Source organism: Citrus clementina, unplaced genomic scaffold (genome assembly GCF_000493195.1).
Source record: "Citrus clementina cultivar Clemenules unplaced genomic scaffold, Citrus_clementina_v1.0 scaffold_9, whole genome shotgun sequence".
NCBI lineage: Eukaryota > Viridiplantae > Streptophyta > Magnoliopsida > Sapindales > Rutaceae > Citrus > Citrus x clementina.
The window spans coordinates 25,557,537-25,699,554 of record NW_006261964.1 but is presented as its reverse complement, the minus strand read 5'-3'; the positions used below and the strand labels follow the sequence as shown (position 1 = coordinate 25,699,554).

At 33.3% G+C, this 142,018-nt stretch overlaps 15 protein-coding genes across 26 annotated transcripts; 9 read left to right on the top strand and 6 right to left on the bottom strand.

Moving 5' to 3' along the window:
• Positions 1-9,441: 9,441 nt before the first annotated feature.
• LOC18031689 (UDP-N-acetylmuramoylalanine--D-glutamate ligase) lies at positions 9,442-15,084 on the bottom strand. Of its 4 annotated transcripts, none has more exons than XM_006421424.2 (12): positions 14,781-15,084; positions 14,518-14,670; positions 14,016-14,132; positions 13,733-13,843; positions 13,570-13,632; positions 13,355-13,481; positions 12,477-12,553; positions 11,765-11,981; positions 10,785-10,912; positions 10,105-10,179; positions 9,835-9,955; positions 9,442-9,738 (listed from the first exon to the last, which is right to left on the bottom strand). In XM_006421424.2, the coding sequence occupies exons 1-12, from the start codon at positions 15,018-15,020 to the stop codon at positions 9,638-9,640; spliced, it is 1,530 nt and encodes a 509-aa protein (XP_006421487.1). In that variant the 5' UTR covers positions 15,021-15,084; the 3' UTR covers positions 9,442-9,637. The 4 variants fall into 4 exon arrangements, with proteins under 4 accessions (XP_006421487.1, XP_024047490.1, XP_024047493.1 ...); XM_024191722.1 differs by having other exon boundaries at positions 9,442-9,714; XM_024191725.1 differs by lacking the exon at positions 10,105-10,179.
• A 1,926-nt stretch (positions 15,085-17,010) lies between these two features.
• LOC18031454 (protein cornichon homolog 1) lies at positions 17,011-22,801 on the top strand. 2 transcript variants are annotated; one of them, XM_006421422.2, is made up of 5 exons: positions 17,011-17,398; positions 17,511-17,593; positions 19,088-19,269; positions 20,529-20,651; positions 21,498-22,801. In XM_006421422.2, the coding sequence occupies exons 2-5, from the start codon at positions 17,519-17,521 to the stop codon at positions 21,556-21,558; spliced, it is 441 nt and encodes a 146-aa protein (XP_006421485.1). In that variant the 5' UTR covers positions 17,011-17,398; positions 17,511-17,518; the 3' UTR covers positions 21,559-22,801. The 2 variants fall into 2 exon arrangements, with proteins under 2 accessions (XP_006421485.1, XP_024038302.1); XM_024182534.1 differs by lacking the exon at positions 21,498-22,801 and adding an exon at positions 20,808-21,028.
• A 9,745-nt stretch (positions 22,802-32,546) lies between these two features.
• On the top strand, positions 32,547-37,333 carry LOC18031527 (transcription factor bHLH48). Of its 2 annotated transcripts, XM_006421419.2 has the most exons (7): positions 32,547-33,551; positions 33,649-33,777; positions 33,887-33,952; positions 35,147-35,215; positions 35,897-35,968; positions 36,478-36,688; positions 36,838-37,333. In XM_006421419.2, exons 1-7 carry the CDS (start codon positions 32,919-32,921, stop codon positions 36,873-36,875), a joined length of 1,218 nt encoding a protein of 405 aa, XP_006421482.1. In that variant the 5' UTR covers positions 32,547-32,918; the 3' UTR covers positions 36,876-37,333. The 2 variants fall into 2 exon arrangements, with proteins under 2 accessions (XP_006421482.1, XP_024038101.1); XM_024182333.1 differs by lacking the exon at positions 35,147-35,215.
• Positions 37,334-37,970: 637 nt separating this feature from the next.
• On the top strand, positions 37,971-40,742 carry LOC18031976 (exo-poly-alpha-D-galacturonosidase). Its single transcript, XM_006421418.2, has 3 exons — positions 37,971-38,734; positions 39,707-40,038; positions 40,161-40,742. The coding sequence occupies exons 1-3, from the start codon at positions 38,130-38,132 to the stop codon at positions 40,664-40,666; spliced, it is 1,443 nt and encodes a 480-aa protein (XP_006421481.1). The 5' UTR covers positions 37,971-38,129; the 3' UTR covers positions 40,667-40,742.
• A 6,615-nt stretch (positions 40,743-47,357) lies between these two features.
• On the top strand, positions 47,358-50,834 carry LOC18031452 (putative pentatricopeptide repeat-containing protein At3g13770, mitochondrial). Its single transcript, XM_024183879.1, has 2 exons — positions 47,358-47,960; positions 48,718-50,834. Exons 1-2 carry the CDS (start codon positions 47,471-47,473, stop codon positions 50,160-50,162), a joined length of 1,935 nt encoding a protein of 644 aa, XP_024039647.1. The 5' UTR covers positions 47,358-47,470; the 3' UTR covers positions 50,163-50,834.
• A 1,462-nt stretch (positions 50,835-52,296) lies between these two features.
• LOC112098050 lies at positions 52,297-52,912 on the top strand. Its single transcript, XM_024183660.1, has one exon. It carries the CDS (start codon positions 52,405-52,407, stop codon positions 52,705-52,707), a length of 303 nt encoding a protein of 100 aa, XP_024039428.1. The 5' UTR covers positions 52,297-52,404; the 3' UTR covers positions 52,708-52,912.
• A 6,528-nt stretch (positions 52,913-59,440) lies between these two features.
• On the top strand, positions 59,441-61,237 carry LOC18031453 (uncharacterized protein At2g29880). The gene is made up of 3 exons (XM_006421414.2): positions 59,441-59,497; positions 59,729-60,068; positions 60,594-61,237. The coding sequence occupies exons 2-3, from the start codon at positions 59,733-59,735 to the stop codon at positions 61,164-61,166; spliced, it is 909 nt and encodes a 302-aa protein (XP_006421477.2). The 5' UTR covers positions 59,441-59,497; positions 59,729-59,732; the 3' UTR covers positions 61,167-61,237.
• A 14,024-nt stretch (positions 61,238-75,261) lies between these two features.
• Positions 75,262-80,290, top strand: LOC18031227. 4 transcript variants are annotated; one of them, XM_024179477.1, is made up of 9 exons: positions 75,262-75,462; positions 75,540-75,808; positions 76,115-77,310; positions 77,397-77,688; positions 77,986-78,189; positions 78,372-78,545; positions 78,953-79,153; positions 79,261-79,374; positions 79,781-80,290. In XM_024179477.1, exons 3-9 carry the CDS (start codon positions 76,277-76,279, stop codon positions 80,126-80,128), a joined length of 2,367 nt encoding a protein of 788 aa, XP_024035245.1. In that variant the 5' UTR covers positions 75,262-75,462; positions 75,540-75,808; positions 76,115-76,276; the 3' UTR covers positions 80,129-80,290. The 4 variants fall into 4 exon arrangements, with proteins under 4 accessions (XP_024035245.1, XP_006421476.1, XP_006421475.1 ...); XM_006421413.2 differs by lacking the exon at positions 75,540-75,808; XM_006421412.2 differs by lacking the exon at positions 75,262-75,462 and having other exon boundaries at positions 75,508-75,808.
• A 1,403-nt stretch (positions 80,291-81,693) lies between these two features.
• Positions 81,694-82,506, bottom strand: LOC18031975 (zinc finger protein 3). The gene has a single exon (XM_006421410.2). It carries the CDS (start codon positions 82,504-82,506, stop codon positions 81,694-81,696), a length of 813 nt encoding a protein of 270 aa, XP_006421473.2.
• A 2,498-nt stretch (positions 82,507-85,004) lies between these two features.
• LOC18031544 (AP2-like ethylene-responsive transcription factor PLT1) lies at positions 85,005-86,460 on the bottom strand. The gene is made up of 4 exons (XM_006421409.2): positions 86,318-86,460; positions 86,161-86,211; positions 85,970-86,046; positions 85,005-85,831 (listed from the first exon to the last, which is right to left on the bottom strand). Exons 1-4 carry the CDS (start codon positions 86,458-86,460, stop codon positions 85,005-85,007), a joined length of 1,098 nt encoding a protein of 365 aa, XP_006421472.2.
• A 6,201-nt stretch (positions 86,461-92,661) lies between these two features.
• LOC18031545 (probably inactive leucine-rich repeat receptor-like protein kinase At5g06940) lies at positions 92,662-95,911 on the bottom strand. Its single transcript, XM_006421408.2, has 2 exons — positions 93,411-95,911; positions 92,662-93,162 (listed from the first exon to the last, which is right to left on the bottom strand). Exons 1-2 carry the CDS (start codon positions 95,710-95,712, stop codon positions 92,792-92,794), a joined length of 2,673 nt encoding a protein of 890 aa, XP_006421471.1. The 5' UTR covers positions 95,713-95,911; the 3' UTR covers positions 92,662-92,791.
• A 6,693-nt stretch (positions 95,912-102,604) lies between these two features.
• On the bottom strand, positions 102,605-105,092 carry LOC18032159 (zinc finger A20 and AN1 domain-containing stress-associated protein 8). 2 transcript variants are annotated; one of them, XM_006421405.2, is made up of 3 exons: positions 104,806-105,092; positions 104,661-104,702; positions 102,605-103,477 (listed from the first exon to the last, which is right to left on the bottom strand). In XM_006421405.2, the coding sequence occupies exon 3, from the start codon at positions 103,463-103,465 to the stop codon at positions 102,950-102,952; it is 516 nt and encodes a 171-aa protein (XP_006421468.1). In that variant the 5' UTR covers positions 103,466-103,477; positions 104,661-104,702; positions 104,806-105,092; the 3' UTR covers positions 102,605-102,949. The 2 variants fall into 2 exon arrangements, with proteins under 2 accessions (XP_006421468.1, XP_006421469.1); XM_006421406.2 differs by having other exon boundaries at positions 104,661-105,092.
• A 5,959-nt stretch (positions 105,093-111,051) lies between these two features.
• LOC18031264 (chaperone protein dnaJ 6) lies at positions 111,052-113,808 on the top strand. The gene is made up of 8 exons (XM_006421402.2): positions 111,052-111,400; positions 112,041-112,139; positions 112,218-112,319; positions 112,631-112,690; positions 112,785-112,891; positions 112,972-113,054; positions 113,306-113,396; positions 113,503-113,808. Exons 1-8 carry the CDS (start codon positions 111,302-111,304, stop codon positions 113,708-113,710), a joined length of 849 nt encoding a protein of 282 aa, XP_006421465.1. The 5' UTR covers positions 111,052-111,301; the 3' UTR covers positions 113,711-113,808.
• A 1,373-nt stretch (positions 113,809-115,181) lies between these two features.
• On the top strand, positions 115,182-120,521 carry LOC18031266 (serine/threonine-protein kinase Nek6). 2 transcript variants are annotated; one of them, XM_024182915.1, is made up of 14 exons: positions 115,182-115,238; positions 115,563-115,697; positions 115,986-116,052; positions 116,962-117,027; positions 117,130-117,176; positions 117,718-117,763; positions 117,883-117,963; positions 118,038-118,080; positions 118,186-118,235; positions 118,534-118,615; positions 118,702-118,751; positions 118,862-118,935; positions 119,095-119,146; positions 119,230-120,521. In XM_024182915.1, exons 2-14 carry the CDS (start codon positions 115,579-115,581, stop codon positions 120,385-120,387), a joined length of 1,935 nt encoding a protein of 644 aa, XP_024038683.1. In that variant the 5' UTR covers positions 115,182-115,238; positions 115,563-115,578; the 3' UTR covers positions 120,388-120,521. The 2 variants fall into 2 exon arrangements, with proteins under 2 accessions (XP_024038683.1, XP_024038681.1); XM_024182913.1 differs by lacking the exon at positions 115,182-115,238 and adding an exon at positions 115,292-115,458.
• Positions 120,522-135,068: 14,547 nt separating this feature from the next.
• On the bottom strand, positions 135,069-140,289 carry LOC18031263 (carboxyl-terminal-processing peptidase 3, chloroplastic). 2 transcript variants are annotated; one of them, XM_006421395.2, is made up of 12 exons: positions 139,796-140,289; positions 139,644-139,725; positions 139,433-139,563; positions 139,141-139,227; positions 138,702-138,780; positions 137,775-137,863; positions 137,150-137,185; positions 136,820-136,939; positions 136,623-136,709; positions 136,360-136,509; positions 135,882-135,989; positions 135,069-135,523 (listed from the first exon to the last, which is right to left on the bottom strand). In XM_006421395.2, the coding sequence occupies exons 1-12, from the start codon at positions 140,117-140,119 to the stop codon at positions 135,275-135,277; spliced, it is 1,542 nt and encodes a 513-aa protein (XP_006421458.1). In that variant the 5' UTR covers positions 140,120-140,289; the 3' UTR covers positions 135,069-135,274. The 2 variants fall into 2 exon arrangements, with proteins under 2 accessions (XP_006421458.1, XP_024046573.1); XM_024190805.1 differs by having other exon boundaries at positions 139,644-139,715; positions 139,796-139,882.
• Positions 140,290-142,018: the final 1,729 nt, after the last annotated feature.

Sequence of the window (142,018 nt, the reverse complement as noted above, 5' to 3'; positions counted from 1 at the left end):
ATCTTAATAATTTTTACAACACCTGGTTTTCTTTTGAGCGTCTTGGTGCATCATTGGCCAAAACTTCCTTTTTCCGTTTTTAAGTTTCTAGCCTGAAGTTTCCATTTTCTGCTCTTGCGCTTCACCTTGGCTTATCAGGCCCATTATCTACTTCTTCATCTGAATTTGATAGCCCATTATTAGAGTTTTTTTGGCTTCCCTCTCTTGCTTCATTTTCCCTTCAAATCTCCTTTCTTCCCCTTGCGTTGTTGTTTCTACGGGGGCTGTCATTGCCAACCCTTCTAGTCTGCCCGTTGTTGATCTCTCTGTACTCTTTCTGAACTTCTGGTTGCAGATTTTCCGGCTTTTTAATGCTAAGCATTAATGATGCATCATCGTTCTTTAGCCCATGGCTTGTACCCTTTGGTTCAACCATATTACCCATCTTATTGCCTGTTTTGTCTGGATTGGCTACCATGGTGCTCACTCTCAGCTGGGATTGATCCTGTTTTCCTTTCTCCTTCATTCGACTCTGTTTTGTCCTTTTTGCGTGCGTGATAACTCTCATCCATCCTCCATACAGCTGGCCTTTGTACTTCAAACATTCCCTGTCCTGATGGGCTATGTGCACACTACAAAAATAAAAATCTGGCAATTTTTCATATAGGACTGGCATTGATGGAGATTCTAACTTGAGCAAATGGACCCATACATTCACCTGCATTATCTGTTTCAATGTCCTCTACCTTACCAATCTTCTCCCCCAACTTCAGAATAGCCTCTTTCTCCATACACATTATGGGTATGTTGTGAATACGTACCCAAAATGATGTATGTGTAAAGGACTATTCATTTATATCTACAATGCCGCTCAGTTCAGATAGCACTAGTAATGCTCTGTCGAAATGCCATAGACCTCCCATAAGGACCCTCTTCTTTTCCCCTTCGGACGTAAACTTGAACAGAAAGATATTGTCCCCCATGCTTTCAATTTTTACTTCCTTAATTGTTCTCCGGGCCTGCTGCATTGCTGCCTTTAATCCCTCTCCGTTGACCCCTCTTGTGAGTAAAACCTTCCCCACTAAGCTATTTGCCGCAATTTTGTCTCCTTTTGTCTTCATTCTTCCCATAAAAGCGACAATGTCTTCCTCTTCCTCTTTAAGAGCAACTGCTTGGCATTTTCTTATTAACTCCTCTGTATCCATTTTCCACAATATGCTTATTCCCTAAATTTAAGAGCTACCACCCACTTCTCTGCCACTAAAATTAAAGATTGAAAAAACTAAAAAAAATCTTTCCCAAGGCTTTTGGATTGAAACCTTGTAAAAGATTTCTCAAAAGAAAGGAAAAGAAAAAGAAAAAGGAAGAAGAAACACCTAACCTGTAGGTGATTGAAACAAGCCATAAAGGCTGTAATCTACTTCTATTCTGATACTTTTTTCAGAGAAAAAAATACTGTAGAAGGAAGAGTGGTTAGATTACGGATTTCGGGTAAAATAATGTTTATTTAATTAAGTAGTTAACCACTTAACTTCAATTTCTTTCAAATTCAGTTACAAAGTCTCTTTTGGAGAATTTATTGGGTCGTTGATTTTTAATATAATTAAAATTATACTATTTACATAATAATGGAGGTAATGTATGTGGGAAAAGAGATTTTTACTGTGATTAACACAAATTTACATAATAAAAACCAAAATAATGTTTATTTAATTAAGTAGTTAACCACTTAACTTTAATTTCTTTCAAATTCAATTACAGTCTCTTTTTGGAGAATTTATTGGGTCGTTGATTTTTCAATATAATTAAAATTGAACTATTCTCTCTCAGCACTCATAAATAAATATGTTAAGATTTTTGTTATAGACATCACCAAAATTATATTCCATCATCAAAATCACCTTAAATGAATATATTCAATTGAGAAGAAAGCTCGTATTTGGTAACTAAAATTCTCCTATTCTTTATTCATTTAAGGTTGTTTTTTTTTTTTTTACAAATTCTATTAACTCTAGATTTACACTCAATCTCGTTTCTTTACTTGGAAATACTTGGCAATCGAAACCCTAGATTTGAACTCAATCTCATTTCTTTATGATTTATTGATTCGAAACCCTAGTTGATTGAGTTGATTTAGTTGTTTATTTGGCTTGATTTAACTGATTTTGACTAATTTCTAGCATGTCTAATTGACTGAGTAGTTGATTGAGCATGTCTCCGGTCTATCTTGATAGATTCTTAGATTAAAGTGAATATTGCAGTTAGAAAATTGACTTTAAAAATAGAAAGAAAATTGAATTGAATTTTGTTGGTACATTACCAGAGTTTAGATTGACATCTCCACTTTGGTTTGAATTAATGTGAGCTACGAAATTGGAAGTAATCAGAGCCAATCTTGATTTGATTCAAGTGTCAGTTTTGGTCTCGGCTGGTAATGTTGAAGTTATATATAGCGGTGACTTGGATGCTTCCTTTTATGGAAGTGGTTTTCCTCGTGTATGTGACCAAAAACCAGAATCCGCGGATGCTAATGTATGGAATGAATATTGTAATAGCCCATGGAATCTAGATAACCTAATAGGTTTGGAAGGTTCAATACTTGAATGGTTCATCATAACATTACTAGTATGCATCCATGCTGATTTATCCCTGGTGTTTCTTTTTTTTTCTTTTTTTTGGTAGTGTTCTCTTCGAGCAAACACATTATTAGTCCCTTTTATTTTCCCTTCCAGTTTTTCATCTTATGAACTCCTTATTGATTTTTTAAATGAATTAATGCATTGAAATGATTACTTTAGCAGACTCTACCACCACCGACTTGTAAAGAAAGTTGATACTTAGTAGAGCGAGATGAGTTGTCCTTTTACTACTTACTGGTATTGGGAGTTTTATGTCTCTTCAGAAGGAGAAAATATAGAATATATCAGAGGTATCATGTCAGTCATACAACAAATAAATGATATTATAATATATGTATATTTATTTTGAAAAATTATCATGTAAGTGGTAGTTATATTAAATTCAATTACACATATTATACATGCATTAATTAGTTGTAATACATCATAGGTATTCTATAATTTCTCCTTTACAAGGCGCTTCAATTGCTCATTAATCATCGTGCTTTTTTAATTTCATTTAAACATCCAAAACTGAATAAGTAGAATGGATTTTCGATTTCTCATTTTCTTATACTTCTGGTGGCTCAGCGTGGTACATACCTCTTTCATGGTTTGCAATGTACTGCTAGCTAAAATTTTAAATTGCTTTGGTAGAAAGTTGATTATCACTGCTTCTCTTATGGCAGAGGGGGGATTCCAAAATGTTGGTACAGCGTCCCTAGAAGTGAAGCTGGTGCTTTTGAGAAGGTAGTTCTTCATATTAGAATTAATCTTTTCGGCTGCCTTTGCTTTTTTCTTTTTTGTTATTCAGGTTCTTTATTCCTCCCTAATTTGACAGAAGAGGAGTATTCTATGTGTTGGCTGAGCTTATATACTTCTAGTGATTTATGATTATTCTTTTTCTGTGATGATCTCATGTTGACTTTTGGCTGCCTTCTATCATGCACATGGGTTTCATTTGCTTTATTGTTTTTTCATTTAATAGACTGTGCAGTTTGAGTTGGTGGTGCCTTTTGTGACCTTGTTGGCTCGAGGGCTTTGCCCATTTTCTTGCTGTGTTTAATGTATTTTGTGGCAAATGTGAACTTATGATCTGGGAATTTATATCTTGAATGAATGTAAATTTTAAAAATACTAAAAAAATTGCGAGGTGTTAGTGTGAAAATTTTATATCATTGAGATTGTTGTGCTGAGGAGTTGTTGCTTTTTGCAGGCATTGCTGATCACTTTTTGTATTTCTAGATTTGAGTTTCTGGGTTCATCTAGTTGCTGGACATAATTCTAGGTGTTGATGTCATTAATCGATTGCTAGGTGGACTGTGATTCAAGGAACATAATATGCTGGACATGATTTGCTTCATTAATTTCTATTTTTTTCAGTTTCTGGATTGATGAGTCAAGTAGTTATTATTTAGCTGCTGATACCGTATGATGAGATGTATACTTGTCATGACATGATAGGATATTTGGATCCTAATGTTTATTGTCAATTACAGATGTGTTAGTGTTACAATTGTTGCCGAATTTCAGTTCTTTTGAGCGCGCGCGCGCACACACACATATATATATATAGCCAAAATTAATCATAACGAAATTGGCGCCAAAATTTTTTTTATTCCGGCCAAATTAATTAATAATGTCAATAATTGCCACCAAAAAATTAAAATTAATTTCAATTCCTGCCAAATTTTTTAAAAATAAAAAATTCAATTGCGAACATATAATTTAAATAGCCCGCCAAACTAAATATTTGTTATATAAATAATTCAATATCTATTTAAATATTAATTTTTAATTTTATATGACAGATGGTAGTCATGCGTGGACAATATTATGATAAATTATTTATCATATGTGCATGATAACTTCATGATAGTTAATATATCATAAAATTTATGACATGTAGAAATCGTCATTTAAAATTTCTTGACACAAGTTTCAATGATGATTCGGCAACTGTCATCTAATAAGGTGCATGATGGTCAAAAGCCGTCATTATTAAGTTTTTTTTTTCGGTAGTGCGCACACAATATATTTAAGTTTATCAATGAAAAAACCCAAAAAAAAAAAAAATCAATGCATGAAAGAAGTTTAATAAAGACAATTTCTTTTCAAAACAATTACTATTGTTATGAAAAATTAATTGGAAAAACTTAGTGTAAAATTTTATTTTTCTTAATACAAAAAGAGTGAACAAAATAAAGTATATGTGACAAACTGAAAAATAATAACAAAAATAACATATGTCAAAATGTTAAGTAGTTAGAGGCTTTTGCTAGCACCATTTAAAATCTCGCTCTTTGTCACACTTAAGGGTGAGAGTGGTATCATTTTTCAAATGATGTTTTTAAATTTCTTTTATAGAATAAAAATGATTGGTGAAAATAAAAACATGTTTGGTAGCTTATTTTAAGAATAGTACTTGGAAATTAAAAAAAAAAAAGAAAGTGAAAAGATGTTTGGTTATTTGTATAGAAAAATAAAGACCTGAAAAGAGGGCAGAGAATTATTTAATGAAGGTTTTTTTTAATAGTTGCATTATTTAATGAAACATTTATAAAAGAATAATATAATACAATGAATATAAATATATATTTTATATCATTAAATAATTAACCTATTTAGTTTTTATATTATGAAACTATAATATATCATTATGAATGCATATAGGTACATAGTTATTTTTATAATTTCTTAAAATTTTCTAATTATGCAAATAAATTTTTGTTTTAAGATAATATCGATTGAGAAAATCTTTAATTACTTTATAATTACGTTATTTTTTTTTTATATTACCTGTGAAGATGTAACTTTTTTATTGATATATTTTGTAATCATTTTTAAATAACTGCATATTGATTGAACAATGTAATAATTTACTATAATAATTATGTGACATTATATTTTATTTAAAACATTTTACATAATATTATTAAGTGAGATAAGTGATCATACTGTAAGGTATAGTATAAATTATTGTTACAATTGTTAAACATTTTTTTATAATAGTTTATTTATTAAATTATTTCTTTATTTATTGATCCACGTAATATATTATACAATGTTATAAAGTCAAGATGGTGGGCCCTCAACAGAGAGCAAAAGTGGAACAAAATGGAGAATGTTGATATAGCGTTCTCTTGTTTTCTTTGTAAGCATTAGAAAATGAAAATTTTTTGTTTCCAATCATTGCAGAATTTTCCACCAAACAAGTTCTCTACTTTTTTTTAATTTTCTAAGAAACAAAAACAATAGAGTGAAAATGGCACCAAACGCACTCTTGCATTTCCGTCCTATTATACTATAATGGTGGGGCATGGTACATGTATGCATATCTTCACGTACATGAACAGTTTTAGTGATATTATTAATAGATCATCACAAGCATGACTATTATTTCTATGTTATATATGTTTTAATTTCCTCTATCATCTCAAACTTAAATTAGCGTTTGGGAGGAGATATTCAATAAGATAATTTTTTTTTTTTTACTTTTTTTCTTTCTTTCTTTTAACTTTTTGTGCTAGACTTTTATTCATTTCCTTTTTACTCTTATTTTTATATGCTAGAGATTCATTGTTATAATATGTTACATGACGCGCACACACATATATATATATAGCCAAAATTAATCATAACGAAATTGGCGCCAAATTTTTTTTTTATTCCGGCCAAATTAAATAATAATATCAATAATTGCCACCAAAAAATTAAAATTAATTTCAATTCCTGCCAAAATTTTTTTAAAATAAAAAATTCAATTGCGAACATATAATTTAAATAGCCCGCCAAACTAAATATTTGTTATATAAATAATTCAATATCTATTTAAATATTAATTTTTAATTTTATATGACAGATGGTAGTCATGCGTGGACAATATTATGATAAATTATTTATCACATGTGCATGATAACTTCATGATAGTTAATGCATCATAAAATTTATGACATGTAGAAATCGTCATTTCAAATTTCTTGACACAAGTTTCAATGATGATTCGGCAACTGTCATCTAATAAGGTGCATGATGGTCAAAAGCCGTCATTATTAAGTTTTTTTTTTTTTTTGGTAGTGCACACACAATATATTTAAGTTTACTTTATTAAGTTTATCAATGAAAAAACCAATGCATGAAAGAAGTTTAATAAAGACAATTTCTTTTCAAAACAATTGCTATTGTTATGAAAAATTAATTGGAAAAACTTAGTGTAAAATTGTATTTTTCTTAATATAAAAAGAGTGAACAAAATAAAGTATATGCGATAAACTGAAAATAATAACAAAAATAACATATGTCAAAATGTTAATTAGTTAGAGGCTTTTGCTAGCACTATTTAAAATCTCGCTCTTCGTCACACTTAAGGGTGCGTTTGGTATCGTTTTTTAAATGGTGTTTTTGAATTTCTTTTATAAAATAAGAATGATTACTTTTTGGTGAAAATGAAAACATGTTTGATAGCTTGTTTTAAGAACAGTACTTAGAAATAAAAAAGGTGAAAAAGTGTTTGGTTGTTTATCTAGAAAGATGAAGACATGAAAAGAGGATAGAGAATTATTTAATGAAGGTTTTTTTTTTAATAATTGCATTATTTAATGAAACCTTTACGAAAGAATAATATAATATAATGAATATAAATATATATTTTATATCATTAAATAATTTATCTATTTAGTTATTATATTATGAAACTATAATATATCATTATGAATGCATATAGGTGCATGGTTATTTTAATAATTTCTTAAAATTTTTTAATTATGCAAATAAATTTTAGTTTTAAGATAATATCGATTGAGAAAATCTTTAATTACTTCATAATTACCTTATTTTTATTTATATTACTTGTGAAGATGTAACTTTTTTATTGATATATTTTGTTATCATTTTTAAATAACTGCATAAATATTTTACGTAATATTATTAAGTGAGATCAATGATTATATTGTAAGGTATAGAATAAATTATTGTTACAGTTGTTAAACATTTGTTATAATAGTTTATTTATTAAATTATTTCTTTATTTATTGATCCACGTAATTTATTATACAATGTTATAAAATCAAAATAGTGGGGCCCTTAACAGAGAGCAAAAGTAAAACAAAATGGGGAATGTTGTCTTATTTTCTTTGTAAGCATTAGAAAATGAAATTTTTTTGTTTCCAATCATTGCAGAATTTTCCACCGAAATGAACCTACTAAACAAGTTTTCTACATTTTCCACAATAGAGTGAAACTGGTACCAAGCCACACTTACATTTCCGCCCTATTGTACTATAATGGGCCACGGTACAGGGATCTATATCTTCACATACACGAGCAGTTTTAGTGATATTATTAGTAGATCATCACGAGCATGGCTATTACTTGTATGTTATGTATGTTTAATTTCCTCCATAATCTCAAAATTAAATTTAGCGTTTGGAAGGAGATATTCAATAAGATAAGATTTTTTTTTTTCCTTTTTTTCTTGTAACTTTTTGTGCTAGGCTTTTATTCATTTACTTTTTACTCTTATTTTTATATGCTAGAGATTCATTGTTATAATATGTTACATGACTTGCACAAGAAATAACAACCAACAGTTCACACATTAAGCGTGTAATGGAATATAACCAACAATTCATATTATTGTCGTTGTCGTTGCATTTCAGATTATTCTTTAGTTAATATGTTTCTAAAATATTTATCATATGAATGTTAAACAATAATGAAATCTATCCGGTCATATTTTATGAGTTCATCAATAATGAAAAAAAAAAAAAACACACCTATTGCCTGAAAGAATTTTAATAAAGACAATTTTTTTTTTCAAACAGTTTCTATTGTTATGAAAAATTAATTGCGAAAACTTAGTATAAAATTTTATTCTTCTAAATACAATAATAGTGAACAAACCAAATTACACGTGACAAATTAAAAATGATAACACAAATAGCATTCGTCAACATGTTAATTAGCCGGAGGCTTCTGCAAAGACAATTTTTTTTTTTTTTTTAAAAAAAAAACAATTTTATTGGTTTGAAAAAGTTAATTGAGAAAGTTTAATATAAATTTTATTTATCTTAAAACTATACACAATCTGTTTCATATTTTCGATATTTGACGAATCTAAATAGAAATTGATCCCTACGATCGTCTCCAATAAGTTAATCCCTCTCTGTACCTGATCAGTTTTATGCTACGGCGAGCAGAGTGCATTCAGGTAGATACTTGCCCATTTTTTGAAGTTTCAGCCAAATACGCCCGGTCATTTCTTCTTATAACCGTACAGAATTAAGTGAGTTTAATTATGTGAAGTGAGAATTATAAAGAGTGGTTTTCTTGTTTGGGAGCTGATGATTTCTGTGACCTTGTGAGAAGGGATGCAAGTGGCTTTAAGTTTACTTTGAGACTGTGATGCCGCTCCTCTTTATTGGTGTTGTACTTATGATGAACAAGAACTCAGGTCGTAATATTAATAGAATTTAATTTAATATTTTAAAAGATACATGTTCTTAATTTTGTACGTACAAATTGATTTATCCCCATAATTCACAAGTTCAAAACAAATTCTAATTTTCAATTGCATCTTTTTGGTGCATTCTTGCTTTTCAAGAAGAAGAAAATGTTAATTCCAATGCACGACCTAATAATATATCCATGAGTAACGTTATATATCCTTAAAGATTGATCCCCTATAAGGTTGTACGATGCACGTTCATTAAGTCGTGAATATTTTTTTACAATTTTAAAAATAAACATTAATCAATATGCTGTATTTAAAATATATATATTGTAGTGGAATTACCGACTCGTACCTATTAATCATATTAGCTTTGCTATGGAGATATAGATAGACCTTATTAATTTCTCTCAAACAATCCTTTAATTTTCTACTCTTTAAGTATTTTTTCCACTGAAGAGAGTTGGAATTTCGAGATATAACAAGGTGAAATAGTAGTAACAACACAATAAAGATACCCGGCATGGAAGGTGAGAATTGCAAATGATTGTCTCGTGTTGAAGCATTATTTCGTATCATGCTTTGAAAAAAACTATGCTGAGAAGGCCAGCTCCTGAAAAACCATCCCTCTGTGCTCAAAATTTCTGAATTCATCAAAGCTCGCACAACCTGGACTCAGAACAATAGCATCGCCTGCAAAAAACGATAAAATTCATATTAGCAGGCATCAGCAAACTCGGATGACAAACTGATTTGCAGTTGTATCCACCAGTATCAGAAGCAACAAACCATTTGTTGCCATCCTCCTTGCATGGTTAACGGCATCCTTCATATTTGCGACCGCAAAGCAGGGAATGCTAAGACCATTATTAACCAATGTCTTCCAAATCAGCACTCCTGAATATCCAAACTTGGGGAAATTCATTATAGATATATTAGTCTTTTTTCATGTAATTAGTGATGGTCCACACAAAAAGAAAAAAGAAAAAAGGAAAAAGGCAGTGAGAACTCTTTCTTGGGAAATTGAATCACAATTTTGAGAAATAACAGAGCACATACAGTGATTACACATCTATGATGATTCAGCGGTTCAATCAATTTTTCAAAACCATTCGATTCCTGCCCATTTAAAACCTACAAAATATGAAATTGATCAACTAGAAGCAATCCAATACTTATCATGGTCTTTATCAGAAGCCTTTTAGAAACACATGGAATAGGAATCAAATCTGAAGCAACAAAGGATAAGTCACACCAAAGCTAAAAAATTGGAAAGCTAAATCACACAGACTCGGTGGTCTCATAGACTTTCACAATGCATGCTTCTTTCTTTTGATAGCTAAAATCAGAGAAAATAGGACTGGACGTGCTACAGGATTTGCACAAAAAGCAAATTCACAGTATAGTGCCTCCTAAACTAAGATTATCTCAGTGTAATCAGCAGGCATCCGGCATGCAACACTTTAACTAAAAACAATAAACAATACTTTCATAAACCAAATTGTAGATATCTTTCAATTGTGAGACACAAATTGCATTGACATTAACATATACAGCATCACTCCTGTTCAACATTATAGTCAAGGATGTGACAGTTAGACGATCATTTAACTTATCCAAATGTAGTTTTACAAATTTTTTATGACAGTGCCTTTATTATTTTGTTGCAAGTGCAAACCAAAGGTAACCAAGCCATGATGAAAATGAAAAGGATCGAGAAATCAGGATTGTAATCTAACCTTTGCTTGGCCACCAAGTAGAATGACACACTTGTGTCCCTTCAGACCCATTAGTCCTGTACATGTCGCTTCAATATTTGTTGCCTTGCTGTCATCCACCCATGTCACCCCTTGGATATCCCTGTGCACTGCATAACAATGCTTAGCTAGTCAAAAGTCAAGATAATATCTACAGTTAGAAAATGTGGAAATATGTGTTAAGAAAACAATAGGTCTGCTCAGTTTCAATAATCAGCCAGATAAATCAAGCTCACAAAATAAATGGTAGAAATCTTCATCTGTTGCAAGGATATTACTTACTGTTTGTCAGAACATGTAAATGATTCAAGTTGTGAAGTGCTTAATATATTCTTATGCTCTCTTTGTCAAGGTTAAAAATTTCAAAAATATCATCTCAATAACCTCTACTGAAAACATCAGAACAAAATCTACTTGTCTGAACATTTATACAATAGTATTAGTTGCTTAAAGAGCCCCATCAGCACTTAGTATTCCATGGATCATCAGCATCCAGTGTCTTTGGACTCTGAAGAGTGAAGAACCAAATCATTGGTATCCACGGAATGTTCCCGTTAGCAGTTACTCTAATAACTTGAGGGATACAATAACCATTTCCAACAAGGCATCCTCTGAAACCAAATTATATAAAAACAGAAGTTGATTTATACAATCAAGAAATCAAGCCTGTTACTTGATAACAATTGTCCATAACAGGTACTCCTTTTTGACATAAGAATACTATTTGAACCAACGTCTTTTTTTTTTTTGATAACCCAAAATCCCGCACCAACCCTAGGGAGTCAGTTGGGCGCCCCATGACACATGAGACAACAAAGGGTGGAATTTTTAAACTCACCAGAAGGATCAAACCCAGGACCTCGATACATCTAGAGCACCAGATCCCAAGCCCTCAACCAGCTAGGCTGCACATGAATGGGATACGATCTTAAGTTTTTGAGAGGGAATCTATGTCAACTTACCAATTTGCATACGGTGAGGCGGTGTCCTTAATATTTCAATTGTTGAATTGAGTGCTTCCACATCAACTCCAATATCCAGTCCAAGAACAGATAATGCAGCCACTGCAGCATTATGATAATTGTGTCTTCCCATAACCTTCATGTTATGCAACTGTAGTTGAGAAACAACTCCAACGGCAGGAACTTCAAAGCTGGCTGTCTTTGCCTCCGCATCAATCTTTTTCAAATATAAAACTAATATCAATACCATATGTGATGTTCAATGAAAGGAAAAATAAGAAAGTATGAAGGGCATACAAAACCAAGTGCAACTTTAACTAGATTATAAACATCAACGCATAAATTCAGAGGCATTATAATTAAAATCCCAAACAAATGATGCAGCACTTCCATAAACTATTGCTAAATGTTTCTTCACCAATTATTTTGTGTCAACTGATTCTTAGGCTCATCTTGGAGACTTCCAAATTTTTTTTCTCTAAAATGCCAACATGAATAAAGGGGTGGGGTGGTAGCTAGCCTTAGTAGCCCCAGACTACTAGAGATTAATTGATATTCCTAATCCCACCCCATGCATATCCTAACTGGATCCAACATGAATTCATCCCCTGATATAGTGGAAACAGCTGTCCTAGACCAAGGGCACTAATAGAGTATTGGTACTAAATGTTTTAACTTTTCTCAACAAACATATTGAAAAATTGCTTCTTACTTTCACACCAGGAAAGGCTCCTATCCAAGCGAGATTAAACCGATGTCCTTTAATTGCTTCATTTAAATGCTGGTTTCCTAGTAGAGAATATAGGATAAGACGTTAAAAAGACATAACAACCTCAAGCTGTAACAACCAAGCCCTAACTAGAATAAACTACAAAATATGAGGGGGAAAAATAGTGAGACCTGTTCACAAAGTTCTAATCACTTTTCTTACATAAGGCTTCAATTCATGTTATAGATTGCACCATTATTCGGAAATTTATTTTTCTGCAAAAGCAGATAAGGTTCATGCTTTCCGTGGACCTTATAGAACTTAGAAAGCACATAAAAAGTAACTAAGTAGATTTTGAACAACTTCTGAGCCACAATAGCATAAGTTAATCACTCCATCATAGTGTTAACCTGACATTTCAAGCCTCTAATAGAGGTCTGCAATGAAACCCCCCAGATATAACCAAGCATAAACTCGTCGACCATTTTTAAATGCATTCATAATGCTTAATTAAAATAGCCATTTCGACCTTTTTTTTTCCTAATTCTTTTAGCATTTTTCAATAAGCATCCATCAGTTACATAAGTTGTCATTCAAGTGATCTCTTTAAGGATCCAGTGTGTTTCTTCTGGATTAGAGAATACGGACTTACATAGCTCTGTCAATTCAAAGTTTATCAGCATCTGAAAGTATATTATCTGATTACACTTGTGACAGATTACCACACCAAAGCTCTTTTATTGAAATTCTCAATTATTTTCAACAATCATGAAGGAAGTCAACTCTGACAATGATATCTTAAACAAGACACATGGGTCATTGCAAAAGATATCAATTATTATGTGAAGCTCAATCATTTAGAAGAAAAATATCCAACTTACCGAAAGGAAGAAGTCCCAGCTTGGTGTTCACCATGTGGGAAAATAAGTGGCACTTAGTGAGCGCATAATTCTTCATTGTCTTGTGCCGCTCCAAATGATCGGGGGTAAGGTTCAATACCACTGAAACCTGCAAAGATTCCAACGAGGTTACCAGATAGAGATTGCCTACATATACGCACTGACAGTTTTAGATCGAGCTGTTCATGCCGACCTACCGTAGGGCAGAAGTATTTGTTGGGAATTTCCATTTGATAACTGCTAACTTCCACTACTGCAACCTGAAAAACACTTTGACATGAGTTTGCTTATTTGTTGAAAGGACAAAAGGAATAGATATGTTGAATGGAAAGTGATCATCAACCAGAAAATACTACTCGCCTGAAACTTTGGTTTTGAAGAAGGCAATGCAATGCAATGGAAAGCAGCCTCTGATAGAGGATTTCCCAGGTTCCCTCCCACAAACGCCTCAATTCCAAGATGATTGAGCATCTGTATCCAAACAATTTGAGAAACAAAATTATTATAAATAATGCTGCCAAAGTAATTTGAAAACATGTAGAGTATGGAAGTATACTGAAGTGATCCTTGTAATTATCACTATTAGTAAAAATACAAGACATATAAACGGTAGCATTTTTTTATAAAATAAAAATGGAGAGACCTGCCCAACAAAGGTGACAACAGTTGATTTTCCATTAGTTCCAGTAACTGCTAAGATCTTAATGCTTCTTGGAATGACTTGAGCTGCAAAATCCAACTCAGACATCACCCGTTTCCCCTGAATTTTCATGACACAGAAAAATTAATAAAAACTTTTTTCAATAAAGAAATCAACAGATGCAGGACAGGAAGCTTGCAACTAGTCCCTAAGGGGAGTCTGCAAGTTAACTGGCTGAAGTCGACAAATCCAAAAGCAACAGTCCAACTGCTCACTATCCTAAATTATGTGCACTTGCAATCAAATTTTTAGATGCATCAATCGTGAGTGTTCATGATTTAATTATACTATTCTTCCCAAGTTAAATCTCACTTTTTATCCTAAGTTATATGGCAACAGATTTGGCACTTTCTATATTCAACGTAATAAACCAATAAAGACGTTGCCCTGCCTCTTGCATTTCTCAGGAGAAACAAAGCCTTATAAAGTAAATAGATATACTTACAGACTGCAACAAACAAGCAAGACCATAGCTTTCAACTGAAACTCCAGGAGAAACAACCACAACATCCACATCCTTTAGTAGCTCTCCATCAAAGTCACCAAGAATTGTTCTTAAACTTAAACCATCATTGTACTTCTCAAAAAGCGAATCTTTCTGCAATGCAATGGAACCCACTAAGCGTTTAAGCTATTTGATTAAATATTACAATAACACTAACTGACTAACAAGTACCGAGAAAATAGGAAGAGTGTAATGCCCATTACCTCTAGATGGCCCAGATTCTGATTCTGGTCAATGGCGAGAACTGAAGCACCTCTTGCAAGAGCAAGCCTTGCTGCAGCTCTGCCGGATTTCCCCAAACCAATTACGGCAACCGATTGGCCTTGAAGGTCCTGTTTGAAACCGCAAGATTTGATGGTTCTGGGTTTCGTATTCTTGGCTGAGTGAATTGGTTTCAGAGTTACAGTTTCGTGTTTATAACAGTTACAAGCATGCAGCTTCATGCTGTGTGCATTTGTAAGTTAATGCCCTGCAAAGCCAGACAAGTTTTCTAATTTCTAATGCATCCGTTTGTGTGTGGGAATTGTGAAGACGAAGCTCGATGACCTTGGACCCGGCATAATCGTGGGCCTTCTGGGCTTCGCATAACATGGGCCATTAACGCTTTCCAGTTTCAGCAAAGAAAAAAGTTATTTTACGAAAATGACCTAAAGATAGGGTCAAAGGTCAATTTACAAAAATGGCCTAACTTAAAATTTACCTACTTTTGTAGTCAAAGAGGCAACGAATGGCATTTTGGACAATAAAATAACCCTTAAGTATGCTGATCAGGTGGACGAGTGATTTTTTTTTTAAAAATATTGATTATATATCAGACTACTGATATTACATCAAATATTTATACAACGCTACTATATGTCCCGAACTTAACCCTGAATTTGCTAAAACGTTGCGTTTTAAAACAATCACTTTTCCTTTTAAATTGCAGTTGCGCAGCACGTGTGTGTGAGTTTTAAAACGATCACTTAAACCGAACGACGTCGCTTCTTTAATTCATTACAGTTGTGTAGTGCCGGCTCTACAAAACGGCAACTGGTTCGTGAAAGTGCTGAACCTCTACATTGCAAAACTCATAAGCATTTATTGTTCTTACATTAATTTGTTAAGTTGTTTCATTTTAATTTATAAATCTTGATCTAGCAAACCGTGAGCATTTGAATGTCAATTCTAGCAGCAGCAACACTAACAGCAACAACAATTCCAGCAGCAAGACTTGTTGTTGTATTCCAGCCAGTAAACAATTTCACACACACACATATCAGCAGCAACAAGTGCCCAAAATAATAAAAAAACAATTAGGAGTTCACACATACAAATACAAAAAAAAATTGCAGCAACAATTCGAGCACCAACTCCAGCACCAGTAACACTTCTAGCAAAAAAAATTCCAGCAACAACAACTCCAGCATCAATTCCAGCACCAATAACGCTTCCAGCAAAAAAAATTCCAACAGCAACAACCTGGCCAAGGGGAGCCGTGTGGCGCTTTGTGAGTGGATGAGGAGGGAGAGAAGTTGACCCGGTTTGACCCGCAAACCCAACCTGACCCGCAAACGTGACCCGGTTGGATTTCACGATCCCGGCCACTCTACCGGTTGATCAAGGTATTGATCTGAAGCTTGGAAGCCGGCTGTCGTTTCCTTGCCATCCTCGCCGCCGAAAACCAACAGGAACGCCGGCGATTTGGCTTGAAAGAACCGCAGCTCCAACCACCTCCGTCGCCGTCGATTTCATCAGAGTTTGGACGTAGCACCACGTGAGTTCTACTCCCTCGATCGCGTGATGGCGGTGGTCCGTCGTCTTTGGGCTCGTTCGTCGTCTATGTCGGCTGTTCGCATGACCGTTGGGTGATTGCTATTTGTGTTGGAGTCTGTGGTTTGTCAATAGGAAAGTGAGAGAGTGCGTGAGTGTGGTTTCTAATGCATATTAAATTGAAAACACATCGTTTTCAATTTAATCAAAACGACGTCGTTTTTTTTAATTCGGGGCACGATTCAGGGTTAAATTAGGGGGAAATAGCTTTTTCCATATTTATAACTCTCACAAACAAAGGATGTCCCTATTCTTCTCGCTACTCCACTCGTATTTCGCGAGAGAAAAATACTTTACAAGTAACTCCACACAATCATACGTAATGTTTAATTAAAAGAGTTTGAATCTATGGGGACTCGAATCTTAGTTTTCAAAATCATGCTTAATTATGAGGATAAATGTTTACCACTAGACCAAAGGCCTAGTGGCTAGCAGACGAGTGATTTAATGTTGATGCTAGTAAACAAAAAGTTGACATTGGTAAACTCCTAAAATGGATAAAACAATAGTATCAAAAATGTAATTTGAGCAATTTTGTTGAATAGCCAAATATTCGGTCTAACTATAGGCTAACCTACTCGCGGAGGTGAGCGCATGTTAGTTTCCTTAGACACTCTCATTTCTCCGTGACTAATTACAAATTTCAGTCTTTCATTTGTCACGCTTCGTTAACGGTATTTGTCATTAACAATAGCACATCCACCATTCAACTGTAATTAATCATAACTAAATTTTCCAGACATCCCCTCCATATTTCCTCCTCAACTGCATTCCCAAAACCAGATCACAGATTCACAGATTCTAATCATCAGTCACCGACGGTCATGATTGCGATCACTGTCAGAGAGGTGACAATCAATCAAAGACAATGAGGACGCAGCCACACGAAATCATTCCCAATTCCTCGACGAGTCGACGCGGCGCACTCAACTATATATACTCTACACGGTTGAAAATTTGTTTCATTTTACAATCGCCGGGCTTTTCGAATTTCCCTCTCTATATTCAAGTAAACATCACTATACTCTCTCTCTCTGTACTCCTACTCTCTCGCTTAGCTTTACGAAACTTTACCAACAAACACACATGACACGTTGCATTTTTTTCTTTTTTGGTTGCAGCGCCAAACATGGCCTTGATTTTCCTTTTCTGGTTTCTCATGTCCGCGATTAACATAGCTCTCATTGCTTCAACCTTTTATCAGGTACAATCATCAATTCTGTTTTTATTTCTCTCATTATTGATCTAGAAACTTTCGGATACCGATTTTGTACTCTTTGGCTGCTGAGAAAACTGAGGTTAACTAGTTTAGATATTGCGACGTATGTATGTGTATTTGTATCTGTTTTCATTTGCTTAGTGATGATCTCTGTGAATCTAGTTCTGATGCTTTAGTTTCAGATTCTTTGAAATATCTAAACCCTAAGGTTATGTTTGGCTGCCGAGAAAATTAAACAAATGAAGGAAAATGGAAAATGAAGTTTGAAATTACAACACCGTACTTGTTTCCGTTTTCTTAGCAACATGAACTGGAAATACTAATATGACATGTTTGTTTGTACTCTTTTGGTTAATGTAAAGCGTAGTAGTGCTGCTGTTTGTTTGCTGAGAAAGTCAAAAGAAAACGAAGGAAAACAGAGATCTCAAGTTTAAATGTTGTGCTTTACTGCTGCTTATTTGGATAATTGAAATCCTAATTGCTCATAGCATGTTTGCATGGTGAGAAAATGTAGGAATATAAAGGAGAATGGAAATTATTTAAGTCTGGACCTGTACCATATGGCTTGACTTTTTCTTACTTGATTAAACTCTAATGTGAACTGTTTGTCTGCTGAGAAGACTGATAAAATGAAAGAAAACAGGAATTTGAAAGACTAATATTTAGAAGTTAAGACAGATAAAGGGATAAGAGACTCAAATCATTACTTACTGTGTTTGCCACATGTTAAATTTGTTATAGCTGTTTGGTTGCGTAGAAAACTGAGGAAAAGTAGTTGAAAGTAGAGATTTGAAATCTTTCAATACTATAATTTTGTGGATTTTTTTCTCTTTCATGAAAAAAACTCAGCTTAACTCAATAATTGTGCTATATGTTTGATTTTATCTTCATTTCATGTGTACCTCCGTATCTGTGTCAAGATTTGCAATAGGTGTTAAATATAATACAAATGTTTATTCTGCCTCAAGGAAAGTTGTATTCAATTCCCTAATTTGTTGCTTGAGAAGTGTATCGATCAAAAGTTTTGTCACTCTATTGCTTCAATAACCTGATTTAGTTTATACTTTAAAAAATGCACTTTAAAATATATGGGAAACCAGCATATCATTTTTGTCAGGAAACTAGTCTTATTAGAATGTTAGTATGTTATTATCTTTTATGTGAATGTATAATGCTTAATATTTGTTTGTCGGTACCCATACTAATGGATGTATTCTTTCCTGCTGTCATTGATTTTAATGACATATGACTCTTTTCTCTTTCTATTCTCCAAAACCTAAATGGCTAGTTTTTTTTTACATTATAAATGCTAGAACCATAAACTCCCACAAACATACACATATACGAACTTAAGAAATATAAAGGAGAAAGGAAGAGAGGCATGCAGTGTCATCATGTTTCATTATGTGTGATTATGCTAAGTTTTATGCTTTGGTTCTCTAGTCTAATATATCCAAAATTTCTGTATGATATTTGCAGCTTTTATGCTTGTTGGACTTGGAGTCTGATGATATAAATCCTTTTGAAGCGTCATCTCGCATCAATTTTTGGGTTGAGCCTGAGTTTCTTCTGCAAGGATTGTTCTGCATTCTGCTTCTTGTGACAGGCCACTGGATCATGTTTCTTCTTGGTGTACCTCTTGTGTGCTACCATGTGAATCTGTAAGTGTTTTCTCAGGTTGAACCAAATTTCTTGTATTGTTAAGATATGATAGTTGGCAATATCAGAGATAGGAAAGTTCAAAATAGTGAAGTATACATTATGTTGCTTGAACTGATTGAGAAAAGATTGCTCTAATTTTATATTGCTGAATTGGCTAGGCTTCATTTAAGGAGCATGAGCGACCAGACTTTATAGGTATTAGTATGACACCATTGGTTTAACTAGATTATTCTGAGCATTTGTAAGACTGTTGAAAAGTGAATTTATTTCTGTTTTATAAACTGAAACTGATTTTGGAGTAATCTTTAGGCTTTCCATATGACTTCATTATTGTGGAATTTTCAAAAGTTTAAGCAGTAATGAGTGCATCGACTGTAAATTAAGGACTTTATCTTCCTGTCTTGTAAAGTGTCTCACTTGATTTTTGATGCAGATGATATATCTACTGGTAGTGACATCCAGAAAAATGAAACTTCTAGTGCATGAATCAAATTCCTGCTGTCCTTTTTCTCATAACTCTGTCCAGCCTGGATGTTAGGTTTTGAACAAAGTGATTTTCCTAAAACAACGTGATAATTATGGGGAACACGTTGTCTCTTGCTTTTCAGTAGTCATTATATGTCCAAATGGTTCATTTATTGTAAAATTTCTGTTCAACTACTTTTGTTCTTTCGTCACACCATATTACAAGTTATTATAGTCAATGGCCTTGAACTCTAGAGATTGTAGTGGTTATCTAGGAAATGCTTGCCTAAGTATTACCTATCTTGGCAAACTAAGATCCGGGGAAAATAGAATTTCTAAACTCATAGACAAACCTATTAATTAAATATTTCAGATATCTGACATCTAGAAGACAAATGAGTGTGTGAAATGCCTGAACAAACTCTCAAGTTAATCACTGTGAATAATATTGAATTGATTGCCTAGGAGTTAAAATTGTAGAATTAGTTGGATTGAAGACATCAAGGTTTAAAAGGATTATAGCATCAGCAGTGGATACATGAATGATATCATGGAAAAGGAACTCTTTACTCTTACATAAAGTTTGTGATTAATCAACTTCTCTAGGAATGAAAATTATGGTATTATGAGTTTTAACTTGCATATAACATTTGTGAGTTTCCCTACCTGCTCTGGACATCGTTATGTTCGGTTGAATAGTTTCTGGCTAGGCTTGTCTCTATTTATAATATTTTTGTGGATTGAACTTAAGGCATTTATGTTCTTCCATAACCTTACTATTTGAATGTTCCAGGTATATGAAGCGGAAGCATCTTATTGATGTAACTGAAGTTTTCAGAAACCTCAAGGTTGAGAAGAAGTTTCGACTTGCCAAGCTGGGTTTCTATGTGATTTTCTTCGCTCTGGTCATAGCCAAGTATGTTCCGCACTGAGTACATAACTATCATTATGGCTTATATTTTTTACTCTTTTGTCAGTGTATTTGACTAGCCTTATTATTATTATTATTATTATTATTATTATTATTATTATTATTTTTCTAATTAAGTTTATGCCTGTCATTTGGGTGTAGCATTATTGCTGTTGGCAAATTTTGGGTCTCCCATTCGGACTTTGGAGATTTAGACATACGCTTCTCTATTTTAGAACACTAGGGAATAGCCTTACAAGTGATTCCATGTATGTAGCTGATTGCTCTGAAGTAGGGTAGCATTTGATCCACAAGGCACTTACAGTATACATTCCTGTTATTTTGATATGCACGAGTTACTTTCCTATTTATTTTATTCTTATTATGATGCTGCTGCCTCTTTCTTAGTCATATTTTACCTGTGTGAATTTTCAAAATATGATGATGGCCTTTTTCATTAAGGAATAAATTTTCATTGCAATATTTTGAATGTAGTATTTGGATTTTTTTTCATTTTTAAGACTTTATACTATTACAGTCGTGGCATACTGGTTAAAAAGGTTTAAGAGAATATTTCAGACCTTCAAATTTTATTCTTGCAGAGCCAAGTTGAAATATACCATCATTTGTTTTAAAAGTCCGTACAAAGTGTTAGGACTTCGAATCTTTTTGGGCTCCTTTTTAACTTCCCCATTGATCTATAGGCATACTGATGATTGCTAGTGAATTTCTTTCCTCCCTCTCGTATTATTATTATTTTCTTTTGAAGAGTAATTCCCTTCTCAAGGAGAACACTAAACATTGTTTCTCTCTCCACCCTCTTCTATGCTGATGATAAGTTGTTATGTGCAGGCTTGCAATGGCAGGTTTTGAAGCTTTAGCTGGCAAGGATGAAAACCCACTTTCATTCTAATCCCCACTGCTTTGAACAGTGTGGTATCTAGGCTTCTAAGCCAAGTCTTCCATACTTCTGATCCATGTAAACAACAAACCTTCTCTCACACAAATAGATTTGTCAGTACTCAGGAAGTTAAAATGAGTTTTACTGCACTGTTTCTCTGATTGGGTGTCCTTGGCTATTCCTGGGAACCAAAATGTTCACATCGGTACATAGATTTGTAGACTGGTTAATGAAATGACATATGTCATTCGCCATTTTATGTCATCTTTCCACTCATTATATAGCTTTCTGGTCATTCGCCTCGGCCTTATGTTGAAATATCTTGAGCAAATGACTTCGTTCATCAGAGTTGGGATGACCAAATGCAAACTGGTGCAAGCCCATTCACTTACTGTTGTTCTCATCCTTTGCAACTTCTCTGAAGCACATTTCACTGAAATGAAATGTTTTGGGCTTTGATTTTCTTTCAATTTTCACTAAAAATTTGGTCCAGCCCAAGGATCGTTTGTGAAAGATATTGATCTCGTAAGACATAAATGCTTGGAGATTCTAGAGAAGCTGGTACAGTTGATCCATCAGGTAAATTGCCAAACAGTTTACTTGTGGAAACTTCCTCAATACCTTCGGGCCTGAAAATGACTAAGGCCTGAAGTTTTTGGGCCCACTCTATCTTCCACTAAGTGTCCAGTACCCGACAGCTGGCCAGACCCGACATACGACAGCTTGACAACAGCTCTGGCTTTCCCTGTAGAAGCAAAAGCTACCAATAATTGATACTTGGGCCCATTATCAAAACATCATCAAGGCCAACGGACCCTCAGTTCAGTGTGCTCCCCTTCCGTGATTGGAGTTTTTAACCACTCGATTTGCCGACCCTACCAAACCTGAATTGTTTTCCGTGACCTGTTGGGTCGATTTCGGGTCCTGGACTTCATTGTAAGTTGTCTTACTGCCTTCCCCCATGTGGGTCCAGGTATCATCAAAGGCCTGCTTATTATATTTGTGTGGGTCGATGTCAAGTGGGCCCTTGGGACAATATCTGACCGTTGGATTAACCAGCCGGGCCCTTTTCCTCTTGATTATTAATTTCAAGGGCTGTTTGGGAAATTGGAAAACAGAATTTGGGGCCCACTTTTTCTGCTGTCCTATGCTGTTCGGGAAACTTGTTGTGGAGTCTTGAACATGGTAAGTTTCAATTCCCATGTTACGGTATGGGTTTCTGCAGTTCTGCTTCTTTCAGGTTTTTAAACTGAAACTACACTTTTAAGTGTGTTTGTTTTGTGTATCAATAATGTGGCAGCTGCTAAGTAAGTTGCATTATATGTAACTTATAACAACTTAAAAGTAGTCGTTCAGTACAATAAAATGATAGCATGTGAAACAAGTTAGAGATTATGGATAATTACATTTGAATTTATTATAAATTACATTATATATAACTTAGCAAGACCCAATAATATCCATTTGCCTGCAATGCTTTCTCTATTTATTACCTTTTCTTTCTTTCTTTTCAATCAATTAAGTTTTTTAGGAAACTTGAGTAAAGTGAACGAAAACTAAATAAACTTAAAAGTATAAAATTTTATTCGTGTTATCAAATACCATCAACTCGAGTAGTTTGTTAAATATAATACTTTAAATAAATACACTTTATATAATATTTTAATAATGTTAAGAGTTATAAATTCTTTTTGCATAAATTGATGTGACATAATAATATTAGTTGAATAAAAAAATATATAGACCATATGATTTATTTTCGTTAATAATATCTCAAATAATCAATAATGCTATGTCACTCTAATAACTTGTACAAAGTAATTTTAATAAAGAGTTTTGGTTCTAGCACTACTCTTGCTTAACATAAGTTTTATTTATTTAGCTTCAAAATTATTTCAGTTTTTTCCTACTAATATAACTATAAATCAGTTGGTTTAAAAAAATGACTTGATTCAGGTACTTATAGTTTGTTTGAGAGTGTGGTGAGGTATTTAGGCTGCCAAAGCTCAGTTACTAAGGTGTTTGGTAACACTTGTAGCTGAATTTTGACAGTTTAGCAAAAAAAATTTCTCAACTTCTACTCTACAACTGTAACTTTTACTTCACAACAGCTACAGCTTAAAGATACAATGCATCACTCCCAAACACACGGAACTTGAATTCAGCATTAATTTTCTTGTACTTATTTTATAATATAATCTCCTACCGCATATATATTTAATATATTTAATTACTTATATAACAACAACCAATCACAATCTCAATGAAAAAAATCAGACCCTATGCTGTGGTCCTCCACATATATTAAAAAAATCACTTGCAGCCAAACACGACTTTTGGATTGTGTTGTATATTATATATTGTAGATTGTACTAGTCTTGATGTGCTTATAGAACTTGGAGAGAGGTGGAAGACAATGACCATTTTGGTGGTCCCGCAAGGGCTGAACAGGTGGGACCCAATTGGATTTGACACCTGTCACTGCCAATGGTGTAAAACTTTGTGTCTTTCCATTATTTATTTTCTTTGAATTTTGATGCAGAAAGGTCTTGAAATGAGGATTGGGATACTTTATTTTTCTCTTTTAATCTTTCATAATCTTTTAAATTTAGTGAAAAAAAAAATAGATTGATTATCAATATCAAAATTTAAAGTTCAATCTGACTATTTGTTTTATTAAGAAAAATTATGAGAGAAGAAATACTGCAAGAAAACTCTTGTCCTCTAAATAAAATATAAGAAAAATTGTAAAATAAAATATTTTTTAAAAAAAAGTGTTTTTTGGACTTTACATTAAAGTGGAATACTGGATACCAGATTATGGGCCTATGGGCTATGTTCACGTGAATCGCATGCGGATCGGACCCACTTAAGCCGATATTCTCTTAGTTATTCAACATTTGATGATCACGAGGTAAAAAAAAAAAAATGATGATCATGGGAGATTTATTTAATATTTGTGACTTGTGAGAGGATTTCGGTGAGAATATCTATTGTCGCCCTTTTGTGTTCTTTCAAATCTAAACGGGGATGAATCAATTTTATGCATATCTTGAATATATTCATCAATTGTATTATCCTTTTTGCCAACTTTTTATTAAATTCAAAGATAGTTATTATTAATTTGACTATCTTATTTTGAAAATTTCCATATTTAATATTGAATTTATGTTTCATATAATCATATCCAAATTTCAAAATTAGATATATGGTTGTATAAAGGGGGACAAAACACACAAAGTTACCACTTTGTAAATTTGGGATCATCTTTGTTTTCTGATAACTTGATTTTTTTTTTATTTGTCTATATTTTTTAATATTATATGTTACATCCCTTATGTTTTGTTATGGTGCAACTCATATGTCTGAGCTCAAAATAATTAGAGGAAAAAAAAATCTCCACCACATGTGTTAAAAAAAAAAGTGATCTATCATCATTCTAATAGATGATAAATGCACTTTTTTTTAGTATTAGGTAAGTTGGTCTTTGTTTAAAAAATTTCAAATGTTATTTATCTTATGAAATTTAACTCACTTCACATACAATTCCAAGTTCTAACGAGATTAAAAAAATAAATTCATAATATTTAGAATCAATCAAAGAACCTTAAACAATTTAGTCTATTTGTTTATTCGTGTTTTCTTTCTTTTTTTTTTTTTGGAGAAAAAGCATAATAATTACACTAATATTTGCAAATTGAACGGTGATGTGGCACACCACCATAGCAACCTTGGGAAATCCTCCTATAATGCAATGGCAACCTAATTTTAGGATTAGTCTCACTTATGGGTCGCAATCCCATTAATGATGAACAATTATGAGTCAAAAAATCAATCAATGAAATTATGAATACTTAATTAGTTTGGGAAGCTTTCATTTTTATATTTTGATTGATTGTGGGCCTCAATACCAATATTAAGGAGGACATAATTGATGTCCACTGTCCAACACAAATTATTATAGTCTGCATTTAGTAATTGAGATTGTTGTTTTCATTAATATGCTATTGTGACAATACTTTAATGAATTGCTTGTGTAATTTTTAGCATTCTTCACTCTCTTTCACCACCCCCAACCCCTCCCCTCCCCTTAGTTTATAAATTTATTTGAACATTCAAAAAATTATAATACATTAAAATCCATCTTCCAAACCCTAGTGTTACATCCTAAATTTGAAATTTAAAAAAAAAAAATTTATTAGTGTGAACTCATAAAAATATATTGGAATAAAAATTCTAAGATAATTATAGTAGTAGTTGGATGGTAGCTATTACGTTAGTAAATATGTCTGAGAAATGTTAGCAAACATGTAGCAAGCCAATGCACATTGTTGGATGTGAAAATGGTGCTTTCAATTTTACATCACTTTCATGTAGCTGGACTAGATAAAACCGTGCAATTGTCTATTTGGTTGTTCATATTTTTTTTTAAATTTGTGCTCCATCTATCAACATTGTTGCTACCTAAAAATTTAGTTTTGGCTTATAGTTTTGTTTAATTAATTGTCCGGTCTATTCGAGTTTGAATCCTAAAAGAAAAAGGAGATTAGAGGTCAATTTGACTTTTTTCTACCCTACTTTTAAGAAAGAAAAAAAAATAAAGCCTTGAAAAGAAAAAATTACTTGTTCTCTCAATATACACTCACTCATGCATCTACCAAGTTATTGATTAAAAAACATCTGATCTCTACTTCCATAACCAATAAATTATCGACACCCATATATATTTACTCTTACGTAATTAATTGAGAGGTACTCGCAGTAAAAAAATTTTAAACGGAGAAGGAATATATGTAAAATTAGGAGCACCCAAGTGTTGATGCGGACAGGGTAAGAACTTGTTGTATGATTGGAACTGGGAAAATATCAGCTCTGAAAAAGTACTTGCGATCATGATGAGATGTCATTTTTCCTTGCTCAACTTTCTCTTCCTATTTCTGGGTAATTCAAAATCGAAATCATCTCGCCAGGTAACCTGGAATGGTAAAAGGTGCCCGGTGCCCGGCTCCTTTCACAGGAACTTGCCCATATGCCTTTGCAAGTTTCCAGGCCCCAGGGGTGAAAGATTCTTTACAAAATGCTTGCATTCGATTGTGTTCACGAGTCCTGGAAAGGGACACACCCTCCCTGTCAAATTTGGCTTTTGCTATAGCAAGCTGTAGAAATTTTGATCTGACAAGCACCTTTTTTCCCAATTTGGAGCTTTGAGAGCAACCCCTTAACAAATCCATTTCGTTTTTTAACAATATTATGTTTCACTGTTTGTGTATCGTGTTTATGTAAACTGATATTTAAGAGTTTTTTTTTTCATGAGAAAGAGTTTCTTTTATTATTATTGTTGTTGCCTTATCGGTTCATTAACAATCGACTCAAAAGGAGTTTATGGAATCCGTCTTAGAAGTAAATTCCTTCTATTTACTTCTAAAATATGCTCTAAAATAGAAGGAATTTACTTCTGAGTGATGAGAAATTTTGCTCCCACATTATACATAACGAGACTTGAACTTACGCAACGATAATTTAGTCGAGGAGCGACAATTGTCTAGTAAATAGATGGTTAATCTTAATAGATGAGGGGGAAAAAAAAAGCTCTAAGTAGGGTATAACTGAAAGAAAATTCTTTTCGATTTTTTTTCTATGATCTCTAATGTGTTTAGGATCAAAACACAATTTTAGTATGGATAGAAAAAATGTCTAAATTCTTTTTTTTTTGGGTGATTTTTTTAATGTTTTTTAAACTTTTTTACTTTGAACTTGTCATTGTTATAATGTGCTAGGTTGTTGGAGTCATTATTGGCATGAGACCAACGGTTCACAATCACCTTCCAAAATGGGGCAGTTCCTGAAACGAGCTCCAGCCGCTTACGAAGTTGGTCAGTGCAAAAGTGACACCACTCTTCAAATTGCTCGTGTCAGTGTTCAAGACAATGAGGCTTCACAAAGATATTTTTGTTACGTTTGGTGTGAATCGGAATCGGAATCGGAATTTACTTGTAAAGACTTAAAAGCCAGCGTAAATTGCAACACTCCATCGCATTTACCACATTAAGGTGATGGGCTTAAGAGGCCCAGCGTACAATCAAGAGGGCTTTTGGCTTGATTCGAAATTAAGAGCTCAATGGAGAGGACAACTATTTTGACAGTAAAAGCAGTTTACCGTGGTGAAACAAAAGATAAAGAATTTTTATTTATTTATTTTTTATCCTCTCTAATCTCTTGTTTCCTTGCATCGATATAAACTTAGTTTACTCTTCTTCTTTTTTGTTGAGATAGGTTTGAACTTCAAATTTGCACCATTTAATTAGGAGGTGTTTAATAGTTTAAATCTATTGGGTTTTGTTAAATCTAGGTCCAATTCATCATATATTGGATTTCATATTTTGGATCCAATCCAATCCAATCACTAATTAAAATCAATGTAATTCAAACCAATAAAAAGTTAAAATTTAATTTAATCTAATCCAATTAATCCAGTTAAAATAAAAAGTATATTAATAAAAATCGTCAATTTCTCTTCAAAATTAAGTCCTTTAATATTTCATGATTCACATACAATGTTTTATTATCATATGGTTGAGAAAAAACACAATTGAAATTTGAAAATTGAAAGCAAACAATGGTTGCAACTTGCAATTTGTACTATGTATTATTATTGTATATTCATAGTTATACAAAATTACGTTTTTTTTAGCAAGTTAAATATAGATGTGACATGTAGCTTTTTTTAAAAAAAAAAAATTGATTGGATTGGTTTATCCATAAACCAACTCAATAATATTGAATTTTTCAATTTACAATCCAATCCAATCAAAAGATTAATATGACAAAAATTAGAGTGATTTGAATTGGATCTTAAACACTCCTGCATCTAAAAGATTTATTAATGGAACAAAACGTAAAGACAAATTAACATCTAATAAGACTTGTGAACAGTCTATTTTAATGCATACTTGAGATTTTCTCATTTTGAGTTTTTGGTATGAATTAAGTATCTACTTTGATTATATTGTTCCACCCATAATTATATATATCTTTGAGCTTTTGACTGACAATCAAATAAGAATAATTTTGGAAACAAAAGAATACCTTGTGAACAGTTTTTTTTAATGCATACTTGAGATTTTCTCATTTTGAGTTTTTGGTATGTAATTAAGTATCTACTCAGCTTATATTGTTCCACCCATAATTATATATGTCTTTGAGCTTTTGACTGACAATCAAATAATAATAAAATCTTGTTGAACATGTTTTCAACCTTTCCTTTATCTTTTTCTGAAAAGCAAAGTGGTATTTAGAAAATGATATTAGATACTAGGTAGAGTCTAAAGATTTTACATGGTCCAATTTTATAGCAAATTAAACTCCAAAAATGTAGCTGAAATTGGGCCAATTTCAACTTAGATCAAAATCAAGAGAGGTAGAGCTATCCCTACCTAGCAATTGGTTAGCCTTTTGATTAAAAGTACTGTTTAAGGCTTGGACCACTCTCACTAGTGGCTAACCCATAGGCATTGCCTCCCTTCTGGATTCATGTTGTACTGCCAAAACTAAAAGCATCTTATTTGGAGCGACTCAAAGCCACCAATATTTCACATCATTACATTAATTAGGTGAGTTCAATTGAATTTATTTTCTCTTGTCAAGTAATCAAGATTCATAAAATCTTAACGTTGCATTGAAATTGACTTTTGATTTTATTGTTTGAAAAATAAAATTTGATTCAGCCAAAAATAAAAATAAAAATAAAAATAAAAATAAATAAATCTACTATCTTTATCAATTAGTGTTTGAATTTCATAACTTGAGCAAGTGTCTTGAGCAAAGACTTTATAACCAATAAGGCGAAACACTAGCCATTATGAAGACACTTTGAAAGATAGGGTTTGTTTCAAAATTTTCCCACATTTCACATCCCATGAACATTGAGAGATTTGGTCCATTTGAGCCAAAGGGTAGGCTTCACCATTTCAAGATTTTGTGGCCTCATCTATCTAACTCTTGATGTTTTTCTTGTTATTATTTCTATTTATAATCACAACAATTTTTCATCTGCACACTGTCCCTGAGGTGAGGCCTTAGGCTAATTTAAGGCATAAAATAGATCAGAAGGGTCCCCATTTTCCCCAAATTCTTTTCTCTTTTGTTTACTTTTTCCAGAGATATTAAGACACCCCTTTTAATGCAATTTACACGAAATTATTAAACTCTACTAAAATATAGACTTCAAAAGTAAATATAGTACTTTAAGCTTACAGTCTATAGCCAGCTTGAGCCTGGACCAGAATTAATTATGCTTAGTCCTTATTCACTATATATTAGGGTTTTTTTTAATCACTACTTCCATTGTGTGTATAACATTTTGGAACATTCTCATAGGTCTCAAGGCTTAAAACACGTATTAGGGGCTACTTAACTCTAGTACCTCAAATTCGATTAGTTACATGTCATATTGGAGAACAAGATATGATAAAAAAAATGGATAAACCTTCGATATATATAAAATCTATATTTAAAGGAAATTTATATACAATCAAATACTTATAACGGAACATAGATTTGTATTTTTATCATTTCAGTGTGTGTAAGACTAATTATTTGAATCGACCCACACACACATAATTTTCAGGTGTGTGTAAGACTAATTATCTGAATCGACCAATATAAAAAAATTTGAGACGGTCAAAGAAATTTGGGGTTCTAATTTCGTTAGGTGAAAAAATATTTTATTTATGTAGTACATAAAAGATTTGTTCTCTTATTCCTTTATTGAGTATGAGAATAATAGAATAAAAAAAAAAATATTTTGGAGAAGAAAGAGAACAATAAGCATTTTCCGAAAAATCAAACAGTTCTCTTGTATCCACTTGGAAGATTTCTCGAAGGAGTCTATTGAAGACGAGATTAGCCATGTTTTTATATACTTGAAAATCAATTAGGCCAAGATTAAGTTTTCAATTCTTCTTAATATGTTATTTGGATCGAGCTTAAAAATGACGAATTGATAATCCCCACCCGATTTGACCCATTGCCATGTCTTATATTTTACCAACCTACTAATAATATTCATACCGCAAAATTTTTATGTACAGTAATTTTCATACAAAAAAAAAGGCAAAATTACTTTTGCCAATTCTCACTACCAATTGAAGGCCTTAATAAATGATGCCTACCCATTAATATTGACCTCAAAAGAAACAGCTTTGCCAATTCACTGTCAAATTGGAGGCCTTAATTAAATGGCCTACCCAATAAAATTGACCTAAACTAGATGGACAGAATTGACTAGAGATTTAGAGGTCGTTTTACACTTTACAATTCAGTCCAGAAAACACTAGTGTGGCTAAAAGCCTACAAGTAAATATTAATTGATAAATGATGATAGTCATTAATAGCTACACTAAATTGAGGCAGTCAAACCCACCAAACTTAGAGGTCAAAATTCCAAACTCCATTCTATTTTATATATTTTTTATACTTTTATTTTTATTACCCCAAGGCTACGTTGGTACCCCTGTTATTTTCCTATCGTGTAGAGCAAACTGTAAATAAAATAAATACTGAAATAATAGTTTATTGATAATTATTTTTTTATTTTTTTTATTGGGGTTATAATTAAATGCAAGAAAATGACGGGTCATCTTCTACAATTTATAACAGTGTCGGACTTCGGTTCGTGTCCGGTCCCCGCTCCATGGGACCGGAACAGTAACTTGCGCCCTACGGTTCGGTTCTTTACACTACACACTGGTTCGATATTTACATTACGGTTCAATGGTTGTCCAACTAGATTGAGTTAGATTTAAGGTCAGGCTATGCACTGGTGACTGGTCTGTGTACGTGCCATTAAAGATCATTAAAAAGATCATGATTAGAATTTAATATTTTGTTTGGTTTGCTCTATTTTAGTTGTCGAATTTACTACGTGTTGGTTATTAATTAGTTAAAATCCAATTAATGGTGTTTATAAACTTAATTTAAACGTAATGAAGATTTATCTATTTTCAACCTACTTTTTCAATCTCCTTTATGTCGGACAAAAATTTTAGATTAGAGTTTGCTAGAATATTCAAAAAAAAAAAATTGCATTTTTTCTTTGAATTACATACTACAATTTGATTATATTTTTAAGTCTAATCCCAAATTGAAATAGAATTATTTTAAAATAATTTGGAAGAAAATCAAGTCTGACATAATATAAGGAGCAGGATTGGAAAGTAATTTACCTATAAGTTATTGAGTGGCTCTTATAGATATTATAAATTAAAAGAATAATTTATGAAAAATATTTTAAAATTTATACTTTCACATTAATTATAAATTATTTTATTTTTTTCTTATTGTTTTGGGTAACTATTAAATTTAAAAGAATTAATTATGCAGTCTTTGAAAACCCCAGTAATAAGAATCCCCAAGACCTTTTTTTTTTTTTTTAAGAAAACGTTTTTATTATTTATGATGTACATAGCATTATTGTCGTGCGAAAAAAATTACGTGCACATGAATGATTAGTTTATTCTATAAAAAGAAAATTTTACACGAGACCGACACATCTTATTATTTATATAATTTTTATATTTTAACTATATCTATAACAATGACAAATCATGATAGAAAAAGAAGATCATTTAAGTTGTTAAAAATAACTCATTGAATGGCCCAATTTGTACTGTCCCATCTGAATTTTTTTCGTGTTGAATGTTAATATCATTTTTTTGTTCTACTCTCAAAAAATACATCTCTCAATCAAATATATAGTAGTAAATACACATGTGACAAAATCTCCTCTGTACCTAAAGTGCATTCAGACTTTTTTCCTTAATTTTTGATGTATTTTTTAAAATTATTTTAATCCCATCTTTTGCGGAAATATTCGTACATATATCATAGGGTAAACAAACAAATCAAACGGTCATTTTTTTGACAATAAATCAAACGGTTGGATCTTGTTCAAATACGGTAGACTCATTATATACAGTAACTACGACATTACTAATATATATTAGTGGGTCCCAATTTCAACCCCTCTCTCAGTTTTTCCACTTTTACCACTTCCTTCTCTCATTTCAACGAAGTGTACAGTTGTAACTGTACATCATTTGCGCCAGTATCTTGACTCTCTCTCTCTCTCTCTCTCACTAAAAGCTTCCCACAAAATTCCCATATAATTACAATCAAGTCCAAACGGCAGCAACATTGCTTTCTCCCTACTTCAAATGGCTCACAAGCAATCTCCTCTCTTACACTCATAAAAGGCGATACCCAATTCCACAGACACTCACAAAACAAAAAACATCTCTCACTCCTTATCTTTCTCTCTCATTTTCCTCTCAAATTCGATTAAAATTCAAGTTGGTTTTTTTTTTTGGGTTCAAATGGAACCAACGGAACACAGATCCAGCGCAATTGGGCCTTCGCTTGACCAAAATGCCCTCGACTCTCTCCAATTCAATGAAGAAATTCAGCATTTGATGACCCTGCCGCCAGAGAACGCCAACTCCTTCACAGCACTCCTCGAGCTGCCGGCCCCACAAGCCGTTGAACTCCTCCACCACCACCACCACCGCTCACCCGAATCCAACTGCTCTACTGCGAAACTAGTCACCGCAAAGGCCGATGGACATGGACTTCACCACCCACACGCGACACCTCATCATTTCAACCCAGGGGCAAACTTGACTTTTCCATCTGATATCTCCTTGATCGAACGCGCCGTGAGATTCTCGGTCTTCGCCGGAATCAATAACAGTGATAACAACCACAACGATAATAATAATAATAATCATAAAATTAGTAGTAAAATTGATAAAAACAATAATAATAATAATTGCTCGCCGGAAACAACTGGGTCGGTGCCGTCGAATTCAAGCGGGAATCTCGGGAAAGTGAAGAACGAACCGGCAGAATCAGACTCCGACAACAACAATCCGAATTCACCACAGCCGTTGGATATCAAGACCGAGAACCAGAATCAGAAGTCGGCGAAGAGAAAAGAGCGAGAGAAGAAGGTAAAAGGAAATGGAGTTTAGGGTTCCCTAGGCTCTTTTCGGTTTCTCTCGGTGGCTGAATTGTAAATTGTCGGCTTAATTTGTGCAATAATTACAGGGCAAAGCGGCGACAAAGAAGTCTAAAAGTGGCGCTAACGATAGCAGCGAAGATGCGGAGAAACTTCCTTACGTTCACGTCCGAGCTCGTCGTGGTCAAGCTACAGATAGCCACAGCTTGGCCGAGAGAGTAATAATTACACTAATCTCTCTAAATCAAACCTTAATTAATAATTATTGACTTTATCACTATTTTTTCGACTACTAATTGTTTAATTATTTTATTAATACTACTGTAGGCGAGGAGAGAGAAGATTAATGCACGAATGAAGCTGTTACAAGAGCTGGTCCCGGGCTGCAATAAGGTGATTGTGTAAATTTGGATTAATTAGTAATCATTTGTTTTGATTATGATTTTCCGGGGATTAAATTAAAGAATATTCTGCCGAAAAAGTGAAAATTACATCCTCAGATTATGTGCTTTTAATAACGGTATTGTCCTTGTCATACTTTTTTTCTTTTGCACAAGTGGGGATGCTTTGTTAGGATGGTCTTGTCAAAGGGGCAATTTTGGCAATTCAATTATTTTTATATTTGATATTCGGGGGAGAGTTGTTGCGAGTCCCTTTTAAGGTCAGTTTTGTCATTTTGAAGATCAAATTTTTGGAACTTGAAAATGTCGTGGATAAGAAACTGTGTAGTGAAACGACAAATTTGCCCTTCCATGGGGCTAGACAAGACAATCTAGTTATGTGGGAGTGCTAGCTGGTTTGAAGTGCTTGGGAGACAACTGTAGTGGGTTTGTGTTGGGCATCAAATTGCTATTGGGTCCCATTCCATTGGCATAAAAATTTTGATGCCCAACGGGAAGGTTCATTGTACAATCTTCCGTTACGAGTTTGGTATCCATCGTGGATGGGATGATGAAAGGTCAGTGATGAAAGAATGATTCCATAGACAAACACACGTAGCTAACTGGAAAAAGGACTTGATTTTTATAGTTGATGACATGTTGGGAAGTGACTTCTATACTTGACTTTCGAAGTTAATATTTTTTTTTCTTCTTTTAATGAATGAATAGCTAAAACAAGTTGAATTTTTTTGAGAATCTAAGGTCTAACTCTAGTGGTAAAGATCAGTCTTCCTAGGATTCAGGTCGTGGGTTCGAGTTTGGGTGCCTGAGTTAATAATTAAAAAAAAAAAAGAAAGGAAAACAAAAAGTTGAATCTCAATGATGAGATACTGACAAGGTAATTTGATTTGTGGGCTAAAAGAGTTCTTGGGTGAAAATTTTCAAGTAGAAGCATCCCTGGAGATTATAAATTAGGCCCTTGTTATTTTTTCTGAATCTTTTGATAGGAAAATGCCTTTTGAATCAAACATGGAGTTTATTTTTTTGCTGTAAAAGGGGAGATGGTTTGCATCATAACAGATTCCTCTGTAACCACACCTATATTTAATATCATTGGAGACAATGAGTCAAGACGCTATTTTTCAGTGTTCTTTGTGCAGCGGCTGATACTTCAATGGCGTCTAACATGAAAAGTTATGTTTTGCAGATTTCTGGGACAGCATTAGTTTTAGATGAGATCATCAACCATGTGCAGTCGTTACAGCGTCAAGTGGAGGTCAGACTTGCTCATTTCAATAACCAATCTCTCTATTCTTCTTCTTCTTCTTCTTCTTCTTACATCTTTCTCTGGGGATAACGCAATGAGGTGCTAGGAGCTTAGTAGAAAATTTGGTATGGGACTTGTGATTAGGTTTTGTTGACAGAGTTGTGACCCTTAAGCATCTTAAGTGGACCGGTGGAGCAGGGTATAGGAGGAAGGGTCTTACGGTTGGATAGGTTGTCCTGCCATTCTCCCCAAAATTGTCATTTTAAAACAATTTTGATAGTCTGATTTGTCAAAATTTCATCTGACTTTATCATTTTCCCGTTCCAAAGCTTTCAAAGAGCATATAAAGTGAGATGGTCTTAAAACCTTCTTTCTAGCTTTCTTCATTGTGCTGAATTAATTTGTATCTCCATGATCTATGTACCCTCCTTTGTTGCTAAATGACATGTATTTTTTTGCCTTGTAGATCAATATTTAACAATATAAAGTGAAAAATTAGCCACTGATTCATAGCTAACCTTTGGATATATTTTACATGTTCTCATGACAAAAGTTTCAAAAACCTGTGAAATGTAGAAAACCTCCAAATATAGTTGCGAAGCTACCAGCATTAAATAATTTGTTGTGATTTCAAAATCTTAAACGGATTTTATGGCTGTGATCTTATTCTGTTTTTACCTTTTGTTTCAGTTCTTGTCAATGAGACTTGCAGCAGTCAATCCAAGGATTGATTTCAATCTGGACAGCTTATTTGTTGCAGAGGTAAGATTAGTTATTTATTTCCTTTTTCCATTCATGCAGCAAGTAGCTCTTTCAAGGTGTAGACTGGTTATGTTGTGGGTTGGTTTGATCTATAGCCTAGTACATTGTTCCCATAAAGAGCTGCTCCTTGGTTTAACCTTCCTGAATAGCTATTAGCCGCTGCATCATTTATTTGTTGTGTAGTTGTTGTAATTTTAATTTAAATAGGCCTAGTTTTATTATTTTCATGGAACAGGAAGTCAGAAATCTTTGAAATCGTAATCTAGCTCGTTGGATTATTCCTACACCAGAGTGTGACCGTTTGCCTTTAAAACCTGTACAGGGAAGTGGGTCAGACTAGGACCACCCTATTTTACCTGCTCAAATTTACACTTCCGACAATCAAAATGATTGTCATGGCCTGAGCTAAATGCACTTGATTGTTGTAGTTATGTCTGTAAAGACTCGTGAATGGTGGGTCCTCCCTTAATAATTTACTAACATTTACTATTGATCTTTGATATCTTTAGAGTGGATCGTTAATCGACAGTAGCTTCCCTGGCATGGTTATGCCTGTAATGTGGCCTGAACTCCAAGCCCATGGAAACCGACAACAGTATCAACAGCAATGGCATCATTTTGATGGGCATCACCAGCCTCTTTTGGGAGGAGCAGAAGAAAGCCATAACTTTGTTACTCCCGAGAACTCACTTTTGAGTTATGATTCTTCAGCAAATTCAGGTAGAGAGGAACTAATTCCCCATCAGAAAGAAGGGGGAAAAAATTAAAAAAAGCTTATCATTTTATCTGACAGCAGATGATACCACCATTTGAATGTGAAGAACATATCGAAACTACATAACTAACTTCACTTTCTCTCTGTGCAACAGCAACTCTGCACACAAATCAATTGAAGATGGAGCTATGAAGATGCAATGAAGCTCTCCAGCAGTAGCTAGTACCCCGTACTGTATATATTGATGATAATATTAGCAGTTAGCAGAGTAGTAGAGGGCAGTCCTCAGCATTGATCCTGGGCTACCATTTGTCTTCAATTTACCCCGAGTCATTTGGAAACCCAGATTTGTTTCTACCGGAGACGATTACTTTCAGTATGTCATTCTTATATAAATATAAATATATTTATTATAAGTATCTCTTACTTAATTAGAATACTAATTTTCCCCTCAGAGTCATTCAATCTAATTCTTAATTTCTGAGATGATTGATTGATTCATACTGTAAAAGCATAGAGTGGACTATCGTGCGTTCTTATTTATGCAAGTCTTCCTTTCTTCTCTATAATATGATCTGTGGCTTTATCGTCTTGTAAAGTAACTGTTGTAGCCCTATTTGGACATTTGTCTTAGTAAGAATTTTTTTTTTAATTATTATTTTTGTTTTTAAATTTGCAAAAGCCCAGACCTGGATGCAGGCATATGAGGCCAGATTGCAGTTGTCGGATGCCAATATTTCAACATTGATTACGTGATCTAATCTCAAATCACTTTCAGTATATCATATCTCTAATGATAGGAATGCAAGCTGATTCAATTGATAATACATTTTCTCTTTTATTTACATTATAACTTTTTAAGACTTCTTAATCATATTATTGGGATCAATTAATTTTATTAGTAGAGTTGTAGTTCAAAAATTATTATTTTAAGTTAGTTATTCTTAGTGTGAATAATATAGAGATAAATATATGAATAATTAATTAACGGAATATGTTAATTCTATGAAAAGAATTATCTAAATTATTATATATATTTTTAATTTATAAGTTACTAATTACCATTCGGATTTTTAATCAAAAGAAATCATGATCCAAATAATAATTATTTTTGTTAGAATATCAAAATGTGCAGCGTTTCAATTTCAAAGAGGGGATTGAGAGAAAATACCCACCATATCATTTAAGAATAGTGCTCTATACTCCAAAATTTTATTCCACCTAATATAACATTCATCAATTATCATATAAGATAAACTTTTAGAATTTAGATAAATCTTTGACTAGTCTATCATTACTCATTAATTGGAATATGATAGCGTGACTCCTTATCTTCTTTCACACATATAGAAACAATATAATAATAGAAAAACGAAACCCGTACTCATAGATAATGCCCCGGATTGGATGATTAGTAGGGGCAGAGCATAACCAGAAGCAACAAAAATGGTGACTTATCTCTCTCGATTTACAATAACAATAATCGGTCTCCTCGTCATCATCCAATCAACCCCCTCCACGTCATCACCCAACAACAGCGTCCAACTCCTCCTCCTCTCCACCACCCATATTCACATTCACTCGGTCATCGACTTCGGGGCAAAAGGAGACGGCATCCACTACGACACGGCCGCCATCCAATCAGCCATCGACGCGTGTCCCCCCGGCAACAAACCATGCGAGGTCCGCTTCCCGCCGGGGGAATACCTGACCGCCACCATCCGGCTGAAATCGCACGTGACCCTCAACATCCACGAAGACGCCACCCTCCTGGGAGGCCCGAGGATCGAGGACTACCCGGAGGAGTCCTCGAGGTGGTACGTGGTGCTGGCGGAGAACGCGACCGACGTGGGGATCACGGGCGGAGGAGTCGTCGACGGGCAGGCGATGAAGTTTGTGGTGACGAAAAATGAGATCAAGAATGTGATGGTGAGCTGGAACCACACCGGGGCGTGTTCCGGGGATGAGTGTAGGCCACGCCTTGTGGGGTTTCTCGGTTGCCGAAATGTCAATGTCTGGAACGTTAGGTTGCGAGAGCCCGCTTACTGGTGGTGCGTATTCTATTTTTCTTCTTCTTCTTCTTCTTCATTTTTTTTCAATTTTGTTTTTCTTAAAAAAAAAAAAAAGTTGAAGCTTCACGTTACGCTATTACAGTTTACCAATGGGGTAAATTGTCAGTAATGTTAGATAGTGCGGTCTGAATGTGTACAAAATAAAAAGTAGAAGTAGAAGGGTTTTACTGTAAATATACATTAAAATAGGATAAAGATTGAAGTAGGCGCTGAAAGCCTTATGGGCCCACCTCAAGGGAGCCCACTTGTTTTTCTGTGGCAAATTCCACCGTCGAGACGTCCAACTTGCTGAAAAGAATGGGCGAATCGTATGAATGTCTTTGTAGCTTGTTCTGAGTTGTCGCTTTAGTTATAAAATTCACTCTAATATTTTAATGCATGACTATTTTAATCTTAACATAATTATTATTATTATTTTTTTTAGGGGTTTGATCTTGTATTCTCCATTCCAATATATATATATATGTATGTATGTATGTATGTATGATTCCAATATGGTGGAGATGATTTTTATTTTCAATAATTTTAAATTTTACAAACGGTAATTGATGGTTTTATTATTATTTCACCAAAATTATATATAAAAATTTATTCTAAAATAGCTAAATAGAAAATGGACTGGGGATGAGTAATGTAGTCCCCATATAGGGATTCTCCATCCCATCCCATTGAATTTATTAGGGAATGAGTTAGAGAATGGTGTCCAAATTATAAAAGAGGGTGGGGAGTGGAGGAGGCTTCCCCGCTTCCGCCCATTGTCATTCTTGATTTCTTTAGTTACCATATGAGACTATGAGAGGGCAAAAATTATGTTGAGCCGGAAAAAAACATCTAGATATTATAAGGGCGCTAATTGAAACTTCACTCATGTTATATAAATTTTGTGTTTTGAGCCCCTTCTAATTTTCTCTATTTATGCTATTGTTTGACAAATTGATTACTTTATTGCAGCTTGCACATAGTGCGTTGTGATAACACATTCATTCGCGATATGTCAATCTATGGAGACTTCAACACACCCAACAATGATGGTATAGACATTGAAGATTCAAATAACACAGTAATTACAAGAGTCCAAATTGATACAGGGGATGATGCAATCTGTCCAAAGACGTACACAGGCCCCCTTTATAACTTGACTGCTACGGATTCTTGGATCAGGACAAAATCTTCGGCTATCAAACTTGGTAGTGCCAGTTGGTTTGATTTCAAAGCCTTGGTGTTTGATAATATCACCATTGTTGAATCTCACAGAGGGTTAGGATTTCAAATACGCGATGGAGGTAACATCAGTTATATCTGTGTGTGTGTGTGTGTGTATTCACTAATCCTAATTAACAGCTCATCTAGGACCAGACTACTAAATATATATATATATATATGTGTGTGTGTGTGTATTGTGCAGGAAATGTCAGTGATGTTACCTTCTCTAACATTAACATCAGCACAAGGTACTATGATCCATCATGGTGGGGAAGAGCGGAACCTATATACGTGACAACGTGTCCCAGAGACACTAAGACGAAGGAGGGTACAATCTCCAATCTACTATTTGTGAACATTACAGCAAAATCAGAAAATGGGGTATTCTTATCAGGTTCTAAACACGGACTACTGAAAAATTTAAGTTTCATAAACATGAATGTCACATACAAAAGGTGGACAAATTATATGGGTGGATTGGTGGACTACAGACCAGGATGCCAAGGGCTCGTTAATCACAGCTCTGCTGGGATCATCATGGAACACATTGAAGGTTTGGAGGTTAAGAATGTGAACATGAAATGGCATGGTGATCAGTCAAGTAGCTGGAGTAATCCATTGGACTTTAGGCCTTGGACTGTAAATGACATTTCTTTGCTTAATTTCCATTCAGATTTTGACAACAGCGACGGGAATGTAGCATCATAGTAGGAAAAAGCTATTCTTAATGTAATTCTTTGAACAAATAGTGGGGGTTGATTTATAGATTTTTCGTTTTTTAGTAGGATTTGAAAATTATTGTTGAGGATTTCACTTACATGGTTCAAAAATCAATAAATAAAAAAGATATTTAAACCATTGTCATGAGCAATCAAATATCACATGTGGTTTGTTTAGTTTTGTTTACAAATTTCTAAAAACGTTTTCGGTGGAGTAGCAGGGTGCATTTTCATATCATATTTGTTTTATAATATAGGAATTACTAATCTATATATCTATATCTATATATATATATAAAGTTAGGACTTGAGAAGGTGATGTGACATTACCATTTTGCTTCTTTGTATATTCTCAATTATCTAATAAATAGATAATTTTTTTTTATATTTGGATTTTCATCTTCTCATAATTAATTTGATTGTATTTAACGCATTTAATAAATAGTAACTTTATTAATATATATCATTCCTCATCTTTTTATATTTTCTATTATCTAAAATATTGGTGGATATTCTTTGTACTTTTTTTTCTCTTTCTATTTAAATTCAACAATATGTAATCATTAATAATAATTAATTATAAGTCTTTTGAAACATTTATTTATTTTATTATGCTAGCAATTAAACGTTAGTGGCTTAAAATACATGAATTAATTAACATAGGAACAGAGGTTCTTTCATTTATAAAGCTAGGACTTGAGGAGGTGATGTGGCATCACCATTTTGCTTCTTTGTATATTCTCTATTATCTAATAAATAGATAATTTTTTTTTAGATTTGGCTTTTCATCTTCTCATAATTAATTTGATTGTATTTAACGCATTTAATAAATAGTAACTTTATTAATATATATCATTCCTCATCTTTTTATATTTTCTATTATTTAAAATATTGGTGGATATTCTTTGTACTTTTTTCTCTTTCTATTTAAATTCAACAATATGTAATCATTAATAATAATTAATTATAAGTCTTTTGAAACATTTATTTATTATATTATGCTAGCAATTAAACTTTAGTGGCTTAAAATACATGAATTAATTAACATAGGAAGAGAAGTTCTTTCATTTATAAAGCTAAGACTTGAGGAGGTGACGTGGCATCACCATTTCTCATCTTTGTATATTCTCTATTATCTAATAAATAGATAATTTTTTTTTTAGATTTGGCTTTTCATCTTCTCATATTTAATTTGATTGTTATTACACAATAACAATTATGTAAAGATTTTAATGAGGCATATTCTTTGTAATGAACATCCAAGGGGGAGTGTTATGAATTTTATTAAAATAAATGTAGATATTTATAACATATATCTCTTAGTCTCCACACTATCTCCCATTAGCAACATTTAGCTTCCCTATAACTCCCACTATCTCACAAGGAATTATGATCTATAATTTTTCATTAATTCAATGGAGTGACTAATTTTTCATCTTCTCATCTTTTTATATTTTCTATTATCTAAAATATCTAAAATATTGATGGATATTCTTTGTACTTTTTTTTCACTTTCTATTTAAATTCAGCAATATGTAATCATTAATAATAATTAATTATAAGTCTTTTGAAATATTTATTTATTTTATTATGCTAGCAATTAAACTTTAGTGGCTTAAAATACATGAATTAATTAACATAGGAAGAGAGGTTCTTTCATTTTCCCTCAACAATGCCACTAAGGCCTAATTTTAATGCCATAATCTCATATTTAATTATTCAACCTTTTGTTGATTGTCTTTTGGCTTCTTCAAAATTTATTATGCTATCAATTAAACTTTAGTGCCTTAAAATACATCACCTAATTAACATAGGAAGAATGGTGGATATTCTTTGTACATATTTCTTCCTCTTTCTATTTAAATCCAACAATATGTAACCATTAATAATAATTAATTATAAGTCTTTTGAAACATTCATTTATTTTATTATGCTAGCAATTAAAATTTAAGTGGTTTAAAATACATCAATTAATTAACATAGGAAGAGAGGTTCTTTCATCTTCCCTCAACAATGGCACTAGAGCTTAATTTTAATGCCATAATCTTATATTTAATTATGGGCCTAAATTTAATTTTAATAATTTTAATGTCTCTTCCTCTTTTTATTTAAATCCAACAATATATAACCATTAATAATAATTAATTATAAGTCTTTTGAAACATTCTTCAAATTTTATTATGCTATCAATTAAACTTTAGTGCCTTAAAATACATCAACTAATTAACATAGGAAGAGAGGTTCTTTCATCTTCCCTCAACCTCATCTTTTTATATTTTCTATTATCTAAAATATCTAAAATATTGGTGGATATTCTTTGTACATGTTTCTTCCTCTTTCTATTTAAATCCAACAATATGTAACCATTAATAATAATTAATTATAAGTCTTTTGAAGCATTCATTTATTTTATTATGCTAGCAATTAAACTTTAGTGGCTTAAAATACATGAATTAATTAATATAGGAAGAGAGGTTCTTTCATCTTCCCTCAACAATGCCACTAGGGCCTAATTTCAATGTCATAATCATATATTTAATTATGCAACCTTTTGTTGAGTGTCTTTTGGCTCCTTCAAATTTTATTATCCTAGCAATTAAACTTTAGTGACTTAAAATACATCAATAAATTAACATAGGAAGAGAGGTTCTTTCATCTTCCCTCAACAATGCCACTAGAGCCTAATTTTAATGTCATGATCTCATATTTAATTACGCAACCTTTTGTTTAGTGCCTTTTGGCTTCTTCAAGCTCTCTAAACACTAAATATTTAAGATTTGTTATGTTTAGTTTTTTTTTAATTTATTTAATCAACACCCTCTTTAGAAAAATACTTGTATTTTTATTGTTTGATTTATTTGAATTTTTGGTATTGTGTGCTTCATGGAGTACTCTTTTCTTCATGAGTTGAACAATGATAAAGATAGTTGGATGATAAGGGTTAGGCTTTGTAGGATGTGAGAGTCTACTAATACTAAAAAAAATGGAGAATTGATTAGTGTTGACATGATTTTTATTGATGAAAATGTTGTATAAAAAATTCATTCTCCCATTGTTTTCTCTAATTTTTTTTCCTAATTGTTTCACACTTAATGTAGTATGTGTTTTTTTTCGTAGGAAAATCTAATGCATGCAACAATTAGGAAAACTTTAGTGACAAGGTTTAAGCACATGTTGAGTGAGGGTTCTTTGTACAATGTCAAGAATTTGAAAGTTGTTTCAACTACAGGCGAGTACAGACCACTTTCAAATCAGTATAAGATTATTTTCTTGGTTATAACTTCTCTTAAGAGGTTAGAAGAAGGAACTGTCAAGATTCCGATTAATGGATTTCAATTCGTATCTCCAAATTTAATTGATTTACGTGTGAATGATAACACAATCCTCTCAGGTATTTTTTTAATTATTAATGTTTGTTAATCTTTAAGTGTATATTAAAAATTATTAATCCTTATGTTTTAACATGTTTATATTATTTTTCCATAATATTACAGATGTTATCAGAAGTTTATATGGTGTGGGTGATATTGAGATCGTTGGAGCTGGTTGGAAAAAAAGAGATATAAAAATTCTAACGGGTTAGTAAGTTGAATATAATCAAGAAAACTACGACTTTATATTTTTTAGTTATTTATGTTATTTTTTAATTATTGGTTCTCTTTACATTATTAACTTTTGTTAATTTTTATGGATGGCTCAGTAACAACAAAGATTACTTTATGGGAAAAGTTAGGGGAGACGTTTGATCCAAACTTGTACAAGAAAGACGAGGGTCCTTGTATTGTGATAGTAACTTCTACAACCATTAAAAATTCCAAGATGATTATTTTATTTAGATCCCACTAATTAACATTTTCAAATGCAATGTGGCTATTTTAATATTATACACAATTTTAGATTTTGTTCAAGTTTCGTTTTAGGTTACATTTGCTCTAAACAGGTGAGGTTAATTTCTCTGCCACAAGTGCAAGCAAAATCTACATAAATCTTCAAATAGATTATGTAGCATCATTAATTGAAAGATTTTCTACCATCTCCAACGTTGTGCAAGTTAGTAAAAGTCTTTACATGTATTTTGCTTATTTCTTTTATAATTCAACGCATTGCTAAGGATCCTCAATTACAAAATTTAATTTGGAACTTATCAACTACAAAAGGTATAAGGTCTGTACACTTAGACTATACACGTTAATATATATTTTTAACGTTAACAAAAAAATTAGTTAACTTTCATAAATAACATTAGTTTTATAAGGCTGCCTCATTTTTAAAAAAATCAATTTATATTTTTTATCAGTTTTATCGAGTGTAAAGAAAAAAAATTGATAATATTAAATTTATTTTCTAAAGCCGCGCGAAGCGCGGTTTTATTTCCTAGTTTTTCTATAAATATGAAATCCGTTTGGTAGTATGAATTTAAAACAGAATTTAAAATAGAAACATCCCACAGATCAAAACACTTTTCTATTATGCAAAATAGCATTAATTCTTCTAGTTTCCATAGTAATAGTAAAGAAAATGTTTTCAATAATGAAATTCATGAAGAATCATCTTTAGAATCAGATGGAAGATGAATGGATGAATGATAAATTTTGTTGTTTAAGTAGAAAATAATGCATTTTATAGTATTAATAATGAGTCTATTACATAACATTTTTTTAAATATGAAAATGTGTCGAGAACAATTATTAAATGTATTAGCAGATGTTTTATATATTCAAAGTTTTAGTTTTTACATTTTATTATTATCTAATTTTGTTTTTGGTCAATTATTTTTCTGATTATACTACTTAAAAGCTAGTGAATTTTATTGTCTTTAAAAAAAAAAGAAAAAAAAAGCAGTGACTAGTGATCTCCCAAGTATCAAAACTACCAAATGCCGTAAATGAAAACAAATTTGTGATATTTAATTTAGTTCTTGATAAATTATTTTTTTGAATACACCAATCAAAGCAATGAATCTTATTATCCTCTTTTCATTTAATGAATTTTATTGTCTTAAGAAAAAAAATAAAGTAGTGATCATTGATCTCTCAACTCCCAGGTATTAAAAAGTACCAAATTTAATAGCTGTTGCAAATGAAAACAAATTTTTTATTAAATAGATATGAGTTTTAAGTAAACCCTACAATCCATGTGAAAAAAGTCACTTATTTTTAATTGCTATATAGACTTTACATAGAAATTGTAAAAATTCAAGGTTCGAAATTCCGCACCACTAAAACCAAAAATATCGCATCATTGAAAGTAGTGATTATTACAACGGTCAAGTAAAATTAGGGATGGAAAAACAGCTCGGGCTAGCCCATCTTATTCTCACGGGCTTTCACCCGATCTTCTCACATGAGGGTCTGGATAAAGGCTTAAGAAAAAAAACTTGGGTCAAGCCTAAGGACTCTATTTTTTTTAAAAAAAAATTATAAATTAGAATAATAATTTAAATTTTAAAAATAATGGGAAATAAAAAAAGTAAACTTAAATTCCTAATTTATATATCAATAATGAATTAAAAAAACTTAAAATTATAATATTAAACTCTCTTTTAAATGTTAATTAATTAATTAGAGAATCCAGTATCAAAAAATTAAATCTCTAAACTTTTATTTACTTTATTTTTTATTTATTATTTTATTTTAAAATATTAATTTAATTTAATTCATTATTGATTATAACAACTTAATTACTATTAACTCATTTTAAATTTACAACAATTTTAAGAAAACTAAAAAAGAAAAGTAAAAATCTAAGTTCGGACAAACCTTACACTTCTTGTCTAATGGGCTTGGGCCTGGACTTGAGAAGTTCAGCCCAAACCCTTAATTTGCCAAACCTAAGAAAAATGAGATGGGAAATTAGAGACATGAGCTTGCAATTTGCAAGTTCGGTCATGCAAGTCCAAAAGCAATTGTCAAGAGACTAAAACAGTCCCTTTAGCAATTTAGAAAGTGGCACTAAGTATACCGCATTCAATAATACTAAAAAAAAAAAATTGTTGTTTCCATTGACACTCACTTTAACCATGAACATTATTAATACATCATTCTGCATCAACTAGGTATTTGTATCAATTCCTTTTGAATGAGGATGAAAAATCTTTTCCTGATTACAACATTTTAAAAAAAAAGTGTTGAATGAATTAAACTAAAAATGTTTGAATAATAGTCGACATAAGAGCCACTCTTTGACTTATGTGACCGTATTTTCCAAAAGTCAAAAACGCAATATTTGTATTTTGCTATTTGTTGCCTTAAATGGGGAAAACCTTAGGTGCAACTGTGGCACGGTGCCACAGTTGCACCGTAGCCTGATCCCCTTAAATGTTAAAGAATATGTATTATTTGGATTTGGTGTATCACAAACGTAAGATAAAAAAGAGCCTACCAAACAGTTTTTTCATTTTTTTAAAAAATTTTTGTAAAACAAAATAACTTGTGAAAGAAGGGTACCAAACAGCCCTTAATTTTTTTTTTTCTAAACCATGAGGTGGTCTTGAGTGGACCCCAACTGTGAGAGGCACCTTTAAGCCTGTATCACAACCCAGACTAATCCCCGCTCGCACTGGGTTGGCCTGTAAGGAATAAAATACTGGCCAAAGTGGTGACTCCATATGAGAGAGTGCCGAACCACTCGCATCAACCAACTTTGATTAAACAGTCCTTAATTTTACAAACAAACATCATTCTTATTTTCAAAAACAATACAAAATCCAGTTTGAACATTTTGAGCCCAACTGCGGCGTACAAGCAGAGCCGAGAAGGCCAGACTCCAAAGACTAACAGCAGAGCTTACGAACATGAAATGGCTTCAAAAAATCAAACGCCATATGCGTCGTCCCAAGAAGCAATCACGTGCTTTCTCTTCTCTTACATTTACCCAGCAGCAACTAACTGTCCCCTCCTTCCCGCCAAATCCACAAAATTTAAAAACTCTATGCTCCAACGGTCAACTAACAAAGGCCCTGATAGAAATGGCCACTTTAGGCCTCGAAATGAGATTTGAAGAGTATGACACGCTGTTAAACGCTTGTGTGAACCAAAGAACGCTCAGAGGAGGCCAAAAGGTCCATGCTCACATGATTAAAACTTGCTATCGCCCACCAGTGTATCTCAGAACCAGGTTGATTGTGTTTTATAATAAATGCGAGTGCTTGAGTGATGCGAGGAAAGTGTTCGATGAAATGCGTGAGCGGAATGTGGTTTCTTGGACTGCTATGATTTCGGCTTATTCTCAAAAAGCTCATTCATTTGAAGCTTCGAATCTTTTTATTCGGATGTTAAGATCAGGTACTCTTGGATCCTTGCTATTTCTTTTAGGTTTCTTTGCATGCAAGTTACGATTCTGTGGGCTTATGCATGCAGTTTCTCAATCAACCTAATTGCAAAATTAAACACCACATAGGAACTCAACTTAGGGTACGTTCGAGATTGAGGCACTGTGGCTTTTAATTTACAAATGCAATGAAATGGAACCATTAGCTATGAAGTATAAGTGTGCATTTATCAAACATTATTCTCGTTGAGCTAATTTATCAGAAGCATAGCAGTTACAGCTTACAAATGCATTCCAAGAGTTAGCCAAGTGCACGTTCGTCGATGAATTACAGTTGGCCAAGTACATGTTTGTTGATGAATTACAGTGTATATTTATATGATGTATCTATGACAATGTTGATTTTGGCAATTCTATAGAACCATAAAGGTGGTGTTTGGAATTTGTTGGGACTGAAATTTTTATTATAGTTGTTTAAAAAAACTTTAAAGATCTTATTATCAGAATGATAACTGTTGGTAAGGAGGGAGATCCTCTCAAATGACATGAGACAAAAAACTCTAACACATAAATTTCCATGTAGTTGCTGAAACCACTCATAAATTTTAAGATTTTGAGTGATCATGTCTGCAAGTCTGTACATGGCATTAGATGAGGGGAGGCTAATTTTATTTTTTTCTATTATTGGGACCAGTCGATCCCAGAGTTAATTGACGTTAAACTTTCAAACTTGTATTCCTGATATTTATAATAGAGTGTACCTCTCTACAGATACAGAACCTAACGAGTTCACTTTTGCCACTGTACTTACTTCTTGTGCGGGTGCTTTTGGATTTGAGCTGGGAAAACAAATCCACTCTCTCATAATTAAGAGCAATTTTGAATCACATATATATGTTGGGAGCTCACTCCTTGACATGTATGCGAAAGCTGGTAGAATCCATGAAGCTCGAGGAGTATTTGAATGCTTGCCAGAGAGGGATGTTGTTTCTTGTACCGCTATAATTTCTGGTTATGCCCAATTAGGTCTTGACGAAGAGGCAATAGAGCTATTTAGGAAGTTGCAAGTGGAAGGGATGATTTCAAATTACGTTACCTATGCCAGTGTTTTGACAGCATTATCTGGTCTAGCCGCGCTGGGTCATGGTAAACAAGTTCACAGCCATGTTCTTCGGTTTGAAATACCGTCATATGTGGTGCTTCAGAACTCCCTAATAGATATGTACTCAAAATGTGGAAGCCTAACTTACTCGCGAAGAGTGTTTGATAACATGTCTGAGCGAACCGTTATCTCGTGGAATGCAATGCTTGTGGGATACAGTAAACATGGTATGGGAAGAGAGGTGGTTGAGCTCTTCAACTTAATGAGAGAAGAAAATAAAGTTAAACCTGACAGTGTCACGTATTTGGCTGTTTTATCAGGTTGCAGCCATGGTGGAATGGAAGATAGAGGACTGGCAGTTTTTCATGAGATAGTAGATTGTAAAGATGGGTTTGAACCGGAGATTGAGCATTATGGCTGCGTGGTTGATATGCTTGGGCGTGCTGGCCGGGTAGGAGAGGCATTAGAGTTTATTAAAAATATGCCTTTTGAACCAACTGCTGCTATTTTGGGTTCACTTTTAGGTGCTTGTAGGGTTCACTATAATGTTGACATTGGTGAATTTGTAGGTCAACGCTTGATGGAAATTGAGCCTGAAAATGCTGGGAATTATGTTATTCTTTCTAATTTATATGCTTCTGCAGGGCGATGGGAAGATGTAACAAGGGTGAGGGAACTGATGAAGGAGAAGGCTGTAACAAAGGATCCAGGAAGAAGCTGGATTGAACTTGACCAAATCCTTCATACATTTCATGCAAGTGACCGTTCCCACCCCATGAGGGAAGAATTGAGTGCAAAGGTGAAACAATTATCTGTCAAGTTCAAGGAAGCTGGCTATGTCCCAGACATGAGTTGTGTGTTATATGATGTGGATGAGGAGCAGAAGGAGAAGGTTCTGCTAGGCCACAGTGAAAAACTGGCTTTGACTTTCGGACTGATTGGTACTCCTGAAGGAGCGCCCATCCGCGTGATAAAGAACCTCCGGATTTGTGTGGACTGCCACAATTTTGCCAAGTTTGTATCAAAGGTTTATGGAAGGAAAGTGTCTCTGAGGGATAAAAACAGATTCCATCATATTGTTGAGGGAACCTGTTCCTGTGGTGATTACTGGTGACTGCTGAAGATTCTTGATGGGAAATATTGTCATGCCTTGTTTAGAATGCAAGGTAGAATATGATATGGCAGATTTTGAGGTGGAAACAGGAGTATAGATCTCCATCGGTCAATGAGAGTTACAGGCAAAAAACGAGGCTCTGGGAATGTAGAAAGCTAGAGGACAGTATAAGCACTAGATGCAGACATTCAATGACAGCTATTGACCTCAGTCGGAAGTGGTGCAGTTCTATAGAGAAGAAGTTCACTATAAACTAGCCGGTCCTGATCGAATGATTGCAAACCCAAATTGAAACACTAAGGGGAGGGTGAGGGCTGATAGAAGATGCACACAACCAGTGATGGGGAACACAAAACTTTGTGGTATGCTGGTGTAGACTTCGAAGAGGCTTCATAGTTTCGTGTTTACTACAGAGCTACATGTATTTTTGTGGAGGGAATCCAGAAAGATGGTGCGAATTTTGTTTCGACAACGCATCTGCGTGAGTTATAATACATCCAGCATTTCAGTTAAGCTTCATCATTTGAGTGGTGTCCAAAGCAGCAGCCGAGATAGCTGAACCTTTGTCATTGCATTGATGTATGAAAATTTGATTGAACCGCATTTCAGTATCTGTCTTCAATTTTCAGGCTTCTTTTAGCCTTTTACTCATCACTGGGATGTAAATTGTTGTCTGTTGAAGCGTTGTACATACTTTTTCATACTAATGGACTTTGTTAGTTAATTTCAAAAATATATAAGTGACTATATATAGATATAGTCACTTTTTTTTTTAGATACAATGGAAAATCTTACTCCAAACAATTGGATTTTAATTTGTATCTAATTATATGTGTCACTTATATATTAGATAATATATTTTGTAATTATTAAAATTGTTATTATATCATCCAACAGATAAAATTAAATTGGGATTCGAATATTAAAATTGCATTAAATTATGAGTTAGAGTATTAACACCTCTTCATTAATCTTATAAAACCTCAATCATATTACAATTACATTTAAGGACAAATATAAATAGGATTAACCCCATTTATATTTTCTTTCTCTCTTTAATTTTATTTTGCTAGCACAATATAATTTTTTTTATTATCATTAAAATAATCTTGAATTTAAGAAGCAATCTTTTAAGCCAAAATAATACTCTTGTAATATCAGTAGCAACAAAATTAGGATATAGTATTGTGATAAAATAAATTAAATAAAATTTTATCTCGCTACAAATAATTTTTTAAGAATTCTCAAACTAATTGTTACACCCAGAGGCGGATGCAGCACATGACCAGTGGGGGCTTGAGCCCCCACTGGCCAAAAAAAAAATTTTAAAATAAAAGAATTTTTTTTAATTTTTTAATTAGCCTCATTAAATTTATTAAAATAGTCACTATAAAATATAAACCTCATAAAATTTAAACTTTGATTTTTAAAAAATATAAAAATATATATTTTAATTAAAAATAATGATAGCCCACTACTCAAAAATTTTCTATTCTAAAAAATATGGTTAATTCTTCCAGTTTATATAATAATAGTAGAACGAACAGTTTCAGTAATAAAACTCATGAAGAATCATCTTTGGAATCGGATGGGATACGTGATAGTTTGATTGTTTATATAGGAAATAATAAATTTAATAATATTGATAATGAGCCTATTGCATAACATTTTTAAAATATAAAAATGCGTAGAGACTAATTATAAATATTTTATATATTCAAAATTTTAATTTTTTATATTTTACTATTATCTAATTTAGCTCCCGGTAAATTATTTTTCTAGATCCGCCACTGGTTACACCCAAAGTTTATAGGTACAATAAAATTGTATTGGACCCTTAAAATATTAACTATTTTATAAGATTTTTCTTACTTTTTCTTTTAGATATTTTTCTTTAGAAATTAAATAAATAAAGAAAGTTCGAGGAGAGGAATAAAGTTATTAAGACTGAAAGAGTAAGAAAGTTATTAGAAATTGTAAGATTTATAAATGAAAATACTATTTATTTAGAAAAAGAATACTTTTAGTACTAAATGGAATATAATTAAAAAAAATAAGGATTTCGGCGGGATGCTCTTAAACTATTGATATTTTTCTAAAAATGTTCCATAAAACATAGACTTAAAGCAAAACGACGGCGTATCTCGTCTTGGTCGTCGAAAACGCGAAACAAAACCTGTCACTCCCTTCGCTAGCAAATTTCTCTCTCTCTCGAAACCATCAAGCATTCGACCAAAACACGATGTCGTTCAACGGCATGCTCCGCCAGCGGCTCTTCGCTCGCTTCGGCTCAACCCATGCCGGACCGAGCCGATGGACGACCCCGGGCCATCAGGAGAAGCCGAACGGGTACCTCTTCAACCGAACCCCTCCACCGCCGGGCCAGTCTCGCAAGTGGGAAGACTGGGAGCTTCCGTGCTACATCACCAGCTTTTTGACCGTCGTGATTCTGGGAGTGGGGCTGAACGCAAAGCCCGATCTCACCATCGAGACCTGGGCCCATCAGAAAGCCCTGGAACGCCTCCAGATGGAGAAATCTGAGTGAGTGTGATTCACGATCTTAAGTGGGTACTTTTTTTCCTTTACCTTTTGTGGGTGTTGATAAGTTTGATGTGTAGTTGAAATAAGGGCTTTTTGTGAAACCTTAATTGCTCTTTTATTTAGTTTCTAATTTCAATGTTTTTAACTTTATAAATTTCTACAAGTTTATTTACATAATCAATGCTCTTAACATGTGGAATTTGCATGAATTTTCAATTTTTTCCCTATTAGTATAGTGTTAATATCCTATTATTAGCTAAGTAATGCTTCTTATGGACAAAGCTGATGTCATTGGAGGTATCAAAGTGAGTGATAATCGGAATATTTGTGATGAGTTCATGTTCATTTCGTCTTCTTATTGTTAAGAAGTTTGCCCTTTTTTTTGACAATATATGTGGAATCTGATTTGTAACACAATAAGCGATTGGTGACACATATTAGCCCTTTGATAAGTTTTTAATATTACTGTGCCGGAGCTGTATTAGCATTTGGTTGTATATTAGTTTCCCAACAGTTCCAAAAGACCAAGAGATCTGAATATATTAATATGTTTTTACATCACTGTCAATAATTTTTTTTTTTGAATGATCATGTTGTTGGTTGTCATGTAAAATACAAGTTTGTGAATTAGTTCTCTTTTTCTAGGAGTATCATAAAGTAGAACTCAGAAGGCCTCTTTTACTTCTAATAACAGAGTTGCTAGACTTGTGCAAAAGCACTGATTGAGCCTTTTGATAGTTCGGATCCATTTTTTTGTGTCTCTATCAGTTAATTGTCTCATCTCTGAATGTTCAGAAGAACATGCAGTTGTCACCTGGATGTAGTGCCACATATTTATGATGTTGCTAGTGTGTCCTGAAGTATATAGAGTTGACTATTGAAATTAATTCCTTGTCAAAAATGCAGGAGTTTTTATACTTGTGTGGTTATGCTTGTCACCTGGGAGATTCACTCATATTGTTTATGTTAATATGTCCATTATCAAATAATGTCGTGTCTTAGTGTGAAGATGTTAAAGACAGCTGTATTTAATATCTTATATGGTTGAATTCAAGTTTGATGCTTGTGGTGTCAATGATAGTGTAGGATTACGATTTGAAGTGATCACATTTTATTGTTATTAAGAAAGAGAACTGTCTACAATCTGACCCCAGTCACCTGACCAATCCTATATTTCTTGAACAAGCCATATTGATATACCTGATATTAAAGCAATACATGTTTGTTTTGAAGGACACCAATAAGTATTATCTTTTTCCACAGAATTAGTCTTATCTTTTAAAAATGTGAATAATTATCTGCTTAAAGTTTATATATCTCATTTGCTTGTGTCTGAAAGACTATGTGCATCATTACATAGCCATTTGATGAATTCAACCACTGGTGATTTTCCTCTGTTGAGGTCTTAACCACCTTCTTTCACCCAATTCGACTTATCTTTTTTACCCAGTGGTTCCAACCATAATTAGATTGTATGTCTGTTTTCTTAAATGCAAATATTACATAGAATTACGTACTCAAAGCTGCTTATGTTTCAAATCTGTTTAGTTGTTGCCATTTTTATTTTGGATCATCCAAAGCAAGAAAATTGCCTTTGTTTGAACTCCTTGGGTAATATCACATTGAAACACCTTGACATCCAACAAGTGAGCCAACAGAATAGTAATTGTTTTTATTTAGCAATTACTCAGTTCTTTGATCATGGAAACAATGTTTATTCTGTTCGATCAAATTCTGTTAGTGGCTATCTAGACCTTGTTTTCCTGGATTTCCACAAAGAACGGAGCCATTGTGAAACAAATAGTACATCTAATCAAATTCTATGAATTGTTAGTGCTAGAGGCTGGCTAAATCATGCTGAAAATTCATGTATGCACTGTTTGTAATGTGTCAAACTTTTAATTCCTGATGGGATGGGTTGAAGATGGATTGGTTAGGGTAGCATCAAAAAGACTAAAGAGTATATGCAGATACATTCACTGTGTTGAAGGATTGATGGAACTGTTCATCTAATCTCTTTCTCCCTTTTGAAAGCAAAAGAAAAGTTTTCAGAGTTAAGGGAATTAATCTTGAAAGTTAAGTATTTCCCTTTTGGGACTGTAATTCATCATCTTATGCAGTGTATACTATATTGATGGCAACAGTCTTCTAAATTACTATGAAGTAGATGGTTCCCATTGTTCTGATTGTGACAAAGCAGTTATAGTGGGAGCCCCTATGTTACAATTAATGTAACATAAACACTCAACAACAACCACACAAATAATGGGCCCACACAATTTGTGTGGTTGTTGTTGAGTGTGTATGTTACATTAATTGTAACATAGCATTTGCCTCAATTATATTGTATCGTATTAAAATAATAATAATAATAACGCTAACCAAGTTGCAGTGTTGAATCTCACCCAACTGGTGACTGACATGTGGCACCTGGTGCGGAAGGAAAACTGTTAACAATCATTTTTTTATTATAATTTTCTATTTATTAAAAATTAACTAAGTTTCTTCAATTCTTCTTATTGAGTTCTTCTGATTCGGCCGACAGATTTATTTTTTTATTTTCTCTTGTTTGTGTATTTGGATTTAATGAGAATTGAACTTTATGCTAGTCTTTTGAAAAAAAAATGAAATTAGATGTTATTGGTTAGAATAGATTTTCCTCCAGTATTAAGTGAGAGGCGTTGTTTGGGCTGTGTTATACTAGAATTATAAAGGATAGGCTCGATTGCTGCCTGATTATAAATATAATAAAATTTTAATTGTAATATATTAGTATTTCAAAAAAATATTTAACATTACATTGTTATAAATACCGTGCGACAAAAAAAATTATAAAAAGATGAACAAAGCTTAGCTTAGTAATACCAGATCCAAATTCTTTTTCATTACCGTCATCGGAAAATTTTTTTCCCCAGATATCGCCGTCGTCATCACCCGTTTCATATCCTCTGACTTCAAGTGGGTAATTTTGGTAAATCGTTAGTAAAAAATTTTTAGTGCTCAGCAAGCTACTTTCGAGTTTGCAAAAAATCCTTCCATTTTCACTATCAATTCCCTTCAAACCGTCGCCTAAACTTTTCGCTACACTATTTTTACTTAATTGGCTCTTCCAATGAAATTCAGGCAAATAGTGTTTTTTTTTTTAAAAGGGAAGAAAATCGTTTTTGCTCTTTTATAAATGAAATTTATAATCGTTCTTTATAATTTGGCTGACCAATTCTGAAGGCATTTTATTCAAATCTCTAAATTAAAAAAAAAAACTCCACTCCCTCTTAATTTTTTTTGTTAAATTCACATTTCTACTCTAATGTTTTAAAAACTATTTAAATCTCTTTATTTTATGATGTTAACAACTATAAATCCTTCTTTAATTGAGTAGTGGACACCTTCTCGTTTTATTTTTGAGGTTGAGGGTTTGCATCTTCCTCTATATTCGTGGTAATATATTTTTTAAGTTATTATAACTTTGATAGATTAAGGTATGTCTCGATATATGTTAGGCTGTGCACCACCAATCCTTCATCTTTGATCAAGAATCAAAATCTCGTATTCTTGATCAAAACCCTTTGAAACCTCAAACAAAGAACCTTAAAACCTAGGAAACTAATACGACATTTTTTTTTTTTGGTTTTTTTTACCCTCATACCAAAGCTTGTCTAATCCACTTTTCCACACACCATTCACTTTATCATCTCAAACACACCTCAACCACACCTTCTGAAAAATATCAATAAACACAAAAATATAATAATTTTTTTTTTTCAGAGTTCTATCAATCTTTGGGTTCTTTAGTATTTTTCTTTTAATAAAGACATTGCCCATGGCATTTGCATTATTCTTTGAAGTTAAGGTCTAGCAGTCTTTCTTATGACTGATGTTCCGGATTCGAGTTTCAATGAGTGCCTGAATTATTAAAAAAAATAAAAAAAAATGACTAACCATTTAAACCTATCCGATCTAATTAATTAGAAGGGTAAAATAGTAAAATAAAAAATAAAAATATTTTTCATAACAATATAGTATTGGTAATAATTTTGAAATATCAGAGTGGAAGCATTTGGATCCTATCCGATCCTAATATATTTTTTCAGATTTTTGTAGGTGTTTTGGGACACATTTGCATTTAAAGAATTATATTGCTGGATAATTGAATTGTTCACCGACGAACAATTGGCCCACCGAGAAGCGAGATCACAGAGTAAAGCCCACAAGTTTCTTTGGGCTTTGGTTTAACCCACTGTTTCCTGCTTTGGTAGACTGAGGCAAGAATAAAAGACTATTCACGACTGCTTTATCTTTGTGAAAAATTAAAGAAAAAAATTTACTAACAACATTATTTTATGAGCGCAGATATTTGAACACTAAAAATACACCACTAAAATAAAACTAAAATGATTGTTTATGTTATAGTATTATTTAGCTCACAAAATGATAGTACTGTTTATACTATAATACAATTATTCTTATTTTAACGGCATCTCCTCAGTGTTTATAATATTATATTTTTTAATTGACTAATTGTAAAAAAAATATTATTTAAAAAACAAATGTCAGATTTATATTACAAGAATAAAATAATAATAATTCGAACACTAAACAAACACCAATGAAATAAAAATGTGTGACATGTAATGTGAAATCTAAGGATATGTTTGGTTTGAAGAAAATGGAGGAGAGGAAAAGAGTGGAATTGGAGGGATGGGAGAAGAAAAGAGTGAAGGAGAATAGTAAAATTAAATTTCATTGTTTGGTTTGAAATAAAATTTGATAAGAAAATGAATTATAATTTTTTTTGGACAAATTTATCCTTTCTCTTAAATATTAAATTATCTATATTAGTAATAAAATATAATTTAATATCAATACTAATTTTTTTTAATGTCGAAAAGTCTTAAAATAATTCATGATTTATTAGAATATTATATATATAATATATAATAAGGATATTATGGTAAAATTGAATAGCCACAAATGAACTAAAAAAGAAAAACACGTGTCAACACAAGAAACCAGCGTGTTGCTAGCACTGCTCGCATTTAAAAGACCTGATTTCTCTATTCTACCCTTAAAAATATATTAATTTTCTATTATAACACCCTTTATTAAATATAAAAACCCCAATTCTTTCACTTTCTCATAATCGTTTCAGCTTTTGATCCCTTTCTGACAATCCGGCTGCTTTCAGGCGACGGCGGCGGAGCTTCACTGCTATCCTAGCGATTTCCAAACTTCACGGTTTCTCACCTTAGGTATGCTTTCTCATCTCCTTCATCTACTCTATGTTGTTAATTTAGTTTGTTTTGTTAGTCTTGCTGATTTTGCAACGTTGATTCTGTACGCGAGAAAGTCACTGGTTAATTGTCTTCATTTGTTCACTGCTTGTCGTGGATATATTTACATGTGTTTAGTGTGTGCATCCTGTGGAATTGGCTTAATATCATTTGGGTTTTTGTTATATATTCTTGATACTAGAAAAAAGGAAAGTGATGGGAGTTTTGGCATTTGGGTTGCAAATAAAAGAATCTATGTATTGTTTTGTGTTTTGTTTAGAATTTTATGTACTGCTACATTGCCCTCTTTCATGTCATTGATTTCACTTTTATTGGCAATGGATAATGGCCCTTTTTGTGAAGCTGCTATTATGATCTGAAATGTTGTTTCATCACATTTGTTCTGGAAATGTCGTGTGAATAAATGCTGATGTGTAAGGTTTCTGCGATTCATAGTTTTACTCGTATTAGCATTTAGCCTAATTTTAGGAACTTTAGTGGCAAATTTTTTTTACGGCAAATAAGGTTTCAGGGCATTGGTCTAGAAATTTTATTGAACATGGATTTAAATGGTTTGGGAGATTAATGTTGGAGATTTGTAGTGATAGTACTTTATATGGAGCTAGTGTGAGGATCTTTTGTGAATGAAGTCTGTTATTTTTCATGAAAGTTGAATTGTTTGCTTATTTTATTGATTGTGTTAACCAAGAGGCCGACGTATTTTAATTTGAGGAAGGCTAGCAGTGTTAGGTCCAGTGGCATTTGGAATTATGTTCTGATTTTCATATGACATGAGGAAGTTTTATGCCTACAAGATGGGGTTTCTTAATTGTGGAGGTTTTTGAGCAAACACTATTACAAGGTTAAGACAGGGAGGGGCAAGGGGATAATGAAGAATTGGTTTAAGATAAAATCTGTGATTATGCAAGAATGGAGTGAGAGCAGAGATGCTTTAATAGAACTTTTCGGAAAGGTCAGAGACGAATGGATGGACACCAACTTGACAACTTGGATTGGTGACAATAGGTATATTTTTTCTTTAATCCTTTGCTTTAGCAATCAGCATAGTAACTAGTTTGTTTTAAAGTTCATTGAAGCTCATACTGGTCTATTTACCAAAGATTGGTATATTCTAGAGTAGCTTGTTTTGCATAAGCTTCATTTGACTGAATGTTGTTGCAGTGTTTTATAAACTTGACCCATTATTTGATTAGAATATGCTTGCTGCTTCTGCAGACTCTATGCAGGTATATCTGATGCTCTTAAGTTTGCAAGTTCAGAGATATATATAGTCACAACAATTCCAGAGCTGATTTTGTAGGAGCTGGAGTTACTATACCACCCAATGAAGTTCTAGGAACTGGGTAAGTACACGTAATCAATGCTGTTGGTTCTAATCCCATTGCCTGTGGTTGCTTACATGAAAATTATTTTTGCCTTTTGATTTTGTTTACTGAAATGAGATTTTGGAATGGCTGTAAAGCAACTTCAGAAGAAACCTGAGCACCTGGAGCTGAGATTGCAGTAAGTTACTCTATATGTGGGATTACAATTAAAAATTTGAGTAATATATAGTCCCTCATAATGAGTTGAGGATTATAATTAAGTGGTAATAACTGTTTTGATCGGCTTTGTGAAAGATACTTGCAACCCTAAAGAATGTTAGTAAAGAGACTGAATTAGATGGATAGAAGATCCTCTAGATATGACTCTAGTACAAAGTTTTATGTCTAATTTTTGTTTTCTGTTTAATAGTTAAATGGAATCACAAGCTCCAAAATCAAGATTTTGGAGCCCAGATGAAGATGTTAAGCTCGTGGAGTCACTTTTAGATTTGTATCATGAAGGGAGATTTTGTGTCGATAATAACTTCAAAAGTGGCTACTTGAAGGTTCTTGAGACTGCTTTAGAAACAAAATTGCCAGGATGTGGTATAAAAGCTAAGCTGCATATTGAATCCCGCATAAAGACTTTAAAGATGCAATTTCGAACTTTACACGATATGTTAACTGGACCAAATTGTGGGGGCTTTAAATGGGACCCACAAAGGAAGATTGTGACTGCAGAGAAGGCAGTGTGGGATGCTTATATTCAGGTATTTCTTTTCTATTTTTTCTTTGACATCTCTGCCTCATTTTTATATACTATCTTCTCTCTCTCTCTTTCATTACACAAACAGTTTGTTTATGTATTAGATAATTGAAAAAGAAAAGCATGTAAGGTATCTGATCATACTAAAACATTAGCTTATTAGTTATTATCAATTTAATTGGCTGGTTCTGTGCTGCTTTTGGTGATCCATGCATCTGTTTTAGTGGTGTAGTTTCTCTAATTTTCTATGTAATTGTTGTTTTTGGATTATATGATATGCTTTTGAGAACTGATTGTGATACCGAATTGTAAAGTGTTTGTTTTCGGAGTTTTTTTTTTCATTTTTTTTTTGGTGCATTAAATGTCAGAAAAAGGTCCGGACATTCTGTGATTCAAATGCTTATTTCTTTTGACTTGGTAATTAGGTGTTAATTTCTTCTATTTTTAAGTTGTCTATCTTCAATCCCATTTTAACTTAGAGGCATAAAGAGGCAGAGTCATTAAGATTGATCATTTTAAATAATTGCAGTCTCATAGACAGGCAGCAAATTTCAAGAATAAAGCATTTCCGTATTATGAGGATTTGTGTACAATTTATGGTAAAGACCATGCAACTGGAAGAAATGCAGTGGCCCCTGCAGATGTTGTGGAGAAAATTGAGAGGACAAGAGTGAACAATGGAACTGAAGGCAAGAATTTGAACTTGAATGGTGAGGATGTGAGGGATGATGTGGATGATAATATGGCTTTCTCACATACTCGACAAATGCATCCAAAAACTTCAAATAGCTCATCAAGAAAAAGGGGAAGAGATGAAGATTCAGAGGATTCTGTAGAGTCACTTAAAGAGCTAGCAATTCTTATTGTTAGGGAAATGAAAGAATCTTCTAGTCGCTTGAGTCAAGCTATTGGACAAGAAATCAACGATAAACAAGTAGGGTTAAATGGCGAGTTGAAGAAGATTACAAGCCTTACAACAGTAGAACGACTTAAGGCCACCAGGCTAATTGCTCGTGATAATGCCGCACTCAATGTCTTTTATAGCCTTTCCGATGAGGATAGAAAAGCATGGGTTAAACTTTTTCTTAGTGGTGAAATTTAGTTTATTAAAATGTCTAACAATGTAGTTTATGAAATTATTATTGCGAAAAATTACCAATCATTTTTAACTCATATTTTTTATTTTAGTTGTTGATTTTAATGCCAAAGGCAGTCATATATTGAGATGATGATGTTCAGCAGCTATTACACCTGAGCCTTGCTCTCAGTTAAGTCCAGTTATGAGATTCTAATTGCGTCAACTATTGCTTAGAGAAATACTAATGAATCAAGAAGCGCAAGAACTGGATGATCCAAGAATATAACTTTCAATTATCTGTTTGGTTGAACAGAGACATGGTCGTGATGAGACCAGCATAATTACACAGAGTCTATGATTCTGAAGGGAAAAAACATGACCTGTTTCCCTTGCTGCTTTGGGATCCAAACAAGTCTTGTCGATTGAAAACCTGTTGCCTACTGCTCAAAACCTTTGGAAGAAGAAAGGGCTATTTTTAGAAACCTCCCTTAAGGTTTGATATAATCTCATTTAGATGACCAGATTGATTGTATTCTCACTTACCTCCCTTGCCGTAAGTATACATACGGGTTGACCGTTAGTTGACTTGTGAAATGACTAAAATATTCAAACCAATTTGGGGAGATAGAACATGTCTCCCTGGCGACAAATGCTTGTCTCCTTAAATTACAGAATACTTATTTCTGTAATTTCGAGCGACGAATGTCGTCTCCCGGGCGACAAGTGTCTGTCTCCCCAAATTACCGAATGTTTGCAGGGCTGGAGGGTGAAATCAAAAACCACTAAAACATAATTTAATTCTCTCAGCAATAGACTATACCAGTCTCCACCAAACAAATCACCAATATTTTACTTGTTTAAAGAAATAATTAAATTCGAAACCATCAAGTTGTATGTCACCAAACCGGCAACACAAATAAAAAATAACAAACATTTTAATTTGTGGCGAGAGGAAAAAAAAACATTCGTATGAGTTAATTGAATTGAAAAATAATACTAAGTAGAATAACATCATTATTTAAATATCAGTCACATGTGCATTTTCGCAGCTTACAGTTGGTGACAATCACAATTTGACTGAATTTCATCAGCTTATACATCCAATAGTCGCCCATATACACAAAAAGAACAAAAATAACAACTACACTAACAATGTGGTATGATAGGTAAGTTATACTTTATACATGGCATTGTCCATTTCTGCTGCAGGTTCCAGTGGAACAGCAGATGGTTCAACTGACCTTTCATCCCTATCATATGTCAATAAGCACACGTTAATAAGTGAAAACAAAGTAATAATTATGAATAATAATAATAATGACATTACTAAACAACAACAACAATTACTACAATAATAAAGAAAAATAATGATAATAGTAATACATTTTAATGTTTTTCATATGACATGCCTATCGCCTAAAAAAACAGAAACTGTGTTCGTGCGATAAAAACTCTCACACAGGAGACATCACTTGTCGCCCAAAAACACAGAATGTCTGTATGTGCAACAAAAGCATGTCGCCTCCCAAAACACAAAAACAATGTTTTTGGACGACATAGGTTGTCGCCCGTGCAACAAATTTTGTCGCCTAAAAAAATAGAAACTGAATTCGGGCAACATAAGTTCGTCGAACGTGCGACAACAATGTCATCCAAAAACACAGAAACTGTGTTCGTGCGATGAGGGTTTGTTGCACGGGAGACAAACCTTATCGCCCAAAAATGCAGGAACTGTGTTTGAGTGACAAACGCACACAAACACTGTAAATTTATAAACATATCAACTTTAGCAAATTTTGATGAGAAAAATAAAAATTACAGCTAAGACAACTTCTATTTTACACACCCATTTGTATAAGGATAACAAATTATTAGCTTTATATGCCTTATTACACTATGTATGGTGTAAATCACAAACATAAAATAACCAAAAATTATTTTTTTTCAACTTATGGCCATATATGGCTGAACTCCTTCTCCTTTTGATCAATTTTTCCACCACCAACTCATGAACAAGACAAATCAAACACAACCAACAACCACTTATAAAATCTCAAAAAACAAGAAAATCAAAGGTATTTAAAAATTTTAGACTTTGATAAAGTAATTAACCTCTTACAAACTCTAATACAAGTGGTATATTCAGGCCACCGTCAATCGTCACCGGTCAATGGCCTTCTCCGACCACTCATGTTTTTCTTCTTCATGTGTTAAATATGCTCTTGATATGTATTTCTTTTTGTTTCAGCAAATGAGAGTAAGGGAGTGGAGTGAAAATTGTGAGAGAATATCATCCATTACTTTTTTGTGCTACGGAAAGAGAAGGGAAAGATAAATGCACTCTTTTACATAATGAATATTGTGTGTAATCGGTTAATACAATTATCCAATGGATTTTTAATTATTTTTTGATTTTTTAAGAATTTCACGTTGTCTTTTACATTTTTGCCCTCGTCAACTAACAGTCAAACCGTATGTATACTAACGGTATGGGAGGTAAGTGAGAATACAATCAAACTTACCATCTAAGTGTAATTATATCAAACCTCAGGGGAGGTTTTTAAAAATAACCCGAAGAAGAAACTAGAAAGTCATTCAAAGCCCTTGTTGTTAGAGTCCATGTTCCATGCTCTTATTACATGCAAAGCTTCTCAAAAGCTTTGGAGATTAACCCCTTTCGAATAGCATGTTAGGCTCTGGGAGAGTAGAAACGTGCTTAGTTATGTGCAAGAGATGACAAGCAGAAGGAGCAAGTCACATATGAAGCCAATGGTTGCTATTTGTTAGGCTATTTGGCATGTAATGAATCTTCTTACCTTCCAGAATAAGACGAAAGATTCCCAATTATCAGCTGGTGGAGCATATGCAAGAGTGCATTCTTACAGAAAGATTCATCTGCCACAGTTGTAGTCATCTTTGTGGGAAACATCCTACTGCCAGTACCAAATGGACGTCCCCACCAGTAGGTTTCTTCAAGGTAAATGTGGATGCATCAGTTGTGGCTGAGCAGAAAAGAGTTGGTTTGGGTGCTATGATAAGAGATTCATGAGGCAAAGTGGTATCAGCAGCTATGCGACATTCCAGATTTCAGAGAGAGGTTGTTTATGCTAAAGCAGAAGCTGCAAGGCTTAGGATTTGAAACTGATTTCCAAAGGTTGTAGACCTCGTTTTGAACATGAAAAGTACAATAACTGAACATTTTTGGATCATATCTGATGATATTCAATATTGTATTACAAGGCAACAACAAATCTCAATTCAACGTACTCCAAGAGCCAGCAATTGAGTAGCTCACAAGGTATAGCTAGACTACTAGCTTTGGAGCAACCAACCGAGTAATGCTAAATGAACAAAAGCATGACAAGACAATGACAAATTTTTGTCTTTTAGTCAATAATGAGGATTTGTGGAAAAACAATTTTAAACTACAAAGAAAAATTTTTAAAAATTCACAGGAGAGAATTTTTTATCATGATTCTGTCTTGGTTTTGTTCCTTTATTATTTTCCAACCAAAATTTTATTTTAGGTGCATAACATTTTGAGTGCTGCTAGGTATCGAGAGGGACGAGAGAAGGACAACAGAAACGACATTCTCTCCTGCCGTTTCTCCTCTCGTTCCTCTCACTCATTAAACATTAAAAAAATAAAAAAATGAAAAAAAATGGAGTGAAATCCAGCTTTCACTTTCCTCTCTCTTTCACTTTTCCCAGCTTTCACTTTCCTCTCTCTCTCACGCATGCTTCACTCTTCACTTTCCTCTCTCACGCAAATCACGGCCTCCCTCTCCAACCCGAGCAACTATTCACGGCCCCCTCCCTCTCCAGCCAGCAACCGGTCACGGCCTCCTCCCTCTCCCCCTCTCTCGGCTCTCTCGGCAAACATTAAGTGAGCGGTGGCTTTTTTCAGCTTGTTCTTTTTGTTTTAATTTTCTGTTATGTGAAAGATCTGACACGTATTGTGGAATTTAAGCTTGTTTTTTTTTTTGGTGTTGTTGGTGGGTCTCGTTGGAATTTAAGCTTCTGGAATTTAAGCAATGTAAATTTTGTTTTGGGTTATGTTATGAATTTTGTTTTATTTCAACTTTGGTGTTTATGTTGTGAATTTTGTTGCGGGTTATGTTATGGTATACAGAATTTATTTCAATACTATTTGTTTTAGAAATTTTGGTGGATCTCCTTGGAATGTAAGCTTCTGGAATTTAAGCAATGTAAATTTTGTTGCGGGTTATGTTATGAATTTTATTTTATTTGGTGTTTATGTTGTGAATTTTGTTGCGGGTTATGTTATAAATTTTGTGTTGGCATTTGCATGGAATGATGGAATTGTCTGAATTGGGATTTAAGTTAGAAAAAGTGGCAAATTAAAAAATCATTTCAAATGTTTGGTTATTGTGTTGTTTTTGTTTGTTGGCGTTTGTATTTTTTTTTCATTTTCCAATATATATGTTTTATTATTGGGTCCGTTAGCAATTGTTGCATTTTTTTAGATATGAATTATAATTACAATAGTAAATTCAGTTCATAGTACAAATTAAAAGAACTTAAAAAAAATTCTTGAATATAAAACATAGTAAAATAATTACAAGTATTCTAATCAAATCATAACATGGTGTGTGTCTTCTTTGAAGTTCATCATTAAACAATCCCCTCTGCGCTTCACATAATTGAAACTTAACAGACAAACATTCAATCTCCAATGCCAACTTTTTAACTTCCTCCACTCACAAATCAATTTTCTCTTCACTGCATTTACGGTCTTCTGTCCATTCAAATTTCTTATATCCTTTACATTTCCAAAATTTGCGATTTGGATTCTTTGTAGTACGTGATGTGAACAACTCCATTTGTTCACCGCATTCGTTACATATTTGCAATGAATTCCGAGTTTCATTTATACTAGATGACATTGTCATTCATAAACTACTTAAACTGCCAAAATATAAAAAAACAGCAGGCATACAATCCTGGAAGTTAAAAACAAAGCAAAGCAAAAATTACAGCAACCATGCAATTAATCGATTGTTAAAAACATAGCAAAAATTACACCAAGCATGCAATTAGTCCACTATAAATTGCCGTCATATCCAAAGATATCTGATTCCACATATTCTTTTACCAAACAATTACATTTTTCCACTTCATATGACAAGAACAAACAAACCATTATATCCCAATTGACAGGAACCAAAAATTTTAAACAAATGTTCAATAAACCATCATGCCCGCAAAGATGAATTCATTTTGAATATATATATATATATATACGGGTACAAGTTTCAATTTCAACCACTTCCATCAACAATGATAGTGCCAGTAAATTATCTAATTAACAAAAATGACAAAATCAGCCCTTGCAAATATATACAATTGACATAAATCTCAAAACTGTTGCAATTTCCTCAGCATTGATCAAAATTGATTCTTGCCCATAAGGCTAACATATTTGCATTTTCAAGTCATTCAGATCTAAATAACAAAACTCCAACTGACAAAAGTTCTTAAATTAGATCCAAACTAGAAAAGATCAAACAACTTATTAATCGTAGAATAACCAAAAAATATTAAACCAAATAGAACAAAACCGAGAAAATAAAAGTGTCAAAAAAAATAAATGAAACAAGAGCGACAAACAGTGAGAGCAAAGACATTGTTCCCCAAAAGCAACAAAAAAATAAAAGACAAATGAGATACCTCGAAGGAGGAGGAACAGCTAGCCAGCAGTCTCTTCGGTAAAGAACTTTAGCCTAGAAAAACAAATTACTAGTGCAGAGCCTTCCCTTTTTGTACGAAGCAAAGGTAATCAAGATTACTAGTGCTTGGGAAAGGACCGTGAGGGATCTGGAAGCGTGAGGGAGAGAGAAGCTGGTGAGGCACGCCGGAAGCCGTGAGGGAGCTTCTGGAAGCGTGAGGGAGAGAGAAGCTGGTGGGGCAAGCCGGAAGTGTGAGGGAGCTTCTGGAAGCGTGAGGGAGAGAGAAGCTGGTGAGGCAACCTGGAAGCGTGAGGGAGCTTCTGGAAGCATGAGGGAGACAGAAGCTGGTGAGGCAAGCCGAAAGCATAAGGGAGAGAAGCTGGTGAGGCACGCCGAAAGCAGTGAGGGAGAGAGGAAAGTGAGGGCTGGAGATAAGTTGATAAGATTTCCCTCTGCACGAAGCGATAAAGCAATCTTTCTTTATTCATTTTTTATTATTTTAATGTTTTATGTAGCGAGAGGAATGAGAAGCAAAACGGCAGGAGAGAATGCCGTTTCTTTCGTCATTCTCTCGTTCCTCTCGCTCCTTAGCATTTTCCTAACATTTTAGCTTACCTGTTGTACTTGTTTACTGAGTTGAATGTTTGAAAGGACTACTTTCTCATTAAAAAAAAAAAAAAAAGAAATCAAAGCGTCACCTGACAGATTTTTAACTATCAAATTTATATGGAATAATTAGACTTCTCAAATTTTATTTTGAAAATTCTTTGTCAATAAGACGTGTTAGCACTCAATATGCTGAATTGTAAGCATTTAATCACACTCAATAAAATCTTGAATCATCGGTGGGCCTAAGCCAATTCAATGGCCTAAAATTGATAACAGCCATCAGTTCAACGTAAACAGCTGCTGGACGAAGCATCAAAGCACGTCCCCTCCTTATTCTCGAAGTCCCACAAGAAGCAGATACCCCAATACTATTACGAGACATATCATATGAGTTTGTTAATCAAATTGCTTTCATTACTTTAAACGCAGATCATATAATATGAATGCTGCCAATAGGGATGATAGAAGCTCGAAGAATTATTCCATTGGCTTTCCAAATCTCGCCAATAACGAACAAGTACATGCACATTCAAAAGCTAGCTCAAGATTCCGTGGTTGTCCAAATCTTATATATTTAATCTAAAAATTCAGTTTAACCAATGTACGATAATCTTTTCGCCTAATCCTTCTCATGTTGAAAGTTAGTATGGTAATGCATGTGTCTCCGCTCATGTCCCTAGCACCCTCTTCGCGGACACGTTTATTATTTTGCGTAGTCTTTATCACTTAGAAATTAAAGGTAGAACGATAGTGTCGCTCCACCCATACATGCCATTTAAAAAAATTAACTCAAGAGCTTTTTTTTCAATTAAAGGGAAATAATAACATGCTGTTCCTAGCCATGTAGGAAGCAAATTGCAAAAATTTGAACTACATGGGGGCTTCAAACTAAAATAACTTTAAAACAAAAAACTATTGTGTTGTTGGATTTAAATCCATCAGCTCCAATTGAGATCCAACACTTTAATTAAAATGCAAAATCTCTTATTAGATAATTTTTCTCACCATATACAGTGATCTTCGAAGAGAAAATGAAATTAAAGAAGCAAGAGGATGTTATTAGTTGATTACCAGATTAAATTCTGATGAAAATTTTGTCTCGCCCAACAATTAAAGAGGCTGCAAAAAGCCAGCATCTTATCATATAGCTGGAGATTTTTGTGGACATATTTCAGCGGTTCTTTAGATTTTAATGATGCAGTCGACATGAAGGGCTTGTCAATGACACTTAATTTGATTCGCCAAGGGATGTAATTAGAAAGCGAAGGTTGCCGGGTTGTATAACGATAGATCAAGTTTCGAGATCACTGAAAGACACCCATCTCTACACGAGTTGAGAATCTTTTTCATTTTAGAATCCTTCTAATTTCTATGATGTTGACAGACGGTAGCTGGCTTCAATTTGTGTTATTCAAAAGAGAGTTCCAAGGGCTTGAATTGGAATTGTGGAGAGATGAGTTGAGCCTTACAATTTTCCCTCACGTTTTAGTCAGATTTATGATTAAAATGACCCAAAAACTGGGGGGGATCCAAGGATTAAACTTGTTTTTGAATGATCTGTTTCGCTAAAGTGAGACCAAGATCGTGATGATAATTAATGAAACAAAAATATTTATGATATTACATATAGATAGATCTACACGAGATTCGTATTTAGAAATATAAGACTTGAGAATGCATTTTTAGGTACGAGTGCCTTTATTTTGTAAAATATTAATTCGAAATTAAAATTAGAAATCTATTGGAACCGCCTCATTTTTTAAAGTGAGAATTTGAAGTTATAATTAGAAATTTGTTGGGATTAGTCGTGATTAGTATAATGATGAAGAACACGGTCCAAAAATTAACTCTGAAATCGAAGAAAACTATTCCAAACAAATGAAAAATCTATCCATCTTTATCCTTCAAAATTGGGAAAGGAATGGGGAAGGGAGGCATGGATGTTCTCAACTTAGGTGGCGTTTGTTTTTTTATCTGAAATCTGAATAAATCTTAATTAGTCTGAATTCTGAATAACGTTGATTGTCTGAATTTGAATAATATTTTTTTTTGTCTAAATCGCTAAAAATAAGTAATAAGTTTTTTTTTAACTTAAAAAAAATCTGAAAACTAGTATTTTTATGTTTGTGCCCTTACAAATTATAATTGTTAAACAACTAATGATATCTCAGAAAACATAAATGAGATAATATATTTTCATAACACAATCATGCTCAATTGAATACAACCTTTTAATATTCTAAATTAGTATATGTTAATCAATTTTTTTTATGATGTTTTATAAGAAAAATATTCATTAAAAATTATAAAGATAAATAATGCTAATATAAAGAAAATAGGAAATAAAAATAATAATAGTCTACCACTATATTATATAAGTCATAGAGAAGCGCGATAATACTAATTATTAAACTTATTTAGGTATGAAGGAAAATTAATTAATTAGATAAAGATATTTTAGAAAATATTTTTTAACGATGTCATTCAGACTTTTTAGATTAAGCAAAAGAGCTAAAAAAATTAGCGCAATAATTTAATGACCGAAGATTTGTTAAAAAAACAAACGGACTTAATAACTTAACTGATTGTAATTAAGTTAGAAAAAAAAAACATCTCCTCATTTTTTTGGATTTAATTTGTGAATTTATAGCAAGTTAACTCTGATCAACATTATTAAAACCTCTGGCCGGAGTTGGGTTAATTTAACTAAATATTTTTATGACTCCACATAACTCTTCATTATTACATGGAAGATAAAAGAAGCAAAATAAGAAACAGTTTGCAGAGGCTAATTTATCAATTATCATATCATCACGAGCTCTAAAGCAATGGATTCCGTCCATATTTTTACTTCTTAATAAAATTATTTTATGTAACAAATTCAGATCTCAAGAGTCAAGTCATTATAGCTTGGTGACGGTGCACGACTAAAGGGGAACCAAACGCATCTTTGCTTTTATGATTTCAACACGTGTCGTATATTATTTTATACTGGATAAATCATTTTTTAATTACTTTTAATTATGGAGTTTTTATCTATTTATTTATTTTTTATGAATAGTTAAAAAGAAACTGCTTTATTTATGTTTGATGTACTTCATTTCACATGCTTAATTTTATGTTTCCTTTAATTAAAGGTACGTTTAGGATTGAGGTTGGACAGCTGCATCTTAAAAGCTACAGCAATAAAGTGTTTAGTAAACACTAGCTACTGTAACTTAAAAATTATGTTGATATGATTTTTCACTCGTATAATAGAGAATTTATTATATTTTTAATAATTTTATCAAAATTATTATTTAAAATTTATATTTACTACATATTATTAATTTTTATTTTATAATTATAATTTTTTCTCACAGTAACTCTAGTTTAAAAGTCACGATACTTCAATCTCAAATACACCCTCAGTTAATTTATGCGAAATCCAAATCGGCGTCAAATGCTCTTCTAATTTAACGATAAACATCGTTAATCTATCAATATGATTTTAATTAAAATTCTAATATTGATCAAATGCTTAAATGATAAAAATATTATGTTTGTTTCCATGTTTCAATAATATTTTATTAAACCACATAAAAATTTTCAATTATCATATAAATTATAAAAGTATCGTCAGTGACACCATTCAATTCGAGGAAATGTTATCCAGGATCTCAACTTTACTAAATTTTATTGATAAAATTACTGTTTATAGCGGGTGTTTGTAAATTTCGAAAATTTTGAGTTTGTTGGTAAGTGCTTTTTATGTACAGACTTTGGACAAAATTTATTTCCCCACTTCATATTTTTTGCACTTGTTTATGGGGAATTAGGAGCAAATTGCTAATTTGGATATTGTATCAATTTATTAACAACTGTAAATTTTGATTATAGACGTAATTTAAAAAGTATCTTAATATTAATTTCATCATAATTATGTATTTTTTTCTTTTAAAATAAAAAAGATAGCGACATCCAATGATTTGATGAAATGGTTATAAAAACCCTTTTGTTTTTAGAAATGGCCACATAGACTTTTTTTTTTTTTTGGATAATTATGCCTAAATGAATTACTAATGAATCAATATAATCTAATCTCCACAATCGTTGTGCTATGTCTTTATTCTTTCTCCTCTTATAATTTATAGATAAAATTTGTCGAGATTGACATTGATCACTATAGTAGATTAATAGCAACAAGTGTAGCTTTTTTTTAGGAGATTATTACTCATGATATTTACAATTATACATTTACTGAAACCAGACATTACTAAGATTTTTAACCCTCTCAAATATTCGAAAGACGTCAAACTCCACTCTTGAGAGAAAGAGTGCTTTCACTCAAACTCAAACTGTCTTCACTCAAGGTTTGATGAATAAAATTTAAATTAAACCCCTAAAATGCATCTGTGGGGGTTCGAACAACTTTCCTCGCACTTGTGAGAGAGTGATTCTAACTACTAGGCCAACCCGTAGTGATTAGCAATGAGTGTAACTTAAAGTTAGAAATTTATCAAAAAAATTAGTTACTTATCAAGATCAATCTTAATCATTACAGCAACTATAAATGCAATTCAAAAGTTAAAAATTGATACTAAAAATAAAATATTTTGCTTTAAATAAAATTAAAAAAAAAAAGTTGAGAACCTCCCAACCAAGAGTTGGTTCTCCAATGTCTTTGTTTTTTTTTTTTTTTTAAATAGTGATATCCAATGATTTGACGAAATGGCTATAGAGACTTTTGTTTTTAGAAATGGTCACCTAAACATTTTTTTTTAAAAACAATTATGTCTAGGTAAATTACAAATGAATCAATATAATTCAATCTCCATAATTATTGCGCCATGTCGTAATCCTTTCTCCTCTTATAATTTACGGATAAAATTTGTTGAGATAGACTTTGGTCAATACAGTAGATTTATAGCAATGATTGTAACTTAAAGTTAGAAATTTATCAAAATTTTAGTTACTTATTGGAATCGGACTTAATTATTACAACGACTATTAAAGGAATTAAGAAGTTAAAATTGCTACTAAAAATAAAAGAATTTACTTCAAACAATTTTTTTATAAAAAACAAATGAGAACCTCCCAACCAAGAGTTGGTTCTCCAATCTCCATGGTAATTAAAGAATAAAACAATTGAGTGTTCTCTTGTATTTTGCTATTCAGAGACAAAATTGTTTTCTTGTTCTACAGTGTAATATATCATTTAAAATAATACTAAAACGGACTAACTTGTAAACATCATCAACGACCCAGATGTTGGGCATGCCGCCTACCATGGGCGTCACCCTCACTAGATAACCACACGAATTCAGAAAAGAAGAGGAGCTTTGCTTGGTACCATATTGACCACACTACCCTCAGATCTACTCCCTTTTGCCCAAATTTTATGAGGTCACTTGTGTCATAAAATTATGGTTTGGTAAATAAAATATTAAAATTCTGCCACTACATCTTGTATTGGTGTTGCTAGGGAGCCAAATGAAATTATCATAAGCTTTTTTGTCTCGCTACGATTTTTATTAATCCTTAAATTTATTAAAAATATTGCCACAAAGTATTGCACCAACTCCACCATTTTTTTTTTAATATGTGAGAATATATAATATAATTATTATTAAAGGATTATATGACAGGAAGGGGTCGGGATGGCGCGAGAACGCCAAATTTATTATTATTATAATTATTATTTTGGATTTACATTTTATTAATTTATATTTTTTTGTCAAATAAATTAATAATTGATATAATAATTACTAAAAAAATTGCTAGTGGGAGGCAGGGGGGTTAGCAGCGTCAGCTTGCCTTTGTGCCTCTGACTGGCTGGAGACAACTTTTGGGTCAATCCACATCCTCTGATTGAAATTGAGCGTCAATGTCGGTGATGCAGACTGAGGAACGTTCAATTACGATAATACCCTCGTTCTTTTATCAACGAGAAAGATTTTACCGGCGTTTACCGGTGACTACAAGTCACACGACAAGATCCACCACCGCCTTTAGCATCAAAGATTTGTTCAATTAAAGGGTGGCTCTTGTAAAATTAAAAAAGCTATTTGAACTTGCAGATTTAATATATTTTGATGGAATATATATATCCTAACTAAGGAAATAAACCCATTGCTACAGCCGCATCTCGTCATGTGCACAAGAAGGAACGAAGGAAGTTGCACTTACAAGTTATTTTTTTATGAATTATATAAGATTATTATTTAAATTACAACTCATATTATTTGAGACTAATATTAATAGATTTATAATTACATAATTATGAATAAACTATTTTCACATTATTATTTTTCATAATTGAAGAAAAAATTAAGTTTAATAATATTTTATGGGGTTCGATGGCTCTGCCACTCGCCCTTTTAAAATCTAGCATTAGAGCTCGAAATTTTAACTCTTGCTAGTTGTTACTTATTTATATAAGTTGTCAAGTACTCGGCCGAAGGAAAGTTCGAACGCCCACGAGCGCAATGTGAGGGTATTTCATTCTTTAATTATATTGTATAATTGAGTGAAGGTAGAGTAGACATCCCTTGAATATTAGTGAGGGTTAAAATCTGAACAGAATTCCATAAACATTGATATAAATTGGTCTCAATAATAATTTGATTTGTAAATATTTTATGGGGTTCGATGGCTCTACCACTCGCCCTTTTAAAATCTAGCATCAGAGCTCGAAATTTCAACTCTTGTTAGTTATTACTTATTTATATAAGTTGTCAAGTACTCGGCTGACCGAAAGTTTGAACTCCCACAAGCACAATGTGAGGGTATTTTCTTCTTTAATTATATTGTATAATTGAATGAAGGTAGAGTAGACATTCCTTGAATATTAGTGAGGGTTAAAATCTGAACAGAACTCCATAAGCATTGATATAAGTTGGTCTCAGTAATAATCTAATTTATAAATATCAATTATAATCTCATGTAATATGAGTTGTACTTTAAGTAATAATATCATGTTATATATATATAGTTGTCGAGTAAATTTGCGGGCCCCATGTGTCCATTTATTTCAAATGCTAAGTTTTGATTCTCAGAACAAGTCCTACAAAATCAATTCCTTTCATAACTTGAATTGAAAATGGATGGATTGATAATTTGGTAGGCCCTTAAAAAATTGAATGCAATTTATCTTTTATAGGATTCTCCTAGAAGACGATAATCAATTGCTGATAGCCAGCTGGCTCCCTATATAATGGGCCCCTTTCTATTATTGCCTTAATTGTAGTATCTATTATGTAGTTCGGGTCCGAAGACTCAAAGACCAGGGAGACGGAACTAAAAATTTAATTTATAAGAGATAATTTTATAATCAATTCTTGAAAAACATCACAATTTCAATTCGGAGTCATACACTCAAAAGAGTTGTTTAAGTGGAGTTATTATAAACATTTAGTTATTTAATTGTGAATAAAAAATTTATTAAAATTATAAAATTATTTTAATAGATATTTTTTAAAACTTATATTATAAAACAAATAAAATTTTTAAATAAATAAAAAAATATTTTGATATTTATCCAATACTAGTTCTATTCTTAGTCCAACTACAGTACATTAGGGTGCCATTATATTCTAATGATTTGATAATCAATGATATAATTTATTTTTTAAGTAGATGGCCAATCACAGTCACTCTCTCTCTCACTGCGACAGTTAAGAAGCTCGATCGTTAACTGAAAATTACAGTTTGGTAAATTCAACATCCGAGAATGATGGCAGTTTAGGTATACCGGTAATCCTTACGAGTAACGCGGCAGGTGGTAACCGGCTACAACCGGTCACCCTCCCGTCCACCGACACCCCTCTCGAGGTCACCCCACGTCCGTCCGTACTGCATCCTCACAGTTATCAGCAGCGTTTTTAAAATGCCGCTCTTCCCGCACTCATCACTATAACTCACTCCACTCTGCCAACTGCCGTACTCTTCCAGTTCTCAGAACAATCTACACCGCACGCAATTCAACGTACAGAAAAGAAAAAAAGTGACATGGCAATCCCGAAGGGCATCGCCTTTTGCTGGTAGGTTCGATGCTTGCATTTATTACTCGGCTTTGTATTCTTATTTACTTTTTGACTGCGTTTCTTGTTTGCGTTAGTTGTCGTTTTGCGAAACGACATGCTGAAATTGACACCACGTACGAGTGAAATGCAATGAAACGAAACGAAGCGCATATGCTTTGTTTTGTAGTGTTATGGGAGAAAAAAGAAAAAATGACGTGATGCCGAGCATTTTTCATGCCTGGATCTTGTCTCGTTCCGCTGAATTTTCGCTTTCTGTGGACCGTGGTTTTGACTTTGTTGTGAATTTGTAGTGTAACTTGTTTATGCTGTTTTTTGCTCTGCTTTAGTTCATCCCGAGTTTCAGGTTTGTTTTGTTTGGCTTTGATTCGTTGATAGTTTCGCTTGTACGATTTGTACTTTAATTATCTTAAATTATGATCAGATCAAGAATTCTTTAAGTTTCAGTTTTTGATATTCAACTGCTAATACTTCTGTTGATCATGTTTGGAAATTGGATCTGAAACGTTGTCGTTTTACTTTCCTCCTAGCACGTAGCATCTGTAAGTTGTGATACTTTGTAGGCTAATCTTCGTTTGATTCCGACGTAGAATGTACGCACAATGCATCTGGTGTCCTCTGTGTGCTCATCAAGTCTGATATCTTGTTGCAGATTATACAGGGTTTGTTGTTTAATTGAAGAATCGGCTCTGTTTTTTCTTCGAGGGGAGAAACTCACATCAATCTGTAAGGGCTGTTATTTGGCTTTTGTTCCTTCTTCAGTATTAGAACTTGTATATTTGTTTGTAGTTGGTAAAGGTGAAATAACTTAAGTATGAAAGAGGTTGATAAGAGGAAGATAAATAATAAACAACCAAGGCGGTCTGCTAAAACTGAAAGGACGGAGCAGAAACAGCGTCAAGAGAATGGAGGCAAAAATTTGAATGCTAAACAAATTGAAACGAAAGCTTCAATTACTAGACGAGACTCGGGGAATGCAGTAAGTGATACGAATGCAGGCACAGAGGCCTCTGAAGTTTATGAAAATGGTGTTACAAAATATGTGGACGATCTCAACAGCTTTGAGGAGGTGCCTCTAGATCTTAAATCCAATGGAACGGAAGAGTTAACTGATTATGAGAAACAAGGGAAGCAGGGGAAGGAAGAGGTATCAGATTCCGAGACAGTGAAAGATTCTGTATCCTCACAAGAGGATTCATTGTCAGTTGAGGGTGAGAAAGTAAAAAAATCTTCTACAGTTCCCAAGATTAAAAATTCTTCAGTGAATGATTCTCCAGGATCAAGGGTGAGATCTGGCCGAGAAATGAAGGGATTTCCTAATACTCCGAAGAAACCCACAAAACCCGATAGAGGTTCTTTGAGTATTAATACCAAAAGTTCTTCTGGTAAAAGTTGTAATGAAATGAAAGTTCCTACTAAACCTTCATCTGAAACTTCTGAAGGAGTTGACAATAAGCCTATTGAAGAGATGAAAGAAATTGATCTTTTAGATGAGACCTCGAATGGTGCTCAAAGTGTTGCAAGTGACAATGAAACAGTTGATACTGAAGAAAGTGGTGAACATATAGATGAGGCAAATTTAAATCAAAAGATTGAAGAAATGGAACTGAGAATTGAGAAACTCGAAGAGGAGCTGAGAGATGTTGCCGCTTTGGAGATTTCACTGTATTCTGTAGTGCCAGAGCATGGGAGTTCAGCACACAAGGTGCACTCACCTGCTCGACGCCTTTCTAGAATCTACATCCATGCTTGCAAACATTGGACGCAAAACAAGCGAGCCACAATTGCTAAAAACTCTGTTTCTGGGCTTGTTTTGGTTGCTAAGTCCTGCGGTAATGATGTTTCAAGGTATGAGAATTGTATTACTTGGTATCAGAGTTCAATATGTAGTTAATTTTGGTATGTTACCAATGTTTTATTCTTTTTATGTTAAGGTTAACCTTCTGGTTGTCAAACACCATTGTGCTGAGGGAGATCATTTGCCAGGCATTTGGCAATTCACACAACTCGACCCCAGTTACGAGGATTTCTGAGTCAAATGGGTTTAGCAAAAAAAGTGAAGGAAAGTCTCAATCACTGAAATGGAAGGGTGGTTCTGGTAATAAACAACTAAATGGTCATCTGCAGTTTGATGAAGACTGGCAAGAGATGGGAACTTTCATAGCTGCATTACAAAAAGTTGAATCTTGGATTTTCTCCCGGATAGTTGAGTCTGTATGGTGGCAGGTAAAGACTTCTCACAATGTTAATTTGTTGCTGTTGGTTCATGGAAATCATCTAATGAAAGTACGCATTTAACATTATTACTTTTTTTTTTTTGGCTCTTTAAACAGTATTGAGCCTGTAACTTGATGTTTATGAACTGATGATTAAGTGATATGCCGAAGCTACAATGAATTTCAATATCAATGCAAATAATCTTTCCCATTCTTTTTGTTGTTCTTATAAAGATTTTTATCAGTAGTGATTCCTTGTGTACCAATACATCTGAAAAGGCTCTGATGCACCCTTTTAACATTTCAGGCGTTGACTCCTCATATGCAATCTCCTGTTGGGTCAACCACTAAACCCATTGGAAAATTGTTAGGACCAGCCTTAGGTGACCAGCAGCAGGGCAGTTTTTCTATCAACCTGTGGAAAAATGCTTTTCAGGATGCTCTTCAAAAACTTTGTCCTGTTCGAGCAGGAGGGCATGAATGTGGTTGCTTACCTGTTTTGGGGAGAATGGTATGTATATGTAGTTTTCTGTGTTTTCTTCACTCGCTATTTTCCTGCCTTTCATAAATTTTAAGGTAAGAAGAAACAAATTCTCTGTTACTTTGTAGCAGACTGTCAGAATATGACCAATTTCTGCTTTAGTTTCTTTGCTTTCATTATGGTCTTTAATTGTATATAATTTGTATCACTAGGTTATGGAACAGTGTGTTGCCCGACTAGATGTCGCAATGTTTAATGCAATTCTGCGTGAGTCAGCCAATGAGATTCCAACTGATCCTGTGTCAGATCCTATATTAGATTCCAAAGTTTTGCCCATTCCTGCTGGTGATTTGAGCTTTGGATCTGGGGCACAACTGAAAAATTCTGTACGTATTATTTTTAATTCACTTTTACACGGTTCCTGTGGTTTATTTAAGCATGTCCATGTGCGACCTGTTTCTCAAGTTATCTGTTTTGATTAATCAAACAGAATTATCAATCTTTAGAATAATGAATATTTTTGCAACATTTACCCAGAATGAAGAGAAGCACATTCATCCTGATCTAAATTGAAATTCTTTTGCAAGTACTGCACGAACACTTATTGTTATTTGCATACAACATTATTTGAATGATTTCTTCATGGACTTTTCTTGCAGATATTAATTGTAATATTGCTTTCATTTAGGTTTAGTTTGCATTGCAGTGGTTTGTTCACTGATTAATATCATCTATAAGTCTCTGACCTTTTTTTTTTTTAAGTCGTGATGAAACTGAAGCACTGTCTATGCAGGTTGGCAATTGGTCTAGATGGCTTACTGATATGTTTGGCATGGACACTGATGATTCTCCTAAAGAAGATGAAGACTTCACAGAGGATGATGATGGGCAGGATGGAGTTGGTGAACCTAAATCCTTTATTCTTCTTAATTCTTTTAGTGATCTTCTGATGCTCCCAAAAGACATGCTAATGGACCGATCAATAAGACAAGAGGTTAATTTTATAATTAAAGCAAATTTGCACTTAGAATTTATAATGTTTGTGTTTTCTGTTGAATTGAAAGAATAGCTAGATTAAACTTTCTATTGTCATTCTTTTAGGTGTGCCCATTGATTAGTCTTTCATTGGTTAAACGGATACTTTGCAACTTTACTCCAGATGAATTCTGTCCAGATGCAGTCCCAGGAGCTGTATTGGAGGCATTGAATGCTGAGGTATGAGCTTCGGATCATATTTCATTTTTCAGTCTATGTCCATGGAGTTGACCTTTATTTTTGTGTCTCGTCACACATATATGGAAATATTATGCTTAAATTTCATTAAATTTCATTTTTGTTGAGCAAAATGGAATGTATAATCAATTATCATTCATCCAACACTTGAAACCATCATTCTTTGGTTTTCATCAAGATTTTTTTTGAAATTTGCCAATGGTACCTAGTGAAAGTTTGTATGATATCTAGTTTTCTGGGTTTTAGACGGCTATAGCATATAGAAATAATATTACTTTTCTTTATGTGGCCTTAGAGATCTTATATCACCGAAAAGCAGAGATATAATTGAAAATGGAGAACAGGCAGTGATTAAATTTGTAATCGGATTATTTTTTTATGTATTTAGAGCATTATTGAGCGGAGATTATCAGGAGATTCAGCTAGAAGCTTCCCGTATACTGCTGCCCCGGTCGAGTACAACCCTCCATCCTCTACTGATGTGGCAGAAAAAGTTGCAGAGGCAGGAGGCAAATCTCATTTGTTAAGGAATGTGTCTTCGGTACAGAGGAAAGGATATACCAGCGATGACGAACTCGAGGAACTGGATTCTCCTCTTTCATCTATTATCGATAAATTGCCTCCGTCACCATCTATCATAGCCACCGAAAATGGAAATGGTAAACACAAGAATCATACATATTACACTGGCTCAAATGCGAGGTACGAGCTCCTTCGCGAGGTCTGGTCTTCTTGAAGGTTGACAGTAACTGTGTGTTCAATATGTATATCTGTGTTGTTTCTTTTTCGTTTACCATTTTTCTTCATTTGCACCATAAGCTAAGAAGAAGCTTGATATGAAGACAAGACGAACAGCTGTAAACTGGAAAAAAGAACATAATAGATTAAATTCAAAGAAGTTTCAAATGTGCAAAAGCTTTTGGTTTTTGTGTGTTGTGGTTTGAGCTTGTATCAAACATGTAAGCAGGAGATTCCACTCTAGGAGTTTTAGCAGTATCCTACCTTAACTAGCAAGTAAACTGGCTGTTTATATCTTTGTATATTAGCTATTTTAACATATCCATTAATGAATTAAAGTATCCGACGATTTGTAACAGTGAGAAGAGTCAGTAATAAAAGACAATTATTATGCGGTAAAAATTGTCCATCAAATGGTCAAATGCACAGCAACCCACAAGTTGATATGTAGCAAAAGATTGGGAACTAATTTCGTCCCGTTTTTGGGCTTTGCTTGTATTGGGCATTTATGTTACACGTTTCTCAACCATAAAATCAGCTCATCGTTGATCATTCTCAAATTTTTTTTCTTTTGTTTTGTTAAAAAATAGTTTTTTCAGTAGAATTTCTTTTAGGGATTTTTTAAAAAATTTTAATTAATTTTATTGTTCGCCTAAAAATGTTTTTTTTTAAAAAAAAATCAAATACTTTGATATTTATTGGCCAAGCAAGATTTTTCTTTTTTAATATTGTAATCGACAAAATGCAGGAGAAAGTCTGGTAAAATATTTTTGGGATTAACTATTTACTGGGTTTACTGAGGCATGGTTCCTGAAAAAGCATGATATTACTTAAAAGCAGATCAAATTGTCTTCAATAATAATTATAACTGGCATGTGTGAGTAAATATTCTATCATTTTTGGAAGGCTTGTCAAAGTGACAGTAATAGTCAAAGGCATTGAGTTTTAATATCCAACTTTCCTTCCAAATGATCAAGTACTCTAAAATTGAAGGAAAATCATTATGGTAAAAAAAATATCTATATATTAGCAAAGAATCTCATCTTGCCCAAGGTCCTACGAATGAAAAAAATAATAAAAATAGTAATAATCTAATTATTTTTTAAAATCAAATTTTAATCCTTATTTCTCTCTTCGAATTTGGGTGGTCATTTTAAGAAATTATGCAATGTAAAAAAAAAAAAAAATTTGTTCTGTGAAATATAATGTATTTTTAGGACAGTTAATAGTGATATGGCCCAACAAAAGAAAAGAGATTAATTAGTAAATAAATTATTTATTTTTTAAAAGATGTAAGAGGGAGAAGAGATTAATTACGAGTTAATTTTTCAACCATGCACATGTCCTAAAGACTTGATGTTATATCATATATGTTAATAAACAACAGCATTAATATTTAACATGCAGGCAACTTGAAGATATTTGCCTTAAAAAACTTGGTTTCAAAAGAGAACCATTTAATCATAATAAAAGTAATTTCATTTAGCAAAGTAGGGAAACAACTACTCAAATACAATAACAGTAAAAAGTTAACGATCTTAAATTGATTAAAGACAGTAACAATCAAAGTTTAAGAGACAAATCAAGTCCCGAATCATCATCATGTTGATTACTTTGTGATGAACTATTTCCCTTTAGACGGTCACCACCGTCGTTGTTTGGCCTTTTTGCTGCCATGCTTGAACCATTTAAGTTCCGAAATTCGGCACGGACGCCACCGTTTTGAGCTTCCATAACACTCTCCAACCTCATTTTATCATAAGCTAGCTGTGCATTCATCACTGTTTTTCCATGGCCACCGAAACGATCCCAAAGAGGAACCCATGGATAGGAAGGCTTACGAATCATTGGCTGCATGCTAACCCCAAGAGGTGATGATCGGTTGAATAGAGATCCATAAAAATTAGGGTTTTGATGAGCTGCACTTGATGAATAAGGATAATAAGGATAATGATGATGCCCTAAAGCCCCCATATCCATTTCCTTGCGTCGTTTTGCTAATGCTCTCTCTTGTTTATGTGCGTTTTGGTGTCCCCCTAATGCTTGAGAAGTAGAAAAAATTTTGTTGCAAAAATTGCACAAAAAACCCTTTTGTTTCGGCTGCTTTTTACGTATGCTTTCGTGGGAAGATGATTCATTTGCTTGAGGATTAGAAGTACCACCCATGCTGAAAAGCCTGAGCTCAACTTCAGATTCAGTAACCGAAACATTATCGATAGCAATATTTTGATTGAACAAAATATTGAATTTTGATTTGGTTTGGATCGGCTCGGTTACTTCAGCAACTTGTTTGTTTGGAGCTTCTTGTTGCTGAGATGTTGCTGAGATACTAGAGCTCTCTGAGAGGCATGGTTTCGGGCTACTTAGGGTTCCCATGGAATAATAACAATCATCAAGATTTTGAGTTTGAAAAAATGGTGATGGAAGAGACGTTCTATATATTGAGAGCTCAATCTTTTTTATTATGGAAGGCAATTATACGGCGTGATTCATGTTAAATTAATATGAGATATGGGTGATCAAAGGGATGTTTTATTAATTAAGATTTGTTCAACTATGGAAGGTGAATCATATTGCATGATTAATGTTAAATTAAACGTGAGATTATATTAGTTAAGCACCCATGTGAGTGACTTGAAATTTTGAGTAACAAGATGTTTTTCATCACAATTATTCCAAATAAAGTCTGAATATAATTAGCAAGTATGTGTAGCTGTTGCCAAATGTCTCCAAATTAATAAAGATACAGTTTGAAAATTCAAAATGTCAACTTTGAACATAAGAAAGAAAATTCTCATTAATTATGGATTTCAAATCCATGAAATTGACAATCTTTTATCGTAATTTTGCGTGTGAAATTAAAATTATATCAAAGCAATGATGAGACAACTATGAATGTCAATAACCATTTATTTTTCTGGTCAGATTATATACCTAAATCATCCTATTTAATTGAATTGATACCTTTAATTTGGTTCATCAAGTAATCAATTAATTATCTGTTACAATTCCAATTCCTAAAGTTTAGCTTTTCATTCCGTTATTCTTGATATGTTTCCATGATAAGAATCTTCCATATTATCAGTCCTCGTGTAAGTTAATACTTTGAATACTTAATAATTAAGTTAAAACTGCATATTTAATCAAATGCATGCTGACAATATGAACACAATTAATATTTGTTGTTCGAGAAACTTATTTATAAGCCATATTTTGGATTGAAAAAAATACAATAACATTAGAGATTCTAACAATTGAGTCCTAATTTGAGTCTTAGCATTACTCTTAACTAACTAATTTTACACCCCTATACAAGAATATTGCATCGAAGACAAAAACATCACATGAAAAATGATATAGGGTAGTAAATATAGAAGTCTAAATGAATTAAAAAAACAAAATTCTATGATAGAAAGGTGTTAAAAATTATGCCACATAAGTTGTTCCCATCATTGGTGATACACAATAACTTCTAAGCCAAGGGCATTTTATCCACTTAATTTTGATTTCACAACAACTTTAAACCTAACAATTCTTTCACATTCTGATGATGTTTTAATTTAACAATATCGCACGCATTTATCCTTATTTAAAGGCACTAAAGTTTCCCCATCAATATTTTGTTGCTTTAATTTTCCTTGCAGTTTGTTGGCTGTTGCTAACATTTGCATTACACAATTTCATGTTTCACTCATGGCTAACTTCGCTTTCCGTTTTCTTACTTGCAAGCCAAAAAATATATATATATCTTCTCATTGATCCATTAACTGCAGAGAGCTGGACAAGAGAATTAATATTCGAAAAGTCTCAGTCTCATCAGTATTGTTGATTCACTCATAATTGTGGATGTTCTTGATAAAGAAAGGAGCAATATTGACTGATGCAGCACATTTGCTTTCAGATGTTGCGGATTTTGCTATTTATTTGAGCTCTTTATCGGCAGAAGGGTACGTGGGAATCAAATGGCTCTTGTTCTAGGCCTGCAGGTTCATGCGATGACCGTCGTGATCATGGTATTGGCCACACTCATGGATTGAGGATCGTCATGATGAAGAGCACTCCAGTGGTGGGCGGCAGCATCATCATCACGAAGAAAATCGAAAACTGCTTACAGCAAGGGAGATTGACTCTTGGAAACTAGAAAAAGGGCTTTTGGAGATGGAGGATGTGGTGGCCATTAATGCATGAACTGCATATATGGTCTATCTCTGGCATGCCATGTCAAAATTCAACAATGCGATTAATTGACTATACCAGTAGGAGTATATATAACGTTAGGGTGGGCATCTTGAAGGGTTTTCTGCTACTTACACTCCGTCATGATCATATAATTATCACAAATTACCACATTTCTACCACTTTTCGTGATATTAAAGCAGCAATTCATCGCTCCAAATCATGTGTTATTTGCATTAACTCATTCTCTTACTATATATTAAAAATTTTAATTTCACTTTTTATTTCAATTTCTCATGAGAATATATATATATATATATATATATATATATATATAAACACTTATAGAGTCTTCAAAGAGTACAAGTGGAGATAGGTGTGGGCAATCAATTCGGTTCACAATTGATTTAATTATGTTTTGTTTAATTTTTAATTTATTTTCCAATCAGCCGGATACTAATGACATTTCGGAGGATGATTGACTCAGTCAGCTTTCGGACGAATTTTCATCAAACTCATCTATACAGCGAACTGGAAGCAATTAAAATTCAAAGTCATCACCAAAAAGGTCTTAAAAAACAAACCTCCATCTACCACTTCGCGTAGTCTTTTGCTAAAACTATGCTGGCTCCATCATGGCTACTCTTTGAATTTCCCCCCAAATGGATGCCATTAGGTTGAAACAGAGAATCTTGGCTTTATGGAGATGGCATTTTTGGAAAGTTTCCATCCGTCGACATTTGTTGCATATCAAGAAAGTCATCGAAGGCAAAATCCTCGTCCTCATTGCCCATCAGTGTTGAACAACCCTCCATAATTCCATCACTCGAAACTCCTTCATTGATCCTGGATGCACTTCCACTTCCGTCTGCGCCCAACTGATGAGTAAGGAAACTAGGATTATTAGTTTGCAAGTCATTTTGATGGACTTGGTGGGGGAAGTTGCTAGGGTTTTGGTAGCCATCAACAAAAAGAGAGTTAGGGTTTTCATAGGCTTTCATAAGGGAGGAGCTAGGGTAATCATCTAGGACCTGTTGGGTGAACTGCTGATTCTCTCCATCATTTATCATTGCTACGAGCCCCTCAAGAACTCCATCATCACTCGAAAACCCTAGGCCACTGCCTAAATTTGCATCAGCAGAAGAGTTATTAGTTTGAAACTCGTTAGGGTGTTGGTGGCTGAAATCGTCAATAGTCATTTGATTAACCTGATTCCTTTGTTCCTCTGAGGATGCCAAGCTTTGAGATGATGATCCCAATTGTGGGTTTATCATCACTTGATGAGAGCTATCTCGTTTTAGACACAAAGTGGGAAGTCTTGAAGTTCTCCTTTTCTTCATAATAAGAACATCATTCACTGAATTCTCCTTTATAAACCTTGAAACACCCTTGCCAATTGGTATCTTTTCACTCGCAGTAATGCCATTGACATCATACTGGCTTTTATCGAAATTGGTAATTGCTTCTACACCTTTAACCCTTATGGCCGCAATATCGTAAGCTACGGCAGCTTCCTCTTCATTTTCTGATTGTTTGAACAGAAACATATACATAATTGGAACAAGTTCAAGATGATACATAACCAATACTAATTATTACCTTTCGGCCATTAGCTTCATGATATAAAACAAAATATGATGATTTTTAAAATTATAGGACTCACCAAAAGTTCCAAGGTAAATGGCTTTTGTTTGCTTTGTTTTTCCTAGTCTAGCCTGCCATTTCTTAAAGTTCGGATTTCTGCTCATCAAAAGCATTACTTATTGTTTGTACAAAAAAGATACAGAAGAAATTCTCTAATTGAAGATACAGCTACAGATTACTTAAGTGGCATAGAGAAACTATCAGAATTACCTGGAGACCCCGCGGTAATCGGAAGCACGTTTTGAGCAATCTATAGTTTTTCTGAAATTTGTCAAGTTAAAGCAAGACCTTATAAATATAAGTTGATTCCATCAATATTGATTGAAGCCTTTGACTTTACTCTCTTTTTCTCTAATAAAAGGCTTACCGTCTGAGAGGGACCAAATATTCTTCCTTTGTCATGTGTATCACTTCCTCCAAATCCTTCTCAGAGTCATTCAGATCATAATTAACAAAATATCTGAAATATGCATGTGTGTGTGTATAGTTTTCTTTAGCATGGACATCCATATTTTTTTAAAATGTGAATTCGGAGTTTTATAAATTGAATATTTCTAAATCTAAATTTAAGCATGCGAATGTCTATGCAGAAGAAATTGTGGCGAAGCAAGCATCATTTTTTGGGGGTGGGCTAGATTTAAAAAAAAAATTAAATTTACTCTAAAGGAGTTTGTTCTATACGAACGATATTGTTAAAATACACTACATAAGGAAAATAACAATAATAATACAATGTAAATAAGAAAAACACAAAAAACCTCATTTATTATCGCATCTAAGTTAATATTATCTACAATTTCTCTTTCAATATATACAACTTAAAAACTAAAAGAAACTCATTCTTTCTCTTTCAATATAGTGCCCGAATATTCTTCCTTTGCCATATGTATCACTTCCTCCAAATCCTTCTTATAATCGTTTCGGATCAAAATTAACAAAATACTTTAAATGTGTATATATGTGAATGTATCAGGCGCGAACCTCCATATGTTTTAAAATGTGTATTCGGGATTCTACAATGTTGTAAAATCTCAAATCCAAATTCTAATAAATACGGATGTCCGTATGATAAATGAACTTGCGACACATTTAAAACATACAAAGAAATCTCTTGGAGGGGATAAGACCAAACTGAGACTATCTAAGACCAAATCCTGACGTGCATTATCAACTTGCATAATATGATCAAGGCTAAAGGGCTTCCACTAATATCTTGTAAAATATTTTAATTATATAGCAGAAACAAAAGCCCCACTGCAACCCAAAACTGTTCGCGAAGCAATTAAGATTGAAATATTCAAATTATATAGCGTATATAAGTTTTAATAATTTAAGCAAACCTATTGGATTTATTAATCGACAGTCTCACTGATCAAATTAAATACATACATAATTAATTTATAGTCTATGACTTGAAGGAAGCAATCGTAATTTTTAAAATACCATTATCATCAGCATGATGAATTGATAAATATCACCACTGATTGTACAGAGAAAATGTACTAAAATTAAATAAAATTGTACATACCTCAGCTAGTAGGCTAGGACAAGGATCTGCTCTCCGTCACTCCCCAAATTCAAACCCTAATAATCTGAAATTGAGAAGAAATCACATAAAAAAGAAAGAGGAAAAAAAAGGAAGCTACTTATTTCATCAATGTGCATGCAAGATATATAATTAAATTAGTTCAGAAAATTAAGAAAAACTTAATTAACAAATTAAACTAAGGAATTTACAGATCACTTCACTGCTAATTAACCAGACCAGCTTGAAATCTTCTGCAACCGGCTTAATCTATCTGTGTTCTCCAAATGTTATTTGTTTGTGAGTTGTATCATTACAAATATAAAAAGTGTGATTTTTAGAAGAGTCTTAAAGTGATAACAAGAGACTGATTGTGATAACCATAATTAGTTTTATTTTTTTCTTTTTGATAAGCTTAACCAAAATTAGTTTAATTGCATTAAATTATACAATTAAATTAACTCGCCAAAGCAAAATCAGGGGCCCACAACATTTCATCTTTGTAGTAATAAATATATAATAAAAATATAATACACACTGCTCAAAGTTGGTATAAATTGAAAACTTCCACTACGAAGACTGGGGCTATTCAAATCCGTCATTTTTATCTCATCAAACTATAGTTAAGTTTTGTATAAAAATCTGAAATTAACTATTTTATAGTGTACCAATTGACCTTTGGTCCAATGAGAGAAGCCTTACACTTACAATATTGAGTGCAAGGGTTCGAGCTTTCATAAGAGCATTATGGAGGTTAGTTTTAGTTCTTCCTCAATTATCAATTAATTAAGTGGAGACAGTCTCTCCCTTACGAAATATGAGTGGAGCAGTCAACCCTCGAATATTAGAGAGGGTTTAAAATATCTGGACATATACTTCAGTGTGTCAATGTATGATGGTGGTCCCAATTATATAGTATGATTGTAAATATTAATTGTAATGTCTGATGTAATGTCAGTAATATCTCTGTACAACAGACTTTAAAAAAAAACTATTTTATAGTGTTACACAGTGAGTGCTAGTTAGTTTAGTTGATAAAATATTAAAATCACTTAAATATATATATATATAGAGGTGGGAATAGGGTTACCAAAGTGGGAGAAAAAAATAGATTTATTTTACCACACTAAATCCCGAAACTACCCCTATAACCACCATCTAGTTTACCCAGCACTGCAACAGTAATTAACCTCTTTGCCCCAACCGAAATCTTTAATAAACCAAGCCAAATCTCTTCATGAATCCACTGCTGCAATCAACTAAAAAATTTCCTTCGCATTGAAAAGTTATCTGGGTAAAATATTTTAGGAGAAGTAATTTATAAGCCTCTGATCATATTATTTATTGAACAAGGCTAGCTCCGTATAGACACAAATTTCTCTGTTTGTGCAAAATTTTCGAGCCTCGAAAACTGAGAAAATCACTTCTGCGGGCTGTAACCGAAAAATAAAAACCAAAAAAAAAAAAAAGGTTCAAGAAAAGCTCAAAGTTTTGGTGATCCAGAGTAAAACCCATTTAACTTTCAAAATGTTCTTATAACTACAGAAATTAAAAGGAAAACAATCATGGAGTTCTCATTATCTGGGTTTACAGTAAATTCTCATATTCTTTTTGTCCTTGAAGTAATTTTATTTACTATAAAATAGTAATCAATAAAATATTATAACGAGTAGGTATGACAATGGGGTGGAGTGAGGGTTGGGAAACCCATCCCATTCCCTATCCCATTTCCCAATAAATTTAGTAGGGTGGGGATGGAGAATTCCTATGTGGGGAATTATATTTCCATCTCCATCCCATTCCTTATTTATATATTTTATAGTAGGTATACATATATGATTTTAGTAAATTAAAAATTAGAAACTTAAAATAAAATCATCACCATATTATAAAGTATTTTAATTATTTTAAAAAAATCTCTAAAAGTTTGAAACAATATCTTAAAATGATATCAAAACTAAAAAATATTTAAAGATAACAGCACTTTAAAAGAGAAAAGAAAACATAATAATGTTTTAGAGTTGAAAAAGAATTATATTGTAGAGTTTTCTTTTATTCATAACATGTTTATATTACATAAAATTTAAAAAATTATTAATTGACATTATAGTTGATAAAATAAAAATTATTAAATAAGAATTAAAAACATATTTATATATAATGGAGGTTAGGGTGGGAAGTACAAAACCAAACCCCCACACATTAAGAATTTGAGGATTATTTTTCCCAAATTTTCCAAAAATTATTTAAAATTTTCCCCATTTGAGGTGGGGTTCTATGAAGCCCCAAACCCGTGGAGGATTTTGCCATCCCTATCACAACTTAACATGTGCAATTTCATACAGTTACAAATATATTGACTACTATAAGAAATTTGCTATTGCCATTAGTGGACAAACTCCAGGGCCTGTACTTTCCGCAGCTCTGGGTGATACAATTATTATCAATGTTTGTGTGTGTAAACAAATAATATAAAACTTTAAAGATTTTATTTATAGAAGGCTCCAAAAATCCTATCATTAACATTTATATATATTGAACGAGCACTGACACGTATACTACTTAACGAGCACTAACACGTTTACTGAATAAAACAATTAAGTTAGAATTATAGCAAATTAAGTATGTGTGTGTGTGTAGAGATAGAGAGAGAGAGAGAGGAAGGGAGGGAGAGAAAGTGTGTGGAAATATACATATATATATACAAACAAAGATACATACATACATACATACATACATACATACATACATACATACATACATACATACATACATACATACATACATACATACATACATACATACATACATACATACATACATATATATATATATATATATATATATATATATATATATATATATATATATATACATATCGACTACTAGATTTTAAATTTCCTGTAGTTCGATCCTGGACTCACCGAGTTATATTATAACTAGACATTTTTATATTTGGGAGTAATAATACTTTTAAGTCGTGTTAAATTTTTGGCGCCGTTGCTGGAGATTTTCTAAATTTTGTGTCCATTTGTCTTTATTTATTTATTAATTATTATTATTATTATTATTATTATTTTGTTAGTTTCTTTCTTCGTCATTTTATTTCATTCTCTATTTATGAAACTTCAGTTAGCGCCCCTCTTTTCTTAAAATTTTAACATTATCCATAAAATTTGTTAAAAACTTCATTTTAGCCCACAAATGTTTGCTAATCAGTCCCTAAAACTGAATTGGAACTTGGATCTTTGGACTTTGCCTTATTTGTTGGACTTTTGGACTTTGTGGACATAACGGACATGGACTTAGACATTTAAAATAGCAATTAAGATGCAATAATTGAAATTTAATTGGCTAGTAAATTTTAAAAATTAAAAAAAAAACACATTTTTTTCTTTCTTTAAATTTATGAAATTCACTTTTCTACCCTTTTTAATTTAATTTAATTTAACTTAATTTAATATTTTATATTTAATAAAATAAAATAAATAATATTATATTTATTTGAATAATATTATTATATTTATTTTAAAAATAATAGTACTATATTTATTTAATATTAATAATTAATAATAATAAATAGTTTATTCTAAGAAAATATTAATTTTGTACTAAATAATATTATATTATTATTTTATATAATAATAAATTTAATATAATTATATTAAATAAAATAAAATAATGTTTCATTTTATATTTACCCTCTTTTTATTAAATTTACTATAAATTTAATAAATATTTAAATAATATTATATTTATTTAAATAATATTATTATATATAACTAAATAATCATTTGGTTTGATTCTAAGTCTAAATTACTTAAAAATAATATTATTATATTAATAGAGAATTAATAATATTACTATAAACCATCTTTATTTGAAAATATAATAGTATTATATTTATTTAAAAATAATAGTATTATATTTATTTAAAAATATTAGTATTATATTTATTTAATATTAATAATTAATACTAATAAATAGTTTATTCTAAGAAAATATTAATTTCATACTATGTTAATAGTAAAAATATTTCATTTATATTGCCCTTATCAATAATTTTTAATTTATATAATTAAAATTAAAATTAATAAAAAAATTTGATGTTCATAATTAAGAATATTAATCATTATTATAAATTTACAAATATAATAAAATAAATGTTTATTCATTAAATATATTTTTTATTAACTTTGTAATTAAAAAACTATAATTCTTTAAATAAGCATAAAATTATAATTTGAAACTATTTACTCCCAATCCAAGACAAAGTAAACACATAAATTGAATTCTGATTTCCATTTCATGCTTCTATTTTAGTATAAGTAAACAACATACTCCTACTCCCACTCCACACTCCAAATCCTAAAATTCCCACTCTTAAGGATTCCCACTACAATCCAAAAAATAAACACTACCTTAGATATGACTGACATTGGAGTTGATTATTCTTCAGAGCACGAAGATAATCAAACCTTGCACAATCTTCATGAACAGCCCAAAACCCTTAGAGACTTCACACATTCTACTAGATTAGGGTCACCGTCATGCATAATTTTTCCTCCTAATGCATCACGTTTTAATTTCAAACATAGTATCATCCAACTTCTAACTACTTTTCATGATTTTGAGTTTGAAAATCTATGTATGCATTTGAGAGAATTTGAGAAAGTTTGTAACACCTCTACTGATTAAAATTGTAGCATGAACATAATCAAGCTTAAGTTTTCTCTTTCTCACTAAAAGATAAAGCTAAAACTTGGCTACAAAATCTTATATCATGATCTATCAGAACTTGGAATGAAATGCAAGCACAATTTTTGAAAAAATTGTTTCCACCCCACAAAATAAATTCTTTCAAAAGACAAATCACCACTTTTACTAAAAATTTAGGAGAAACTTTTTACCAATATTGGGATAGGTATAAAGAGCTACTTAACATTTGCCCACACCATCGTTTTGAAACATGGAGATTAATGTCTTAATTTTGTAAGTGTATCACAACTCTAAACCGGTTGTGCTACTAAAAATCGAGTGGCCACCGGGCGTAGAAGACCTATGTGATTACTGATGCATCTCGAACTCTTAACAGGGACAATGTCATGGGCAATATCTAGATGACATGAACAAGCGGCAATAATAAAATACACTGTAACATTCTTGCATTGCTATTGATCAAAATTCCAAAACAATTTTCGTGAAGGACAGAGAAAGCCATGCCCAAGAACATTCAAATAATGTAAAATCAAGTTGGATTTACATACAAGGCAAACCAAAAAAAAATAAAAATGAGGCAGTATTTTAGTGCATTGTTCACAGAGGAATTGAGTGCTCCTGCGAACTAGAGAGCTCGATACTCAGAAGACTAGTCCTTGTGCTGAGGGAATGAAGTGCTTTCACTACTTCAAACATTGATGGTCGTTTTTCAGGCATCACAGAAGTGCAGCGCAGAGCGATTTCCAGTGCTCCAAGCATCTGTTGCTGATAACAGTTCGCTATCTTGGGGTCTAGAACTTGGATTGCCCCATTGGTTATGTTGATTTTTCTACGAACCCACTTCACAACGTCAAGAGACTCTGCTGGCTCAGCTTGCTCAGCTTGTCGGCCAGTTATGAGCTCTAATAACACAACACCGAAGCTGTATGCATCCATCTGTTCAGTTGCTTTCTTACTGTATCCATATTCTGCAAGCAAAAAGAAAATTTAGTAATGTTGCCATTTCAGTTTAGTCCCCTGCCTATTTAGGAATGGCTAGTTTAGAAGTAACAGTGAGTTATCTAATATATTTAATAGCAACCTAAGTTTTCCTATAAGCCTTCAAATTCGTCTGTTACATACATTCACATTAAAAATACAGCAATTGATACAACAATGTTGGAAGAAATGATGCATAACGAGTTGAAAAAGAATATGTATGAGATCTTAATTATACCTGGTGCATTGTAACAGGAGAGTGCATATTCTGAAGACATGGTTGATTGAAATGCAGCTTCTCCCACAATTCGGTCAAGAGCAAAATCTGTGAGCTTTGGTTCAAAATCAGCATCCAGGAGAATATTTTTGGACTTTACGTTTCTATGAAGTAAATGTGGAACATAATCCTTGTGAAGGTATGCCAATCCCTGAGCAACCCCAATGGCAATTTTCAATCTAATACTCCACTGCAACTGAAAATCCTGCCTGCAAATCAAATCGCCTAAGCTCCCCATTTGTAGAAATTCGTATATCAGAAAGATTGATTCATCCGAATGAAAAAACCCCAGAACTTTAACAATGTTCTTATGCCTGATCTTGGCTAACGTCTTCACCTCAGTCTTCAAAGTTTTCGAAGATTGGCATCCAAAATTGACCAGCTTCTTAACAGCAATTAGCTCGCCACTTGGTAGGCTTAAAATGTAAACTCTACCAAAAGGTCCAGCATTTCCCGCAGCACTTTTCTCGTCCATCCCAATCACCAAATCATGTTCAGTGACTCTGAGTGGATAAAAGAACAGTGAGCGCCAAACACCTGCTTGAGATTTCTTCTTGGAATATCGATGAAACACAAAAAACCCAGCAGCAACCATCATAATTCCAACAGCAAGTGCTAGAGAAATCATCACACATGCCAATGCTGTGAGGCCAGAAGTACGATGTTTTGGCTGATTTTCGTCGCAAGAATTTGACAACCCAGGGCCACAAAGTCCAGGATTCCCTTGCAAGTACGATGCTGGGAGACCTGAGATCAAGGAGTAGGGGACTCTACCAGATAGTTTGTTGAAGGATACATTAAACAGGGCAAGCTTCAAGTTCTGAAGCCCCTGCGGGATTGGACCTGTCAGATTGTTATCCGACAGATCAAGGTAGGTTAGCACAGGCAATTCAGCTAGGGATGGGGGGATTTCTCCGGTAAGACTATTGTCTGCTAATGACAATGAGACTAGTTTCCTACACTTTTTCAGCTCTGGAATTTGACCCGAAATTGAATTTTGGGAGAGATTAATGATACTCATGACAGGGGAATCACAAAAGTTTGGAGGAAGTGAACCATAGAAACTATTCTGAGAGGCAGAGAATCTGTATAAGCTCTTAACTGACCCAAGACCCTGAGGGATGCTACTAGTGAATCTATTGTTATCAATTTGAACTTGCTCCAGTTGAGCAGCCATAGATATTGAATCTGGTATTGCTCCGGAAAATCTATTGCTTTCAGCTCTGATGAGCTTAATCCTAGGTAGTGACCATAATTTATCAGGGAAATCACCAGAAAAACCATTGTCTTGAACCTGGAACCTCTCGAGATTCAAGCATTCATTAATGGAACCGGGGATTGAACCATTGAAAAAATTTTTATGGAGACTAAGGTTTACAAGGCCATTTGCTGTGCAAATACCATTTGGGAATGAACCTGAAAGCTTGTTCTGAGAAACATCAAAAGACACTAATTTCAACAGAGAAGAGCCAAGGGATTGAGGAACCTCACCGGTCAGATTATTCTGTGAAAGGTCCAAAATGGACAAACTTTGCAACCCCACAAAAGAATCAGGAATCACCCCATGAAAACCAGAACTTTGCAGAAACAGCTGCTCAAGCTTCTCAAGCTTGCCAATATCACTAGGAATTTCACTCATCAAATATGCATTTTGTGACAAATCAAGAACAACAAGCTCACTAAAATTCCCAAAAACAAAAGGCACACTACCCGAAAGCAAGTTGCTTCCCAAGTTGAGAACCTGAAGATTCACCAATGAGCCGATGCTCTCTGGGATCTTTCCTTCAATATGGTTTCTGCTCAAATCAAGAACTTTCAAAGAACCAAACTGAGAAATCTGATCTGGGATAGTACCCCAAATGAGATTATTACTAAGATTCAAAGTCTCCAAAGAGCTACACTGAGAAAGATGTAAAGGTATAGGCTGGTTAAAGAGATTGTCAGCAAGGTTCAAGTTACTGAGTCTAGAAAGCTCACATACTGAAGATGAGATTTCACCAGAAAGATTCAGACTTTGAAGATTGATGGAAGCAACAGTAAGCGAAGCTGTGGCAGTAGTAACACAAGTGACCCCAGTCCAGTTACAGTAGTGAATGTTCGAAGTATTAGACCAGGTTGAAAGAGAGTTCTTGGAGTCATCAATGGAGGCCTTGAAGGAAAGAAGGGTATCTTTTTCAGTTGAAGCAGAAGTGAAAGCGAAGAATGTTAAGCATACAAGAAGGTGGAGGCAAAGAAATGAAAGTGGGGAGGAGGCCGTAGCCATTGTCACTGAAGGAGACTGAGAGAGTGCTTTGTGTTGATTTGTTTTCAATCTTTTTAATATATCAGTAGATCAAAGTGAGACTTTATGAGAGATCGACTGTAACGCAGAGCATCTACACAGAGCTACAAAACAGTCATAATGACTTTTGTTGATGAAGATTTCATAGAGAAAAGAAAAATATTACAGCAAAGTTACAGGAAATCAGCTGAAAATAAACTAAAGCACGTAAATATTATATGTAGACACCATTGTCACAAGATTATTAAAAAAATAATAAATTAATGTCCTATTTTTGTCACATTATAAGCTTGAAAATGGACAATGCATATGGTCAATTAATGGGTTCAAAAGGTACAGGCATTGATATGGGCAATGTTTTTTGGACCTTATACTACATGATCAACACAGCATGTTTCTGAAGAATTACTACTGTAATTTTGATTCTCAATAATAATAATAATAATTATAATAGTACTGTAATTTTGAAAAGAAAGCTGAGAATTTAACCTCTTTATGACTTTCCTTGCTTGTGGGCTCAACGTTAAACTTTTTTACTTTTTCCGTGAAATACAAAAAGATAATACGATTTGACCTCCCAACAACCATAGACAAGTCTTTTTTTTTTGGCTATTTAAAATTCAATAGGTTTTACTTATTTTTACTTTATTTCATAGTACTAATATGTTCAGATGAAAAGATTTTGACAAAAACATTATAAATTTGATCGAGTTCCTTTATTTGTGTTCATTTAATTTTTTTTTTCAGTTAAGGGTTTTTTTTTTTTTAATTCTATTATGTGTGTGTTGACCTGTTTGTGCAGCCTTATGGTAATAAACAAAAATGAGAATCAATTTTTATGATATTATTAAGAAAGTGGTAAAAGTCTGAAAGTCAAGACTTCGAAAGAAAAAAATAATAATAATAATTATAACAAAAATAGACAAAATGCAAAACTCGAAAAGTTCTCGTGAGCTAGTGATAGTGACGACAAAAAGATTCTGAAGAGACCAGACAAGACTTCCCTTGGCACGTGTCCACATCACGAGAGAATACGATTATTTTTTGTAATTTAATATCTATATATATAGATTGATAATTATAGAATGCGGAGAGATTTAGAGAAAGATGCGGTCGCCGTCTGATCAAGAGGCTGATTGGATATGATGAAAGTGAATGACCACCCGGCTTCGGCGCCGGGAGGTTCCAGGGAGGGATGAGATCAGTGGTTGCCACATTTTCTTGATTCCAACGGTGAAGATCTAATCAAACTTGGTGGGGGGCCACCAAGGAGTTAACTGAGAAATTTATAACGATGTCGTGATCATTCCAAACAAATCAAAAGGCTATAAATATATAGCCTACGTTGGACCACACCATACGCAATTCATAATTCACTCCAATTATAAGGGTGCATTTTTCTTTTTTCTTAAAAGAAACAACTTGGAAATTTAATTGGAAATCTTCAATCAACAGGATCATGATGTAGTTGGTATATTTTATCACAATTTTAAAAACAATAACCCAATATAGTATATGAATATGATGAATTGATGATGGTGCCTTATAACCTATGGTTACTGTACTTTCACAATTTAGACACCATTAGATGATAATAAAAAAAAAAGTCAACAATAATCAACAAATTCTTATTATTTAACGGTGCCCAAATTGTGAGGAACAATACTCTTTGAGTGTCGTAATCATAACATTACTATAAAGATAGTCTAAATATTTCTTCAAAGATAAAAAAAAAAACAGTTAAGTAAATCAGATCCATTGTAATAACTTTAGATTTGTTTGGAATGATCTAAAAATTTATCATCAAACTATTGGACGGTCTTCTCGTAAAAGCGTGTGAAAGAAGAGTAAAATTCTATTGAGTGTAATAATTATACAAGCATGCCCAGTCAAAGAAAAATTACTATGAGATTTGTGAAAATAAAGTAGTTACTTTCCCTCGTGCTAAATACATTATTGGATTCAATTTTTTGCTCATCTTATATAAACTTTTACCATACTCCCTTTTATTCAAATCTTCTCATAATCATTATAGGCCGAGGGGGGGTGTATCAAATTGTAGTTCATAATCACAAGTAATTTAATTTGAAAAACCAATTAACATTTTCTTAATTACTTTTAAATGAATCAAGGCATGCCCTATTGCCCAAAATTGATTGTGTTTTGTAAAGGGCAAAAATTGATTTTGGGGGGGGGGGCGTAGTTACTGAGTCCGTACAAAAAAAAAAAAAACAAAGCGTAGTTGGTGGGGAAAACAAAAAATGTCAAATTTAATGCTTTTTGGCAAGAATGCTAGTTGACTTTTCAGACAACCAAGAAATTTAAATTTTTGACTTTTACTGTATAAGTGGAAAATGAAGGACAGCCATTATTGCAGCCTCCTGTCAAAAAATCTATACAAAATTTTGGCCTCATGTCAGCCATAAATAAAAAACAATCAAAGAAAGAAGGCAAGAAAGAAAGAAAGAAAGAAAGGTATCCTAAGAATCTTCTTTACACTTCACACAGCCTGCTTTTATTTTTTTTTAACTTCCAATGACAAATTTCAGGCATGGTTATTGGACTTTAAAATGGGTACACTTTACATATGCTTTTCAATAAAAAGTTTCATGTGAAAAGAACCATCCAAGACCAAGAATAGCTTATCATGTTTCTAAAATGTGATTTGTTGTGAGAGCAGGTTTAGGGATGACAAAATTTCGGGCTCACGTCGGGTTTAGTAAAGTTTAGGTCCGTTTTTTATTATTATTTTATTTGTGGTTAAATTGGACTTTAAAAGTTATGATTAAATGATTTAAAATTTTAAATATATATTATGGGTGGGGTGGACTAAATATATGTTAAATATTATATTTTAAATAAAATAATATTTATTTTCTAAAATTTTTTAAAGTATTTTTTGAGCTCGAGCTTCACCTAAAAAACCGACCTGACCCATGATACTCGAGCTCAGGCTGAATTTTTCTACCATCCCTAAGTAAGTTTCCTCTTAGATTCGAGGTTGTGGTGGTTCTTCTTCCTCAAGTCTATGGTAGTTTTGATATTTTATTTGTGTTGGAAATTATTTTCTAGATGCAGATCTAAAAAATTACTAGACTTAGAATAACCCCATCATTATGCAAAGTTAGAAGAGTAGTTAGAGCCCACTGAAAAAGAATAATTTCTTCCTGTACACCTTACCAGTGAGTGAGTGAACTACTCCTTGTGCTGATGAATTTCCTAGGTGTTCTGTGCTGTTATATTGTTGGCTGAGTAATGAAATTATTATTATTATTTTGAAAGGACGAAATTATTATTTTGCACAAAAGTATTCCATCTATGATATGAACACCAATTGTGGGTAATGTCAAAGAAACTATCATACACACTCACAAAGTCAAAAATAACATGGTAGCCCATAAGTTCCTTATTATTACCATGCAGAAATTGAACAGTTTGTTTACCGTGAACAGCAGCAAATTAACTTTGCCTACTTAAAATTTACGACCAAAAAATGATACTAGCTAGAAATTGATGGGACTAAAGTTTAATATGTCAACCATATAGAAAAAAAAAAAAAAGGTGTCCAAACCTCGAAAGCATCCACACTTCAATACTTTATCGTTTAATCAATAATCACTATTTTACTAAAATTTATACAAACAATATGAGGCCAGAATGATTATTGTCATATACAATAATAACACAAGATAAGGTTAGTTGATGCAATTCAATTTGTTGCTTTCTAAAAATTTTCTACTCGTATTCACGAGTCAACTTTTAATATCAAATGAGAAAAAGGGGACTGAATTTGAAGCATCCAAGGGCGTTGTTTCTGTGTGTTTTGCCTTTGGGTCCAAAGTGCATATGATAATATATATTTTAAAGTCAATAATGAATTGTTTTATGTTTTGGTGTATGCGCGCTAGTTGTTTGTGCTGCAATATTCCCTAGATAAAGAAGCCCTCAAGTCCCAACAAAAATTTTGAGGCAGCCCTTTTTGTCTTCAATTTTGATGATCATGATTCATGATTTGGTGGGTGGTGGTGGTGGTGAGTGAGTGAGTGAAAGTTGGCCGGCAATGCCCCAATTGGCATTATCAAAATTTTCACTTAATTGCAATGAAGAAAGCTATATACATAAAGAACAATAATAATAATAACTACAATGATACACATTATTTACTTTTGAGGATTACATTGCTTTCTGCAGACGGTGCGCTGTGTGGGGGAGAACAGCCGGCCACCTTCCTCAACAAATCTTCCTTGCTAGTTGCTGGCTCGCTTTCTTCATTATATCATCCTTTGGCTTTTATTATTGTCCTTTCACCGTTAATTTTAACCCTTGATTTCCACAAATGCAATATATGAGTTTAAAAAAAGAAATACAAAAATCTTATTGCTCAACAATGCACGTTAATCTTACGTTATGAATAAAGTCACTTAGCTTGTCATAACCCAACACAGACCTGATAAGATATTATCTGCTTTGGACTTAATAAAATCCGCACGATTTTGTTCCTGGAGCGCCTATATACCCCAAAATACATCTTGTCAATTAAGGTGTGGATCACCCTTTATAAACCCAGCATGTGTGTTTGTCGATGTGGGATTCACTTAGGGTGTTACATACACCCCCTTAGGGACTTAGCATCCTCGTTGAGGTTTTTCCCACCATTGTTCAAGAGGACACACGGAGCTGCGTTGATACCATCTGTCATGACCAAACCCAAACTTGCCAAGATATTATCCACTTTGGGCCTTAACAAGACCCGCACAGTTTTATTTATGGAATGCTCGTACACCCTAAAAATTTTGGGAAGTTTGGACTGGGTCATGACATGGCTTTATTTTTTTGTTCGAAATTTGAATAGATTTAAGAATCAAAATACAAATGTCCAAATGATATATTTGTTATTATTTTTCTAATATCTAAAATGTAAATGGTCTTTTTTTATAAATAAAAAAATTCTTAAACATAATATTTGACATTTACATCTTTATAAGTAAAAAAATAATTAAATTTTATAATTTACGAAATAAATATATTTAATAGAAATATTTTTAAATATAATATTTATTTCTCATTCAAATAAAAATCACAAAAATTCACTTTTTTCTATTTAAATGTAAATATCTGAAATTCAAACATAAGTAAACAAAAAGACAAACTAATTTATAAAAGTATCTAAAATTAATAGAACTTATCGACTTTAAATATTTAGCAAAAAAAATCTTCAAATGCATTTAAAATTTCTACTAAGATGACAAAAAAGTCAGACCTGATTTTTAATCCAATTGACCCGACTCATAATTTTCGGGCTTTGAACCAAATTTAAAAGTCAAGAATCAGACTCAAGCATATATATTAAAGCCCAGTTAAATTCAAGTCAAGATTCAGACCCTACATACTCCAACTCCACCGGCCCAACTCTGAACTTAAAAAAAATAAATAGTTAATATTTATTAATAGTAACTATTTATTAATAGTGATGAACCATAATGATATGACTTTAAATAATTAAAACAAAACATATTTTAGGATATGAAAGTCACTTAGCCAACAAGTTTTCCCCCCGAAATTTGAATAGATGTAAAATCTAAAAATATCCATATGCAAATGTCTAAATGATATACTTATAAATCTTATTACTCTAAATATAAATAATAACTTATTTATTTTTATAAATAAAGAACATTTTAAACATAATTATTTGATATTTATGTTTTATAAGAAAAAAGAAGAATTAAATTTTATAATTTAAGAAATAAATATATTTAATATATTTTTTAAACATATAATATTTACTTCTCATTTAATTAAAATAAAAAAATTCACCTTTTTATTAAATTTAAATATAAAAAAAATCAAACATAAGTAAATAAAAGAGACAAACAAATAGATTTACAAAAATATCTAAAATTAATAAAACTTTAGATATTCAACAAATAAATCCTTGAAGTGCGTCTGAGATTGCCAAAAGGCCCATAAATCTAATATGTTCTCAAATTGCGTTTATTTTCACTTATAATCCACAAATTTTTTATTTAATTTTCCAAGTTGTAGCTCAGAAATACACGTGGTAAACATAGAAACATAAATAAACAACATCCATCGAGAGAGACTAACGTTGACACCTGAACCTCTAACCTCTCTCTCAGCTCCTTTGTATTGTACACAGCGTATCCAAAGACACAAAAATTATCTGGTAAGTGGTAACAATCTCACAACACACAATGAATAACAGCTTTAATGGCTCCGGTTCATAGCAAGAGAGGCACGAGGGATTTAGCCTGTCCTCCTCAGAACTAATTAAATTTAATGTTATATCTCAACAAATTCTTTATAGGCAAGGTGAACACCGCATACAATTCAACACATTTCCTGTTCATCAAAAATAGTGAAAAGCTGGAAGAGTCCTCGGAAACAAGGTAATGGCATTACTAACGAGGTCAAGAACATTCATGATATTGATGTTAATATGGTATTATAACCATAAATATATGTAAATCAGCAAGGAGTCATAGAGTCAGAACAATGATTCTCAGTAGAAAGCAACTATTCATGCAATGCGTGATATTTTAGGAGGAGAAGACAATATCACCAAACTGCTAGAAGAAGATAATAAGTACTGAACCAGATGGCAGTAGATTAGCTTCAAAGATGCACCTAGTGCCGCAAATAAATATCTGTTTATGAAACAGAAAAATGCACATCAACCATAGAGCAATAACAAAAAGCATTCAGATATGGATACAACAACAGCGAGAGATAACTGAATCTAACTGAAAGTAGTGAGAAGAAAACATCAGTCGCAATCAGTGCAAAGCTCATACTTAAGGAGGATAAGGTGAGAACATAGACAGCAGAAGGATAAAAGTAGTAATACAAGAAATGGCAGGAGAATAGTTGATAGATGTTTCGATGCACTGCAAATACCGATTTTTTTTTCCCTCATTTACTACTACAAAGAAATGCATACCAACCAGAAGCAATATTACAAATTAACCACAAAGTTGTCCATCAAAACCAGGCACAAATAGAGACTTACACACTGGAGCCAACAAGGGAATCCTTGCCAATCAGCAAGGAATATAACTGCAATGATGTCCTGAAAATCATGACCTGAAACCATTTATACCAATAAAGGACATCTAACCAGACAAGAAACCAACTTATATCATGCGTGCCTAAAAAGAAAAGCATCATATTCTTTGCATAAACCTTCAGTTCATCACTTCTAGATTTTGTCAAGTTTCTCCGCCTTCACGACAGGGTTGGCTTTAGCAATTGCTTCCCGAGCAGCAGTCCTATAATCAAACGGACAGCCATGCTTGTCAGAGTATCGGTGAACTGCACAGAAGAGGTTCCCACATCTGCAATTGAACCCTGTCAAACCGACACGTTTATTGCAAGTTGTACACCTTTTAGGGCCTTCCTTTGCTTTCACTCCTGCGAAGCCAAAGGAAGAACCACTAGATGGTTCCATGGAGAATTTCTTTATCTCAACTGGTCCCACTTGTAGATCCACGCTGCCAGCAATGATGGGCTCCTTGCCAGTCCCACCGGAGCTGCCATGCACAATGCTCCCAATAGATGAAGCTGCTAGTTGGGCCTGTTCCTGATTAAGGATCATGGCCTTGTGGCACTTGGAACACATATTCATGGTAGCAGCACTTCCGAAGAAGCCACAATTGTTGACGCAAAGAATGGGGCCTTCTGGAGCTTGGCATCCAGTTTCATCATGTGATTCCATCTTTTCTACCTCCTGCCAGGAAATCATCTTATCATCTATATTACTACATACAACTACTAAACCATACAAATGATTCAGCCACCAGCTCAATATCAATCAATATAATCCCATACAAAAATTGAACAAACTCACAGACCATGATGCATTCAAGAAAACTAACAAAACAAATACAAAATATGGACAAAGAAAAAGGAAAGAACTTAATCTGCACAAAACAACTTCAATCAATGCCACTAATCACTATAACTAGTCAATTCACTGCAATGCATCATGATTGACTAAGCATAGGAAAAGAGTGCTCTATGATATTAAAAAAAAAGAAATGACCAGGATACCTTAGGTTAAGACTTAAGGGTGACATTTACAGAACCTAAATCAGCGGCTATCAGCCAGGAGAGGACGTAAGAGCTTAATAGAGTTAATTGCTAAAAGGGATACAAGCATATATCATACATAACACAGTTAATCTATAATATTCATCCTCAAAAGTTCAAAATGGAATGAAAAAAAAATCATAAAACAATAGTAGGTAGATGGCTCGAATGCATTCACTCGTTATTCAATTGGGTACTGGTTTCAATAATATCCAAGAAACTACAAAATACCTACACAAGTATTCATGTTCACATCCAGAAGGACTTAGAGTTCATAAATGAAAATATTTCTAGGACTCGGGAAAACTCTGTTATCCATCAGTAAGCTTGCAGGTTGTGCGCCTACAAATCATCAATCTCGTGACAGCACAAAAATTAAATTTACCATGGTCGAAACTGGTATAGCAAGTGAACATAACACTATAAATTTCAAACGAATCTGAAACAGATATGAATTGTTTTCACTTTGCACAAATCCCCTAACCCACAATATTTGAAACAGATACAAAAACCAATTAAAAAAAAAGAAACAAGTAAACACATACGAAAGGAATTATAATCTCGACCAATTAACCCAAAATTCAGGATGGTTTCACAGAGCACAACCCCAACTTCTCATTTTGCCTCACACTTCAAAACTTTGAAGCAATCAAAGTTTCTATTTTGAAGCCATAATCAGAAATCATCAAAAACCTAGCACAAAAATTGAGAAAAAAATCTCATTTTTAACCAACTACTATGTAAACTAAACTATAATTCCAACTAAATAATTAAATAAATAAGCAAACTCCCATAAATAAATAAATAAAGAAAACCCTCACCTATTCGTCCGATCTTGATTTACAAAATCGAACCGAATTAATCTGTAAAAAAAAATTCCCCAAAAATCAGTTTCAAAAATCAAGGTTTTGATCAACCGACAAGACTGAAACTAATCGACGTCGTTTTATGGACGTGAAAGCTTGCCTTCAATCGAAGAGATAATCGTAGGTAATAATATTGAAAAAGAAAAAAAAAAGTGAGGCCAAGCAAAAATAAAAAAGAAAAGAGACAGAGAGAGAGAGAGAGAGAGACGGGGCGTTTTATTTTTTTTAAAATTTTCTTCCAAGTTCTCTCTCTCGCTACGGCTTTGCTCTATTTAAGACGACGCTTCCACTTTTTCATCACCAACGAGAGCTTTCCACCGAGTCGGTGATGCTTAACTCATGCCCTGGATGCAGTTTCTATTTGCTGCTTTGCCATTCGCGCTTGATTTCGTGGCTGACTTGGGTTGGTTAACCCGCTCTGTTGTTGCGGGGCATCTTGCGCTGGGCTGGGCCTGGGTAGGTTTCTGGTGGCACTGCTGTCGGTATGTGAGGTCCAATTTGTCCAAGTATGACCAGACCAGTTGGTGTATATGCTTAAAATGGATAAACTTTGGATCCGTTCTTGTTTTATATAAATCTCAGGGGTGTATATGAAAGTAAGTTTGTTAAGTGACAGGAGATAGGCAAGTGAAGCAAAATACAAATAAATTTTTTTAGTACGAGTTTATATTATTCGATAGTACTGTTTACCATATGGACGGTTGTTTTCGAATTATTGTGAGATGTTGTCGTATGTGATTTGATAAAAATCATTATTGATATTAATAAAATATTTTTAGTTAATTTACGTTTATTTATCTAGGAAAATGATTGAATGCTTATTCCATTCAAGAAACTCTTTAACCAGGCCACAAAAATTTGATCATGATATTATTTTTAGAAATGAAACGTTATCTAAAAATAGGTTTAAAGCTCTTTCTTGAGGTAGACTTAGCTAACTAATGTAATGCTTAATTCCTAGCTTTTCTTTCGCACCTATAACCTTAATAATTACTGTTTGGCGGGCTGTATTTATCATCGACATTGGAATTTGGAGCCTTCATGTTATTGCGATGTTTTGGGGTTATAATGTTGGTTAGGGGTGGGCATTTTACCCGATCCGACCCGACCCGATAAATTTCGGATTCGGGTTGGATCGGGTCGGGATTGAAACCCGATCGGATTAAGAATTACAAACTCGATCGGGTTGTGATCGGTTCGGGTCAAACCCGACCCGATCCGAATACCCGATCGGGTTGCAAAAAAAAAAAAAAAAACCTAAGCTAACACTGCACACAGCACACAGCACACACACATACACTGCACACACACAAGCTGCACATCACACACACTGACACACACGCTGCACACACACGCTGTACACAGTCACTCAACAATTCACATTCACAAATTCACTCACAAACCTAACACACACACGCTGTCAGCCACACACCACCATCACAAGTTCACAACTTCACAAATCACAAGTTCACTGTCAAGCTCAAACACAAACAAGGCAGCAGCAAGTCCGCAACCAGCCACCACAAGACTCACACACACCAGTCCACGATCTGTTGCTGCCAACTAAAGTCGCGACCAGCTGCTACCAAGTCAAACCCGTCCAGCCGTGAGCCGTGAACCATCCGCATCTCTGCGATCTGCTGCTGCCAACTCCCAAGTGAAGCCGCGATCTACTGCCAAGTGAAATCGCGTCCAATCGTGAGCCGTGGCAACTGATCTGTTGCTTGAAGGCCGAATCCTCACAACCCGACCCGACTTTCTCCCCACCCAAACCCGATTTTGAAGCTTTCCATTTCCAGTTTCCACTTTCAAGCTTCAACTTTTTTCAAGTTTCCTAAGTCGTTTCATGGTATATATATACTATATAATTAATTAATTATATATGCTTAATTTTTTATTATGTAATTCAGTAATTGGTTATTATTTAATTGTTGTAATTAACTAATTATGTATTTATAAATATTAGTAATAAAATCAAGGAAATTTTGTTAATTATTGAGTTCTTCAGAATTTTTTTTTTCACATATAAAAAGGAATTGTTGATTGGTGGGTTTTGTTTTTATTTCATTGATTGTTATCGTTTGCTCTCTTTAGCGAATAGACCATAATAGTCAAGCATAAAGGACATATGAAAATGGTGTTAGCTAGCAAATAAGAAAAATTTTGTTAATTGATAATAATTGAAATAATATTAATTGAAATTTGTTAATAATTGATTTTTTATGAATAAATTAGCACACTAGGTAGATTAAATATTAAAATTAAGTATTATGTTGTATATATTTTATAATTATAATGTGTTATGTGATTATGTGCACTTGTGCAGTAGCTTCAAGCTTTCAACCCTAAAAAAATTAATAAATTCAATTAATATTTTATTGTTTGTTAATCATCCGTTAAGTTGTTAAGTACAAGTAACTTGGACTTGAAATTAAAGGATTTAATTTATAATAAGAAATAAGACATAAATAGACAAATAATATCATATTATTATGGGGAATGGGTAATTGGATATTATAAATTAATTAATTAATCATGAATTTCTTACTTTTTTTATGGAGCATGAACAACTTGAATTGAAATTACTAATTTTTGTTTATGGATTATGTTAATAATATTTCTGTGCTTTGATTTTTGAATTAATGATTATTAATTATTATTTTGAATATTCAGATGCTTGGACACTCAAGATCGAATTCGATGAGTGACGATGAAGACCAAAGCGTACAAATGGAAGGAACCCATAGAGGAAAGGAAAAGGCGAAGCGGAAAAGACCGCCAATGAAGAAAAGATTGGCAGTATGGAATCATTTCACTTTACTCGAAGATAATCCAAACAAATGTATGTGCAACTATTGTGGTAAGCAATATCAATGTCATTTAAGGCTTGATAGGATTACAAATATGACAAGGCATATAAAGACATGTGAATCATACAAGACATTTCGGGCACAACAAAGTGAAAGTCAACAAAATTTAACATCTGAGGGCGGCAAAGAAAATGCAAGTAATTTGGTTTTGGGTAAAGGATGGAGTCAAGACGCGTGTCGAAGGGCAGTAACTAAAATTATTATTATGGGTGAGTTGCCGCTCAATTTTGTAGACAACAAAGGATTTAAATATTTCTGCAGTGTAGCTATCCCGCAGTTCGTTATGTCATCTCGAAGAACTATTGGTAGAGATGTTATGGAGTTATTTTTGGAGGAAAAAGGCAATGTTGAAGAGTTTGATTTGCAACAACAAGTAGCGAGTGTCTTTTACAACTGATTTATGGACTTCTGTTCAAAACATGAGCTACATGGTGATTACAGCTCATTTTATTGATAGTGATTGGTGTTTGAATATGAGGATTATTAGTTTTAGCGCAATCGAAGATCATAGAGGGAAGTTGATTGGTAAAAAGATTGTGGCTTGCTTACAAAATTGGAGGATAGAGAGGTTGTTTGCAATAACTGTTAATAATGCCACTGCAAATGATATTGATGTTGGTTATGTCACTATGCAGTTGCTTAGTTAGAGGAATGATGATGCGCTTGTATTGGTGGGACAATATATGCATGTACGTTGTTGTGCACATATTTTAAATTTGATTGTTGTTTCAGGATTGAGAGAGTTGCATGCTAGTGTTACCGTTATTCGGAATGCAGTGAAGTACGTGAGATCCTCCAGCATGAGGCTGCGGACATTTAAACAATGTGCTGAGCAGGTGAATTGTCCAAAATGAATTGTTGTTTTGGATTGTCTTACCAGGTGGAATTCCACTTATTTGATGTTGATGACTGCGTTGAAATTTCAAGCAGCATTTGATAGAATGGTAGAAGTTGATAAACCTTATGAGGCATACTTTGCTGAGAAAGAAAATAATGTTAGAAGGGTGGGCCCACTTGGATCGGAGGACTGGGAGAGTGCTGAACGAATTGTGAAGTTTTTGAAGTATTTTATGATGCCACATTATTGTTTTATACCTCTTTGAGTGTGACTTCTAATCTTTATTATGATACTATTGGCTTAATTGAGAGTTCATTGACTGCACTGCAAGAAAGTAAAGATCCTTAGGTATCCTCTATGGCTTATAGTATGAGGGAAAATTTTGATAAGTATTGGGAGTTCACAGGAAAGATAAACAAAATGTTGATTATTTCCTCTATTCTTAATCCACAAGCGAAAATGGATTTTGCTAAATATATTTTTGAGATCATTTTTGGCAATGATAGTTTGATGGTTGAACAAATGACCAAATCAGTAAAGGACTTGTTGAATGAGTTTTATGATGCATATAGTGCATTCTCCGCTAATTCCACACCATCGATGTATGGTGAGAGTGGTCTTAGTGGCAGCTATGGAGGTACAAATTTTTCTCAATGTTTTACAACTGAGGCTAATTTGGTGGATGTTGCTGGTGGTGAATGTGATGACGCTTTTCAAGTTGCTCGCCCTTTCCTTGGATATGCTAGGAAGGTTTCTGTTCAGAATGAGAGTAGAAGAGTAGTATCTGAGGTGCAAAGATACTTGAAGGACCCAATTGAAGATTCCAGCAATCTTAAACTTAATGTTTTGCTTTGGTGGAGGGTGAATGGATCGATGTATCCAATTCTTGAGAAAATTGCAAGAGATGTCCTTGTTGTTCCTATTTCCACAGTGGCATCTGAGTCTACCTTTAGCATCGGGCGTCGTATTATTGATCAGTATAGGAGTTCTTTAACCCCGGTTATGGTTGAGGCATTGATATGCACTGAAAATTGGTTGCAGTCTAAACTTTTTGCCAATCCCGTCTATAACCTCTAAGAAGATATCAAGGAGCAAATGTTTCATATGGAATTATAAGAAGGTAATGTTTTTAATTTTTTATCATACATTAAATACATAATATATTTAAAATGCATTATAACTTTATATAGAACATCTACATGCAGTCATGCACTTGAGTTACTAATTTTTTTTTTTTTAGATTTTATAGAGCTTATAAGATCGCAAGCTTCGACAGTGGAAGCGATGAACGCCGACATTGGTGTTATGGATGTTTGAAAGGTAACTTTTAATATATATTATTATTCATAATTTGATATTATAGTACTATTAGTATTTGGTTGTAATTTAAGCTATAATTATAGTTGTTATAGTTTTACATTTTAAGTCTAATTTGTAATTGTTTTAGTTAGACAAGTTGAAGTTGATAGAATGTTATTATTGTCTAGTATTATTATTAACTTGATTTGGTGATGAATGCCATAAAATAAGCATGATATAATAGAAATATATAATCAAGTGTGTGTAGTGAAAAATTTGGTAAACATATATATTTATTTGTAATTATAAATTTATAATGATATAATAGAAATTAGAAAGATTGTAACACCCCTTTAGTTTAATTAAAGATATGAATTGGATTTATTTATTTGTGTTTGTGTTTGATGTGTAACCTTATGAATTTGGTTTATTTGCTCAATTTTTTATATGAATTGAGTTTGTTCATTTGGAAGGTGGCTTAAAGAAAATATTTATTGTACATTTCCTTAATCTTTCTCTAGGCAATCGGCACTTGAACTTGGAGTTCAAAAATTTGAATTTAGAACTTGTCAAAGTGCTTGTATGGAGCCATGGAGGAACCAAGATGGAGGAACCAAAAAAGCTTATTTAGTTTTAATGTTTGAACTTTGAACTTTGTGATTTATGTTTCTAAAAAATTTAATTTTGTGACTTTGTGAGTTTGTGTTTCAAACTTTTAAAGACTAATATTTAGAAATTGTGCTTTGGACTTTGTAAGTTTGTATTAATTTTAACTTTTATTTTGGATTTTGTTGGTTGAGCAAATAATAGTCCTAATCCTACCCTCCAAGCCAATAGGCAAATAATCATATTGTAGCATTTTAACTTTATTCATTTAATTTAATAACATTTTCTTTTCTTTTTTTCAGTTGAAAATTAGTAAAAATGACTACAATTAAGAAAAATGTCTTAAAACTATCATAAAAACTACAAAAATAGGAAAAAAAAGGGCTCAAAATTACATTAACCAAATTTGACCCAACCCGATTTCAACCGACCTGAACATAGTTCAGGTCGGTTCAGGTCGGGTCAATAATTCCGGTTATGTCGGATTGATTCTTATCTAATCCGAACAACCCAAAACCCGATCGGGTTGACCCGAACCCGATTTTGCCTACCCATTGTTGGTGACAGGCGAGGTCGAAATAAGCAAAGGGTGTATATCCAGACAAGCTCAAACTTCAGATCCGGTTACGGGTTGTTCAAACCTCAGGGGTAAGTGTGAAATTTTCTGGACATCACTCTTATCATATGCAGCGCGAACTATGATATGTTTCAATCTCATTCAACACATCAAGTAGACACCCACGGTACGCCCTAACTTAACTGGCCCCATCTCTTGTCGACGATGTGATTATTCCAATTTTTTATCAAAAGCTACTATACAGTAGCACACACCTGATCATTCCGGCGGGAAAAGAGCCGAAATGGCGGGAATAAATCGGAGACGAAAATTTTATTCAGCGCCAATACTACCACTGGTATAAGAACCCCAACCCTTTACTTCTTTCACTTTGGAAAGCAAAGTAAAGAAATTTATAAGGGGTAAAATGGGAAAGCAGAAGAAATCTAGGGTTTCGCATGAAGAAGAAGAACTAAATCAGGAGAATCTGAATCGATCTTCTTCAAATGATAAGGACCTTTATGAGGTATCATTGTTCTTTTGGGCGTTTTATGTTAATATTTTTTAATAGGGAGTTTAATTTGTTAAATTAGTCGTACTTTAGTATCAAGGGTTTATTGTACTGTACTTGTGATGCTGCAATAAAAATTAGGGTTTTATTTCATATTATTAGTGTAAAATTCATTGCCTTCGTCACTTAGCACAGCCAAGTTCTGATGTGTTTTGTGAATTGGCTTAAATGCAAGGATTTGTTTTCTGACTGGAATTCTTTTTTTTTTCAATAAATATATTTGTCTTTTACAAGGCAATGGCATTTGGTTTGTTCTTGATGATCATTTACCCCTATAAATGTACTCTCAACTGTGTTGCTTGTATGCCTTTAGACTCTCATTTTCAGTTTTCAAGCTTTCGTGTAGAATATCAAATTGCTTTGGAGAAGCATGTGTATTCTGTAACATGCACGGTAAACTTTAATAGTCTCAACTAATTAATTTGGTTGGCTTTGTAGTGATTATGATTCCAAGAATTTGAATGCTTTCATCGAGCTATTGTAAACTTATGCACCCCACTTACCACCCATCTCCTTCCAATTTCCTGTTGTGTTGGGTTTGCATCCTCTTCTGAAGTAAACCGAGATAAATCTAATACGGATGCTCTGCTTGCAGGTTCTTGGTGTTGAAAGGACAGCATCTCAACAGGAAATAAAGAAAGCATACTATAAATTGGCCTTACGACTCCATCCAGATAAAAATCCTGGTGATGAGGTAAGGAGAAAACTTAGTTACCTGCATGGCCGGTCATTTTTATTCTCTGTTGTGATCTATTTTATCTTCTTTGAACAGGAGGCGAAGGAGAAATTTCAACAACTACAAAAGGTCATTTCAATTCTTGGTGATGAAGAAAAACGGGCTCTTTATGACCAGACCGGTTGTGTCTATGATGCTGTGAGTGTTGAGAGAACTATTTGTTTTCTAGTAATTTTATTTAGATAAATTAAAGTCTAGGGCTAATAGAAATTCCATGGTGATGAAAAATATTTCATTTGCACTATATGGTCTTAAGGAATCCATCCTTTACAGTTCCCTTTTTATTGACCAACTTATACCTGGTAAAAAATTGGCAATCATAACTATATGCGAGAGATTGGGCTTGAATGATATTCTTTCTTAAAATTTGGAATATTCACTTTCAGTTTTTTTATCTTTTCAACTGTTGCTGCATTTTGTGTCTCATTTTGATCCTTTTTGCTGGTCAGGACCTGGCTGGGGATGTTGTTCAAAATTTGAAAGAGTTTGTTGGAGCCATGTACAAAAAGGTTAGATGCTTTAATCATGAAAATTTTGAATTAATGCCTTGTATTATTCTTCTTTTCCATTCCATTTACTTGACAGCTGATATACGGATTGCAGGTCACTGAGGCTGATATTGAAGAGTTTGAGGCAAACTACAGGGGATCTGATTCAGAGAAGAAAGATTTGATTGATCTGTATAAGAAGTGCAAGGGGAATATGAACAGGTTAAAGAGCTATGTGTTTCTTTTCCCTCCTTGGACTTGCCTATTTAAGTTTGATGGCTTAAAAATTCTCTCTGCCACAGGCTTTTCTGTTCAATGCTTTGTTCGGACCAGAAACTTGATTCACACCGTTTCAAGGATATTCTTGACGAGACAATTGCTGCAGGTAAATGTTCGTATCACTTTTTGCTTATATACCCAAAAAGTTTAGTGTTCTAGACCTCAGAAGTTTCAAGTTCTGCCTCTGAACTAGGTTAATTGCAACTTAAGTGGACAACCAAGACTTTAAAAGATAATTGATTGTTCCACGTTAGAGGGCCACCTTATAGAATAAGAATATTCAAATTTGTTTTATGTTCTGGATTATCTCAAACTTGTGAGATCTCCAATACTGATCTCTCTTTCTCACTTGTATAGGAGAACTGAAAGCAACTAAAACCTACCAAAAATGGGCCAAAAAAGTATCCGAAACAAAACCACCTACCCGTCCTTTAAAAAGGAAAGCAAAGTGAGTTTTTACTGGCCTGTCTCTTTTCTACTAATACTTTATTATCCTCTTTTGACAAACTCATATGATATGAAATATATTGTGGCCATGTTTTCATCTTTTACAGATCCAATAAACAATCAGAATCAGATCTATATGCAGTTATATCTCAACGCCGAAGTGACAGGAAAGACCGGTTTGATTCTATGTTCTCATCACTAGTGTCTAAATATGGCGGTGCTGCTGCAGGTTCAGAGCCTACAGATGAAGAATTTGAGGCTGCACAGAAGAAAATAGAAAACCGCAGAGCCTCTAAAAAATCAAGAAGGAAGTAACTTTGCTCAAGGATTTGATTTAACTGTACAAATCTTTATCCTACTATTAGTCTGCGAATCTCTTCTATCATTCAAGTTTAAAGTTCTAATTGATTTCATGTCAACTGTCAGCCTTTTAATGTATGCTTAATTATAGACCCAAAAAATTAAAATTACATATGTCAAGTCTGGTTACATTGATTAGTGCAGGGACTTGAAGATATGTCTTGGATGCTCTCAGCCTATTGATAAAATTTCTGCATTACATTTACAAAAGATACAGAATACAGATAAGGAGTTGTGACGATGATCTCTGATAAGAATGTGGTATTATAAGGGTCAAACCTGGAACACATGGTTTTGGTTTTGCTTTGGGAAGCTTCCCTATTATTGATTCATAAACAGACAAGCTTAAACAATGGCACTGGTTGGTGCTAGGCTTCCGTGGAAAGTGCCTCGCTCAAAAAGGACAAACGTTACATTGGAAAAACAAAAGTGGACCAATTTGTCTCCATCTCTATGCTGGGATTAAGCTCCCATTTGAGAGCACCCTATGCTGCACATAAGATTGGTGTCAAATTATGCAATTTTTTTGTTCATTTATCTTGTGTTAAATTGTTAATTGCAAATGAGAAATCCTTTTCTCACCCAAGCTCTTTGATCGATTATTATTGTTAATTTTCTATCTGTTGTCGCTCTACAAGGCCAAAAGAAAGGTTGCTCTAGATCAAAAGACATCCATCGTTTTCTACAACGACAGTATACCTCATGAATTATTTAACTCAAAAGCAAAGAAGGGATTTGTGTAAAAACCTATATGGGAATTTATTTTGTACCAATTACCAAATGTTTAAAAAGTAACTCAATTTGCTTATCTCTACTACTACGGCCTTCATTAGCTTAACATATTTAAGATAAATACATAAATAATTCCCACCCACCAAATTTTATAATATCAAAACCATGATGATTATATATTTTATAGCCAAAAGTGAATGTATAATGAAATTCTTTGTGCCTTTAGTAAAATAAAAGTTCAAGCCATCCATCAATCATCATTAGCCTTAAGCCTACCAACTAATCTTATACCAATTGCTGGCCAACCACAAGACAAAAATAAATAAATAAAAGAACTAAAGCAGGAAAAAAAAAGGAACTTACAACCGTGTGATGCCATTGGAAGATTGCATCTATTAAGACCAAAGCTCAACAAAAACTCTAATTGGGGAATTTCCCTTTTTCTTTTTTTTTTCCCCAATCTAATTTCGTGAAGACACTGACATCACAACAACTACATATTGGGAAACAGTCTTTAGAATTTAGTGGTATTTATATTATATAGCTCTCATGAATCTGTAAATGCAAGCAAAGCAAAGCAATAGTCTCTCTCTTTTTCCTTTTCTCTTTGGTCTTCAATACCTGTCACAGTTTCACTCTTATTCATTCAACCTTTCAATTTACCAATTAATTGATTAAGTATTATTATATAAATATATATAATATTTGCATTAGCCTTTGTTTCCTTTACTTCGGTTGTCCTTCCATTTTGGTAAGTCACCTAATTCTAATTATCTTATTATTATTGCTTTTGCTTATGCTCCTCCCTCTCTCTCTCTCTCTCTCTCTCTTTCTCTCAACTTGTGTGGTGTAAAAAACATAATAATTAGTGCAGCTTTAGTCATCTTTATGTCTCTTCATATATCAGATCATTGTATTTTGCTACTTCTATAATCTCAAGTCATTACTCCTCTTGAAGAGATAGAAATTTGGTAAATTTTTTAAACAGAATTAGTCATTTTCCTGCTTGAATTTGTGCTAATATAACAAATTTGATCTGTTGCTGAAGTGGGTTTGGTGTTTTTAATGTCGTTAGGCTTTTGAAGGAACCAATGGAGACTGAAAATGGCGATTCGAAGTCGAAGCTGGAAGATTATGAAGTGATTGAACAGATTGGAAGAGGAGCATTTGGAGCAGCTTTTCTTGTTCTGCATAAAATTGAAAGAAAGAAGTAAGCCAGTTTTCATCAAATTCTGTTCATTCTCCCCCCCCCCCCCCCCCCCCAAAAAAAAAGGTCTTAATCTTTAGCGAATTCAAGAAAAATTGGGAAATGATATTTTCAAGAAAAATCAATTAGTGGGTACAATGTTTTATCAAAATGGCGACTTGACTTGAGCTTGCGTTTTAGATAGTGTAGCTTGCTTTCTAGATAGCGTCGGCACGACTTGCTGTTTCTTAGTGGAGAAGATTGACTTTTAGCTTACACAGTGTGTGGTTGTTGATTTTCTTTTTCCGTTAGGTATGTGTTGAAGAAGATTCGATTGGCCAAACAAACTGAGAAGTTCAAACGGACAGCACTTCAAGAGGTTGCTTTCTTCATAATTTTTTTGTTTCATTTATTTATTTAGTGATTCTTGCAACATTATTTCTGTTTTTTAGAAGCCATCAATTTTTTGACATTGCACTTTGCCTATTTATATTTTTTCAATCCTAATGATAATGTGTTTAGAAATTAGTTCTTTAGATATGCAGAATATGGTTATTTTCGTTTGTATAGACTTGTTTTTGAATCTTTAATGTGTAAAATTTGATTCGTCACTTTAATTTTGCAAAGCCATTTTTAAAGAACTCTTGATAAAAATCTCATTTTTAGCAAAAATGTTTCGTATTTCATTTTGGAAAAGGCTTTTTTATTTTAATTTTGGACAATTTTTATCTAAACTTATATTGACCTGATTGTAAATTATAGGCCTGGGTACCCAGTATCCTACACAGCATTCAACAAACGCATATATAGTCATCTGAGAACCTTTGGTTATACGTCTTTATCTTACCAACAGTTAGCAGATTCTTCAGTTCATTGGCTCCTCATTTGTTTTACTGAATTATTTTTTGCACATTGATAATCCAAAATTGATCTGGGAAGTTCTTACTGAAATTGCACTTATGCTTTCCGCTTTTGGATTGATCTGCTGTAATACTTAACAGAATCATGATAATCAATGGAAAGTGAAATGAAGTTGTAGCTTCCATCCTGAAACTTGCAGTTTGGTACTTCTAAAAAGACTTTCAAACTTGCCATCTTTTAATGAGATTGTATGTCGCTGTCTGGTTTTAAGATTGTAGATTGCCATCTAGTTTTCCTTCAACTTCTAGGAAGATACTTACAGTAGGGCCTCAGGCCCAGGCTTGAAGCCTAAATTGTTTTAATCTTCAATGCTCCAAGCAAACCAACTTTTCTCTCAAAAGACTATTTATGTCCATTTCTTTTGCAGATGGACTTGATTTCCAAATTGAATAACCCATATATAGTAAAGTACAAAGATGCTTGGGTGGACAAGGTAAGCATGTCATGCATTTATATTCCGGTCTATGTAGAATTTGTTCCTATGAGACTATGTTACCTCTCTATTAACATGCTTGTTTCTCTTCATGTTTCATAGGGAAACTGTGTCTGCATCGTAACTGGTTACTGTGAAGGAGGAGACATGTAAGTTACCACCATGTTAATCTTTTCTTACTAGGTTGTGTGAAATTGTCGGGGTAGATTCTTGGGTCAAATCTTACTAATAGGAAACAGAAAAGTATTGCCAAGAATGTATTAGTCGACTTTCTCAGGAAATGTGAACAGATCGTCAAGATTCTTGTTGATTCTATGGTGTAGGTTGCATATTTGTTTCAGGTAGCACTTCTTGATCATTGAACATACTTACATTCATTTTTGTCTCTTTGTGAGAATTCAAGAATTGATAATTGAAGGCTACTGGTGATCTTCACCTGTACAGCCTAGAAGCAAATTAAAAGTTCGACCTGCATATTTTTTAAAATTTTACATCTTATATCAGAAAACATTATGCTAAAATATAAATTTCTCTTTGCATATAGTTGTCAACTGAGGATACCTTTGACGAGATTTTACTAAACCAAAAATGCAAAATGTAGAATATGGAAATGCTGTTCATAGAGGACTAAACCAGAAACATTGTGTAATTGTCCTGTTTTTAATTTTTCTTTTTTCTTTTTTAACTCAGGGCTGAAATTATAAAGAAGGCCAGAGGAGCATGCTTTCCGGAGGAGGTAATCCTTATCGTGTTAATGAAATCATGCCCTATACATGCATGCATGCATGCATATATACGTACACTGCTGACTGAGGTAACATTCACCCATCCTGTATTTTGTTTGGCTTTGCTCAGAAACTCTGCAAATGGCTGACCCAGCTGTTGCTAGCTGTGGACTACCTTCACTCCAACCGTGTCCTTCATAGAGATCTTAAGGTATACCTATATGTTATAAATTTTAAAAAAAATTATGAATAACATGTTTTTGATTTAATCTTGTTCAATTACAGTGTTCCAACATATTTCTTACGAAGGACAACGACATCCGTCTAGGTATGAAGGAAAATTGTAGTTGGGAAACAAAATTTTTCACTCTCATCAGCTTTGGCTTACAAGTTAAGATGTCTAAGAATTGTATGTCTTTTATGAACTATACAGGGGACTTTGGGCTTGCAAAACTACTGAATACAGAAGACCTTGCTTCCTCAGTATGAACTCGTACTTGTTTTTGATACAATGCATTTCACTTTGTTTTCAACTTGAATCTAAAACAAGTTGTCAACTTTAAACCCTGTCAAAACTCTTTATTTTATGAAGCTATCATGCCCACAAGCACTTTTAAGTTACCATATCAAAATTTCTTATAAAATACACTGAATACGAATACTTAGTATACATACTAACAAAATTTTATGGTTTCAATATCTTAAGAGCTTCTTTTAAAGACACTTCATTCAATTTAGTCATTCAGATAGTTTACTGTCAGTGCTGTTTCATGTCTCATAGGTTGTTGGCACTCCCAACTACATGTGTCCTGAACTCCTAGCAGACATTCCTTATGGCTATAAATCTGATATATGGTCGCTCGGTAAGAAATTCAGTAAGATTGGTTGTCAGTTTACCAAAATTATTTCGAGATTCATTGTTAACGGTAACATACATGTGTTGTTACAGGTTGTTGTATGTTTGAAATTGCTGCCCATCAACCAGCATTTAGAGCTCCTGTAAGTTTCAGCTTCAGATACATGTAATTACCGTACAGTGGCAATAAAATGTGTATATTTACTTCATGTAAAAAAGTCATAATTAAATGTATTTATTAAGAACTCAACAGGATATGGCTGGACTCATCAACAAAATAAACAGATCATCCATTTCTCCACTCCCAATTGTGTATTCCTCCACAATGTAAGTATCTCTCGCAATCCTATTACAGATATTCGATGATTCTCAAGGACCACTCTAGTTCATATAACACACATGCAATTGCCCTTTTTCCCCATGATTCCATATTTTATCTTACAATATCATATATGTATTTACTGAGATGGCATTTTAATATCACAGGAAACAAATTATTAAAAGCATGCTAAGGAAGAACCCAGAACATAGACCAACTGTGAGTTTCAGTTACCCTAACCTCATATCTGGTCTATTTAAAAGCAATTATTCATTCTTGTGCCTGCACTTTTTGAAATTTAGGCTTCAGACCTGTTGAGGCATCCGCATTTACAGCCATATCTCCTTCGATGCCAAAACCCATCTTCTGTTTATCTTCCAATAAAGCCGACAAACATTATGAAGGAGAAAACAAGAAAATCACCATCTAGCAAACATAATAGTCGCAAGGATAAGGGGGAGAGAGAGGCAGCAGCACATAACCAGTTGGAAAATGTTCGTTCAGTAGCGAAAAATATTGCTGTACAGCTCAACAATCTACCTCTCGATGACAAGCCAACTTCCAGTACTAGTACAGAAGACAACCTTGAGACCAAGAAAGTTGATCCTACTAGCTACACAATGGAAGTCTCCAGCTCCATCAATGATTCCAAAGAAAGGTCCACTCAAACTGAGACAAGTGATTGCAGCAGAGACAAGCAAGCTCACTTTAATGGCAGCACTGGCTCTGACTTAACCTCAGAGATCACAGCAAATTCTCAGAATGAAATACAAGAACCTGCTGATGCACATGTACAACCCGCAGAAGAGATAGATGTCGAGACTGTGAAAAGTAAAGATCAAAATCCATTTAGCGATCGAGTTGTTGAAGAAGCTGATATAGAGGGTGAGAGCGCTGTTCCCTTGGACTGTGGGAAAATGACGCCGTCCAGTGCAGGCTGCAACGGTAACAACGAGTCTCCTGACGATAAAAGTTCATCATCAGCTATATATGAACCCGAAGTAGCACCTGGAAGTTGTTCGCCAAAGATAAATAGCGACAATGCACAGAATGGGGAAGCTCACATGGGCAACTTGTCATCTGCAAGCAATGATGCACTTCCTTGTAAAGATGAAGCTCAGACAAAACCAGATAATACTAGTTGCTCCATGCAAACAGAGAAAGATGATTCTCGGGCATTTAATCTGGCACCAAGCGACATCTCATTACTAAGTACCGTTACGGGGATAAGTTGTGATGAAATCAGGGCAGAGTGGGAGAATCCAACCCAGCAAAGAGCAGATGCTTTGGAGTCTCTTCTTGAGTTATGTGCACGGCTGCTGAAACAGGACAAACTTGATGAACTGGCTGGAGTGTTAAGACCATTTGGTGAAGAAACTGTCTCATCTAGAGAAACAGCTATCTGGTTGACAAAGAGCCTCGTGTCTGCACAGAAATTTAATGGGGGAACGGGAAATTGATTATCTCGAGGTATTGCCATTAATTTTTACAATTTTTTTTTTTTTTTTTTTTGGGAATGTTGAGATAAAATGGTTTTCTTGGAGTGTTTGATTGAAGATTAGAAGCTTGAATAACATAATTTGTAGATTTAACACAGAGTTGGCTTTCGTGGGAAATAAACTGGATTGATTTATTTATTTATTTATCTTAAAAGCAATTTATGTCAACAAGTTTCTTGTGGGATTTGGATGGCAGTTAACGTAGTAACTACAGATAGTGTTCATTGCATTAGATGCTGATGCTTCAAAAAAAAAAAAAAAACTTTTTAAACTAAATTAACTGAATTATTAAAAAGGAGAGCAATCAAATAATGGGGTAATTAGGATAAAATCAAGGTGTGTTTTATTCCGACATAAATTTCAAAAGCAAAATACAATTTAGGTTAAAATTCCGCTCACAACTAGAACGAGGATGAGGGGCTTGGTTTATAATTATACAATAATTCGAAAAAAGAAATACCACCTACTATGGCAAATGAAATTGAACAAGAAAGAAATTAAAAACCTTCCTTAGTGTACATATTGACTATATACGCATATATAAGATGGACCATTCTTTTGAAGCTTCAAGCACACGTATTTTTCATTATCTAAGTCTTCAAATTCGCAGCAAGACTAATGCCAGTAGTAGGCCAAAAATGACACAAGGGATGCCACAACCAAAGAACCCATAACGGGCAATGTCTCAGCGGCCCCATCAGCGGATGGGCCGAGGGCTGAGTCCGATGGGGCCATGCTCGGCCCTGGGCCACCAGCCTCAGGACCTTGTGCCGGGGCTGGGTCTGCGGCCACGGCAACGCTCAAGCAGGCGGCGACGGCGACGAGTACAGCACAAGAGATCTTCCTCACGTCCATATTGGATGTAGCTGATTAATCTGATTGGTAACCTAACGCCTGCCTTGGAGTTCAAGAAATAGCCCTTCTATTTTTCTGGGATTTTTTTTTTAAATTAGCGAATACCTTTTTTATTCTACTTTTTTGGGTACTTTTGGCAGGTCTGTATAAGATGAGTGATGCAGAGGGTAATATATATATAAGAAGAATTGGGGTTATTTTTAGGACTAATTGGTTTTTTTTAGTTGAAGATTTTTTGTTACGTGTTGGATTTGACCATGAGAAGAGGATGACCATGCAGGCTTGCGGGATGTGTATGGATATCTTTTGTTCTCGTGCATGAGGCAGAAAATTTTTAGTTAGAGTTTGAACAGTTTCTTTTTTTATTTAATGCAAAATTTACATAAAAAATCCCAAGGAAACTAGCTTACTGTACCAATTAATATCATTGTCTCTCAAATCGGTTAAGATAGATGAATTATGGGGAAAATAAATAAATAAAGCATGGTATTCCTAAGGTTTGCACTTAATTTACAAATAAACTCATAACGTTTCATGAATAAAATTACACACAAACCATTCTTTTGTTAGAGTTTTACATTTGTTTATGGACATCAAACATATCATCATATATTACTTTTTAAAAATTACGCAACAGTAATATGACACATCAGACGTATATACCTTCTACTGAAGGTTAACTTTTAATTATATTATTTACTCAAACTTAAAAGAGGTATAGAGTACATTTATAGATATTCGAGCAATGCCCAAGGGACTAGATTAGTGTGCCAATGCTGTCACCCAATTGTTTGAGACAAACCACTATAGTAGATTCATTTTCGTGCCATTATTGAGATTGAGAGTTTAAGTCTTTTCATACGCATTGTGAGAGTAGATTTTTTTCCTTATTCAAGTAGGTTTTCTGGCTAACTAACATAACATAACATTGTTCGTTCAGCGGATAAAATCTCTTGTGTCAAATACAAGAAATAGCGCCAACATGTGGAGAGTTAGAATCTTGAGGGGGCAAATGCCACAGTCAAAATTGAACTTCGATGAAATTGTTTTCTTTGCCAAATTAAAGATTGGGGGGGAAAAACTGTACTCTCTCCGAACAAATAATTTGGCCGACAAGACTCAAGAGTGACAACTCACGTATTGTTGTAACTTCAAAGACATGCCTAGAGAAGTTAAACGGCTAATTTCAACTTTTTTTTCATCTGAAAGCTGCTCTGTCTCTAAAAGGGCAGCTCACCTCTTTTGCGTACAAACCTTAATTTCACAATGACTATCGCCATCGACTTTCAAATAGCGGAGGCGTCACTTATTTTAGCCGCAACAAATCAATTTTGTGATGATCATTTGCCACCTTTCCCTATAATATAATAACGAGAAAATTAATTGTGTCCATATGGTGTACACATTCTTGCAATATTATAAGTTTTTAAGATACATAAGACCTATTAAAACCATATGTTCTGTCTAAATTATAGTGTTCATAGTTGACTCATTTAACATTATGCTACCTTTTTTTATTTTTCCCCCCCTTAATTGGTATCTTTGGACTGAATTATTTTGAGCTTAGATTAATCCGATTCATTTTAGACTTCAACAAAAGAAAAAAAAAAAAAAAGAAAGGTAGCTTAAATATATAAAAAGAAGATTAAATCACACAAGTAAAAGCAAAAGTGAGTGCCCAACTGCAGAAAAATTGGACCATAAGGTGAACCGTACCACATGAGATCTGAAAAACGGATCTAGTCATTTATTGCCACGTGTTGGACTATCTATTAACAACCGTTGATCAACTACTTCGTGGTGCCCACGCTGGATCACAACCCTATACCTTAATCAGCAATGGGCCCTTATCTTGACCCAGGCCCAAGATGACGGAAAATGATGGGCGAACGCTTTTCACGTACAACGATGAATGTGGAACCTGAATTTCACGGAAAAAATATTTTGTATTACATGCCACCTAAGACCTTACCCCATTTATAAATAGTTCAAAGTTTCATCCATTTTTTTTCAAAATATACACACAAATTATTCAACAATTACTCGAGTCCTGATTTCTTTTAGTAGCCTCTCTGAGCTTTATCCCATTTTTCTATCAAAACCTTTTCGGAAATGGCACAATTTGGCTCAATTTTCGGTCACATTGCGGCGATCATGATCATGGCATTGTTCTATATATCTGCAACTATGGCACAAGACAGCCCTGCTGCTCCTTTGCCGGCGATGGATGCCGGAGCCGGGTTTTCTTTGCCGGTTTGTTGGGCTCTGATAGTTTCTTCCGTTGTGGGATCCCTCGTTGCTTTTGTCTTGCATTGAGTGAGATATCGGAGTTGTGAGGATGATGGGTTCATATGTATATCATTTCTTGTGGTATTACATAAAGAGGACGGTTTTGATTTTGTTGCTGGATTGTGCTGTGATTTGCTTCTTCTTTTGATTTATTAATATCTTTTTGTTTTGGTCATTATAATGTATCATGATTAATGTATAAACGTCCTGTGTGATTGAGTTAAATGATTTTGAATTGCTTAAATGCCCCCCCCCCCCTTTTTTTTTTTTTTTGCCTATTTGCCTTATGGGTCATTTTTGTAAATTTTCCTTATGTGTACTTCTTAAGACATAAATCATCATCATCTTTTAACCCATAATATTTTCACATTTCCTAAAAAAATCAAATTATTATTATTTTTTTTTACAAAAATCTACAAAAATTTAGAACATGTCTATAATATTTAAAACACTATCGTTTAATTTACATTATTTGAAAGGAGTTGATATAACATATTACAATTGATTAAATTGAAAACATATTAGGACACATAATTTATTTTTATTTCATACGTTATTTCAATCAATTATATGTTACGACAAAGCATAAAAATTCTCTCATGATTTGATACTTTATCTGAGCAAATACAATCACGAGATTGATAGTTGATAAAACACATATATAATAAATAAATAAATCACAACCAAATACAGATAAAAATGTGTGTTTCAAAAAACCTTTCAAATGTTATGTCTTTATTTTAATATGTCAATAATATATTATGCATTAATTGTCAATTAAAAATTTAATATGTACTGCAATAGATAGATAATCAAGAAATGGAACAGATTTTCTATCAATATTATAAAGAGATGGGCATTAATTAACAGAAGAATGATAACAAACATTGAAAGGATAGGTGAGCGTTTGGTAAATAAATGGGGTTCGTTTATCAAATTTTATGTTGGCCATATTGGGCCCATAGAGGCAACGGTCACAGATTTGCAAGACCAACCACTTTTTGAAACGTGTCGCTCAAAACCACTGCTCCCCCATACGGCGCCGCACCAGCCCACCGACAATGGCCCCACTCAATCATACCGAACAAGCAAAATACAACCATACAAGCTACACGGCACACAACTCACCTGCACTGTTGTGATGCTGAGCTGTAATGTGAACGTTGAGTTCGCCAGCTGTCCACTCTCTCGTGTCGGCCCCACGCGCCGCAGATCGTATCCCTATAAATACTCGCCCGCTCCCGAAAACCCTAACCACCGTCTGCAGAAAAGGCAAAAAAAAAACCACAATCTTCTCTCATTCTCTCCATTCGTGCTCTTTCGATTCGAAAAAATGGCCCAAATCAGCAGCGTCTCTATTGCATTGCTCGTCGTTTTGGCGATGACGGTCTTCACGGTCTCCGCTCAGGAAATTTCGCCGTCGCCGGCCCCCGCTGCCGGATCTGGGTTTTCTCTGCCGGTTTCTGGTTCAGTCGTTGGATTCTCTTTGGTTCTCTCCCTCATGGCTCTTTTGAAGCATTAGATTACTATTGTTATTATTATTACTATTTGTAATTTTTGTTGCTTCGAGTATATTGGATTGATTCTTTGTTATTTGGTTACGTTTTTCGTAATAAAACGTTTGTGTTTCTTGCGTTTAATTATTTCTTTCCTCTGTTTATTATTACAAAATCAATTATCCAAAAATAGCACTGAATGAAGACTAATGCACGTAACGAGTGAGTGAGATTGTATTGGATAACAGTAATATGGTAACTAAAGAAAGAATAATAGTGTGTTCATTAACTGTGAACGAGCAGACTTCAAACATCAATTTGGGATCCTGGGGAAACTTACAAGGTGCAGTGTGAACACGAGGGTGACCATAAAAAGTATTTGGACATAACTCATCTTCTTCATCAGCATCATGTTGGTGGTAGCAAATGTGTACCGACCTCACCTCGTATCGATGTCCTAAATAGTCTAAATGTTTCACTTACCATATTCTAATTAATAATAAATTGACATTTTGATGATATTTTAAAAAATATTTGAAATTAAAATGAAAACTTAAACACCCAAGATACAATTAAAAATTGCTAATTCTCTAGTATAATTGTTTTATCAAAGATCTAATTTACAAATAAATCAAAATATCGAATTTGAAAAAAAATTGATGTAAACTTAAAAAAATACAAAAATGGTTGAAATGGGATCCAATTGAGATTTTGAGATTTTAATTCCATATTATATCTTAATCAGTTAAATGAAACTGTTTGGAAACTATTAAATCAAGCACCGCCACTAGGGGCAGAAGAGCTTGAGCTTTTATTTGCGGAGCCAAGATTAAGGATTAATTTCAGTTTTAATCTTCAATTTGTAAAAACATCTGCTAAGCCCACGCTCTAAATAGTTCCCACCAATTTAAAGTAAAAAAAATTACGAGAAATGCAATTTTGTTTTAAGAAATCTTAATTAATTATCTGTTATTTGATACAAGAAATTTGTAACAGCATGCCTGCAGATTCTTATCACAAAAATTAAAGAATGAGTTATCAATGGGTCCGTTTATTATTAATTAATAATACAAATATTGATGAAAAAAAAAAGCAAAGAATAAATGGAATACTATATATATATATATATCTCCATTCCCTCAAAATACAGCCTCTTTTCTTTGTTGACACACAACAAATTTCCATTCAATGCTTCAACAGAGCAAGAAGAGATAAAACGAGGGAAGAACCAACGACGGCAAGCGAAACCGGCAGAGAGAAGCCAGCTCCAGTGTCCATCGAAGGAGCCGGCGCCGGCGCCATCTCGGTACTTTGCCCTGACACGGAAGCAGCCATTGCAAGAGTTGCCAAAACCAACACCATCATCACATTCATGGCCTTTGATGAGCTGCTAACTGTCGCCATTGTATTTTATATAATATTGTTAAAAGTGTTCAAAGAACTTGAAATTGCTATCCGAGCTGAGCACAAGTGATTTGGTTCAATATTTAATATTATATTAGAGTTTCTTTTCGTGTGAGCTACTCACGTATAGGTACAGCAACGCCGCGTATACATACGTGGTCGGTGATGATTGGTCTACAGGTTGGTCAGCAGCGTATAAAGCAGCTGGACACGTGGGAACATGTATGGTCAGTTGAGCGTGAATAATGTTGTGATGGGAGTCCATACCAAAGCCCATGTGCAGGTGACCAGCGCAGAATTAAAAAGGGTCGCAATCTTCTAAGCCAAGAAAGTAAAGCTTAGAAGAATAAACTTCAGTGTTCTTACAGTTTTCTACGAACTTCGTATCATGAAATGACCGTATTCTCCTTGACAAATGACGACCTGGTAGGCTCAACGGTCGGTCACCAATTGTTACTCTTATATAGTAGGATCAGACTGAAGAAGTGGTTTAAGATTGTTGAAAAAGAAAATTAACAAGAAAAATATGATAAACGGATAAAATAATTCGATGTGGGGTTACAATTTTATAAATAAAATATTTAAACTCAAACGAAATTATAATTATTATTTACGCTATCCTTGTACACTTACTCTGTTCTAATATCACTGCTAATTAGTTAATTAATGTTCAGCATTTAAATAGATTAACATTTGGTACAATTTAATGCATTGATTTTTCTTTTTTTTCATTAATTTAAAAAATCTATTAGAAAATTAAAGGATAATGTAGCGTGGCAACATCAGCGATGGTGAACATATATATATTTTAATTTAATGATCTTTACCCACAAACAATCTGTAGATATGAATCAACTCATTACACATGCTTGGTATACAACATGATTAAGGCACGCAACCGTTTACCGACTTAACAATGGTCAACATCGTGAGTCCAACTACCACGTGCCAACGTGTTCCAGATCCCACTCGGTCCCGACCAATCTGAGTCTGTCAAGATACGCTTTGCAGCGAAAACCAAACCAAACACAACTAGTTTGCTGTCACACAGTTCAGAAGCGGGCTCCACAAGCCGCGCATAAACCTCACTATATAAGCACCACCTAACATTTAACGGAGTCGTTGCCAATAACTTGCTTACTGAATCAATTCTTTGATTTCACATATAGTTCTTGCTTCTTGTTTTTCTTCAGCAATTAATATTAACACAGATGGGGCAAATTAGCAGCTTAAAGTCAGTCATGATGGTGTTCGTTTTGGCAGCTTTTGCAATGGCTGCTGCTTCAGCTCAAAGCACCGAGATGGCCCCGGCACCGGCTCCTTCATCGGACACCGGAGCAGCCTCTTCTCTGCCGGTTTCCGGTGCTGTTATTGCATCTTCGCTGTTTGTTTCTCTTCTCGCTCTCCTGAAGCACTAAGTCGTTTGGTAATGGAAGAAAATCATTGTTATTACTAAGATATTATTTTCGAGGATGATTGGAGATTAATGTATTGAATTATTTATTTGTTCTTTTCATATTTCATACTATTAATGACATAATAATACTTATTCTTTCTGTATTCATTTGGTTTTTCTTTTGAGTTCAATCACTTGTAGTTTATTATTATTATTTAAGTAGTACGTTAATTTCCAACGAGAACAAGTTAAGGACTGAGTTGGTATTAAAGTTGGACAATCGGAACTTAAAATTATGATTAGATTACACTTGTTCAAATAATAATATAAAGTGAAAATATCTCCAAATGGTTCATTTAATATTTCTTTAGGTACTTATTTACTTAAATATGTGACAAATAGAAGAGTGAAAAAATAAAAATTTTTAAATACTCTTTAAATAAAAATAAATTTATGTTAAATTGTATTATTTTCAATAATATAATTATATTATTTCTATCTTTTCAATATTGATAATATAAAAAATATAATATTATTTGAAGAGAAAACAATCACTTTTCAATATTGATAAGAAAGGAGAATAATCTTATTTAAAAGGAATTTTAAAATCTTTACTACGTACTGATGTAATTTTTCAAATGAGAAGAAAAATAGTTTAAGATTATAAAAAATGATTCATTAATATTATATTAGTTAATATCACTAACCAAATGTAGAGAGATAAATAATGAATGATGAGTATTTTTCCAATTCATATGCTTTATTTAATAGATGCATTTAATATATTATATCTAACAAGGAAAGTTAACGTATATTGCAGGTGTCAATTTCTTCTTAATTATAGATGGAAAGAAATTCCACAATTTATATTAGGTTATCATTATCTATTAAAATAAGGAAATAAATTAATAAAAAGATACGTACACTCTCAAATTAGATTAGACTTTGTTATTCCATGTAAAATAATGAAATAGGCATTACATGTGTATACAAATGGATCCAAGATCTAGTACAGATGGTAATGGTATGAGAATATGAGATGGGTCGGAATCTCTTTAAAATGTGTACGGGTCTCGTATCAATGTCCCAAATAGTCTAAATATTTCGCTTACCATATTCTAATTAATAATAAATTGACATTTGGATGATATTTTAAAAAGATTCGAAATTGAACTGAAAAACACCCAAGATACAATTAAAATTGCTAATTCTCTAGTACAGTTGTTTTATCAAAGATCTAATTTACAAGTAGATCAGAATATTGAATTTGAAAATTTGATGTAAAATTAAAAATTAAAAAAAAAATGGTTGAAATGGGATCCAGTTGAGATTTTGAGATTTTAATTTCTTATTGTCTCTTAATCGGTTAAATGAAACTGTTTAAAAACTATTAAATCAAGCACCTCTAGGGGCAGAAGAGCTTGAGTTTATTTGCCAAGATTAAGGATTAATTTCAGTTTTGCTCTTCAATTTGTAAAATCATCTGCTAAGCCCACGCTCTAATTAGTTCCCACCAATTTAAAAAATTACGAGAAATGCAATTTTGTTTTAAGAGATGTTAACTAATTATTTTTTATTTGATACAAGAAATTTGCAACAGCATGCCTACAGATTCTTATCAAAAAAATAAAAGAATGAGTCATCAATGGGCCCGTTTAATGGAAATTAAGATTTTTTATAGATTTTTTTTTCTCAGTAGTAAAGAAGAAAAACCAAATGAATAAAGTGAGAAAAAAAAAGATGAAATATTATTAATTAATAATTCATTAATAATACAAATATTGATAGATAAAAAAAGCAAAGAATAAATGCAATACTATATGTATCTCCATTCCCTCAAAATACAACCTCTTTTTCAACACACAACGAATTTCCATTCAATGCTCCAACAGGGCAAGAAGAGATAAAACGAGGGAAGAACCAACGACGGCAAGAGAAACCGGCAGAGAGAAGCCAGCTCCGGTGTCCATCGAAGGAGCCGGCGCCGGCGCCATCTCGGTACTTTGCGCCGACACGGAAGCAGCCATTGCAAAAGTTGCCAAAACCAACCCCATCATCGCATTCACGGCCTTTTTTGAGTTACTAACTGTCGCCATTGTATTATATATATATACTGTTAAAGTGTTGAAGAACTTGAAACTGCTATCCGAGCTTACAAGTGGTTCGGTTCAACGTTTGTGATGGTTATATATAAGAGCTTCTTTTCGTCTGAGGTAGCCACGTGCAGGTACAGCATATATATACGTGTTGGTGATGATTGGTCTACGGGTTGGTGAGCAGCGTATAAACATATATAATCATGATATCCAGTTCCAGTTTTGGAGGTCTGTAGGCACTGACAGGTTTGGTTAATGGAGCAATTAAGGCAGTACATTAACTGGTGTCTAGCTTTCATTTGGGAAGTGATAAAACGACTGCGAAAAATAGATCAGGATCCTATATTATATGATGACTCGTATATAAATATTTTTATTTCTTGAATATTTGTCTATTCACTCTTGAAACAAATGGAAGACTACCGTGCATCAGCACAAATCCTGTGGGTTGGGTGTCTTTTTAACTCTTGGCTTTATATGTTTATAAAATTGTAGATTATACAATACATACACATGGTGGCACCTCTTAAAACTTTCTGAGTTTGCCAAGAAAAAAATTATGTGTGGAACTGTCTTATTAGCTCAGCATGTTGAGGTAATGAAACAGTTTAAAGTTGGCAGAGCGATGAGTTCTATTGTAAGATTCACTGATATTTTTAATATTAAATTTAATAGATCTTGTTATAAGAATTACTGTTGATCTCATAATGAGATCACTGTTATGTCACATGATAAAACACTACTAGACTGTCTCAGATAGCCTCACAAAAGTCCTTCTCTATTGCCAAATTTGTATAGCAAATTCTTATTGAACTATGTATCCATGACCTTAAGTAATTAAAAAGAAATAAAAATAATGACAAGGAAGGAATTAAGGGGAAAAAAAATAACTCTCATCTAAGATTGTGCTATATAAATAGATAACATATCAAGATTCTAACTAGTAGTGGCCGACCATTTTCTCATCTAACAAATGAGAGAGAGATCATTAGAGGAGTAAGACTTATCCTTCAAATTACTCTAATATTTTTTTATAAATCAAACTCTAAGTTAAACATCAAAGGGCCATCAATAAATAGAAGATGGATACTCAGAACTTTAGGAACGAATCATTTCTTAGAAATGGAGGACTTGGAGCCCCTTCAATATATATATATATTTTAATTTAATGATCTTTACCCACTGTCAATCTGTAGATTCTAATCAATTCATTACACATGCTTGTAAACTACATATTTAAGGCACGCAACCGTTTACCGACTTAACAATGGTCAACATCGTCAGTCCAACTACCACGTGCCAACGTGTTCCAGATCCCACTCGGTCCCATGTTTTTAGTTCCAACCAATCTGAGTCTGTCAAGATACGCTTTGCGGCGAAAACCAAACCAAACACAACACGTTTGCTGTCACACAGATCAAAGCGTGCTCCACAAGCCGCGCATACACCTCACTATATAATTATAAGCACCACCTAACATTTAACGGAGCCATTGCCCATAACTTGCTTACTGAATCAATTCTTTATTTTCATATATAGTTCTTGCTTCTTGTTTTTCTTCAGCAATTAATATCAATATAGATGGCGCAAATTAGCAGCTTAAAGTCCGTTATGATGATGTTCGTTTTGGCAGCTCTTGCAATGGCTGCAGCTTCAGCTCAAAGCACCGAGATGGCGCCGGCACCGGCTCCTTCATCGGACACCGGAGCAGCCTCCTCTCTGCCGGTTTCCGGTGCTGTTATTGCATCTTCACTCTTTGTTTCTCTTCTTGCTCTCCTGAAGCACTAAGAGGTTTATTAAATGTCTAAAATATGAAATTTTATTAATTTCATACATTTTCTAAAATTTACTTGTTTGTTTTTTAGAACTTATATCTGATTTTCAGACATTTACATCTGAATAGAAAAAGTAAATTTTTGTGATTTTTATCTGAATGAGAAAATATCTTAATGACAAGTAAATATTATATTTCAAAAATATTTCTGTAAAATAACTTATTTCCTAAATTATAAAATGTAATTCTCTTTTTTTGTTTTAATTTTCAAGAACATAAATGGAAAACAACTAAGTTTAAGATGTTTTTTATTGTAAAAACAAACAAGATGCCACTTATATTAAGATATTAAAAAAAGAAAAACAAACATGTCATTCAAATTTTCTTATTCAAACCCATTCAGACTTTAGAAAAATTCAAACTCATTTAGCTTTCAGACAAAAAAACAAACGCTACCTAAGTCTTTTGGTAACGGAAGAAAATCATAATTATTACTAAGATATTATTTTCGAGGATGATTGGAGATTAATGTATTGAATTATTTATTTGTTTGATTAATATTTCGTACTATTAATGACATAATAATACTTAATTCTTTCAGTATTCATTTGATTTTTCTTTTGAGTTCAATCGCTTGTAGTTTTTATTTATTTATTTATTTATTTATTTATTATTATTATTATTATTATTATTATTATTATTATTATTATTATTATTATTATTATTTAATATATATGCTTATAAGTAGTATGTTAATTTCCAATGGGAACAAGTTAAGGCTTGATTTAGTATTGAAGATGAACAATCGAAATTTAAAATTACAATAAGATTACACTTGTCCAAATAATACTATAAAATAAGAGTATCTCTAAAAAACTCATCTAATATTACTTTTTAGATACTTATTTACTTAAATATATGATAAATAGAAGCGTGAAAAAATATACTCTTAAAGACTCTTCAAATAAAAATAAATTTATGTTATTTTAATCAAATTCCTCTCACTAAATTATATATTTTTTTAAAATAATATAATTATATTATTTCTATCTTTGCAATAGTGATACTATAAAAAAATATAGTATTATTTGAAAAGAAAACAATCACTTTTCAATATTAATAAGAGAGAAGGATAATCTTTATTTGAAGGGAATTTTAAAAATTCTTATTGTTGATCCAATTTTTCAAATGAGAATTCAATTTTTAATTTGAAGAATTTTTTGAAAACACAAAGATTATCAAAATGATTCATTGATATTATGTTAGTTAATATCACTAACCAAACGTAGAGAAATAAATAATGAATGACTAATGAGTATTTTTCCAATTCATAAGCTTTATATAACAGATGTCGTTTAATATATTATATTTGACAATGAAGTCTACAACCGACCTAGAAATAGCGAACTGCACATTAAAGATATAGGACCCACATAATTGTGTGGTTGGGTTGTATATGTTACATGAAATGTAATATAGTATTTACTTAAAGATGAACTTTACAATTCCTGCAGCTCAGTCTTTGGGTGAGTGGTGAGTTATTACCTTTTGAATCGTTGATTTTTTTTTTTAATAAGTAAAATAGACATCTTCCAATATTTATGAAAGTAAAAATTTGAGTTATATTATAATAAATTTGATATAATTTCAACAAATTTTTTATTATGAATAACATATACATATAAAAAAAAAAAATTGCAAATCCGCATGCGCTTTGTAATAATCATGGGAACGTCGTGTTTGAACAACTCAGCGTCATTCGATCTTCTTTAAACTTCTAAGGAGCCAACCGACTTAACTGATATAGCATCGTAGTAGGTCCGACTGAAGTGTGGAAACGTGTCCCCCTCTTAAACGGTGCCGTCTATAGATATCATGGTCATATGTATTCATATATGTGCTGCGTTAAGCTGGTCAAAGACTCGAGGGGACGGGGCAGCAAAACAGAGCACAGCCACATTGGCTGTTACGGTGGAGCGTGGGCTCCACGCGCATTGCCATTTACTTCGCTTAAACGCTTAGCATTTCCGCTTCTTGAATAATACATTTTGATGCTCCGAAATTCAAGAGAAATTTCGATGATGTGATTCATCTTACAAAATAAGCTGGGAAGTGTGAAAAAAATTAGTACAGCAAAAGTTAATTGAATTTGATGGATTTATGATTTTTCCGCAAGATCCAAAACAGAAGTAATAGCCAAGAATTAAGAATTAGAGGTGTATAAGAGGAGAGTCTTTGGTATTTCTAAAATATTGGTTCTTGTCCACTCAATATTTGTCATATGCACATGAATACTGTCGCAATTAGTTGAAGTATACGCGGAGTAAGAAAAACAGAGCAATAATTTTGTAGCTTTGCAAGACCTTTAGACACAAGATTTAGTATAGATTTGCATGTAGGTATATAAATAATTTCTAGCTATCAACCAAATAAATTTTTTTCTTTAAAAGTGTAATTGAGTGGTTTTCAAATATCTTTATTTGATTGGTTACTAAAGTTTAAATTTTAAGAGAGATAAGGGGGGGCTAAAAATAAATCTGACCTTTATACAACTCCTCACTTTTTTAATAAATTATAAAATAATATAAATTTTTTTGAAATTTTTGTTTGCCTTCTTTAATAAACTATAAAATAATATTAGACATGTACGATTTTGATTCAACCCAAGGGATCATATTCATTACAGCCATTAACATAAAATAAAAAATCCTATATGAATTTTTGTTTAGATTCTTTGTCCCTTCTGTCATCACAGTTGTAACGAATCAACTAACCCGACATTATAATTAGTTGCTGAAAAGCCAACCCATTATTTTTCTTTAAATAAATAAAGTAAGGGATGCTTGGTTGAAAGAAACGGGGGGGAGATGAGAGAAATGGAAAAAAATAAAAATAAAAAAGAGGCGTGAGAGTTAATTGATTCGCTTGCTTTAGTTTAAGTTAACGTTCAAGAGTTGTGGTGGCCATTGCATCTAGCAAGCTGTCACAAAAGCTCTCATTTTCACTGTGCTGGCTCTCCTTAAGCACTGAACGTTGTAATTGTGAAAATTCTTATAATCTACGGTAAAGATTGCTTTATATTCTTGATTTTGTGAGAGTGGGGATATTGTATGGAACCTGCTGTTTGCCATTCAACACGAATTTACTGCTTATCTTAATAAAGTTAAATGCCCATTTGCTGATCATGCCTTGATTTTTACTTGTCTATGTCTTAAATTTTAACTGTCATTAACCGTTGAATCACAGGGCACTTGATGATCAATCTCATTGCTTCTGTTCCTGAATGTTGGTGACTGTTTCTGTTTGAATGCAGAATCTGCTCACTGCAAATAACACAAAACCATATGATATTTTGCGGAATTGTTTTTATTATTGTGAATAGCAAGTATTCGATTCATTTTACACTGTTAAGATAATCTCAATGCTATGCCCAGCACGTATACAAGTAGATGGGGTACTTGAATATTCCCCCCACCCACATTCAATGTATATTCGATTAATTATTTTACAAATTATATGATTGCAGTTTCAATCCCTTTCAAGAAGCAGTCCCTTTGGACTCCTGAACGTCTAACTCATGCTCCGCTACCATGATGCAGGAATCGGCTTCCAGTGAAGAGACTGAGCTCTTGTTCTTTAACAACGATTCCTTGGGTGAGCTCAGCATGTCTGTTGTGCACTGCACATCAGGCGTTATGCCAACCTGATCTATGTCGTGAAGTGCAGGTGATAGATACTTTGCCACCGTGACAAACAGAGCTGATCCATCGTGCAACTCTGTGACACTCTGTAGCAAGAATGATTCAGAAGCAATGCAGCATAAGCTCAAATGACTAGAGGCAGTTTAAACTTGAAAGATCCACACAATGAATCAAATTGAGTGTTTGAACGCTCAAGGCTTGGCAATAAGGAACATTATATACCGGGATCATAGATGCAAAATGAGTTCTGCATGCCTAGAATGGTCACCATAACAGACATTTTGATCATGCAAAGTGAAACATCAGAGCCTTCAGCAGTGCTTAAATTATGGATAGATTCCAATTTTAGATTATTTTGAGACAATGCCGGGGCCTTCTGATATTTCAGAGTAGGTTCCATGTTAAAAATATCGTTTCTGGTGGTGCCAAGACCACCGATTATACCTGAATTTTGCCTTTGCCAAAGGTTTTGTGCCCCACAAGGATGGCACGACCATTATCATGCAATGCCCCCGCTAAAATCTCACTCGCACTCGCACTTCCCTCATTGACCTGTTTCAAGCAATAAAAGGTACGCAATTAACTTTAGAAGCTAGAGAATAATATAGTACCGGGGAAAACAGTCAATGACTTAGGAGATTGATGATTTTTCTGCAAGGATTTATCTCAAATACTAGGCACACAAGTTTCTGAAGACAAATATGAATGTATGTATATCACACTGCAATTCTCCAGATTTGGTCACACTTAATTACTTAAACAAACTGCCATATATTCAGTATACTGATAGCTTTGCTGGGAAATGTTACCCAAATCTAAAAATGCACCTACTACGTCTAGAATTTGCAGTTCTTTTACATATTAAACAATCTGAATTTTTATTTTCTGTAAGCACTGAATTATATCCAAGTACAACACTTACAAGAACCACCAGTGGATCATGAGTTATGGCATGCCCATCGACCATGTTAATAGGTAACGTATGTCCTTCCCTGTCAACTGCGTTCACAAAAGTCTCGTCTCCATCTAGCCATATTTGGGCAACATCAAGTCCTGCTTTAACCAGACCCCCCTGGAATATGGATAGAGAAGGGGGAGAAAAAATACCATGAATAACCTAAGACAATGGTGAAACAACTAATGATTAAAAATTGACTGCTAGCAAAATGGAAAACTTAGAATTACTGGATTGTTCCGCAAATCGAGTATGTATGAGTGTGCTCCTTCACTTTCCAGTTCATGAATTGTATTTGCCATATCGGCAGCTGCAGTCTGTCAAATGGAACAGAAAGGATGTAAATTTTAGATGAAAAGCATAACTGATAATTCAACATTCTGACTTCTGATAAGTAAGATTCAAGTTGATGGCAGTTTTTTGCTACCTGAGAGAAAGCTGACAGCTTCACATAACCAGTCTTTGTAAGATGTCCATCAGGAGTTCTGTGAGGGATGATGGTACGAGATATAGGGGAAAGCTTAATGTACCCACGAGGTATGTTGACCTTCAAGTAGATGAGAAATATTTCCAGAAAAATTTTCAGAAAATAAACATTTGTCATCGAGAACAGAGTATAACATGTTTTCATTTATTGTATGCTTTTTAATGAAACAGAAAAGTCCGACTCGGAGCTTCTATGGAGTCCGATAGAAATCAGTGGCACTACATATTTAGTCTAGGACTTGTAATATTGAGAAATGGAAGGATTCAATACCTCTCTGGTACCAGACTCCCTTCCCACATCTTTTCCCTGGGGAACATGCCATAAATTAGTTATCACAAGCAATAGTAGTAACTAAGAAGATTAAATCTCAGCTTGAAAACCCAAAACAAGATCATTTTGTTTCTATTAACCTTAAGGTTGATGTTTAGAAAATAGTTGTATCAGCTATAATGCACGCCCACATAAAATTATGGTACGAATTAACCCAAATGTTCCTATCTTACAATATTTCCAGCTCCTTATAAATTCGAAACTGCCAATAACTATGCAATCGACGATAGTCTTTGACTTAAAATACATTCAAAAAAGGATTTTTACTAGCCAATATGAAGTGGGAAAGAGAAGACTGAAGGTCCTCTCTCATTTAAGGATGCCATGACACAGAGCACATATTACCGCAAATATTTTATTTGCATAAGGATACAATAAAACTATATGGAAACCATATTGTCACACTTTTGAAGCAAAAGTATGAAGACAAATCGAAGACCAGACCAATCGAAATTCTTGTATAAGGAAAGTATATTGAGCCTGTCGAACCAGCTATACTTGGGAGAATAGGAAGATGGAATGTAATGGAAAATTTATCTTGCAAAGGAGAAGAGTTAATACTCACACTGTGAACTTTTACTGTAACTGGTGTTCCCGCACGCCCTCTGAGCTTCAGAGCTGCTGCTTCACTATCAATACCATCAAGCCTCTCCCCTGTTGACCACAACCAGCTCTCAGAATTAAGATATTTTATTTTAACTGACTATAGAACAAGAGGAACATGAGCCATACCATTTCATTTCACAAGGAGACATATTAGCAATTCAGAAAGTAATTACATTTTTTGAAGAACAAGAAATTTTCATCAATCAAAAGAAAAAGGAAGTTTAATTCCAAACTATTCAAAAAAAAACTTGAGTTGAAACAAAATAAAGATGAAACCCTGCCTATGTTCAACCTGATAAATTGTCTAAGCACCTGAACAGCATTATCGCGCCAGGAAGAGTACTACTGAAATTTATTCTGCATTGTAAAATATACGTACTGGCTCGAAATTATACAGAGAGAAGACATCTAGGCTCCTACTTTTGAGAGATTTATGGAACCTGATTCTTAGTTTGTTTCCTCCTCATAAAGATAAAAGTCACGGACAAACAGTTCCATCTGATAAAAGGAACTGCTCCTTCTGTTGTTCTAATAATCTAATGAGTAAGCAACAGTGGCTTTTCAGCCACATTGCATTAGTAGTTTCCGAAGCATTTTTTGTAAGAATATGCCATGTTTTCTAACAAGGGATGGAAACCTTTCTAGTTTTAATACTTGACAATAATTAAGAAAAAATAGAAAATAAAATTAATTAAGTTGCTGACAGACTAACAGTGATGTCAGTTAATGAAAATGAACAAATGATATTCTCTTTATCGGGCTTGAGCATTAGGTTCTGAGCATTCCGACAGCCTAGCACAATGTGCAAAGATATTATTTAGTTCAATCACATAGATCTTATTCAGCTTTCTAAAGAGAAAAAGACAGCCGCATTATTCCTAAATACCATTAATCTCAATCAACTCATCCCCTTCATGTATCCCGGCTCGAGCTGCTGGGCTATCTTCTACACAAGACAAAACAACCTGAAAATAGAAAAAAAAAAGTTGAACAAACGAATAACATAGCATGGGTGAACATATGTTAACTCTTCTACCAGCTAAAACGACTAGATGTACCGCTGGTTAATGATAATCAGTATTCCTACTTAGGAAAAAAGTATCACAAAGCCAACCAAAAACAACTTTGAATTGCACATCTTTAGCCATTCATTGACATGAAAATTAGGAAATAAAATGACAAAATCCTTGGGAAATAACTCAATATAATCAGATTGTGAGGATTTTTTTCATTAAAGCTATGATATCCATAGTACAGGCCATGTCAAAATTCAGGAGGTCACCAGCCATCAAAAGACTAGCAAGATATCTTTGAATGTAACTCACCAAATGCCCTGTTCGTGGTTCAACGCTTATGAAGAGGCCAACTCCTTGCAAATTTCCGTCGCTTCCAATTCTAAAACTTTGGTACTCCTGTAAGTAAATACCCTTGTTAGACACATTGCGACAATGAGTTTTCTACACATGTCTTCCAATCAATTAGAATGTGTTAGCATCATAGAATGGATAAAAGAAAACTAATAAGAATGCCACGGCCGTATGATAACTCAAGAGATCTTTTATTGATCAAGGTTGCAAATGCCAGCTTAAATTAATGAATGTAACATATATCAAAAACCTTGGGACTAATAATTCGAGTAAACGGATCTCCAAGAGTTGAAAGCATTCCACTGATTTTGCTATACGCCGCATCAGCTGACTTTAATGGAAATATTTCCACCATAGTCTGCTGCAACTTTGAATCCCAGTCTGCAAACCAGCAATCATCTTAAATCCATCTTATCACTTCATTGAAATTTGTTGAAGAATAAAAGACAATATCCAAGTACCTTGATGATTAAAAGTTGGGTCAACAAATGTCTCTCTAATTAAACCCCAAGCTTCAACAAGAGTTCTTTGAACTGTATTCACCTAATAAACAAAGAAAATTAACCCAAAAATATAAATACTCAACTGGAGAGGAAAAAAAAAAAAAGATTACCTCAGGAGCGCGGGAAGCAGGAAAAGCGACGGTTAAAGACTCTGCAAAAGCTGGAGAATCGAAGCAAATTGAGGCCAAAGCAGTGGCTGCAGCGGCAAAACCAACAAACCCTTTTGCAATTGATTCAATCAAATCTTTCCTGTTGTTCAGCTGCAACTTGGACGACTCAGCTAATTTCACATTATCTGAAGCACAAGAATGCATTGGCATGCTCCATTTCTTGCTCTTACAACGATTTGAACACCAAAAACGATGAGGATAGAGCTTTACTGGAATGGGGTTTGGTGATTTTGGTGAAATAATCTTTGGGCCAAGAGGCTCCATGCTGAATTTTCTTGTAAACTATTTTTGGTTTTTGTGAAGCTTTGAGAAGGGAGAATGGTAGTTAACAATTTGTTAGCCGTTATTTGTTCTTGGGAATCTTGTGGGGTCCAGTTGAATCTTGTGATTTGTGGTACTGAGACCTGTTGCGTTGCCGTTTTAGAGTATCTGATTGTAATGATCTACGGAACCTTTAAAGTATCTGCACGTGTACTGCATATATATTATGAGGTAAGAGTTCACTGTCTGAAAATCATTGAATTTTTGAAAAATTTTAGGAATAGGATTTATGTATTTTTATTCAAATGTGAGCCAATGCCTCCTAAATTACTCAATAACCTTTAATTTATTAGTTAATTTCAGGCTGTAAATTGATTCTTAAGATTGCACTTGTTTGATTAGGGCGCTTAAAACTCAAACTAATGTTTTAGCCCCCACTTTTCTAGGATTTAAAAATAGATGATCATTCAATGAAAATTACTTGATCAAGCTACTTGAAGTATGTTAATAATATTCTTAAATGACTTAAAAATATGTTGACACAGTGCAAATATAAATTTTGATCAATTGTGCGACATCACATATGGTAAGTTATGATTAGGGGCTCTATATTATGGGTTCCACAACTCTTTAATCATAGTTTGTCACACGCAATATCGCGCACTAGATCAACCCTCATATAAATGTAACACGAATAATTACTCGTGCTGTAAACAAATTTTCAAATTAAACTCTTGAATAATATGACACGATTATTAAATGATTGATGTGAATATAACACAATTGACTTCTCTAAATATTGTATATAATAAATACTAATCCATTATTTTCTATCAACATAATAATGGATTTAACATTAAGATTGTCCATTGTTATTTCAAAATTTTGGAAAGGGTGGTTAATTTTAGGGCCCAGAATCTGTACAAGTAGCCCAAGCATTTGAGGCCATAATTTTCTTTTTTCACCGCAGGGAGAGCCCAAACAGTGCTTTGTTGGGCTACATTTAAGATGGGTTTACACGCCACCCGCTTGTCTTTTGAAGTTCTGACGCAAAAGCTTGAACAGGTTTTTAGTGACTTTGCATTACAACAATTAATAATATTAGAGATACTAATATTTAATTTCCATTTAATTTTTACCGTCCTACATCAATTTACACAATCAGGACAGCTCATTTAAATTTTAAGATAATATATTTTTTTTTCTTTTCTTTTTTGAAGTACACCATTGCTTGAAACTTAAATCCCTCCCCACCATCTACAATGGATGGATCAATCACATCATAATCAACATGTGCAGTAATTAATGTACTTTGCCAACATTCCATGTGCCCATTGTACAATCCACCAAATGTAACTTCAAATTTTAGGGAATCCCAATTGATAGTGCCCTCCACAAAAAAATGTACCAAGAAAATTAAAACATACACTAGTGCACAACCGATTGCCCACACAAATTAAGCAAGAAATAATTCAACATTTTCAAAAACAATTATCAATTTTGAAATCCACCCAAACCCATTGGAAACCAAGTGTATTAGTTTCTGGATCTAATAATTCATGTAACAGACTGGAACTCTTGTAGACGAGCTGTTTATTTATCATCATACGTCTAAGTTTTCAAGTCTAAGTAATAATACAACAAATTTAAACCGTGTAGAGAATGGACATTACATTGAGTGAAATTATTGAAACTCCAACCATGTCATGGAAAGTTAGGAACATAAATAAATATGTGAAAGAGGATTTTCATTAGAATTTTAAAGCTATGTGTCTGGTTATGTTTCCTTGATTTAGAAGAAAAGTGGAATTTGATTGGATTTCACAAAGTTGGATTTCGATAAAGAGTATCGGAAAGAGGAAAATAAAGAGGCGAACAATTCATTTTCATTTAAAGCAAAAG

Excerpts from the sequence above, each read along its gene's own strand:
- LOC18031689 (XM_006421424.2), bottom strand. The coding sequence starts at position 15,020 with ATGAAGCTGCATGCTTGTAACTGTTATAAACACGAAACTGTAACTCTG. Across the intron at positions 13,482-13,569 it reads ACAAATACTTCTGCCCTACG|GTTTCAGTGGTATTGAACCT; the intron begins GTAGGTCGGCAT and ends GAATCTTTGCAG. Across the intron at positions 9,739-9,834 it reads AAGGAGGATGGCAACAAATG|GCGATGCTATTGTTCTGAGT; the intron begins GTTTGTTGCTTC and ends CGTTTTTTGCAG.
- LOC18031227 (XM_006421413.2), top strand. The coding sequence starts at position 76,277 with ATGAAAGAGGTTGATAAGAGGAAGATAAATAATAAACAACCAAGGCGG. Across the intron at positions 77,689-77,985 it reads TTGAGTCTGTATGGTGGCAG|GCGTTGACTCCTCATATGCA; the intron begins GTAAAGACTTCT and ends TTAACATTTCAG. Across the intron at positions 78,190-78,371 it reads TACCTGTTTTGGGGAGAATG|GTTATGGAACAGTGTGTTGC; the intron begins GTATGTATATGT and ends TTGTATCACTAG.
- LOC18031454 (XM_024182534.1), top strand. The coding sequence starts at position 17,519 with ATGGCCTTGATTTTCCTTTTCTGGTTTCTCATGTCCGCGATTAACATA. Across the intron at positions 19,270-20,528 it reads GTGTGCTACCATGTGAATCT|GTATATGAAGCGGAAGCATC; the intron begins GTAAGTGTTTTC and ends TGAATGTTCCAG. Across the intron at positions 20,652-20,807 it reads TTCGCTCTGGTCATAGCCAA|CATTATTGCTGTTGGCAAAT; the intron begins GTATGTTCCGCA and ends ATTTGGGTGTAG.
- LOC18031545 (XM_006421408.2), bottom strand. The coding sequence starts at position 95,712 with ATGGCTACGGCCTCCTCCCCACTTTCATTTCTTTGCCTCCACCTTCTT. Across the intron at positions 93,163-93,410 it reads CTCCTGTTACAATGCACCAG|AATATGGATACAGTAAGAAA; the intron begins GTATAATTAAGA and ends TTTTGCTTGCAG.
- LOC18032159 (XM_006421406.2), bottom strand. The coding sequence starts at position 103,465 with ATGGAATCACATGATGAAACTGGATGCCAAGCTCCAGAAGGCCCCATT.
- LOC18031266 (XM_024182915.1), top strand. The coding sequence starts at position 115,579 with ATGGAGACTGAAAATGGCGATTCGAAGTCGAAGCTGGAAGATTATGAA. Across the intron at positions 118,081-118,185 it reads GGACAACGACATCCGTCTAG|GGGACTTTGGGCTTGCAAAA; the intron begins GTATGAAGGAAA and ends TGAACTATACAG. Across the intron at positions 118,236-118,533 it reads CAGAAGACCTTGCTTCCTCA|GTTGTTGGCACTCCCAACTA; the intron begins GTATGAACTCGT and ends CATGTCTCATAG.
- LOC18031975 (XM_006421410.2), bottom strand. The coding sequence starts at position 82,506 with ATGGGAACCCTAAGTAGCCCGAAACCATGCCTCTCAGAGAGCTCTAGT.
- LOC18031544 (XM_006421409.2), bottom strand. The coding sequence starts at position 86,460 with ATGGATGTCCATGCTAAAGAAAACTATACACACACACATGCATATTTC. Across the intron at positions 86,212-86,317 it reads TATTTGGTCCCTCTCAGACG|AAAAACTATAGATTGCTCAA; the intron begins GTAAGCCTTTTA and ends GACAAATTTCAG. Across the intron at positions 86,047-86,160 it reads GATTACCGCGGGGTCTCCAG|AAATCCGAACTTTAAGAAAT; the intron begins GTAATTCTGATA and ends TTTGATGAGCAG.
- LOC112098050 (XM_024183660.1), top strand. The coding sequence starts at position 52,405 with ATGTCGTTCAACGGCATGCTCCGCCAGCGGCTCTTCGCTCGCTTCGGC.
- LOC18031453 (XM_006421414.2), top strand. The coding sequence starts at position 59,733 with ATGGAATCACAAGCTCCAAAATCAAGATTTTGGAGCCCAGATGAAGAT. Across the intron at positions 60,069-60,593 it reads TGTGGGATGCTTATATTCAG|TCTCATAGACAGGCAGCAAA; the intron begins GTATTTCTTTTC and ends AAATAATTGCAG.
- LOC18031527 (XM_006421419.2), top strand. The coding sequence starts at position 32,919 with ATGGAACCAACGGAACACAGATCCAGCGCAATTGGGCCTTCGCTTGAC. Across the intron at positions 33,778-33,886 it reads GCCACAGCTTGGCCGAGAGA|GCGAGGAGAGAGAAGATTAA; the intron begins GTAATAATTACA and ends ATACTACTGTAG. Across the intron at positions 35,969-36,477 it reads ACAGCTTATTTGTTGCAGAG|AGTGGATCGTTAATCGACAG; the intron begins GTAAGATTAGTT and ends TGATATCTTTAG.
- LOC18031264 (XM_006421402.2), top strand. The coding sequence starts at position 111,302 with ATGGGAAAGCAGAAGAAATCTAGGGTTTCGCATGAAGAAGAAGAACTA. Across the intron at positions 112,320-112,630 it reads CCGGTTGTGTCTATGATGCT|GACCTGGCTGGGGATGTTGT; the intron begins GTGAGTGTTGAG and ends TTTGCTGGTCAG. Across the intron at positions 112,892-112,971 it reads TGCAAGGGGAATATGAACAG|GCTTTTCTGTTCAATGCTTT; the intron begins GTTAAAGAGCTA and ends TCTCTGCCACAG.
- LOC18031263 (XM_006421395.2), bottom strand. The coding sequence starts at position 140,119 with ATGGAGCCTCTTGGCCCAAAGATTATTTCACCAAAATCACCAAACCCC. Across the intron at positions 139,228-139,432 it reads CTCGAATTATTAGTCCCAAG|GAGTACCAAAGTTTTAGAAT; the intron begins GTTTTTGATATA and ends ATTTACTTACAG. Across the intron at positions 136,940-137,149 it reads GGGAGTCTGGTACCAGAGAG|GTCAACATACCTCGTGGGTA; the intron begins GTATTGAATCCT and ends ATCTACTTGAAG.
- LOC18031976 (XM_006421418.2), top strand. The coding sequence starts at position 38,130 with ATGGTGACTTATCTCTCTCGATTTACAATAACAATAATCGGTCTCCTC. Across the intron at positions 38,735-39,706 it reads CGAGAGCCCGCTTACTGGTG|CTTGCACATAGTGCGTTGTG; the intron begins GTGCGTATTCTA and ends ACTTTATTGCAG. Across the intron at positions 40,039-40,160 it reads ATTTCAAATACGCGATGGAG|GAAATGTCAGTGATGTTACC; the intron begins GTAACATCAGTT and ends TGTATTGTGCAG.
- LOC18031452 (XM_024183879.1), top strand. The coding sequence starts at position 47,471 with ATGAAATGGCTTCAAAAAATCAAACGCCATATGCGTCGTCCCAAGAAG. Across the intron at positions 47,961-48,717 it reads TATTCGGATGTTAAGATCAG|ATACAGAACCTAACGAGTTC; the intron begins GTACTCTTGGAT and ends ACCTCTCTACAG.